At 44.5% G+C, this 122,388-nt stretch overlaps 1 protein-coding gene and 1 pseudogene across 2 annotated transcripts; one reads left to right on the top strand and one right to left on the bottom strand.

Annotated features, from left to right (window-relative positions):
- Positions 1-18,117: 18,117 nt before the first annotated feature.
- Positions 18,118-37,738, top strand: LOC110559377 (large ribosomal subunit protein uL2-like; annotated as a pseudogene).
- A 7,518-nt stretch (positions 37,739-45,256) lies between these two features.
- Elp3 (elongator acetyltransferase complex subunit 3) lies at positions 45,257-117,936 on the bottom strand. Of its 2 annotated transcripts, none has more exons than XM_021654470.2 (15): positions 117,791-117,936; positions 115,074-115,170; positions 111,073-111,211; positions 102,775-102,845; positions 102,009-102,072; positions 100,688-100,756; positions 98,113-98,267; positions 82,914-83,075; positions 80,668-80,794; positions 78,170-78,363; positions 70,019-70,109; positions 67,436-67,501; positions 65,754-65,981; positions 64,571-64,652; positions 45,257-46,356 (listed from the first exon to the last, which is right to left on the bottom strand). In XM_021654470.2, the coding sequence occupies exons 1-15, from the start codon at positions 117,807-117,809 to the stop codon at positions 46,280-46,282; spliced, it is 1,641 nt and encodes a 546-aa protein (XP_021510145.1). In that variant the 5' UTR covers positions 117,810-117,936; the 3' UTR covers positions 45,257-46,279. The 2 variants fall into 2 exon arrangements, with proteins under 2 accessions (XP_021510145.1, XP_060247328.1); XM_060391345.1 differs by lacking the exon at positions 117,791-117,936 and adding an exon at positions 115,777-115,873.
- Between the last annotated feature and the right edge of the window lie 4,452 nt (positions 117,937-122,388).

Raw genomic sequence — 122,388 nt, forward strand, 5'->3', positions numbered from 1 at the left:
TCTGATTGGATTTGTTTGTTTTGGGCTTACCCAATGATGGGCAGGAGGCTTGTGGCCTGTATAAGGACTTACACTGACCAGTAGGCACACATAACTTTGACATTATTCTGGAGGGGGGGCAGTACTTTCTGCTTTTCAACAGCCCCACCAAGATGGCCTGGAGCTCAGAGCTGTCAGTGTCTCCCTCCCAAAATGTACAATCAGGAAGGAGAGCGGCCCGGAGACAAGTGTCCCTAATCGGAATTTATCAGTGGCCCTGGACAGGCCAGGTCTCGGGGGCTGACAATTAGCAGGGGTGACAGGACCAGTCTAACGAAGCTGAGCAGACTGTGCCTGAAGAGACATACAATGGTACAGTGAAGGCTAAATGAGGAAGAAGTGGCCGGTATGGTATGGTATGGTATGGTATGGTATGGTATGGTATGGTATGGTATGGTATGGTATAGAGTTCTCTCTAAGGAGGGGACATCTAAGTGGGGAGCAGGCAAAGGCCATGCATTGTGGGAAGCGCACTGCAGGCAGATGGACCCAGATGCTCAGAGGATCGTGGCTCAGTGTGTAAGGAGAGATCTTGTGCCCAGAGAACAGTCTGCTGTGGAGGAGAGAGGCCTTGAGCCTCATTACTTCATGTGTACCATGGAGGGTTTTAGCTGGGGAAGCTCCCGATTTGCGTCTTTCTAGCTCCTGTGATTGCTGTCTCGAGTGACTGCGGGGACTCCTTTCACCAGCAGCAAAGCCTTGCTTTTTCTGATTGAACCCTTAATCTATCGGCTCAATCTGACATCCAATGCACTTTGGCTTCTGCAGCCTCAGAATTAAAACCGACTTTCAAGTTGGATCACCAACATCTGCTGCTGTTTGGATTTTCCTTATCTCTCTCCTGTCCTCTTGTCAGGTGCTCGAAGGAGCTTACCCCAGTGAGCTTCCAGACCCCGGGGCAGGGCTGCACGTTCTGTTAAAGATAGAGAGGAAGAACAGACTCTCAAGGTGTGCACAGCCTTTGAGACCTGGGCATGTTTGAAAACACTTGTCTCCGTTGGGGACAAAGCAGAGAGCAGTGACAAGCTTGAACCTCCACCTTTGCCCTGAAGGCTCGGTTTGGATTGAGCTCAAAACGCATACAGATTTTCACACGCTGTGCTGTAGCAAGGCCGAACTGTGTTTTGTTCTATTTTATACATTCTTGAACCTTCCTTGAAACTGTTCTTTTATACGGTAACATTGCCTGTTTGCTGTCCTCTTTGCTTATCCCCTGATCCCAGCCCCCACCCCCAGCTCCATGCCTAACATGGCCTCAGAGGAGAGCAGTCTCTGATGTTGTGAGGGAGGGCTCCAGTGGAGCAGGAAGGGGCAGGTGGATTTATGTAACCTCTGCTGGCCCCCCAGCTCCTCTTGAACAAATTGTGAGATTTGGGCCAAGCTTTAACCTCAGGAGTCTGGGTTTCTTTATGTGTAAATGGAAAAAAATAAGGGCAGTTTAACAGTGCGCTGGGGATGTCTGTGAGAGTCAGACTAGTTAGTATGTGTAAGGATTGCTGCTATTTTCTTGCAGCCTGCCGGGTCTCTCTTCTCCCCCAGGTAAGGCCTGTGGGGCTCTTTTTATGGAGGGGATTCTGGTGACCCTCCTGTCTTCCTCCTGCTGTGCCTTGCCTGCCAGAGTCCAATGTCATCTTCCTGAGGGCCCTTCCATGCATTTGGCGTATGTAGCTTGAGCTATGTTGTTTGGCCTTTGAAGTCACCCTGCCAGCCAAGAGTTGGCATTGCCGCCATTCTACAGTGGAGAATGTAGAAGAGTCTTCTCACCAGAGAGGGGCGCTGCTACACCTGGCTTAGGAGTGCTCCCACTTTCCCTACAGCGTCACTAGTGAGGTGTTGATCAGTGGTGTCCAGGGCCATGGAGCAAACTCTGAAGGTTCTTCTGTTGTTAGAAAAGTAAGGTAGGTAGGTGAGATGCTCAATCACAGCTCTAACTCGCCGAAGCTTCTTGGCTGTCCAGGCCCCTCAGTGTGTCGCTCGCTTCCTCCTCAGGCCTTTTGGTGCCAGAAGTGAGGATGGGCGAGGGCTCCCAGAGGGACACTCAGTAGGACAGACGGATCTCTCTGCCTCACTCAGTCAAATCTATCCACGCCTCTGTCTGTCTGTTGTCACTGTCCCTGAGGGCCTTGGCACTGCTGGAGGCCAGTGCCAAGTCACCTCTGGTATAAAGAGAGAGAGAGGCACAGAGGTCTTTCACTCAGTGTTTATCCCGAGGATTAGGCCAAACAAACCTGTAGAGACAGAGACAGGATGCCTGTCTCATAAGAAGAGGTTTGTGTTTGCCTCGTGTTCTGAACAAGCTTCAAGCTAACATGTTATGCATTTTTTAATGAAAATGAGCCTTGGAACAAATTCTCTAATTCAGGTTAAAAAAATAAATAAATAAAGCCCCATGGCTCCTTATTCCTAATGTGTTTTGAAAGCAGCTTTCTACACAGGACGTCTCCCTTACCTGGCCTCCCCATCCCTTCCTCCTTTCTTGAGCCTTCTCAGTCCTGGAGGAGCGCGGCGGGGAGTGAACTCGTAGGGGGACCTGAGGGGAGGGGAAAGGCAAGTTGGGAAATAAAATGGGGGCGTGGAGGGTTGGGGAAGAGTGGTGTTGCCATGCTTAGAAGCCCCCAGAGAGAAGTAAACTTGCCTCCGAATGGGGAAGTGAGTGTCCACAGGCAGCGCTTCTCAACCTGTGGGTCACGATCCCTTTGGGAAAACCTCTGTCTCCAGAAACATTTACACTCTGATTCATAACAGTCACAAATTAACAGCTGTGAAGCAGCAATGAAGATAACTTGACGGTCGTGGGCCACTACCACGTGAGGGACTGTATTAGAGGGTCTAAACTATAAGCTGGAAAGTGAACTCTTGAAGTTTAGGGGAAGGTGGGATGGGAGGGGAAGGCTGACCTTGAAGGGAGGTGAAGGCCAGATGGAGGAAGCCGTGCATGGTCTCTACCGAAGCTTGGAGGGACGGACTCGGAGAAGGCTCTGGGACGATGACGCAGAATGAAGGCTGTGGTTGGAAAGGGTCTGGTGAGGTTTACGGAGGGCCGACCATGTTACGCATTCTATAAGAGTCTCGTTACTACCGAGAGGGTGGGTTAGGCGACAGTCGTTTGTTTTCTCCCGGTTGTGAACTCTAGGAGTCCAAGTTCGGCTACTTTGCTAATGACTGCCCAGCCTCCGTGATGACGTGCTCAAGGCCTGTCCAGGGTGGAATAGCACTAGACTTGTTTTCCTGGTCTGGTTTCCCAGATACGTGACAAAGGGCCATGTTATTTAGGGTAGGAAAGTTGCAAAGGGAAGAGCTGTTACACAGTGAGTTCTTTTCTCCTCGAGGTAGGTGTGGGTTCGAGTATTATTCCCTCCTGGCTTTAGACTATGGCTCCCTTCCAGTGAGGTTCTCATAGAGACAAAATCTGATAGATAACCCATTCAGCACAGGTATCGCTTGAATGAAACCTAGCTGAGGAGGGAGGTATTGAAAATTGTGTTAGGGAGGATGAACAGTGAAGTGGGGAAAGACAGGACTGAACTGGGGACCATGCATTCTTCTCCACGGCGCCGCCAAGCACCTACTCCATTTTTCCATACAGTAAACCCATCAGCTGGATGGGTGTCCTCAAAAGAAATGGAATCCTCAATGCTTGGGTCCCGAGTTCTTGGAAAACTTGGCTCGAGCTCAGGCCAAGAGAATTCAGACTCAGAACTCAGGTTATCATGGTTGATGACTTCTATGGAAGGGGCAAATTTAGGAAAATTCTAACTCTCAGCCACTCTGTGGAAATGTTGCATTCCCTTCAGATGTTTTTCAGAGGACGGAGGTCCTCTCTCTGTCTAGAATTTTAGGTTTTGGGAATCATGGCTCAGTAGCTAAGAGTGCCTGCTGCTCTTCCAGAGGGCCCAAGTTCAGTTCCCACCGCCTGTGCGTCACAACTCACAACTGCCTGTCACTCCAGATTCCCAGGATCCCATTCTCTTTTCAGTGGGCACCTCTCCATGCATATATATGGAGGGTTGGCAGAAAGAAACAAATGAAAAGAACAGGACCTGAAAGCATCAGCAGGAAAGCCCAATATCGTTTGGGTAGATGTGGCCACCAGTGTGGCCTGGCCTTCGTATTTGTTATTCTTTCCAATGTTGACATTTCCATGTGTTGACATTATCTCTGAAGCTCTGGGGAGGACTGGTGTGGTGATTTGTCTCCGTGTGGAGGCCTAGAGAGGCCATTGTGGGAAGCTGCGAAGGTGAAGCCTGGACTGCCTGGACTACCACAAGATATTGGAGATGCCGGAGCCCTGGATACCTGTCAAGGAGAGCTGCTAAAAGGAAGGGCAACCAGCCCAAGAGACGGACGTGTGTTGCGCTGAACAAAGCTGAAAGGAGTCGGCGACCCGAAGATTGCTTTGACCTCAGACATGGAAATGCAAAGTCTGGAGTTTGCCTAGATGGTTTTCGGCTTTGCTTTGGGCCGGCATTTCCTCACCACACTTCCTTTTGTACCTTTCGGGATAGTAATGTGTATCTGTGCCGTGTAACACTGTAATCCACATTTTGATTTTGATTTTACAGGGGGTCACAGTTAAGAGGTTGCCATGAGCCTCAGGAGAGACTTTGAACTTTGGACTGTCAAACAGTATTGAGACTGTTGCAGACCATGGGGACTTTCGAAGTTGGGCGAATGTACTTTTGCACTATAATATGGCTACAAGCTTATGGTGACCAGGGAGTGGAATGTGGAGGTCTGAATAAGAATGACTTATAGGCTTACGCATTTGAATGCTTAGTCACCAGGAAGTGGCACTGTTAGGAAGTGTGGCCTTGTTGGAGGAAATGTGTCACTGGGGGTGGGCTCTGAGGTTTCAAATGGTCAAGTGAGACCCAGTGCTTCTCTCTTCCTACTGCCTTCAAATCCACATGTAGAGCTCTCTAACTACTTTTCCAGCTCCATGTCTGCCACGCTCCCCGCCATGATGATGATAGACTAACCCTCTGAACCTGTAAGCCAGCCCCAATTAAATGTTTTCCTTTACAAGAGTTGCCGTGGTCATGGTGTCTCTTCACAGCAATAAAAATTTGACTAAGGCATCTACTGTATTGATTTAGTCTCAGTTCCTTTACCATGTCCCTAGTTTTGGAGGGCAGAGATGGCACATGTAGAGAGCAGAGTTTGACTTATTCTCTGTGTGAAACCACTGTGAGGCTTTCTGTGCAAAGCAGTTTTTCCCCCCCTTGGATTTCCTTGGAGGTTCTTCCCCAAAGAGGAATTACTAGGTCAAATACAAACACTTGCACAGCTCTTTGTAGCTTCTAGCATTTTGTCATTTTTGTCACACTCTTTTCTTCCTTCCCCTTTCTTCATTCCAAGATAGAAATTCTTGTCTTATAATGGGACATCATTGTTCCACACTGGTAAACTGCATCTTCATGGTTAGAAAAAAGGACAGAAACCTAGATTCTTTTATTCCCTCCCACTGGCTCTGTATATCATCCAAATAATTTGGATTCCCCCCTGCACTATGAAATGAGGTCATATTTACCCTTCCTATCATTGCTGAATACCAGTTAAGTGAAATCTCAAACGAAAAGGCCAGAAAGATGGGTCTAGTCAAGAGCATTTTCTGGTTTTGCAGAAGTCCAGGGTTCAGGTTCTAACTTCCACAGCAGTTAGCTGACAATGGTCTGTAATCTCAGTTCTAGGGGATCTTGTGCACACACAGACAAGCAGGCAAACACAATTCACATAAATAAAAAGTAAAAAAAAATAATAATAATAAAATAAAAATGTGAAGCATGTAAGAGCACTCAGTACTCTACAGACAAAGAGGATACTAAGTTACCTGGGAATACGCAATTGTTACGACCACAGAAAGAAAGCTAAAATCCACGCTGCTCTGTGCGTAATGAGTTTGCTGCGAACTTCACCCCATTTAATCCTGCCCTATGTGAGCCTTAGTTCACCCGAGGGGTGAAGTCTTCCTCTGATACCGGGAGAACCTGAGGTCCAGAAGCCAAAGTCAGTTTCCAAGGCTCCCAACTAGGGTCTGGCAAGAGTCAGTTTGTAACCCAGTGTGGTTGGATTCCCAGTTCAGGTTATGCCCGTTGTCAGGTTCCTGTGACACCCTTTGCTGGCTTCCAGTCACCACGATCTAACCTGAAGGCTTTATAACGGGTAGGCACAGGAGTTGTATTAGCGTGTTAGGGGCTCCATAGTGAAGACCCACAGCATGGGTGGCTCAGGTGGCAGCCTTTTGTTTTCTCCCTCTTGTGGCTTCCAGGGCTGCCCAAGTCAAGGTGTCAGAAGGAGTGGCTCCCCTTTCAGTCCTGGGCTTGTGGTGACCTTCATCCCCTTGTGTCTTTACATGGTTTTCTTTGCATGTCTTTCCTCGTCTCTTCTTAAGTAGAATCTGGTCCCGTTGGATTAGCGGACATTCCCAAGACATCACTGTACATCAGTGGCCACTGTAAAGGCTCCATCTCTAATGAAAGTACCATCCTGAGGATGTGACTTTGATGTCTGAATGTGAAGGAGACTTAACTCAGCCCAGAACCATGGCTGAATAACTTACTCTGCTCAGTGTTGACCAATAAAATCCTGCAAACTGAAGACATGAAATAGAGGCTACCGTGGGACCACATACGGCATTGGCTTTATGGTGGATTTGTAGATTGGAGGCATCTTGCCATTTTAAACCTCAATTAACAATGCGTTGAGTTAGAGGGGAGACGGGTCATAAAGCCTAGGGAAAAGTGGGGCCTGAGGGCTTTCAATGACTCACTGATGGACCGATGATCTCGGCTGTCATTTTTGCTGTCCTCCCGATAAAGACTAAAACCCAGCGTTTGCTTGTAATGGCAAGAAATAATGACCCATTAGCACAATGCTGTCTTGATACTGCAGACAGATGATTGAATACAAAGAAATGATAACAGTTTTACATTTTACCAAATTAATTCTCTACAAGTCAACTCCAAATAGAGATGCTTTCCTTTGTGGTCTTTGCCTGTACTTTTGCATAGCTCTAATTGTTGGCTTGTTTTCTTGTATTATGTGCTTCCACTTTGGAGTTTCTTTTTTTTTTTTTACTTTTCATTTTGATACAATTTTAGGTTCACACGCAATTGTAAATAATGCAGAGAAACACCATGCTCCATGTATAAAAGTGTTCTGTAATACAACAACCAAGATACGGTCATTGATATAGTTAGGACACGGGGTGTTTCCATTCCTGTAAGAGTCTGCCTGTCTCTCTCCATACATATATATACATATATACATATATACATCACATATACGTGTATACATATATACACATATACTATATGCATATATGTATATATGTATACACATATGTATATACACTATATGTACTCTATATTATATAATACCTACAGCATATATAGTATATATACTATGTATGTATTATATAATTATATGTAATGTATGTGTTAGTGTGTATATGTAGGCATGTGTGCTGTGCACATGCCTGGTGCCCTCAAAAGCCAGTACATAATATATGTATGTGTATATGCATGTACATATGTGTGTAAATCGTCACACATGTATAAATGTATATACGTAGGGATATACGTATATGAAACGTCTTTTACCTGTGTTGGGTCATTTGGCCATTGTGTGCTTTTGAGTTTGCTATTATTTGTGTATTTTAGAATAGTCCTTTGACAATTATGTGCCTACGGACATTTCATTTCGCCATCCGTTTATCCTTTCAGTGAGGTCTTTGGCAAAGCAAATGTTTTTAACTTCGCTGAAATACAACTTACAAATTTCTTTTGTAAGTTCCAGTGTCTATCCAAGAGCTCATTGACTCCAATGACATTCTTCCATGCTTTAAAAGAGCGCTATAGTTTTGCTTTACATTGAAGTTTGTAATCCATTGGAAATTTTGTATTTTAAGCTATGAGGCTGAGGCCAAGGCTCATTTTTTTAAACCTATGGATAGCTCCAACCCTATGTGCCTAAAATGCTGTCTATGTCCATCATATTTCCCTCACAGTTTGGTTAAAAATCAGTTGTTCATAGTGATATAGGTTTGTTTCTGGCTTTTGGTTGGCTAGTTGATTTTGAATTTTTGAGACAGACTCTCACTCCATAGGCCAGGCTGGCTGCATTTTTTTCCTTTTTCATTTGTTTGTTTGTATTTTTGGTTTTTTGAGACAGGATTTCTCTGTGTTTTCTTGGCTTGCTTGTCCTGGAACTCACTCTATAGACCAGGCTGGCCTCAAACTCAGAGATCTGCCTGCCTCTGCTTCCCAAGTTCTGGGATTAAAGGCGTGAGCTGGCCTGACTCTTACAGCACCCTCTTGCTTCAGCCTCCCTAGTGCTATGACTGCAGCCTGCTCTGCCAGACCTGGCATGTTTCTAAGTCGTTAATTCTGTGTCTATTCATTTACGTGTCTATCTCTTCACTGAATACTGCTCAGATTGATCAGTGTAAACTATACAACAGTCTTTTTCCTTCCAAATTCATTCTTGTTTTCCAAAATGATCTTGCCCACTTCTGACCCTTTGCTTTTCCATGTGGATTTTACAATGCTGTTGGTGTCTGTGAGATGTCTTTCTGGAATTTTGGTGGAGATTACATCAGTTTGGGGAGAACTGACATTTTTATTATTGTCCTCCATGAATGAACATGGTTTGTGTCTCATTTTGCTTACATCATCTTTCTCTTATCAGCATTCTGAAAACTTTAGCACACCATTCTATATATTTTATTGGATTATATTTAATATTTGATTTTTTAAATTTATTTTTATGTCTCTCTATTTCTCTCTCTCTCTCTGTGTGTGTGGGTGTGTGTGTATGTGTATGTAGGGGAGAGAGAGAGGGAGGGAGAGAGAGAGAGAGCCTATGCCACAAAAATACTGGGAACTAAACTCAAGACCTCTGAAAGGGCAGCAAGCACTTTTGACCACTGAGTCATCACTCCAGCCTAGTATTTCACTTTTGAGTGACTGTAAATAGTACTGCATTTTTAATTTTAATGTTCATGTGTATATTTCCATCATGTCACAGTAAATTTTATCTTTATATGTGTGACCTATAATCTAACCAAACTTATTTATTCTTTTTGTTTGTTTGTTTCTCTAAACGTATCCTTTGTGATCTACACCGTCCACAATCATACAATCTGCATTTTACCTCTTCCTTTTTAATCTGTATGACTTATTTTGAGATATGGTTTGTCTTTGTAATAGCCCTGGCTGTCCTGGACTCGTTTTGTAGACTGGGCTGGCCTCAAACTCATGAAGATCCTGCTTCACTCGGCCTCCCAAGTGCTGAAATTAAAGGCATGTGCCACCACATGCCTGGTTTCCTTTTCTTACCATAATGCATTGGCTAGAGTTTCATGAACTGTTCTGAGTAAGAGTGGAGAGAGTAGATGTTGTGACCTTCCCCCAGATCCTAGGGTAATAGCAGTTACCATTAAGCTTAAGGTATGCTTTCGTCATTCAGGATGATGTTTGCTGTGGCTCTTTCTCTTCTGTAGATCTTTAACTGAGGAAGCTCTTCCATTCCTATTTTTCTGAGTACTTCCGGAACTGTTAGCAGGTACTGCATTTTGCCAGATACCTTTTCTAAATTGACTTGATCACATAGATTTTCTTCATTAGTCTGTTAACTCTGATGACTTATATTGATTTAGTTTTGAATATCGAGCCATCCTCCCATCAGCCATGAAATAAACCACGGTGTCACAGTGTCTAATTCTATTCTATGTTAATAAATTCTCTTTTCTCTCCTTTGGCTTCCTTCTTTTCTTTCTTTCTTTCTTTCTTTTTTTTTGGGGGAGGGAATAGGGGAAGAGGTCTTGATGGGTAGCCCAGGCTAGCCTCGAGCACACTATGTAGCCTTTGCCAGTCTCAAACACATGGCCTTCTTGTCTTAGTCTTCCAAGAGCTGGGATTACATCATATGAGGCTCCAATTGTGAACACTTTGGTAGAGATTTTTGAACCTACAATTCATATGGATACTGGCTTGTCATTTTCTTTTTTTCTTTCTTTCTTTCTTTTTTTTTGTACTATCTTAATTAGAAATGACAACACGAGAAAACAATATAAGAAAATAAAATTTCTATTTATTGGAAGGATTTGCAGAAAATTGGTAAATTTATGAAACATAGTTTGGATGCTTTTTTTTTCTCAACAAAACATGTGGAACTGGAGACATTTTGTTAGAAGGTTTTGAGTGTGGGTTCATTTTCCATGGATGGTTATAGAGCTATCCAAAGATCTGTTTCACATGGGACCAGTTGCGGTAGTTTTTCCATTATCTCCTGATAACACCACTTTGTGGCCCAAACCTTCAATTCCAGTGGACCCTTGTGGGATGCTCAAATTAGATAACAAAATGGTGTCCAACCACAATACTTCCTATCTCCTGACTTACTGCTTTTCCCTTCAAAGGGAGGTGACCCACTCCTTTCCTATCTCTGTGTCCCCGTGGCTTTGGGAAAGGGGCAGTCAGTCCCTTAGGAGGCAGACAGGTTTGGGGGTGTAATCCAGGCTTCATGTTTTATTATGACTTCAGGTCATATGACCTCTTAGACGCTCATGTGACCCATCTGTAAATGGGTCACAGTACTTGATCTTCAGGACTGTCTGTCTATGTGAGTAAATAACGTATTTCTGCCCTTCTACTTACTCATGTTTCAGCTTTTGCACTGATTTGTCCGCCGCTTGGGAGATTTTTTTCTAAGGCTTTTAAAATCCATTCTTCATTCATTTCCTTACTCCCTTGTCTACTTGTCCCCAAACACCCAGGAGAGAAGATGCTCCTACAACCCCATGAGAAGAGCCTGAGCGTCCACAGATAAGGCTGAGTCTTTCCGCGTGCTCCCAGAGGGGATGGAGGACAACAGGCTCCTCACTCAATGTGATTGTCAGAATGCCATATTGTGAAACAGAATCTCTCCCTCCCAGGGAGAGGACAATGTCTCCTTGACTTTCTAAGTGCTCCCTTCTCATTCTGAGCCCCACTTCCAGGATATCAAACACTATTACAGCCAGAAAACAGGAACAGAGAAAAGGTCTGATTGCCCAGCCTGGCGAGAACTAGGTGCAATGTCATGGGATAATAAATAGCTTTCTTTTTACTTTATTATCAGAGTGCCAGTAAGATCAATTCTTTGAATCTGAGACTGTCCGTGGGGCTTAAAGTTGTTTGACCTTGAGCATAGCTCTGGTCGAAATAGGCTTGAGATGTGAAAATCTCTGCACTCCCGTTCTCTGGGGTGCTCTCAGTAGAGAAAGTGTAATTCACACTCACAGATGGATCAATACTCCCGTGTGGCAGCCACGAGCAACGTTTATGTGGGAGACATAGCCTGTCTTTATACCTGGGGCCCACTGGTCCCAGGGTGTCCTTGACCAGTTGAGGCAGATGATGCCACACACCCTACAAACAATCACCTTTTTAATTTAAAAATGTTTATGTATTTTTTTTTTCAGACGGGCTCTTACCATGCAGCCCTGCCTGGCCTAGAATGCAATCTGAAGAGCAGGCTAGCCGTCAACTCACCTGCCTCTGTCTCCCAACAGAGAGATACCCCCGACGAGATAATCATCCTTCCCTGCAGATGGTAGGAGGAGGGCTAAGTGTGGCCGCTACAATGAAATACTGCAAACTCAATGTTGAAAACCACTCAGCTTTATTATTATTTATTGTTATTGTTATTATAAGTTCTGGAAGCTAGAAATCTAAAGTTTAGCGGGGTCCCCCTCCCTGTTTCAGCTTCTCTTGGCTTGTGGTGGCTGTGCCACACCACAGCCCAGGCTCGGGTGGACCGCTCTGGCCTCTGGCCTGCTTTCTCTTTGTGTCTGTCTCCCTCCTTTCTATCTCACATCCTTCCTCCGCCTCTGTCTTGCAAGGACACTTGCCACTGAATTCAGGGCTCACCTGGATAATCCTCTCAGGATCTTCAGCTTAATCATATCTTCAAAAGCCCTTTCCTAAATGAAGATGCAGTCCCCAGTTCCCGAGAGTTGATGCCTGGGCAGGGACACTGTCCCACCGCAGAGGATGACTGACTTCTGGGTGATAACTTGTAGATATTTCTCTTTAGTCTCGTGGTTGGATAGTATAGGTAGTTCCTGTGAAAATGCAGAAATGCCTGCAGGGCTGTGTGTGGGCTTTAATTCTACTCACTGCTGTTGGCCTAATGGTGGAGTCTCATTGAGTCTAAATATTTTCTAACTGAGCGGGGAGTGATCTCTAACATTCAAATATGCAAAGAGAAAACCTCAATTGTCACCCTGCACTGTCTATCTGAAGCTTCATTTACCTAATAGTAAAGAGTGAATCAGGTTTTTCCCCTTTATTTATTTAATCACTTTTATCGCCTGATCCCAGGCCCCTCCCTCGTGTCCTCCCAGTCCCACTCTCATTCATGACCCCTCCTTCTTCTCAGAGAAGGGAGGCCCCCAAGGGGAACCAACCCACCCTGGAACCTCAAGTCACAGCAGGACTAAACACATCCTCTCCCAACGGGGTCTGACAAGGCAGCCCAGCTAGGGGAAAGGGATCCGAAGGCAGGCAGCAGAGTCAGAGACAGCCCCAACTCCCATTGCTAGGGGGCCCACCTGTTTACCAGGCTGCACATCTGCTCCACATGTGTAGGGAGTCTAGGTCCAGCTCATGTACATATGCATAAGGAGGCCAGAGGTCATTCCTCAGGAACTATCCATTGTTTCTTGAGACAGCTCTGTCTTTGGCCTGGAGCTCACGGATGATCTCAGCCACACGTTTCCCCCTTCTCAGCACTAGGATTACAAGTGCATTGCCATCCTACCTCGCCTCCGGGCTTGGTGCTTGCAATGCCTGGCAAGCACACTATTGACTGAGTCACCTCCCCCAGGCCCTTGTCCAGGTTTTGAGTCTCAGCACAGAGGGTAAATCTCGGAATCAGAAAATGAGTCAAGTTTTCTAACCCTGGAGCAGAACTTTCTCCTCTAGTTTCTCCAGGACCGCTTTCCAATGCCCACTGGGGATTTCTTTGCCTGAAAAGCAAGGGGTTATAGGTCAGCAGGGATATCACTCAAACCTAACATTGCTCAACACCACCCTTGTTTGCCCAGCATGTTACACGCACCGTAACCCTCATCTTGGGCGGGTTAACTGTCTTCACCAAGCCAGAGATACAGAAGATCAGGGTCAAATTCACTCATCGTGGTTTTATTTGGTGGAGGACCTTGTCCAAACACACACACACACAAGTTCTTTCCTCTGAGAAAGAACTGTTCAATTTCAACAGCTGTAAAAGCAGCATAGGAGGATCCAGCACTCCCGTGTTTTGTTGTTTGTTTCACTAGGCATCAATCTCTGCAGTGCGCTGAAAGACAGATGCTCAGACTGGCTCCTCCATAAAGAAATCCCATGGCTCCTTGGGCACACAGGCATTTAGGTCTGTTCTTCCCTTTGTAACTGCTCTGGAGTGTCACTCCGACTTAGAGGCAAACATCTTAGCATCAGTTATCACTGTCGTCTTGGGTGTTCTGGTGAGGAGGACCTCACTGAGGCTTGCTCATAATGCTTAAAGTGTTAAAATCCTATGTTCTATTGAAGCTGAAGCCAAAGCCAGTCAGCACCATCAGGGGTGTGTGTGTGTGTGTGTGTGTGTGTGTGTGTGTGTGTGTATTTGTTTTGTTTCGTTTGAGATAAGCTCTTGTTTAGCCTGGGGCAGCCTCAAATTCCATAGGATGGCCTTGAATTTCTGATCCTTCTACCCTCAACTCTGAAATGCTGGGATGATAGGCATGTTCCGTCGTGCCGGGTTTATGCAGAGCTGGGGATTGAACTCTGGGTTTTGTGTGGGCTGGGAAAACACTCTGCTCACTGAACAATATCCTCAGCCCCCACTGCCATCATTAAAATAATTTATGGGTTATAAGAACAGATCTGACATTATGTTGCAATGTTATATTTTTTGGCTCTTATAAATGGTGGGAAGCAGGCAATTATTTTGCCTCTAACACGACCATAGAAAAAGGCGAGGCATCTCCTTTAATCATGTATATATTTCCTACCTAGTTACAATTGTGCATAACATAATTTAGCTTTGGAGAATACCTTTAAAAATTCAATAAGTACTTCACTTATGAATCAGCTTGCAGTGGATTGTTTGGGGTCTGATTTAGGACTCCTGTTCCACAGTTCAAACTATAAATGAGTAATTTGGCCCACAGTGAAAGATATCTGCAGCTCAGCCTTTTGCATTATATTAACTTCTGTATGATGATGTGTGATGTATGTGTGTGTGTGTGGTGTGTGTGTGTGTGTGTGTGAAATTTAAAAGTAAATCTACTCCAGTACCTAGGTCACCACATTCTGTGTTGCAATAGAATAAAATATAAAAAGGGGCTAAACACTAGCTATTGTGATTAATCGGCTTCATTTCTTAGCTATTTTAATAGAGTAGAATGTTATATTACAAATAATATGCTGGAACCAGACTGATAAAATCCTCTCTAGTAGTGAGCTTGTATAGTGACGAGTATAGGTCAAAGGTCCTCAGGGGACAACTGTGGCCAAGTTACCCATGGCTGAAGCTGAATCTGGCGAGGCAGACTGGTTGCCGACAGCCAGATGTGTGCACCAACACCACGGAGGGCCTGCTTTGAAGTTGTGCCAGCGGGTTTCTGATCATCACAGGTCTTAGATGAATAATTTGAAAACTCCACTTTATCACCTTTTTTTTAAGGCTTCAGAGGGGAATTCCTTCGGAAGCATTTACTTCAATTTATATTCTCTCTCTCTCCAGGGCCTCAAACTTGCAATTCCCTTTATCAGTCCTCGCAAGAGCTAGGATAGGATAGTAGGCTTGTGATACCATGCTCACCAACCTCCCCTCTGGATGCCTCTGAATTCGCCCAGGAGGCCTTGCTGGGCGTCCTTCATCATGGCAGCACAGCTCATGCACCGTGCTCTAGCCAGGCATCACCGTGGGGAGTGCTACAGCTTGCCTGGGAAGCGTCTCTTCCTGGCTCCCGTGTTGGTACAGTTGATTGGAACTGAGTGGCTTTGTTTTGAGAGTGTAGCCATTACTTTAATTGCTGCAATGAAACGCCCTGACCGAAGCCACTGAAGGGAGAAAGGTTTATTTGGGTTGATAGTTGGTGGAGGCCACGGCGGCAGGAGCGTCACATGAATCTACAATCAGGAAGCAGAGTTGTGAGCACCTGGAGCTCAGTTCCCCGGCTCCCTTTGCTCTCTCTCTCTCTCTCTCTCTCTCTCTCTCTCTCTCTCTCTCCCTCCCCGGCTCCCTTTGCTTTCTCTCTCTCTCTTTCTCTCTCTCTCTTTCTTTATATTATTAGTTACATTTTATTAACTCTGTATCCCAGCTGTATCTCACTCCCTCATTCCCTCCCAATCCCTCCCTCCTTCTTTCATCTCCTCCCTGCCCCTTTCCAAGTCCACTGATAGGGGAGGACCTCCTCCCCTTTCATCTGACCCTGTTTTATCAGGTATCTTCAGGACTGTCTGCAAAGTCCTCCTCTGTGGCCTAGCAGGACTGCTCCTCCCTTCAGGGGTGGGGAGGTCAAAGAGCCTGCCGTTGAGTTCCTGTCAGAAATGGTCCCTGTTCCCCTTACTATGGGAAACCAATTGGTTACTGAGCTACCACGGGCTACATCTGAGCAGAGGCTCTAGGTTATATCTATACACGATCCTTGGTGGAGTATCAGTCTCAGAAAAGACCCTGTGCCCAGATATATTTGGTCCTTGTGGAGCTCCTATCCTTTCTATGTCATACTAATTCCCCCTTCTTTCATATGATTCCCTGCACTCTGCCGAAGGTTTGGTTATGAGTCTTAGTATCTGCTTTGATTCACTGTGGGCTTAGCTCTGCGGCATGACACTGCACACATTTGGGGTGGGCCTTCGCACCTCGGCTAACCAAATCCAGATCAGCCATGACAGACAAGCCCGCTGGGGTGGGTGGTGAAGGTTCTATCCACTCCACTTCCGCTCCCACCTCTAGTTCCTGATCTTCCAAGATGTGAGCAGAGGCCACCGCATGCTGCTGACACGGAGCTGCTCCAATGTGTGTCCCCCACCACCATGAACTGTTCCCTCCCAAACTGTGGCCTGAGGTGAACTTCTCTGTCCTTTAACTGCTTCTGTCACCGCTTGGACAAAAGTGACTAATACAGAGAGGCTGTTGCAGTACCTGAAAGCTGTTCTCCTCAGGGGAAGGATTTTTCCAGGAACAGCGTTCATGTTGTCTGCCCACGCTGAAGGATGGTGAACCCAGAGGCCCTGAGCGCAGTCAGCTAGAGTCCCTAGCAGGACGTGTAAAATGTCCGCACACGGAGTGCATGGCTAGATGGAGTAAGGATACTGCACATATCTAAACTAAAAGTTTATGTATAATATCTATAATTGTAATCTATAATTATTACATAGACTTATAAATACAAGTGTATTTATAAATACATAAAATATATTGTGTGTATATATATATACACAAATATATATATATATATATATATATATATATATATATATATATATATATATATATATATAAAATAAAATACACTGGAAGTGATTGTGCCACTTCCATGCCACTGGGGAAGCCTTACAGATAGCTGGAGTTACAACCACTTCCAGCTGATGCATTCAGCTAACCGGGTGAGAGCCCACCCACTCTAATCCACAGCCAGTCAGCATCCATTTCCATCCAGGACTGATGTCTAGGTATCTGCCAGGGTGTCCTGACACTGACGATCTCCGTGGGTGTTGGCTTCCTATGCAAACTGCTTCCCCAAGGAGGCAGTGGTTCACGGCTTCGGGTGAGACATCCCATAGACACACCATGAGCCCTTTTGAACCCAAGCAGCTGTTTTCAAATTTGATGTTTAAATACAAGTTCCCTGTGTATGCGGAGCTGATGACCCCAAGATGTACTTTAAACAGAGGGAGCAGTAAAACCCTGACCTTCTCCGTCTTCCACTTTGATGACAAACCCTGCCCTGCTGAAGTCCAGGAAGTAAACAACCACCTAGCTTCTGAATCCGATGCATAATACACTAAAGCAGTCGCTGTAAGGCCACCACTGTTCAAAATGGCAGCAACACAGACAGTTCCTGCCTTGGAACCAGAAAGCAGAAAGACATTTGCTAAGGACATGTTCTTTTGTGAGATTCTTAGGATGAAAAAATACTCAGTTACTTTTTTTTTTTTTTCCTGATAATAGTTTCAGCAAGTTGTCAAACAAACAGGACTTCCAGTTCAGGGACACAGGAGATGCTTCACTGTGATGGGAGCTGGCTGAGACGGTGGGTACCCATGGCACCATGGATCTGTGTGCTAAGTTCATGTGTGTGATCTAGGTCTAAGAGGAAACTCTCTTGGATGTTCTTAAATCCATTTTCACTATAGTTCATCCCTAAGATGGTTTAGTGGAACTGTTTGGGAAGGATTAGGAGGTGTGGCCTTGTTGGATGAGTGTGTCACTGGGGGTAGGCTTGGATGTTTTAAAAGTCCCTGCTGTGCACAGCCTCTCTCTCTCTTCTCTGTCCCTGTTGCTTCCAGATCAGGATGTAAAGCTCTCAGTTTTTCTCTAGCACCATGCCTGCCTACCTGCCACCATGCCATGATGATCATGGACTAACCCTCTGAAACTGTAAGCAAGCCCCCAATTAAATGCTTTCTTTTTTATAAGGGTTGCCTTGGTCATGGTGTCTCTTCACAGCAACGGAACAGTAAAGAAAACAATCCCAGAAAGAGATTTCATCTGACTGCATATTTAAATCATTCATGGGGACGAAATGGAGCACACTCCCACAGCTCTGCCCTCCACCAACACACAAATCATAACAACAATCAAACTATAGAAGATAAGAGCTGTAGGTATGAGCTGCTCCTGTGCTTCTGGACCCTGAACCTGGGCCCTCTGCTGGACAGCTCTCCACTTCTGCAGCTCCTCACTCTTGCTTTAGTGACACGTTTCTAAAATCAGAGTATACGCAGGGGTCTGGGAGTGACAACTTTACAGTGGATACAGCTGGCACACACAGGCTTCCCCAAGGTTCAGGTTGGCCTCATCAGGGGTAATCATGCCGATATGGCAGACCTCTTGATGGGAGATGACCAGGAGAGCATCCTGTACTATGGTCCTCTAGTGAAAGCCCACCCCAGACTCCTGACCAAAGGACATCAGCTGAACGTGACTGGAGGGGTGCTTTTCAGCACAGACCCCTACTGCCCTTCAGAACCCTCAAAGTCCCAACGATAAGAAAGGGTTGAAAAATTGTCTTCCAGAGGAGGAAACCAGGGAGGTATGGAGGGTGATTTCAAAGCACAGCCCTAGACTGGATCTGGGAACTGTACGGCATCAATAATGGAGAAATTTGTGCAATCCTCAGAGGGTCTACAGTTTAATTAACTGTATTACACCAGTGTTGATTTCTTGCTTTTGATAAATGTGCCACAGCTGGGCTGTATGGCACTACCATTGGGGGAGGAGGGCAGGCAGAGCATACGCAAGGACTCCACAAACTCTATTGAAGACCTTTCTGTAAATCCTTGCAAAATAAAATATTTAGTGAGAAATCTAAATAGTTTTCCTAACTAACCCAACGATAACCCTGCTGACTTATTTTTCAGTGGTGAAGGCACTGTAATTTCAGGGTTCTGAGTTCATCAGAAAACCATTTATTTGCTTGCTTTTTTTTAAATATTTATTGCAAGGCTGGGGATCAAACCTAGAGCCTCAAACATGTTAGGCAGGAGATCACCTACCCCTGATTATCAAGTTGAAGGTGGGGCTTTCAAAACTATTAATAAAATGATATTAAATGTTTCAAAATATCTCCATCTCTGGGCAGCAAGCTTAAGAGTGCGAAGAGCTGAATGGCACTAATGGTCTAGCTCATAGGGAAGGGGCCCAGTGTTCCTGCCTCCTGGCCCAGAAGGTGAGCAAGGTCCCGTGGCTTGACTGTTGCAGAGAGGGCCTCGGTGGGACTTCAGAAAGGTCTGCACTGGAGCTGCAGCCAAACTAGAAGCTAGATGTCTGTTTTCTTTTTTTTTGATTTTTGATTTTTTTGTTTGAAGCAGAGTTTCGTTCCTGTGTGAGAGCGTGCGTGTGCGCATGCGTGCACTCATGTATTTGTGTGTGTGTGTGTGTGTGTGTGTGTGACATGAAAGTCAGAGGGAGTATGCCCGATGTCTTCTCTAGCTTTCCACCTTCCTCGCTGCAGACAGGATCTCCCGGCGCCCCTGGAGCTCACTGTTTTCCCTCCTGCCTCGCCCCTGGAGCTCACTGTTTTCCCTCCTGCCTCGTCTCCACCCCTGCTAGTGCTGGGGTCATGAGCACTCGAAGCCACGCCCCGCTTTTCACTTGGGTGCTGGCACCAAGTCTCGAGCTCCCTTTCCTGCTGGGCTATCTCCCCAGCCTACACAGTCTTACCATACTGCTCAGACCGGGCAATCTCTCTTCTCAGGCCTCCTGAGTAGTTAGGGCTACCGTGGTGTGCCACCACACCTGGCTTACCATCTTAAGAGTTTCACAACTGAACAGCTAGAGCTGAGGTTGGGCAAACATGGCGTCCTGGTGAAGAAATGGAAAGATCACAGCACGCAGAGCAGGCACACTGTCCCTTTCATTTCCACAGTGCTACATTGCTCACCGGTTGCATCAATCAGTGGCTCACGGATACAGAGAGACAGCGAAGAACATGCACCAGGACCTGGATGGGACTTCTGGACCTGTGTCAGGCGGCTCACGACCACCTAGAACTCCAACTCCAGGCAATCTAATGCCCTCTTCTGCACGCATACACAAAAAATAAACCGGACATTTAAAAAATCTTTAAAAAAAAAATTATCACAGATATGGTAGTGCACTATTTCTGAAATTTACATGATCTCTTTCTCAAATTAAAATTTTTAGTCCAGTGTGGTGGTAACGTGCCTTTAATCCCAGTGCTTAGGAGGCAGAGGCAGGCAAATCCCTTAGTTGGAGGGTCAGCCTGGTTTACATTTAGAGTTCCAGGCCAGCCTGGTCTATATAGTGAGCTCCAGGCCAGCCAGAGCTACGTAGTCAGCTCCCCCTTTTTATTACATTAGTTATTTTATGTGTGTGTCTGTGTGTGTGTATGTGAGTGGGCATATCTCTTCCGGTCTCTGTGGGATCCTGCATGAACATGGCACACATAAGCTCACATGGCCACACGGATGCACATAAAAGCAAGAAAGGAAGAAAGATTAGGCCCATATTATTTTTCTAGTGGCAATTCAATTTCAAAGCATTGCCACTTTACCAAAAATGATGATAGCCACTATCAAATTGTCAGGGGTTGTATTTTACACCTTCATGTCAGATTTTTGAAAACTGGTGTTCATTTTTCCCTCAGTGTGGATCTTAACTCAGAGGAGCCACAATTTTGGAGCTTGCCCCCCTGTGAAGTGTTTCACGGTGGTGAGCGTAATTTTCCAGCCTGCTTTCTTCATCGCCTTCACCCTTGGGGTTTCTGTTCCAATTTAATGAGAGCTACCTGGCAAAGGGGACATGCTAGACTCCCTCTGAGTAATTACGACACGGTCGTGAATTGTGTGAACTCTAACCCTTCATCTTAGTGCTTTATCTATCTCTTTATATCTGGGCTCCAGCCCAGTGTTTCTGTCTTGTGCTTAATTCTTTGCAACCTGCCAAAGGCAACAAATAGGATTTGACACCCTGGCTCATCTAACCATTTTCAGACTGGAGCAGGCCCACAGACTATCTTCCAAGTTACTGCAAGTGACAGTTTTACCAGATGACTTGCCAAAGGTTGGCTTGGCCTACAGTATCTATTTTCTCACAGCTTGTCCGCAACTGTCAAAATTGCCATCATGTACTCTTGGTTTTATTATTGAAGGCTCTACTTTAAATCCATCAGTTTCAGATTAAGGATAATGCTAGTTGCTGAAAAAAAGATGCATCCCAACCTTCCATGGTGTCCTATAATTGATTAGAAATTCTCCTCCTCCTCCTCCTCCTACTGGTCCTCCTCTTCTTTGCTGTGTAAAGATCTAGTTAATGGTGATCAGGTACCTCTTGTTTTATGGATCTGGGATCCATGCCCCCTATACCCACCATGTGTGCCCCAGAGCCTTTGCATTTCTCTGTTCTATTCAGCGGACAGAGATGGAGACTGTAGAGGAAATAAACACTCATAAAAAGCCTTGATCTGAGGGTTGGGCTGATGGCACCAGCAGGAGGACTTGCTCTCCAGCACCCATGTGAAAAACCAGGCAGGTGTTGGTGACTCCAGTGATTTAGGGGGAGGAGGAGACACAGGGGACCCCTAAGACTTGCTGGCCTTAAAAAAATAGTGAATGCTGGATTCAGAGAGAGAGAGACTGTCTTAAAACACAGGGGGGAGAGCAAGAGGAAGACATCACCATCAAGTGCTGCCTACACACACACACAGACACACAGACACACAGACACACAGACACATACCTACCCCAAAGGAACTCATAAGCACAAAAATCCTCCCTGTCAGTCCTGGCCCCAGACTGCCTACATCACATTGGTCAGAGTGCAGTCCCCCAGCCACATGGACATGAGGGAGGCCAGAAAGAGGGTCAGTAGGCTGTAGTGCAGATTGCTACCACAGCGTTCATAACGCTGTGGTAAAAGTGAATAGATTCAGGTCACTTCTCCTGTTCTCCTTTTATCTACTAATCTATAAAATTTATCCATTCCTTAAATGATTGGTGGATTTTTGAATTGACACTACCTGACTGTTCCTTCTTTTCCTCCTGATTCAGTTAGAGTCACGGGATGCTTCCATTTTTTTTTTTTTTCCCTGTTGCATCGGTGGGCTCCACTTTCCTTAAGAAAACACTTTGTTTCAGCGAAGCTTTTAAACTTACAGGGTTTCCCCGACAGTATGGTGTTTGCCTTTTTTTTTTTTTTTAAGTTACTCCAAGGTGTGTTCCGACAGCATAAAAGGGTAACGTAGGAAAGAAGAAGACATGCGAACAGTGAATTCTAACCACAGACAACAGAGCAGGAGATTTCTGAGACGGCTGTGCGGCCCTCCTGAGACCGCTTAGTGGCTATATTGACCTGAGCTGGATTCCTGGAACCCACACGTGAAAGGAGAGAACTCACTCCTAAGTCACCCTGAGAACTCTACACTGTACCACAACACCCACTGATCCCTACACTTCACACACACAAAATAATAATAATAATAAAATAATAATAATAATAACAATATACTGAAGATTCTTGTCACAAGGGAGAGGAGGAGTAGGGATCTTCAGCAAAAAAGGAAGGGACAGGAAGGATGGGACTATAGAATGCAGAGTATAACTAAAAGGTTAGAAAATAAAACAATGAATAGTTAAGTAAAGAAGGAACGGAAATTAGAAACTGGAACAGAAAAACCAGCCAGGGACTATAAGGTTAACACAGAGTGTGGCATATTTTTTTAACCTGTTATTCTTTAGCCAACCTCATTCAAATGTCCATTTTTGGCTTTCAATTTCTTTCTTCCTTCTTCTTCTTCTTTTTTTTTTTTTTATAAACTTTGATTCTTTGTGACTTTCACATCGTATACCCCAGTTCCACTAATCTCCTTGTCCCCAAATATCCACTTTTGCCCTTGCAACTTCCCCTCAAAAAAACAAAAAACAACAACAACAAAAAACACACACACACACAAGCAAACAAATCAAAGAATAACAAAACAAAGCATAGAAAACATCTCATCGTGGAAGCTGCAGTGTGCCACAGTGTGTCCACAGCATATCCTTCTGTCCACACATCTCCACCTGCAAATGTTCATTGCAATGAGTCATTCGTCTAGTTCGAGATCTCTAGCTTCTGTGACACCATCAATATTGATCCTCACTGGGACTCCTCCTGGTTATCCGATTGTTGCCATGTGCCACGGACATCCTGAAGCTTTGGAACAGCAGGAATGTCCCTTTCGCACATCCAAACCATTTGTAGAGGATATAGATTTTGGGGTGGTCCAATTCAGAGTCCTCGATATGGGCTTAGACATCAGCAGGAGGCAGGGTCAGCTCTTGGGGCCTGCTCTCCCAAGGGCTGCAACCTGTGGGGGACTGGGTCGGCTCTCCACTGACACCCTCGGGCCTGGCTCACCTGTGCCTTTACTATCAGGGTCAGCTCCACCGTGTTGCCCAGGCAAGATTCAGGGCCCTCTCTCCCTAAAGCTATAACCAGTGAGGGGGCAGTGCTAGCTCTCCCACTCCTATGACCCCAGGGTCAGCTCTCCTGGCTACTGCACATGGCCAGGGAGGGAAGGAGAGGGCACCACCCCCACTCCCATACCACCTCAAGTGACATATTTTTAAATTTAACTTTTAAATATATTACAATTTATTTACTTTGTATCCCAGCTGTAGACCTCTCCCTCATCCCCTCCCAATTCTGCCCTCTCTCCTTCTTCTCCTCCCATGTCCCTCCCCAAGCCCACTGATAGGAGAGGTCCTCCTCCCCTTCCATCTGACCCAGCCTAGCAGGTCTCAGCAGGACTGGCTGCATTCTCTTCCTCTGTGGCCTGGTAAAGCTGGCCCCCTCCTCAGGGAGAGATGATCAAAGAACCAGACACTGAGTCCATGTCAGAGACAGTCTCTGTTCTCATTACTATGGAACCCACTTGGAGACTGAGCTGCCATGGGCTACATCTGTGCAGGAGTTCTAGGTTATTTCCTTGCATGGTCCTTGGCTGGAGTATAACTCTCAGAAATGACCCCTGCGCCCAGATTATTTTGGTTTTGTTGCTCTCCTTGTGGAGCTCCTGTCCCCTCCAGGTCTTTCTATCTTTCCCTTCTTTCATAAGATTCCCTGCATTCTGCCCAAAGTTTGGCTCTGAGTCTCAGCATCTGCTTTGGTACCCTGCTGGGTAGAGTCTTTCAGAGGCCCTCTGTGGTAGCTCCTATCCTGTTTCCTGTTTTCTCCCTCTTCTGATGTCTATCCCATTTACCTTTCTGAATGAGGATTGATCATCTTACCCAGAGTCCTCCTTCTTGCTTAGCTTCTTTAGGTGTACAGTCTGTTTATCCTATATCATATGTTTAATATCCACTTATGAGTGAGTATATACCATGTGTGTTTTTCTGCTTCTGGGATACCTCACTCAGGATGATCTTTTCTAGTTCTCACCATTTGCCTGCAAATTTGATGATTTCCTTGTTTTTGATTGCTGAGCAGTATTCCATTGTGTAAAAATATCACAATTTTTGTATCTATTCCTCCATTGAGGGACATCTGGGTTGTTTCCAGGTTCTGGCTATTACCAATAAAGCTGCTACTAACATGGTTGAGCAAATGTCTGTGTGTACTTGAGCACATTTTGGATATATGCCTAGGAGTGGTATAGCTGGACCTTGAGGAAGCACTATTCCTAATTGTCCGAGAAAGCATCAGATTGATTTCCAGAGTGGTTGTACAAGTTTACATTCCCACCAGCAATGGAGGAGGGTTCCTTTTCTCCACATCCTCTCCAGCATGTGTTGTCACTTGAGTTTTTGATCTTAGCCATTCTGATGAGTGTAAGGTGACCTCAGGGTCGTTTTGACTTGCATTTCCCTGATAACTAAGGACGCTGAGCATTTCTTTAAGTGTTTCTCTGCCATTCGATATTCCTCTATTGAGAATTCTCTGTTTAGCTCGGTACCCCCATTTTTAAAATTGGATTACTTGATTTGTTGCTGTTTAACTTCTTGAATTCTTTATATATTCTAGATGTTAGCTCTTTGTCAGATATAGGTTTGGCAGAGATGCTTTCCCGCTCTGTTGGCTGCCATTTTGTTTCGATGACAGAGTCTTTTGCTATACAGGAGTGTTTCAGTTTCATGAGGTCCCACTTATTGATTGCTGATCTTAGCGCCTGTGCTGTTGGTGTGTTCTGTTCAGGAAGTTGTCTCTATTTTTAAGGAGCTGGTTGTCTATGACAAAAAGAACCTGTCCTTCTAGAGATTCCCTCTGTCAAGTGCCTTGGTGTAATGACATGTGTTTGAAAAGGTTGAAGGGCAGGGGTGAAACTTAATTAGCTTTGAAAATATAAATAAGTAGGAATGACTCGAGTGTCATAGCATGCGTTTTTGTCCATATGCCCCTCCTTCCAGTTTAGTGGGTGGCTGCCCATCTGGGAGTGCACATTTATAATTAATAAACTGTCATATTGCCCCCCGGGAAATGACAGCTGTTTAAACCCGGCCAGTCCTGTCCCCTGCTCCCATCTGCATCAGTTACCCCAGAAGCCCTTGAGCTTCTTACCCATTTCCAGTGTCCTTCTCTGGCGTCTGGCTCAGCCTCTGAGAATTCCTCCGTATTACTGATAATCAGGTCATTTCAAAACCTTTTTTTTGCACTGAAGGCACAGAGAAAGAACAGGTCCTCCCGTTCCTCTTTTGAGAAACCGGAAGAGATGGCTCAGTGATTAAGAGCGCATGCTTCTCTTGCAGAAGACCCAAATTTGGTTGCCAGCACCCATACTGGGTGACTCATAACCCAAACTCCAGATCCAAGGGATTTGACTCCCTCTTTTGGTCTGTTCAGCTATGATACCTGTACTCATGTGTATATACACACCCGTAATTAAAATTAAAAAAAATATTATCTTGAGACCCAGGGTCTCCTGATAGATTTTTTTTTAATTTTATGTATATGGGCATTTTGCCCACATGTCTGTCTGTCTGTCTGTGCATTGTGTGCGTGCCTGGTGTCCAAGAAGGATCCCTATGGACTGGAATTACAGATGGTTGCGAGCCTCCATGTGGGTGAGGGAATCGATCTTGGGTCCTCTTCAAGAAAGGGCAATGATCTTCACCACTGAACCATCTCTCCAGCCCCTCCTGATCGAGTTTTAGATTATGATCTCCCCCTTGATTGTAAGAGTAATGCACACTCTTTGCAGAAATAGTCTGAAGCACAGAAAATGTGTAGTGGCTGTCAGAACTGGGGAAGGCTGAAAACCCCGGCTACATCCTTTCAGCTCCTGATCAGCCAGAACAGGGAAAGAATAAAACAAAACAAAACAAAACAAAACAAAAAAAAAAACAAAAAAAAAAATCAAACCCAACAAGAATGTGTTTCTCCTTGTTCGCTGTTTGAGAGGCAAGCATCAATTTTGCTGTAGAATTTTTTCCCAGATGGAGAGAGAAGGTTTTTAGCAGGGTGTGGACGCCATTGCTGGTGTACTTCCTACCTCATTTTCTGTACCATCTTGCCTACCCTCACTTTCGCCACTGAACAGCCCATCAGTCACCTGGGACCCACTGTGTGCTGCTCCTTCATGCAGTGAGATCGTTCAGCTGTTTAATTTGGAACTGTTAATGACTTAAGGATCCACAGGGAAGTATGCCAGCCAGTGCCACTCCATGGCCCCCAGCGTGCAGGAACAAAGGAGCGCAGAGCCATTTCAAGACAGGCTTCCAAACACCAGATGTCACGGGGGTGCTCCCTGCACCCCTTGAAAGCTAGCTGATGTGTCCCTTCCACAGCCAGCTTCCTTCCACTGTCCATCTTACCTTCCTGTCCCACCTCGGCCATTTCATCTCCCACATGGGTAACCGCCCTACGCAGGGGTAGGGAGCTCAGAGCTCACAACTCTCTGTAACTCCAGGTCCAGGGGATCCAATGCCTTCTTTTCCGGCCTCTGTGGGTGCTGCATACATACGCTGCACACACATACAGGCAGGCACACATTAATACACACGAAATAAAAGCAAAGAAAATCTAAAGAGTGAAAAGCAGGATGAAGCCCACGCTGGTTTGAGTTTCCAGACTGCTTGCCCACTTGTTTTCTAGATTTTGGATTTGCTAGCTACACAATCAAATGAGCCAGTACGTCAACACAAACCCCACCACACACAGGTTAATATCCCCTATTGATTCTCTCCGTGTGCACATGCACCTTTGTAGATGCGGGTTTTTCTGCGTGTGCATGCTTACACATGTGCATATCTCCTACTGGTTCTGTTTCCCAGAAAAACAAAACAAACAAACTAGTATATCCTGTGCATGTTTTAAATTATACAAACGAAGCCTATTTATTTTAGAAAACTAAAATTTACAGCTTACAAGGGGCTGGAGAGATGATGGTTCAGCAGTTAAGAGCACTTCCAAAGGACCCAAGTTTGGTTCCCAGCACCCACACTGGGGTGGTGCCATGCTCTCTTCTGGTCTTTGCAGGCACCGGAACACACAAACACATACACATACACTTAAAAAAAAGAAAGTCTTAAAAGAGGAAACAGCACTATTTTTTTTAAGAAAAAAAAAGCAGCAAAAGTAAAACCTTAGAGCAACTTCATTATCACAAAAATAATCACTATTAACTTTCCATATTTCCGTATTTCAGAAAGATACATTGTGTAAATTTTTATGGATGTTTCATGAATGTTATGAATAGCTTTACCAATAGGTATAGATCTGCATAATTTTAGATGACTGCCGAACATTGTTTTGGGGGACTGTCTCATGATTTCTTTGCTCCTTCCCTTTCCGTCGGAAGACTCCACTGTTTGTATTTTTGCTACTACGAACGACACTGTAGAGAATGCCTTCGCTCACATCCCCTTCTGAGCATGCCTACTGTCGACTGAGGACACATTCTCCTGGCCTCCCTCTTCCAGTTTCATGGTTGGATGACGATGCTTTTGGGGCTGGAGTGATGACTCAGTGCTGAAGGGCACTTTGTTGCTCTTGCAGAGGACCTGGGTTCAGTTCCCAGCACCCACATTAGGCAGCTCACAACCACCTGTAACTTTGGTTCAACGCCCTCTCCTGGATTCTGCAGGCACTGCATGCACATAGTACACATACAGACAAAGCAGACACACGGATCCACAGAAAATGACTAGATCCTTTTAAAACAGAGGATGCTTACTGCAGAATAATTACTTCGGAAGTTGCTCTTTGAATGAGGTTCATGGCTTGTTAATGGGAGAAAGACCTTAAGGGCCTTATTGAACTTCTTCTCTTTGTAGATAAACAGAAGCCACTAGAACTGATTTTTTTTTTTTAACATAACACAGTCACTTGATAGGAGGGAACAGCTCAGAACTCAATTTTCAGGACTGTGCTTTCAGATGCATGGATTCTACTTGTTCTGTGCTGATTTTTTTTTTTTTTTTCTATTCTACATTTTTATCCAGGCTGTATCCTTCAGCTTGTCAAAGGCCAACACTCAACACCCACCCCGCCTTCTACTGTTGACTCGGCCACACATGAAAGACAAAACTTAGAGACTTCAATCCGTTTGTGTGTGCTTGACTTTTGGACAAGAAGAACTACCCTGCAGGTAAGAGAGATGGCTGCCAGTAAGGCAATGTTTAGAGAAACCGAACTGAGAAGCAGTAGGGATTATTCACAGCAGTAACCTGACATTTTATTTGGAGCAAAGCTTTGGCAATACTCACTGCAGTCGCTTCTTCCAGGCTAGGCCTGACCGTGGCCATCTTGAATCAGATTGGCTGTGATTGCCTGCTGGAGACCTCAGGAGATGGAGACTGTTAGCCTTCCCTCACAGAGGGAGGAAAAAGGAAAAGAGAAGAGAGAGGGAGAAAAAAGAAGGGAGGAAGGGGGAAGGATCTCAAAGGATCCATGACACTCATGAAGCCCGCAGAGTTCAAGATTGCCTCAGGTGGGGCTCCTCTGTGGTAATGTGCCCCATGGCTCAGCCAAGGGAGACTATGCAACGGTACAGCCATCCATGCTCCTGTGCATAGCCCCAGTGAGCTAGAGTTGAGTGGAATCCTCTCTTAGTCTGTCCATGCTTCCTCTTTCTAGAGTAAATAGACATTTCTTCTTTTTCTTTTCTCCCCCCCGGAATCCCGATAGCTCTTTCTTCTTTGCTTTTTTATTTTATTTGTTTGTTTTTGAGACAATGTTTCTATGTGTACCCCTGACGGTACTGGAACTTTCTCTGTAAACCAGGCTGACCTTGAACTCAAGAGGTCTGTCTCCCAAGAATTAGGATTAAAGGGATGTATATGTATCACCGCCACCCAGCCAAATGGATTTTTTTTTTTTTTACATCTTCCTAGGAAAAACTGCACAACAACACAATAGGAAAAACAACGAATGATCTTTAAAGCCAGATATTTTAAACAGTCGGAAGAAAGTAGATCTTAGCCCGGTCTGCTCTGCACAGGTGATCACTGTGACTGCTCTTGGGAATTTCCTTCCAGGGCTCTAGTTCCTTTATTACAAAGTCTTGTCTGGGGTCTCTACATCACGATTTCTTGAACACCACATTCCAGACATTACATGTGTTCCTGCCATTAGCATACACGTCATTTAGAAACGCGTAATAAGCCATCCTGTTAGCCCGTCAGCCGGGAACCGCCCTGGGACTGAACACAGAGCTGCCTCGCTGTAGAACAGCCCTTCGGCAAAGCACCCTTCCTACCAGTGAAAATTGCGGGGGGACATTCTAGATGATCGTGGATGCTCACTGACACTCTTGGCTCCTCCTGGATAAAGATCGGGCCAGAGAGAGGTTCCCTCAGTGGGCACCATGCTGGCAATTCCAAAAACACTATCTCAAGGCTAGTGGTTACTGTTAGGGCTGAGCGTCACTCTAGTGTAATAACCAGATAATAACCAGACATAAAACAATCCGGATAATTCTAACCTGATAGCACTGCTAAACATCTGCGGGGCTGTTTGGAGGAGACACCCTTGACACACCTGTGCGTGTCTTCTCAAAGGCTTTCAAAATGGTCCTTCTTCCTGTACACTGAATTTGCCTGATTTTTCAGAGGCCGATAAAGGCTTTTCTGCCCCGTTCTGTCAAGGTGAATGGCCCAGTGAATGTCCATATTCAGATTCCCAGGCCCACATGCAGGTGTGTCTGATGGAAGCAGAGCATGATGACCTGAGTCCAGTGCACATGTGATCTGTATAAAGGGGGCATCTGGGTGCGTGTAGACCTGCCAGGTCAATTCTGTCCTTCCCTGATGCCTTAGACAGCCTCTTCCCACAGAAACAGTCCTCACTGGTGCTCATAGTTTCTATCAAGATTATAGTGTACATGATACTAAAAATTACTGGCCACCTCGGTGGTAGGTGTAAATTTTTAATTTCTTTTCCTTTTTTTTTTTTTTTTAACAAATTTGCTTTATTGAAAGGAGAGGTTCAAGACCTTTTATTTCGCAAAATTAATGATAATATCCCTTGCATCAGACTCTATTCATGGAGTGATTATGCATTGACTAGGCCCATCCCTCTCCAGCTCACAGGGTGAATATTCGTCTTTACTGCGTTTCCAGGTGGCGGAAGATTGACAGAGCTTGTAGTCAGGGACGGCAGTGCAATGCAATGTGGCGGCCCTGGCAAGCCCGACGGGCCCATGTCACTCAGTGTTGACACTGGGGATATAAAGTTTAGCTTCGTGCTCGCTGGTTTCAGATCAGCTTGGCACAAGCTAACGTCATCTGAGAGGAGGGAACCTCAATTAAGAAAATGCCTCCCGAAGACTGGGCTGTATGCAAGCCTGTGGGGCATTTTCTTAATGAGTCGTCAATGGAGGAGGGCCCAGTCCACTGTGGGTGGGGCCATTCCTTGGATTCTATAAGAAAGATGGCGGAGCAAGCCCTGGGGAGCAAGCCAGTGAGCCACATTGCTCCATCCCACATCCAGGTTCCTTCCCTCTTCCTGAGTTCTTCCAGCGATGAACAGCAATGTGGAAGTACAAGCCAAATAAATCTTTTCTTCTCCCGCTTGTTTGGTCATGATGTTTCGTCTTGGCAATAAAACAACTTGTATGGCTGAACCTTACTAACAGGTGTTACTAAGACAGTTGGACTGAAAATACTCACCGAGGAAACAAATGAACTCCACCAAGAAAGACAAGAGTCTAGCTGAAAATGGGTGGAGGTCCTGTATAGATATTTCCCCAAAGGAGCCAAGAAGCATGTAAGAGATGCTCCATATCTTAGACATTAGGGCAATCCAGACTGAAGCTGAAGGGAGAGAGGATTTTATATATATATAAAAAAAAAGATGGCTGCATTTCTCCTCCTGAAGAAGGGAAGGAACCAGTACTGGGGAAGATATGGAGACAGTGAGTCCATCCCTGGTGGGGAGGTGGCATTATGCTTGGTAAGTCTTTGAAAAGCCAACTGTAGCAGCCCCAGAGAAGCCATCTGCTCCACTGCCAAGTCCATACCCAGAAGAATTGAAAACATAGATTCAAACACATACGTGTATGTCTATGTTCACGGTAAAACTGTTTAAGATAGCTACATGGTGGCAAAAGCCAAATATTCACGGAAGGGTAAACGAATAAACAATGTGATATATGCATGTAATGGAATGTTATTTAGCCCCGGGTGCTGATGCATGCTCTACTGTGGATGAACCTCGGTTTCAAAAGACCATGGACTACATAGTCCACATAAGTGAAACGTCCAGACTGGTCAAGCCTATAGAGACAGAAAGTAGACGCGTGTCTGCTTAGGGCTTGTGGGGATGTAGGAGGTATGTGTTGTTAATTCCTGGAGTCCACATGGGAAGAGGGAACCTCAATGGAGTTGTCCTCTCAATCAGCTTGGTCTGTGGCCGTGTCTGAGAGGGATTGTCTTGACTTGTGGTTGATCTGGGAGGGCCCAGCCCACTGTGGGTGGCACCATCCTTAGGCAGGTGGGTCTGGGCTTCATAAGAAAGTCAGCTGAGTATGATCCAGTCTGTGAGCCAATAAGCTTCCTCCTCCAATGGTTTCTTTTTCCTGTTTTTCTACTCTTACTGGCTTCAGGTGCCTGCCCTGATTTCTCTCAGTGATGGACTGTGACCTGAAAAATGGAAGATGGAATAAACCCTTTCCTCCCTCAAGTTGCTTTTTGTCATGGTGTTTATCTTAGCAGCACAAAACAAACTAGGACAAAACTAAAGGGTTTCTGAAGCAGACTGTGCTGAGGGCCACACACTTGGAAGATACCAGAAACCACTGGACTGTGCAAGTCAAGAGATGGAATTGTACAGCAGTTAAGTGATATCCCAATAAAGCTCTTTTTACCAAAGAAAAGAAAAATTAATAGAGATGCAGTCCTGGCTTACATTCCCGAACCTGAGTGTTTAATAGATTCAGGCTAATTGTTCACGTGGCACTTGGTCTGATTCTACACGAAACAACAGATTTGTCAGAAGAAAACAAAACAGAACAATAAGAACCTCTGAATCAGTGTGCACGCAACCGTCGCGAAGAAACAGCAGCTAACGCTGGGCTGCATCTCTTCGCTCATGAATATTCATATGCTGAGAACCGCAGGGGAGATGTAGGATATTTGCATTCTGGCTGGAGGTGCAGAGCCAGGGAAATGTTTTCCTGGTCTTCTATATGCACGCATGCCCATGAGTATGTTTCTCCACGTGCTGAGGACACGTATGGCCTGAGATTCATCCCAATGGGCGCAGAGTGCGTGACCCTGTGTGTTGCTCACCTGCCTGTATCCACTGCAGAGGCTCTCTCTCCCTCGTGAACGTCCTTGTTCTTCTCACCCACCTTGACTGTGTGAGCAATCTGGCTGTCCACGAGGAGAGCTGCAGCTTCCCCGGGCGATTCAAACGCGTGGTTAGAGTTGGAGTTCTCTGCGTCTTGTCCAGGAAGACAAGACACGTGGCCTTGGAAACAGAATTCAGTCCTTGCTACCTGTTGCAGAAGCCAGTCGATGGAGACGGGAATTCAGTCTTAAAGCTGTACTTTAGCAGAGGGCCGGTAATCCCAGAAGACAGTGGGAGCTTATTCTGGAGCTCTGTCACCTCACCCTTAGCCAGCAGATTATCTAGGGAGGGGCTACTCGGGCTGTCAATCACGGCAGCCTTGTTTTGCCTCTCTGGTCAGGTGGTTGCTCTTGTCTCTGAGATTCGTGGTGTAATGTTTGTTTGTTTGTTTGTTTTATCACCCTCTCTCTGCCTATGGGGGTTTGCCACACACTATGGTTACCACCTCTTGACTTCCTTCTAAGCTCCTGTCTGGATTACACGTAGATCAAGATTAACTTAGAACAGTCAAATAGCAGCATTTGTACATGCTGGGTTCTGCACAGTGTGGGCATGCGGGCGCTTTCTCCCAGAGGCAGTTCCAATGTGTTCCCATAATCCGGTACACGGAGCGACCCCTATCTCCTGCGCAGCGATGTTGTGGCCTCTGGGTTTCATCTCCTGATTCTCCATGTTTCCTTTAGTCTGGTCAATGCCCTTTCTAATTCAGCAAACAAACCTGCTGATGAAAGTTTATACCCTGAGGCCAAGAGTGGGGCTCCTGAGTCCGACAGAAGAGCAAGAAGAAATATGAAGAGAGAATCAACTTTTCAGAAACAAGGACTGTACCCTACATTGAAGGTTTGCATTCAAAGACTAGGGTGGAACACACACATACACACACACACACACACACACACACACACACACACCAATTCCCCCTGGACCAAGACAGTGATGATACCCTGTGTAGAGAACAGCTGCGTTGTTCCTGAGACCTATTTGTCACCACTGCAGTGCTTTGGTCACCAGGCATAAACAGCTATGGCCAGCATTTTACATGGATGCTAGGGATTTGAACTCTGGTCCTCACACTCTGTAACATTGTTTATTTATTTTTTAATTATTTATTACTATTTATTCACTTTGTATCCAGATGTAGTCCCCTCCCTTATGCCCTCCAAATCCCACCCTCCCTCCCTCTTCTCCTCCCATACCCTCCCCAAGTCCACTGATAGGGGAGGTTCTCCTCCCCTTCCATCTGACCCTAGCCTAGCAGGTCTCATCAGGACTGGCTGCATTCTCTTCCTCTGTGGCCTGGTAAGGCTGGCTCCCTCCTCAGGGGAGGTGATCAAAGAGCCAGCCACTGAGTCCATGTCAGAGACAGCCTGTTCCTCTTACTTGGGAACCCACTTAGACACTGAGCTGCCATGGGCTACATTTGTGCAGGGGTTCAAGGTTATCTCCATGCATGGTCCTTGGTTGGAGCATCGGTCTTAGAAAAAACCCTTGGCCCAGATTTTTTTGTTCTGTTGCTCTCCTTGTGGAGCTCCTGTCCCCTCCAGGTCTTTCTATTTCCCCCTTCTTTCATAAGATTCCCTGCACTCTGCCCAAAGTTTGGCTATGAGTCTCAGCATCTGCTTTGGTACCCTGCTGGGTAGAGTCTTTCAGAGGCCTTCTGTGGTAGGCTCCTGTCCTGTTCCCTGTTTTCTTCTTCTGATGTCTATCCCATTTGCCTTTCTGAATGAGGACTGATCATCTTACCCAGGGTCCTCCTTCTTGCTTAGCTTTTTTAGGTGTGCAGATTTTATTATGGTTATCCTATATTATATGTCTAATATCCACTTATGTGAGTATATTCCATATGTGTCTTTCTGCTTCTGGGATACCTCACTCAGGATGCTCTTTTCTAGTTCCCACCATTTGCCTGCAAATCTCATGATTTCCTTGTTTTTAATTGCTGCGTAGTATTTCATTGTGTAAAAGTATCACAATTCCTGTATCCATTCCTCATTTGAGGGACCTCTGGGTTGTTTCCAGATTCTGGCTATTACCAATAAAGCTGCTATGAACAGGGTTGAGCAAATGTCCTTGTTCTGTACTTGCGCATCTTTTGGATATATGCCTAGGAGAGCTATAGCTGGATCCTGAACTCAGTAGCATTCTTACCACTGAATCACCTGCCTGGTTTCCTGTTGTTGCTCGGGCCTATCAGCAGTAGTTATTGCTCACAGTTTGGATCTGGGCCGCAGCCACAGGTAGGTGGTCATATCTTGTTGGGAAGTTCTCTGTGGCCACCCATTCCAGGGACGGACACTCGGAATTTTTTGCTGGAAAAGACAGATGGAGCAGGTGAGGTGCCTCAGCTGACAAAGATGCCTGCTGTGAGACCCGGTGATCCGGATTGAATCCCACGCGGCAGAATGAGAGAACCAATTCACACTGCGGTACACGTGCCTCCTCCGCTCCCGGCATCACCAGCAAGAGCAACAACCAACCCTCCGTAGCCCCTACTCATGCTTCCCAAGCCTATTGGCTGGCAACTTGTCGTCTCCCTAGATCCATCTGCCTTTGTCAGAGTGTCACGGAGTTGGGTTCCCCCCTTATGCAGCCTTCCCAGGTTTGGGTTGTGATTTTCTAACACAGATCTGTGCCCTTTTCATTCCCGCAGATGAGCTCCCTGTTGTCTTCCACCCCTATCGGTGGGACTGTCAGCGTTTCGGAGTCTGGCCATCCTCCCAGGTATGTGGTGGCGTCGTGGCTGCTCTGCTTTGCAGTTCCCAGAGGGCACATGACGCTGAGCATCCTCTCGAGTGCTTATCTGCCATCCGTACATCCTGTTTGGTGAGGTGTCTGCTCAGGACTGTGCCTGCATTTTAATGAGGCTCTTCCTTTTCTTGTTGCGTGTAGATTTTGGACCTATGTCCTTTATCTGCTGGCTTTTTGCAAAGTGTTTCCTTCCGGTCTTGATATAGTATCTGGACATTATCTTTTGCAGACCAGAAGTTTTTAATTTTAGCAAAGACCCGCTTATCAATTTTTTTCCCTTTGTGGATTGTGTTTTTGCTGATGTATTTGGAAAGCCAGTGTCCTAGTCAAGGTCACCTGCATTATCTCCCAGGACTCTTCCTTTGATGTCTTGTATTTAGTTGTACGATTCATTTTGAGCTCACTTTTTGTGCCGGGCAGGTCTGCATTTGTTTATTTGCATGTGGATTGCTGGGCATTTGTAACAATTCACGTCTTCAGGGAGACTTGAGCTTCCCCCATGTGGCCTTTTCTGAGTCACTTGGCTCCCATATCACTCTTAAGCAGTTTTCAGACACAGTTAGAGAAAACCTTCGCTCCTTTGCTGGCATCTCGGTTGCAGGCCATGAACTTACCACTTATCTGTAGAAACAGCATGAGGCTGAGCCCAGCTCTGATCTGCCTTTTTGTTGTTGATCTAATTTTCTTCTCTTTTCATCTTGGTTAGCAGCCAGGCTAGGAATGGCATTTATCAGTGACAGCCCACTTCAAGTAAACAATGAGTTAGGGAAAAGGTTAGTGTTGGTTTCCATGTAGGTGGCAGCCAAGCACTGTATGGAGGGGTCAGGAGCACGGAAACAGAGCCTAAATTGCCCCTGGGAAGGAAATACAAAGCAGAAGGCATGGAGAGGCAGAAGCGGGGCTGGGTGATTGAGTGTTACAGTTCCTTCCCTATGAGTCATCTGCAGAGGCAATGTTCTCCAGGAGATGGAAAGGACTCAGGAGAGAACAGGACCTGGAAGGTCAAGATGAGCCTACTTCTGCAGAGCTAGTGACACGCAGGGCAGCTGGGCAGAGCCCCTTCCTTGGGCTTGCCTGAGTGGGCCCCTAGTTCAGAACCTGGGGCTGTCCCATGGCCAGCAAAACACTTTGATTTATTTAATCACTCCTTTTTTTTCTCTTCAGGCTCCTTTCTCTGTTTTTCCCCCCTCTCTCTGACCTCCTCCATCTTGGCCAGCGCTTACTCAGCCCCTCCACCTAGACTGGGGTTTTGCCAGAGACCCTAACATGTCCCAATGCTGTGTGAATGGAAGAAAAAAAAAGAAGAAAACAAGGAGGAAAGGATGGCAGAGAGGGAGAGAGGAAGAAGAGCAAGTAGCACGTGTTGAAGATTCCACAAGGCCAGTATTTCCTCTTTTGACTGAGCTTGCCAGCAGATTTGCCACAGCGGCTGTGTGATCCGAAAGCAGAGGAAAGTTTCTGTGTTCTGCGCGCACAGGAAACACTGTAAGGGCACCTGCATGCTGTGAACAGTGCTTCCCTTGTGAAAGTGGTCTTTCGTGACCTCCACCAATTTAAGAAGCGGACGCAGCTGTTCATGCCCTCAGAGAGAATCCACACCGGACAGTTTGTGTACTCCAGCCGCATTATCGGCGATTTCATTTTTATTGTTTTGCACGTGGGCACAATGCCTGAGGGTACTATTGAGTATTGTCTGGAGGAGAAGCCTGGGGACAGGGGCAAGATGGCACAAGCCTCGGCAACTATGCCAACTATGCCACATTCATCTCCCACAACCCAGAAATCAAGAAGACCCAAGGGAAGTTGCCTTCAGGGTCCAAGAAGGTCATTTCCTCGACCAACAGAACTGCAGTCAGTATTGTGGCCGGTGCAGGAAGAATTGATAAACCTGGCTTAAAGGCTGGCTGTGCCTACCACAAGGGTGAGGCAAAGAGGAACTGCTGGCCATGCGTAAGGGGAGTGGCCATGAATCCTGAAGAACAGCCCTTTGGAGGTGGTAAGCACCAGCACATTGGCAAACCCTCCAGGGTCCGAAGAGACGCCCTGCTGGGAGCAAAAAGGGTCTTACTGCTGTCCTCCGGACTGGGTGACTACGTTGGAACCAAAACTGTTCAGAAGGAGGGCTAGCGCTCAGGAGCTAACAAAGTATGTCCTTCGGGGGAGGGGGAGGCAGCCAGACAAGATTCTACAAGGCCAAATGACTGAACTTAAGAGATTATGTTTATAGAGTATGGCAAGAATCAGAGTAAATTATCTTGGGTTACTTTTAGGCCCTCTGAAAACTATGCACTTCCGATACATGTGTCTGACATCACATCCTCATGACTACCCAAACCTTACAATGTATTCTTGGCAGACTGCTGGCTATTAACTCTGACCTATAGCAGAGTTTCCCCTGCCTTCCTGTAAGAAGTTGTATTCGGAACAACTTCTGTTGTTGTTCCATAACTAATGAAAAATCTCATATAGCCAATTTTGTCATAGAATAAGGTATTTGGGGGAACCTCAACTGCTATTTCTAGGCCATGGTTATGTAGATTTACTTTCAGAATAAGCTCTCTCTTATTCCCTTTGAGGTGAAAAGTGTATTTCTGTATTGACAGCTATGGTGACTCCATCATGTAAGTCACATGTGTTTCAGAAGAGGAGGCCCGCACTTACACCCCAAAGTTTTGGGCAACACTGAAGGTGTGGTGGCTGCTTTTGTCACTCATATATACTTAACTGAAAAATGTGCCTCTGCACTAAAGGAATCCATGTTCCCAAGTCTAGCTATCTTGTCAGGAAAGGGCCTGATGAATGCCGTGAACAGGAATCGAATCTATCATCTCCAAATCAATAGTACCTCATCAAGTTAGCCAAACAGGGGTCCAATCCATCTCCATAGACTCCTCCTACTATCTTGAACTTTGCTTTATGCCTGCTCCAGTAGAACTCAGTGTTTTGGGGATGCCTGCCAAGAGGGGACAGGAAACGGCGGCATTATAGTTAAACTGTGCAAGATGCAAACCAAAGAGAGGGGGGAGGCTGTTGTCTGCAGCCCAGGGACTGAGTGAGCTACAGAACCAAACTGAACTTTCAATGTTTGACATGGCGGCAGCCCACATCCCCAGAGAGCAACAATGCCCTTCACCTCTCCATGAGTTTCACTTGCAGAGAAGAGCAACTGTCCCATCAAAGCTGGCAGAGGTCCAGGTAAGGTCAGCTGGACCCCCAAGGGGCCTAGATGGGGTTGATTGAGTTGTTCTTAAGAGGACAGGACAGGAGACCGGAAGAATTGGGGAGGATTAGTGAGGACCAAGTGTAAGCACGTATGCAAAGATATTAGCCAATGTATGGCTGCATTCACTACTCGTACTGGAAGATAGATCTTAAAGGTTCAACTAAAGGCGAGAGGAAACGGGCAACTGATCAGCAAAGAGGAGAAGAGCTAATGGAATATAAAGCTAGAGTGAGAAGTCAGAGGAAAACCAGAGAAAATGTGGGCTTAGTAATTGGCCACCCACACGGGGAGGGTGAAGTGGGAGTAGGGCTGGGACATCTTGGATCTTGGGCACTGGGTGGTAGGAGGAAGTTAAAGCCATTAGCAGCAATGGGAGTCATAAAGGGCAGTGAGTTTGTGGGGGTGGAGGGAGCAGAGTTTAATTTTAGATGACTTTGAGGTGACAATGGGACATTGCAGTAGAAATGTCAAGTATGCGATTGGAAATGGGTGACTGGCCCTCATGCTGAGGGGACAGAGTTGTCACTGACAGATGGACGATTCATCTCAGGGCGGCATCATCCTGGTAGCAAGGAAGGCAACCTCCTGATGATGAGAAGGGGGGGGGGGAGTGAAAAGAAATGGTGGAACAGGAAGAGGTGTGTGTGGGGAGACAGAAGGAGAGGAAGAGAAGGGAAAGGTGGGGGAGAAGAAGAGGGGAATGGGAGGAGGGAGGAAGAAAAAAAGCCAAGGGGCAGGAGGAGGAGAAAGGGAGAAGAGAAAAAGGAAGACTAGAAAAGGAAAGAGTGGAGGGAGAAGATAAGGAGAGGAGGAGGCAGGGTGTTCATAGGTACTGTCACAGAAACCAGAAGATGGCAGAAGAACCTGGTGAACTTAGGCTCTGAGGTCCACGAGAATTGAACCAGGAGACACACCTCAGGCTCTTAAGCATTATTAGTTTGCTGTAAAGTACAGAACTCTTTCTTATTTGGACATTTAAGTTAAAGCCATTAGCCGTCAGCCTTAAATGTAAGCTGACAGTGTGGAGCACGGAAGGGGGCCCACACAGAGAGAAACGACGGAAGCAGGGGACCACAGTCCACACCGCACTGGTGATGCCCCACTTCTGCCTCAGTGCTTCTGCATCCCACCACAGAACGGGGCATTTTCTCCAGATCCTTCTGTTCTTGCTGTCGTCTTCCAAGCTCTCTCAGAGTGCCTGATGGGATCCAGAGCCAAGGGGAACAGGTGAGCTCTGGGCTGGCACAGCTGCCACCAGAGGCTTGTGGTGCCACTCTGCACGGCACACCTCCTGTGCTGAAGTCTAGTAACTCAGGCTTCAGGGCATTGCCTACTGCTGGGTTCCCCTCCCCTCCCCCTCCCCTTCGCTCATTTGCTGCCCTGTCTGGTATCTCCTGGAGGCCCCATCGCCTCTCACACGTGTCTTTAGGGGCGTGTAAGCCACAGTATTGGCCCTTCCTACAGAGGTCTTTACTAAGTGTGTGCCACTTCCATGCTGGGCATTCTCTTGCTGTGGTCAGCTTTGGTAATACGTGAGTGGAGTCCATGAACCTTTACAGAGCAGGCATACCATGTGGCTTTATCTGGAGATGGCTAGCCTTGCTGGTTGCCTCCCAAAGCCTGAGAGAGAGAGAGACAAACATCACCAGAGCCTACATTGCTGTGGTTCCCATACCTCCCTTAGGCTCAGCATGGGTTTAAAGCAGGAGTTAAAAGTCAATTTAGTTAGCACATGCCCTTAAATGTTTCGAAGCACACTAATGGGTCCCTCTCAATTCTGTATGCATGGTTTTGTTTTCAGGCACTGCTGGACCTTTATCACTTCAGTAAGCAAACTGATAATCAGTGGTTTTTCTTAAGCCTTATAAATCAATATATCAGCAATCCAGATATGACAAAAATCTCATTTCTTTAACACCCAGGCATTGTTTACAGATAGCAAGGTCTCTTAGACTTTTCAATCTGCGTTCACATTGATTGTGCATTTTAAATTAAAGTCAGTGGATTGGATTGGTCAGATGTTGGGGCTTGGAATCCTATAACCAAAGCAGTGTTCTGGCAGCCTAAGAGGGAGGGTCTCCGAAGCGGACCTTCCCTGCCTGGCCCTCTCTCTCTCCTCAGAAGCAAGTTGTACACCAGTTGTCCTCCAAAGGCGCTGGCACCCCTCCTTCCCCAGAGCAAGCTTAAGGCTTGTCGGTCTCATCGCTCAAAGACTCATTTTAGAGGGAGCCTGGCTATAGATAGCCAGGAAGGAGAATCACCACACAGAAGCCAAGAAGCATCCTACGGACAGGCGTCCTGGGGCCCAGCAGCCTCCTCTCACAGTCACACTTTTAGTCCGAGTACAGCTCCCCATGGCTGTCCATCTTCCATTAGGTCTAAGGGTAAACGCCTTTCTCAGCCTGTGGGTCTGTCCTTTCCGCATAAGCGTGCCAACTTGGTCGGGTGAAGCAAGCACTTGTCTGGTCCCCACCAAAAATGTCAAGTGCCATGGACTTTGTTGGTGCTATGAGTGTCCAGGTACACCTCTGTGTGTGTGTGCACATATGTGTGAGGTACATGTGGACGCCAGAGATCAGCCTTTACTATCCTCAGAAGCTTATTCGGACAGGGTCTCTGTCTGACCTGAACACTCCAAGTAGGCTGCTGCACTGTCCTCTGCTTCCCATGCTGGTGTTACAAATGCACACCGCCCCCCACACCAACGTAGGCCTGAGGCTTGAACTTGGGTCCTTGTGCTTGCACGCAGGCACGTACAGACAGCCATTTTCCCAGCTTCAGAGGGACACATCAAGCTCTGTGGGAGTCTCTGTGATGCTGGGGATTGTTCTTCATTCATTCTAAACTTTCCTAGGCTGAGAACCTCGTGGATTATACATTCCCAGGTGAAGAAAGATTGGAGGGTTCAGCCCCTCTAGTTCGTAAAGAAAGAAATATCAAATCCCATCGGCACCCAAACCCGATTACAGAACACGTGTGTCTTCATGTGTGGTTTACACTGTTCAAACAATGGGACATTGTGATTCAGTTTCTTTTCAATGTCAAGTAGAATCTAGTATTATTCCTATGGATGCTTTTCACGGGACAGGCTGAGTGGACGGAGGACACACAAGGCGCTGCTGTGTAACAGCCCCAAGCCCGTGCCAGGTTCCTGACTCCACCTGCTCCCTCACACGCGGGCCATCCCCTTGCGTGCTCTGGGAGGGAGTGAAGTATGATGTGGATTCCGTTCCCAGAAGTGTCCATCACTCTGACAACGGCCTCAGAGTCAGTTCTCCGACGAGGCCAACTACTCATTGCCGAGTGCTCTCTCTGCACCACCCTCTCCCACCCTCTGCATTCAGCTGCTTTTCTTGGGGCGAGTCTTTAGGGATGGGGTTTTTTTTTCAAAGAACTCATGGCAGGGCTTGTGCCAAACGGGGCCTGGGCAAGGTTGATGGGGGCGCGCTGGTAGGCCAATGTAAAGTCCACACCAACTAACCCTTGCGGCTGTCAGCTCTGGCACCATCCTGGCTCACAGGGGTGACGGTGCGCCTTGTTGCCTCCACACCCAACGCCTCAATGACTGGTTTTGGGGCCTCAGGTAACTTGTTGTGAATGGTAGGTTCTCACCTGTAAGGGAGACAATTCCTGTTGAGCAGAATCAGCTGCCGGACACGTTACTTCCTTAGGCTCCCTCCCCACTCTCATTTTCTGTCTTCAGGCAGACGCGGCTAGGCTGGCTAGGCCGGGGGCTTGCACGCCAGGTTGCTCTTCTGGGAGTAGGGGTGGGGTCTAGGTGATGAGAGCCCGTGTCCTGCTTGCCCTGTGACTGCTAGTCCTGTCAAGTCTCTCTGGGGCTGGCTCGGTTTCCAATCATGCATATGGGAGGGGCCTGGAGACAGGAGGATGAATGTCTCCTCCGGGCCTCAGCTGGTGTGGACTATGCTTCCACGCAGCACCTTACACCAGGGTGGGAGAGACACGGTACGGTCACCTCCGACCCCAATAACGGATGTTCACGCTCCAGTGCCTCCGGCAAACAGGCGACTTGACATTTTGTATGATGAGATTGCTCACAATCGAATATACTGCTTCCGCGGAATGAAAAAGGCCAAACTTTCGACAGGTCTCCCCCGTAACCTTCACAGGGGTAACTCATGGGTGGGACAGCATGGTGCCACAGCCACTGGGGGGGGGGGCAGCCATTCAGCCCCATGTTTAATGTCCATTTCTATGGAATTAATAAGAATCCAAAGGATTTAAATGTGAAAGACCTGCTTACAAAAAAACATGGCACCTCGTCCCAGTTCTGCGTTCTGTAACAGAAGACCCGAGGCTGGGCAATTTATGAGCAAATTTATCAGCGGTTCTCACTCTGTGGGTTGTGACCCTGTTGGTGGCCGGACAACCCTTTCACAGAAGTCACCTAAGACCATCGGAAAACACAGATATTCAAAGTTTGATTCATAATAGTAGCAAAGTTACAGTTATAAAGTAGCAACAAAAATAACTTTAGGGTGTGTGTGTGAGTCACCACAACATGAGAAACTGTATTGAAAGGTCCAGCGTCAAGGTGAACCACTGATCTATGTATTTGTTTCCTTTTGGTGGTGGTGGGGATCAAACCCAGGTCCTCACCTATGTGCTCTTGGCACTGAGTCATACCTCCATGCCTGGAGATTTCTTACTGGTCCGTCGGCTGGTATCTGAGGTTAAGAGGCCTTCTTGCAGGGAGCACCTGTGTGAGAGGGATCCAATTTAACCTGTTTTACCAGGAACCTTTTGTGTGGTAACTGACCCACGCCTGCTACAGAACATTAGTCCATCAGAAAGACACCTCTCAAGGGGCCCGCCTCTCAACACTGCTGGCCTGGGGACCCTGTTTCCAACAAGTGCCTAGGCACACACGTACATACCGCCGGTGTGCAGGCCTCCGCCATGGAGTGAGGCCATCCATTACGGAAAATGCAGAAAAGTGGGATGGGTCCTATCACGGAACTGTCACAGGCTTAGTTCGGGTTTTCTTCCCTCCTACTGACCTGCTGGCCGGGAACGCTAACCATGCAACCACCAGGACTAGGCTGACTGGCATGGTAAAGACTGCCCTCATTCACATGATGGGCGTGACATGCCAGAAGGGAGCTCCCAGCAATTGAAAGAGCATACTGCTCAAAACGAAGGCTTCTGCTGCTCACCGCCCCACACTGCACGCAGGACCCTTCCACTTACTGTCCAGCCCTTTGTTTCCTGCAGTGTTCTCAATGAAACTCGGTTTTCTTTCTGTTCTGGCTTACAAGGGAATTCATTCACAACCGCCAATCTTCTCCCCACAGCGGAGGTGGCCAGTCCACACCTGCTACACAGAAATATGTGTGCTCCAACCACAAAAGGTTGCCACACTCCTAAAGGGACTCCTCAGAGTGCACACCAGGCAGCCCTGGGAAGGACAGTGGCATTTTCAGATGCCTGTTGCTCCTCTAGTATCCTGGCCCCTAAGGCATCACGTGAACGAAGGAGAGGGCGCTTCTGGATGACAGAGGTGGCAGCCTGGATGCCGGCAGCACATGCAGACGTGACCTTTGTGACACCTAGAGAACTTCAGAGTCCTTCCAGCAAAACGTTGGAGTCCAGTGTCAGGTATGAACCTCTCTTGCTGGAGACGTGGGCCTGACAGCGCTCCTTGCTGGACCTTAGCGACCCTGGCCGATTTTCCCTGTGCCTTGTCACACAGGCGTGGTTTTAAGAGGTTGGTAAACATGGCTCACCTGAACCTCGTAAATGCCACTAGAAGGAGGCACGTAAAGTTATTCCCCTTGTGGTTTTCTAGCCCCAGGCACCCGTGGTGGGGTTTCATCAGCGAGGTGACTATCCTCAGGATGCCTGGCTGCCGTGAGACACCTCATCCGACTCCATGCCTGTAAGCAGTGATGGCTGCTTATTTCGTGTTACACGCAGGGAGAATTGAAGCTCAAAAAATAGAGGGGAATCTCCCTATGCTCTGCAGCTCTCCAGCAATTTTCAGACCTGTCCAGCTCCTCCTGTAAATCAGGATTTCTGTGAGTCAAGGACAAAATTTGTGTTTTTAATTGGGTGATAACTTAAAAAAAAAATACCATGAATGCCTTTGATGAAAATTCGTTCTTTTAGTACATTTTGCTCAGTCAGTAGGGGTGAGGAACACAAAAAGCACTCACTTTTCCCCCAAATTTAAAAAACAATGAGCTGAGTGTTGGGGGTGAGCACTGAGGTCCACAAAAAGGTGTTACAGGTTCTTGGCAGTCTCATTTTAAATTCTTGCTCTAAGTGGCCACCTTTAAAAACAATCATTGTATGTGCTTGCGTTCTGGTGATGGGTGCGTTTTGATTAAGTTGGGTGAGATGATTTGTTCATTGGGTGAGCAAGTGGAGGCCCAGGAACACGTGTGCAGGTAGGGAGTCATGGCCTCTGCTGCCTCAGTATGCACTGACTCCAGTAATGAGTGCGAAAGCTGGGGCGCACGTTTCATTAGCTTAACACTTTTATATTTTACGGAGGAAATACATACCTAAGAAATAGCTAAATTCCCCAAACCACATTTCTGGAAAGTGGCTGGAGTGCCACAACCACCCCCGCCTCCCCAAAGCCTCTGCTTCTAGCTTGCCTTCAGCAGTGCAATGAAATGGCAAATGGCACCCGGGGGAAACAGACGGCGTCACAGGCTAGGGAGTGAAACCTGTAAATTCCTGACAAATGCCATTGCATTTACAGGGCGAGGGGAAAAAAGCTCCACACGACTCTTTTATGCTAAAGACTTTATTTTTCAGACCTTTTAGAGAACAGCTTTCACTAAACACTGCTGGAAATGAAATGACAGATGCCCAGGTGAAGCTGGATGGCGAACGGGCCTCTGGAAGGCCCACCATCCCTCTGCGCAGGTCAGTCAGGCCTGCTTTCACACACTAGCCAAACTGCTACAGTCTCCATGCAGTGCCATCAACACCTTACAGAATTAACATGCAGAGATACTTGTGAGGGTGGACTAGTTCTAACTGAGGCTGAGAGGCTCTGGTTCTACACACTGGACCATGTCTGCTCAGGACAGATGTGCCAGAGCTAGGCCAGCACGCTGGAGATAGCTCACAGAGCCCTGCAGGTGTCAGGATACGATGTACAGACATCCACAGATGTGAGACAGAGGCTTCTGTGATGGCCCAGGTCAGGGCAGACTCCTGACAGGATGGGCTGGTGACGGCTAGCAGCAAGCTTATGAACACAAACCACAACCTCAGCTCTTTTCTCATCTAACACAGCACATTTCAACACACGGGCACATTCACTGAGACTTCCAGTGCAAATCTCATTTTCTCAAGTCTAGGGTGAACATGCACATAGCTAAAGGCCAGAGAGCCACGTCTGACAGCTTTTCTGTGCTGCAGTTTGGCTTTCAGCTTTGGATCTATAAACAATCTTCTCCCGAGGCTGCCCCTCAGGCAACAGTCACAAGTGATGATGGCCAAGGAAGTTGGTTTGCTTTTGCCACACCATCTTTGCCCAAATGGGTCACCTGCAGCCTTCATGCAGAATTTAGAAACTGTAAAAATCATTTAAGCCAGAAGTGACTCCATGGGTGCACAAAGAGGGTGACTTTGGCCTCTGTCAGCAGGGTAGGCTGTGAGCTGGCAGTCGCAGGGGGAGGGCAGAGCGCTCCCCAGGGGGCATGCAGGTCCATCTACTTGCTCAGCCTCTGCTGGGTATTCAAGAGACCCCACTCGCTGTCTTCTGCCAGGGAGGATGCTGCATGAAGGGGACCGGTGAAGCCATTATTTTAGCATCTTTACCATGTACGGGCCTTGTAATCTGTAGCCCATCTTTCGGTAGTAATTCCTTGTGCCAACCCCTGCAGAAGAAAACAGAATACCAGAGCTCTAGACAGCCTCATTTTAGTCGCCCTCAGAAGTCAGCCATGAACCTCTCCGCCTCATGCCTGGTCTCTCATTCAGACTTCACTGCTGTCCAAACAATCTCAGTATAGCAAATTTGTCCTATTTCTACTATGCCACCTTCTAGCTGTAGGAACACACAGGTTCTGCGCTGGGGGAGAAATGTCCTTTCTGACTGCTAACACACGACCAGGGTATAGAGCATACACATTTATGTAGGCACAACAGATGTGCCTGGACTGTGTTTCAGGGTCTGCATGGAACAGTGTCCTTCAGAACTGGGTAAGGAATGCATGCACAGCTGAGCATGGCCGCTCTCTGAGACGCCGGGAGTACACACGGGGTTGAAGGAAAAGCTTTCTTTCATCAGCTGTCACCAGGGAAGTGGGTTTGATGGAATGGCCCTGGCTCAGAAAAACACATGGTTTGGGAAGAGAAAGGTGGGGTTTCCAAACAACTCTGCAGTTCTCTGTGGAAGCCAGCTTGGTATCCTCTAGGTCAACTCAGTTCTGACACTACTGAAAGTTAGAACAGATGATTCGGGGTAAGGGCTCAGCCCCCATTCTGCCTCAACTTCAGGCATAGGTTGTAAGTACTCCACCTTTAACCCAAACACTCGGGAACAGAACTTCCCACATCATTTATTTCTACCCACTTAATGTTTGAAGCATTAGAAAACAGCTAAAGGCCGTGTGATGGAGGTACAGAGCCACACGGACAGCTGACAGAGCATTAGGACAAACTCTAACCAGGGAAACAACAGTGCCTGTACATGACTACTTGCCATGTTATAATTATGACTTCAGTCTGGCCTGGTGTCAGACAAGGGGACAACGGAGACATGAATGCTGGGCATGGAGGGCAGCTCAGATTCAGTGAACAGGAGGGCTCAGACCCCCAAGGACAATCTCTCTCCAAGCTCTTGGTCTGTAGCCATGCCCCGCAGATATCCAGCTTAGTGAAAATAGAAATGCTATGCCCGACAAGTGACATAAGAGTCTAGGACCCCAAGGTAAGAGAGAACTCAAATCTCTGTATGTGGTTGGCACCTATAATCACAAGGGAATAGAACAGAGCAGTGAAAAAGTAACTGTATCCATGTGGAGAAAATTTTCAGAACTGTGTGGATGAAGCCAGATCTAAAACATTTCATTTAGACAAAATTCAGACATAGGAAACACTATAATTTCATCAGATAGCTGCATCTGTAAGATGCTAAGGGTTCAGGGCTCTTTGGGGCTGAGAATGCTGTTACTGAGCTAGGTGGGTTACACAGGGATACACACTTGCTAATGTAGCCCCCTTCTTGGCACCCCACTCTACATGTATGTCACACCTCCTTACAAATCCTTAAGGGACACAGCCCTTTACAGTGTTTCAAGAGTTCAAACTGTCTGAAGGATTCAGGAAACTAAGGCAGAGTTGGGCAGGAGAAGAGGCAGGTAAAATACCAGGACCAGGACAACCCAGTGTGTTCCAGGTACAAACATGGTCACCTGTGCCCAGTTCCTTCTAGAACCCCATTCACCAGAAACTGAACAGCAATTTCTATGCTCGACTCAATCTTACTAGACAAAAGAGCTTTTTACAGGCGGCACTGACTTCTGTGGAAGCCAGAGAATACCTATGCAGGACGTCACAGTGCAGTGCTCTTCCGTATGACCCATCTGGGTGTGTGAGGACAAGAAGAGATAATCCTACTGGTCAAGCCGTCATAGAAAATCTGAATTCAGAGCCTAAGATCACTAGTGGCGGGTCCTAAGGCTTGAATTACTGCCTGAAATATAATACAACATCTTTTACACCCCAACAGGTTGGCTTTAGCTCCTGCCTATGGACCTTATGATATTAAAGGACAGATTGGCTGCCCAGGCTGATACCAGTCATCTGCCATGCTACCTACCAGGTACCCCTATGCAGCCCTTGCCCTCCAGTCTGAGCTCAGGTACTAGAGACCCTGGGTTTTTTTCTTTTATTAGCCAGAGGCTAGGCCCCAGTTATTAGGATTAACACTTCTCCCCGCTGGCTAGCAGGACAGACTTTAATCACAGTGACATTGTTTCAGTATTAAATGCTCTATTCCACTGTGTCTCTGCCTCGCCTCCTGGAGTGTAAGGTCTTTAAGCCAATGGCTTCTGTCACTGGGGTTATTACAGTGACTAGCACATAATCAGGATGTAGTAAATGTCTGGGGACCTATTACACACTCATTATTTTCATGTTATGCACACATAGAGAAAAGTGCTCCTGCAGGATGCTGTCGGAAGTGAGAACTGGCTTTGCACTGAGCCAGCAGGTGGGAGGACCACACACAGAAGGTAGGAGAGGCAACCCTTTGGAACCCTACAGATCCCTACCTTGCTGGCTGAGAGGAGCCATTTCCCAGGGACTTGTTTATGCTGTAAGGGTCTCAAGCATCCAAACGTGGAGGCACAGGTCTACTGACCCAGCAAGCCATCATGCAGCTCCCACAGTGGCTGACTCACCCCTGGGACTTGGCTCCTTACTTTCCCAAGTGATCCTTTCATATCTACTTAGGTTCAGGCCCCAAATACACATAATTCTGCTTGTTTCTATGTTCCCTTTTAAAGCAAGATGGTGGCCTAGTTAAGATCTGCAGCTGGGCAACATGTTTTCATATAACCTAGGCCTACTTAATATGCCCAGATAACCAGAAGGTAAGTGATGGGAAGAGCCCTGAATTCCCAGGTGTGTGGTAAAGACATGGGCTTTCCTGGAGCTTACGGGAGCATTTCTCAGCAACAATTCCAAGTGAACCTACTGTTCCTGGGGCCTCTACTTCATACAGAACTGGGTCCTTGAGACCAGGTTGGGAGAGCCACTGGGCTTCATATGGTCCTCGCTGGCCAGCTTAGTATGGTTTTCATGAACACACTGCAGCCCCAGAGAGCTCCTCGGTCTCTGAGAAGCTTGGAGTGTTATGGAGAGCCTGGCCTCGGGCTGGTACAAACTTCAACCTGTTCCCCTGCAATTTCTTACGCATCTTGATTCCTGAAGTTAAGACATGTCCATTTCTCCAAATCTGCAGGACAAGCCGGCACAGCATTAAGCCTGCTCCAGGACAGCTGAAGGGAATGTGGTATTGCCTGGGTGGGTGAAGACCCTGCCTGCCTCCCGCCTCCTCTCTGTCTTTGTGGGGCTCAGGCAAAGTCCTCTGTCATGGTTAACTTTCCCTGTGTTAGTCAGCCAGGAGAAAGCAATTACCCTTTGGAGCTGACGTCAGTGGCCTCCTGGACTGTGCTGACGTGCTAGGCTGTCTTGGTCCCAGACCAGTCTGACTGCTGCTGCCTCTTCCTGGCAGAAGAAACAACAGCTGTGCAAGTGGTTGTGCAAGTAGGAGTTCTTCACTCCATTGCTTGTGTGGGCTGCTGCCAAATCCCGGGACTGGGAACGAGCAGGGTTCAAGTGCTCTCGGCTGTGGTCTTTGGGATGCTTACTGTAGAGACCCCACTTGTCACAGTCGTAGCAAAGATGGGAGGGGAAAATGTGGCTTTGTCCACCCTCACGGTTACTTAGTGCACAGTCTGAACGCATCCACGCCAGGACCTTTAGCAACAGTCTCAGATGTTGCACTAGTGACCAGCCTGTGCTATCTCCTTGACCTCCAGTTCTGCCCTAGGTCTTCTGAGAGAAGGAAAATGTGTCTGCATAGACTTAACTGTGCACACTAAAAGCAGTTATTAAAGTGGCTTCTGCTGTCTTCTTTCAAGGGAAAGCTGACCCAGGCAAAATAGAAATTAAAGGGTGTGACTCGCTCTATATCCTAAGGGGCCACTCAGCATGCAGTGGGGAAGGAAGTCCCTGCCCTATAGACAGATGATCACCAAGTCTGACTGCCAGGAGCCAACAGCCTCCTAGGGCACTTGGAAACCAGCAGTGACTGCATCTTAGGTCCTTTTTCTTTGTTGAATGTGCTTAGTCTCCAAGCCCTTGACATGAGAAGAAGACCCTGCTTTCTGATCCCCTCTCCCAGGCTAGCTGTGATACCATTTAGCCTGCTCTAAGGAAGAAGAAAGGACACTACTCAAGATTCTTTGCTAATTGCCCCAGCCACTGGCTGTGGGAGGTTAATTACAGGTTGCATAATGAGGTCTAGTAAATGGTATGTGTGTGTGTGTGAAGATTAAAACAATTAACTAAGACACAAATGGAACAGATCCAGTTGCCTAAGTTCTTTACTGCTGAGGGCTGGGAAGATAGTTCAGTGAGCAAAGCACAAGCAAGGGGACCCTTGTGCAGATGCTCAGCACCCATGTTAAAAGTGACTATGCATGTGTGTTGGGGATGGAGAAGGGACTAGGAGGGGTGGCAGGCTCACTCTAGGCTCAGGGACGGGCCCTGCCTCAAAGGGATACCGTTGTCCTCTGGCTGCTGCTCTCATGCACATGCACACCCACAGTTCTATCTTACTCTCTGGAGGAAAGAGCAGGCAATAGAGGAGTCCTGTTGATGTGATGCCAGAACTCACTGGAAGACATTCCTTCGTTTCTAAGGAGATCAATTACACACCTCAGAATGCTGAAGGAACTATACTCTTTTTTAAAAAAGAAAGATAAATCAAGAGCTGGCAACTTGTGGCTTTAATTCCATTTGGAGTAAAGAACAAGGTGACAGTTGAGTACAAAGAGGAGGAGAGGCGAAGCCTCCTCAGTGCCTATGCGTCAGGGAGGGAACCGGTGCAGGGCTCTACACACACCAGGTTGTCTGACACCTGGTGGGGCTGAGGAGGGATTTTCTGAATGGGTCTTAATTTGGCTTTGGACCTACACACCCCACACCCACGGGAGTGCTCCGCTGCTGCTCCCACTCTGCTCCGTGAGGAACACACTCTTCTGTGATAACAGGGGAGGACTTTGCTTGTCATGACTATCTCAACCTTCTGCATTTGTGTCTGGGTCTCAAATCCCTGGAGAAGCTGAGACAGCAACGTTTCATTTCAATAGAGGACTTGGAGAGACCGAGGAAATCACAGGGAAGGCAGATAATGCTGGCAGGCAATGGAGTGCTGCGGACAGACCGCACCTAACCGAGGGAGGACTACTGGAAAACGCTTGACAGACTGTGCCCATCACACTTGAAGGTGACAGGACAACAGCACAGATTAGAGTAGGAGGAGCAACAAAGAGGGGAAAAGATGGAATGCAGAGTGTAAGGAAGGCGTAAGGGCAGAGTATTCATGCCTGGGGAGAGAAGATAACTAGGCTTGATTACCATAGACACATGATCAAGATTAAGCATCAGCTGGGGACAGTGAAAATGTGTGGGCAGGGGCTGGAGAAATGGCTCAGTGGTTAAGAGCACTGTCTGCTCTTCCAGAGGTCCTGAGTTCAATTCCCAGCAACCACAGGGTGGCTCACAACCATCTACATCCTCTACTGCCCTCTTAGAGCACTAATATGCATAAAATAAATAAATAAAAATCTTAAAACAAACAAACAAACAAAAAAAACCAAAAAGAAAATGTGTGGGCAAAATTCAAAATGATGCAAACTCAAAGCTGTTAGGAGTCTTACAGTTAATAATGATGAGGTAGAAAGTGGAGCGGTTGTACTGACTCAGGCAGCTACCTGTGCAGGAAGGGCAAGGATATCCACACAGCTTGGTCAGGAGCCACTGATGGACAGTTTCTTCATGAACTCAATAGGTTTAAAGTACGGATTGGAATTCAGAGCCAGGGCAAGATGGAGATGCAGGAGAAGAACTGTCTGTGACTGTGCACAAAACTGCACTACTATTGCTGGGGAGTGGATGCAGCAGGGTCACCCACATGACCTAGGCCAAACAGCATTCCTAGAGGCTGAGCAAAGGGAAGCAGAACTCCTCCCTGGAGGTGGCTAACTCAGCTAATTTTTAAAGTATTATTGAGAGCAAATTTTTGTGTAAACTGCTGGGCAATTACTACAGCAAGGCAAAGTGCACCCTGAACTAAGACAATACAAGGAGAGACAACAGGTTGTGGGCACCCCAGGTGGAAGCCACCTGACAAAGGCTGTAAAAGAGCTGTGTTTACCACGTATAAGGACATAGACTCTGAATTTAAGTATGTCTACAATCAACTGGAACTCATAAAACATGACAGGATACAGGTGAAAGATAGCAGACTCCAGGGTATGACGAAGGCCAGATGTGTCAGGGCACTTGGGAGGCAGAGGGGCCGCCCAGATCTCTGTGGGCTTTCGGCCAGTTGCGGCTACATACACAGTTAGAGAGAGAGAGAGAGAGAGAGAGAGAGAGAGAGAGAGTAAAGGGGAGGGCATTGTGGGGCAGCAAATTAAGACAGAGGATAAAAGTAATTCAGAACTGATTAGAAAAAACAAAACAAAACAGTGCACTAACTGAAGCCAGACAAGGATACAAGGATAAAGGAGGAAGGCCCTTCCTAGCAAGCAACATGGTAAACCAGACAGGAATAAAAAAGTATTTGAAAAAAAGAACATGATATATACAAACCAAAGCATAAACGCAGCCTGGAGCATACACTGAAAAGATCAGCACTGAAAGCCAGAAAGGCAGAGTTGGCACCGAAAGAAAATAGCCGGGTGCCAGCATTCCTCCCCACGAGGAGCTTCTTTACCACCCAAAACACCCTGCAAGACTGAGGTTAAGCCATGGACACCTGCACAAAGGACTCGACATTTGCAGCAAAAAGGCACAACCAAAGCACACACTGAGTTGGTCTCTCTGAAAAATTGAGCAAATGCAGCTAGGGTGAAAAAACAAACAACACAGTTCCACCTACTTAAAATCAACACCAAGAATACTAAACTATACCGCTAAGGGATGCAAGATTAGCTGGCAAAATGAAGAGAAATACAAGAAAGTCAGGGCACTAGGAAGAAGGAAGCTGAGAAGGGAGGGGACCTGTGGTGAGGAAGGGCCAGCAGGGGCTCTTTTCAGCTGGGGCTGGTGGTCACCTGCATGTGGTCACTGGCAGCTCACTTGCCCAAATGGTCATGCCAAGATTTCATCACCAGAGCAACAGCATTAGATGTGAGGCTGTTAGGAGGTGATTAAGTTATGGGGTGAAAGTTCCATGAATGGCATTTGGGACTTCACAGAGGATGGAAAGGAGCCCGTTTGTCTTTCTGCCCTTCAGCCATATGAGGACACACAGGTGTCCCCTTAGAGGGATGACCTTCCTGAGACACAAGTATGCTGCTGCCTTGGGCCCTATGTTGTTAACAGCCCTTGGTCCTGGACTTCGTACTTCCAGAGCTGCAGTAAGTAACTCTCCTGCTCCTTGAGTCTCAGGGATCTGTTACAGCAGCCTGCCAGACTAAGACACACAGGCATGGCCAAACAATCCACGGTCCGACACAAACGGGCTCCCTCTATCTGTCACAGTTTACAGCCAAGCTTTTAAAAATGAAATTTAAAGGGGGACAGTTTCAACTACATGAATGCTTACTCAAATGAGAAAATCAATCCATCTTTCACACAGATAGAAACACAAGGGAACTCAGGCTGGGATTCCAACTGGAAAAAGACATGGGATGTAAGTGTAACAGAATAGAGGGAGAAATAATGCTGGGAGCTCAAATGAGCCTGTGTTTACATGGCATAACTCGGTATTCTGCAATGAAAGAACACTTTCGGAAACGACTTAGACATTTTTATGGTGACAAGGACAGGGTTATAAATCTGGAGGTGTATTCCTGTTCACTGACACTTCTTTTTTTTGGGTACAAGCTGCCCTTTATCATTAGCAATGTTGTTTGGATTGAATGAAGATTGAATCCGTACTATCATACTCCCACAGACAAACTTGAAATGAGGAAGACAAAATATGCCAAACCTTCCCTTGAAGCTGAAATCTGAGTTCTAAAAATTAGATATAAAAGATTGAGATGATGATTTAGGTCACTTAATAAAAAAATCAGCAAAACAGACAAACTAAAAGAAACTGTTTTAATTACTTTGGCTTCAATTAATCAGCTATTTTTCAAGAGCTTGCTATATGCTGCAGTGTTAATACAGGGAAATATATTCATTAGTTTCATTCATTTACTACTGAAATGAGACTTTATTGCACTTCATTGATCTAAAAGGATGGCAATATTTCACTCAAACCCACACTGACATGGAAATAGGGGAAAGGCTTTTATTCTCAATATCTGAAAAAGAACCAATTAACTCAATGACCTGAAATCTTTCAGACAATCTTTCCCCTGGTTGGAGGGAGGGGGGTGAGAGAAACGTACTAAACTGACAAAGGTTAGTCATATAAAACTGAGCTCCTTGAGGTAGCTAGTTATGGCCAGTCATTTATATCCTATTCTCAACTGGAAGGAGCTGCAGGGACTGTGCTGGCCCGAATGTCCTCTGCATCCTGCAAGGGCTCTTTGAAGATTACGAAGTAAAAAGGGACAGAGACCCAAAGCAGGTAACTTAGAAATTCTGTTTAGATTCCCCACATCCCATCGTCTTCCAATGTGATGTCCAAAAGGGCGATGTTGCTGGCATCTGGCACAGGAGGGCATTCATAATCTGATTTGAAAATGGGGTGGCTACATCTAGTGTAGATGTGGTGCTACCAGCCAATCTCACTACCTTCTCTTGTCTCAAACTACAAGCTTATATCCAAGAAGTTGAAGACTAGGAGAAACTACTGCTTGGAGCAAGTTGGCTCTCTTCTGCTGGCATTTTTGACAGACTTTAAATGGTAGAGTGTGGAGTCTGAATGAAAACAGCCCCCATAAGCTCATAAGAAGTGGCACTATTAGGAGGTGTGGCTTTGTCGGAGGAAGTGTGTTACTGGGGGAGGGGGAGCAGCTTCCAGGTTTTAGGAGCTCAGGCCAGGCCCAGTGGCTGCCAATCCAGATGCAGAACTCTCAACTACCTCTCCAGCCACATGTCTGCCTGCATGCCTCCCTGCTTCCTGCCATGATGATAATGGGCTAAACCTCTGAACTGTATGTAAGCCAGCCCTAATGAAATGTTTTCCTTCATAAGAGCTGCCACGGTCATGGTGTCTCTTCACAGCAACAGAACACTGACTAAGACAAGGAGGTTGCAGAAATTGGCCTCCAAACCACAAGAAACCAACTGGAACTGGCTGACTTGTAATACCAGGTTTTGCCAAATGCAATAGTGAGGGGAGTGCTTGGTGACGGGAGGGGCCATGAACTCTGGTCAGAAGTCGACTGAGATAATCGAGAATCCGGAAAGCAGCCAGAGAAATGATTTGTTACATGTAAGGGGTCTTCATTGTGACTGACAACTGACAGCAGAAACCAAAGAAGGCTGAACTGTGGGGATCACATATTAAAGCACTGAAAGAAAATGAGCAGCCAACCAAGAAGTCTACATTTGACCAGGGCAAAGGAGGGAGGAAGACACTCCTAGAAAAACAAAAGCTAAGGTGTTTTGCTACCAGATTTGACTCACAAGAGAGGCTAAAGGAACCTGGAACAGTAAGAAGGAAAGGGCACCGGTAAAGGGAATTCAAATAAGCAAACATAAAAACCATTAATTTTGTAGTTTTGAGTTGTAATTTCTCTTTACTCCCTATGGAAGGTGAATTAAAAGTCAAATTCATGTAGCAGTAATTATAAATCTATGCTGATGGGTGCACAATTCTGAAGATATAATCTGTGGCAACAACAGGATACAGTGGGGAGGGACAGATGGGCCAGGGCCCAGTGCTTGTGTGACAGCATGCCACTGGTGCACACACTGTGTTCTGTGGGGAAATCATGTCAGGCCACAAAAACACTTGACACCAGACAAAAATACCATTTCCTACCACAGTGGAACAAAACCAGATATCAGTAACAGGTGGAAGGGAGATGCTGGAGTACAGCAGTGGGAGAGGGTAGCTGGAGGTGAGGCCTCAGGCTGTAGCATCCAGAGGCGGCTATCTATGATGGGCTGGGACTCTGTGGTGATGCTGCCATCCTGGGGCCACCTGCTCTTTACATCCACTCCAGGGGACCGCAGTCGCCATGTACTTGAGAGGCATGCTGCTGAGGTAGAAACCTCTTAAGACACTGGCTTTTCTGCAGACGCAGAGAAAGCTCTTATATTTTGGGTCAGCTGGTGCAGGTCTTGATGTAAAATATTCCAGGGAAATGTACCACAAAGGCTGGGGTGGTGTCTCTACCAATCTTTAATTCTCAACTTTCTCTCTGCCTCAACTAGGACTTGGCACCAATGTTTAGACCCGAACAATTACTTTTTAGGCTGAAGGCATTTATCTCTCTCATACACACACACTGAAAACTGGAGAACTCATAATAAACATGTAGAAAAAAAATTATACTCTTAAATGATCAATGGGTCAAAGAAGTGATCTCATGGAACTGGAAATTACATAAGCAGCAGAGGAGAAAGCAGAGTGGGCTGGCAGCTCCCTCCGACAATCCTAGCACTCAGAAGACAGGAGAAATGCCATATGCTTAAGACTGGCCTGGGGTACACAGTGAGGTTTTTTTTGGTGGTGTAGTGGCGGGGGATAAAGGGTTTATTTTTATTTTTTTATTTATTAACTTTGTATCCCAGCTGTAGCCCCCTCCCTCGTCCCCTCCCAGCCCCACCCTCCTCCCTTCCTCATCTCCTCCCATGCCCCTCCCCAAGTCCACTGATAGTGGAGGTCCTCCTCCCCTTTCATCTGACCCTAGTCTATCAGGTCTCATCAGGACTGGCTGCATTGTCCTCCTCTGTGGCCTGGTAAGGCTGCTCCCTCACCCCCAGGGGGAGGCGATCAAAGAGCCAGCTACTAAGTTCATGTCAGAGACAGCCACTGTTCCCCTTACTAGGGAACCCATTTGGAGACTGAGCTGCCATGGGCTACATATGTGCAGAGGGTCTAGGTTATCTCCATGCATGGTTCTTGGTTGGAGTATCAGTCTCAGAAAAGACCCCTGAGCCCAGATTTTTTGGTTCTGTTGTTCTCCTTGTGGAGCTCCTGTCAAAAAAGCCCAGGGCCAGATGGTTTCCAATAGTGAGTTCTGGGCCAATCTGGGCATCAGAGAAAGACCCTAGCCTTTTTTGTTAAAGACTACATTTTATTCTCAAACTCACTGAGTCCAGCAAAGGCAGCATTTAGAGAGAACACTATACCTGAAATGGTTACACTAAAAAGAAGAAATATCTCGAAATCAAGAATGGAGATTAAAAAATGAGCAGGTTAAACTCAAAGCTAGCACAAGAAAGGCGATGACAAACTAGGAAGAAAATACTGAACAAAAAACACAATAAAAAGTTCATTCTTAGAGCTGCCCAACGTCACCTCATAGAAAATGCCTCTCAAAGAGAAAAGTGGGAACATTGCTCACACGCACACACAAAAATATAAATGAGCAAACAAATAAACGTAAAACAACTACAAAAAGGGGTTGGTGAATGGCCGAATGGGTAAAGGTACTGGACATGAGGACTGATCATCTGAGGCCAATCCCTAGGTCTCACACCAGGTGGAAGGTGAGGAGCAACTCTCCAAAGGTGTCCCATGACCTCCACACGTGTGCTGACATAGCCCCATGCTTCCCCTGCTAAATAAATTTATGAAAACGTTTTTAATAAAAGAGGAGGCATTATTACTGTGTTCATTAAAAGAAATAATTACAAGAGCATACTATGAAAAACTGAAAAGAAATATACTGGACAACCCAGATGAAATGGACAAATCCTTCAGAAACAGAAACACAGAAGCTGACAGTCCAAACTCCAGCCAGCAGAACACAATCACACAGCACTTCTGCCAGAGCCCAGCTCAGGCCAGAGCTAAAAATGTGCTGTGTGACATGTCAGAAGCAGGGACCCCCAGACCGAATGGCTGTAAGAGCTCTTGGCTTGGAGGGCTGGAGCAATATTTAGCAGTACCTATTCACCTTAAGGGGACACATACTACCTCTACTAGATATAAAATAACAAAACCTTATTAAATTAAATAGGTTAAGGCAAAGCCAAATGTTTATACAGAAAAGACACAATACTGTTCCTAGGAGATTTGATGAGAAGTTAAGATTGCAATAAAGCATTAAAACAGTCCAGGGTAAGGCAATCTCTTAGAGAAGGCTTGCTTCCCCAGCAAGAGGCCTGAGAAGTGTGCACCTTTACAATAAAGGCAGGCAGCCGCTCCGCTCAAAGCTCCCAGACCTATCAGTATTAGCACAGACCACATGGTACAAACCCATTCCTCCTTCTAAGAGGAAAGCATACAACCATCACTGCCAAAATAAACAAATCAGGAAGTACAGGACGGTAGAGAGGCCTACAGTATGGCCATGGGAGCAAGGCTAACCTGTGGACAGTAAAGTAGACCTTTCTGAAACACAAGGAGGCTAAAAGGTAAATGGCAAAGCGCTCCACTGCTGTCAGGCCATTACGATCAGTACTTCTGCTGAGGAAATGCCCCAACGCTCAGAAACTTACAAGATCTGAATGGTAGCCTACTGAGAAATATTGCAAGCATGAGCACTAAGGATGGTCATGTGATGTTTACTGTGAGGTGGTTTAATGCAAATATGCTATAAATTGGTATTTCATCTATAATAAACTGGTATCTGATGCATCTACAAGGAACGAATGTTAAGCCAGGAAATAAATAATCCCGAGGTAAGCTGGGAAAAAAATGCCCCTGTAGCCGAACTACAATAGACACCAATTAGCATACATGCAGTCAACTTGTTATCTAGCTGACTAGCATTCGATGCCATCAATGCCAGCCTGATTAATAATGACACTGAATTTAATAGAGGGCTTCAAATAGTGCAATACTTTTATGCTGTATCTATTGTCTTTAAGAGCAAGATGATGGTAAAGATAAAAACCCACTGGAATACACAAAAAGGCAACATGTATGATCACTTAGAATGCCAGAGGGAAGGAGACACATGGACTCCAGAAAACAAGCAGTTAATTAGGAAATGAGGAGGAATAATTTATTAAAAGAAAATGATATGAAGGGTGAAGGAGAGCGCACAAAAGAGGAGACTCTTTCTCTTCCTTTCCTTTGCTAAGTCCTGTATTAACACAAACGCACATGTGGCACAAACTGGTTTGCATTTTGCATTTGGCAGGCTTCCTGGCCCATTAGCAAATAGTCTGCCATAATAAAGAGACACTCTTCGGGGGACTCAGGTAGGATTATGAGTCCATTATCAGCCAGAACTGGCTACAAATGGACCCTAATTTTCAACTAGATTATAATGCAAAGAATAAAATAACCTTGATCCAAAATGGAGAGCGCTGTGTAGGAGCCTGGGATATGGGTGAGGTTCCTCAGGTCCAGAAGTAAGTATCAGGTGGTCATAGCCTAAAGAAAACAATTGCTGTTTTTTTGCCCACACAAGACAAAGGCTTTGGGGCACCCACAAGAGCATTAACTTCTGCTCTAGGAAGCCATATTGGATTATATAAGGCAGAGAAACATTGATTTTGACTACTGGGGACTGTAGTCACAGCTTTAGGCCACATGGCTTTGAGTAACATGATTAAGAATGACCTCATATCCATAGTGACTGTTTTACTCACCCTGTATTTTAAAATTTCCCCTCCCCTCATCACTTGCACTGTAATTGATTTAAACAAAATGGTTATGAGGCTCTGACTTAAAAGACTTCTGACATCAACCATTCAGACCTTTTCTCATCTCTCAGCATCACTGCGTGATCTATCAAGCTTGTACAGCTCTTGGCCAATGGCCATATTAATTTTCTACTTGAAAGAACACAAATAGAATACTGCTTATGACGAAGGTAGTCAGGGAGCTTGGGGAATAGCTGTCTCTCTTACCGAATAGCAATTAGCTTGGCAAACTGAAACAGTAACATGATTAAATCTGATACCTAGCCAAAATTGCCAAAGGGGGGGAAAATCCCTTATTCTGTTGAAGATGTTAAATGGCTTTTTAAAGAGTGACTATTGATGGTTATATTTGCCCTTGTAGAAATAGTATGGGCATTGTGACATCAGAGTTCTGGTTTCTATGGTGATCATTAGTGATGGCATTTTAAAGATTTTAGTTAGCTTCCAGAGTAGAGGTCCGTGTACCTTACACCTTACATAAAGGAATGAGACAAACTGCTTCATGATGTTAGAAGGAGAGCCTGCTGATCGACATATAGGCAAACACCACGTTTTAAAATACAATTTATCTTAACTAGCTGGGCAGCCACAGAAGCTGTTTAGGTAAACGGCTAAGACACTGAAGCCCTGGAATACAGCTGGGACTAAATAATCACTTTACAGTTCAGCAACAGCTAACAGCTAGTTCCTACCTATACGTTATTTTATAAGCTAGTTCTTTTCAGAACATTGATTTGCCCATTTTTTTTTTATATGCAGAAAGAAGCAATTAATCCTAGTGGAGAAATGGCTTGGAGTCTGAGGAGGGAAGGAGCAGTCACATTCTCCCTTGCAGATGAAGGTCAGTAGTGGAGACCCAGTTTCCTGCCCATCTGAGAGCATGTTCCCAGAAGGCAGCTCCACAACACACATCTTCTTTTGAGATAAGAGTCCGTCTCAGTATGTAGCCCATAATTGCCTTGAACTCACAACAATCCTCCTGCCGCAGGCTCCCAAGCTTTGGGATTATACTTTTATTGTTCCCCTCAATACACCTAGTGATTTTGATGGTGATGAAATAGAATATTTAATTTTTCCTTTTAAATAATTTTCACAGTTAAAGTTTATAGTTAACTTTAAAACTGTTTACTAAGAATTTTATACTTTAAAAGAATTTGAATGCCTCTTGGAAAGGACTTCATCTGACTGCTTAAAGCGGTTTTAATTTTTCTCAGGCAGCTATAGCTGCAGACTGGTTCACCAAGCACATGGTGTACACTTTATAATGAAGACATGGAAATAACAGATGAAAGCACTGCTTTTAAACAGGGAAAATGGGAATACACAGAAGCTCTCTGGCCAGTGACTCAAGTCAGAGCTCTGGTGAAGTTGAGAACCCTATCTAGAGGTGGGGCCCCAGACCATAAATCTAAGTAGCAGAGGAAACCTGCTGCCAAGGTGAAGGGAGGTCATAATGAATCAGAGCGGAAGTTTCAACGTTTTACATAAATGCGTGGTTCTTACAGCTAGGCCAACAAAATGATAAATGACCCTGTCTCTGCTCTCCTCACGAATCATGCTATGACAGAAAGCCATGCCCCACTGTCTGTGACTTTGAAAAAAGCCACGGACTCATAGAGAACATGGAGTTATAAACTGAAAACAAAATCAGAGAAAACAGAGTGGTGTCATGGCTGGAAACTGCCTATGTGAACTTTAGCATCACCAAATACCTAGCTGGGAATGAAATGGAATCCACTAAAAGGATCATCTACGGCATCAGAAAAGAGGCTGGTTACGTGTAACCAGTAAAACCTAACAAGTCCTGTTGAGAACTAAGAAGCCAGACTAGAACCATCACGGATAAACTGATGGGCCTGGTTTTAATACAGAATTAAAGACCATGAAATTCATTAGATCACAGGCTGGCAAGGCTCCCTGCCCACCCCACTAGCCATGTCTTTTCTATGTTATGTCTAATGGCACTGTTCCTGAAATGCAGCCCACGAACAGCAGCACTGTGTGTCATTAGAGATTTGTTTTAAGGATCAGGGTGCAGAGAGCAACTGTTTGACTTTTGTTTTTACAAATGCCAGTTAAAACATACATGTGAGCACGAACACTTGCGTACACACACACCAGCAGCAGCACCACCATACTCAAAAAAAAAAAAAAAAAAAAAAAAAAACAAAGCCAAAGTGAACAAATGGAAAGAAAAAGCAACATCAACACATAGCACGATATTAAACACTTGCTATCCCCCAAGTACTGAACAGCAGAACTCCCGACCAGTGATACACTGTTAAGCAAGAGAGACACAATGCACCGGCCATAGAGCAAATGTGCTCACTGTTTCCTTGTGAAGGCTGGTCAGAGTCAAACAGGAAGTCAAGGAGGCTATGTGCAGTTTTCCTATGACAATGATGGGACTCCCAGACTTCTAAAGAACTCACTTGAGTCTCAAGAAGCTCTTCCAGGTGATTCCTATAGAAACCCTTTCTGGCTTTAGAACTCTCTTCAGGATGCCAGGGAGGAGACCCAGCATTTCAGCCACTTCTCTAAGCGAGTTACTTCTTATTCTTTTAGAAATTCACCACACAGGTGACATGAAATCGAGCTATCATTTAGATTATGATAAAAAGCTGGTGAGGAGGGATGCCAACTCTCACTCAGAAAGACACCCTGCACAGAAAAACAAAAACAAAAAAAAACCAGACAGAGGCTCTTATATGCAACTGGATTTGACCTCAGGCAAGTCAGGGGTCCTGGGTGGATACTTCTGAAGGAAATCAATGTCAGGAAGGCAGTGATGGAAAGTGGAAAACTCGTTAGGCTCCCAAAGACACCAGGAAATCACGTGTCTCAATGCTACCTGGGAATGTAGGGCTATAGGCCAGACAGTTACAACCTTAATGACTGGAAAGGGAGCATAGCACTTGCATAATATTAAAGTCTAGCTTCTTGGATGTGGTCTGAAGGCAATCAGAAGCAGCACACTGGCTGATTAGCAATTGTGGGCTCTCAGCCCCCAACTAGACCTAAAGAGCCAGAATGCACTAAAATGACTTTAGCAAGCTCTGTGGGTGACTCCTAAGAACACTAAGGCCTCCAGTTTCAGTGTTGTCAGCCCCATCCAGACGCACAGGTAGAAGGCATTCTGAGGCCAGATGCCCTTTCCAGACACTTCTGGCCAACTATAGGGTAATCTGGGAGATGGAAACAGTTTCTTACTGCTTGTTCATTAGTTCTGACCTAGCACTTCTTTATGGGACTAAAGTATTGGAGAAAATAAAAAAATCTAGACTTGCTAAGAAATACATTATTAATCTGGGTAACATCAAAAACCCAAGCCAGACTAAACAATTAGGTGAGCCTGTGTGGCTATATTTCTGTAAGAGCAATCATAAAGACCTGGGTACCAGTACTGATTTATTAACTGGCAACTTCTTATTGATTTTTCTTTTACACACCTCATTTCAACTTTAATTTTCATAAAATTTTCTTTTCTCCTCAGGCCACTCATAAGCTTCTAGGATGTGGTAGTCAAATAAGAAAACAAAGTAAATTCTGGGGACAAATGTATCCTAAATCTTGATTCTACATTTCACATCTGAGGTTCCCTAGAGTAACTGGAATTTTTTTTCCTTTAGGGACACCACACTGAAGAATGTGAATAAAAGAAGGTATCCATCATTTCTTGCTTCCTCCCAAATCTCCCTTTTATGTTTCCTCCCCCAACTGTAAGCTATCATTGGTCAGCAGGGGAGGCTCTTCAGGGATTCAAAACACACAAGTCCATTTAGTTGCCTTGGCAAAAGATGGAGAGTTAAGAACACAGTAGGATCAGGAAGGGCTCAGACCTTCTCCCTGCCCTATGCTCCTGAAGACACCTCTATGAGAGCTACCAGCTCAAACTGGAAGGAAGGACATCTTTATCTCTAAAGGTGGAAAGGTGCCAGGATGAACTAGCAGGCCTGCTAAGTCCTGGGTTTATAGCCCTTGGTCCATATTCCTCTATCACATTTTCCCATGACTTTCCACTCTTCACTAAACTTACATTTACATGCATCTCCCAGTCTTCATTTTCCCAGAAAGGTTCCTGTGTTTTACTTAGTTTATATTAATTTTCATACCTTCATCCTGTTGTCTTTGTCCATTTAATTTTCAAATCTATCCTGGGACCCTAGGAGCTGAGGAAAGTTTGTCCCCCACCCTCTCCCCTCCAAGTGAAAAGGCTGCCGCTCGGGGACAGAGGCAACAGTGGCGCATGGAAGGGCAAGAGCTGCACTGGCTCTGAACCGACAACTCAGGCTCCACAGTGTTCACATCTGTCAAAGTCCATCTCCACACACAGGAGCTGGCACAAAGCCACGAGAGGAGCTGACCACAGTGACCACAGGTCAGATAAGCAGAGCATGCACACAGGTTACCGGCCTGGTGCTCTCAGGGACAGTGATTCTAGAAGCTCAAGTTAGTCCAACTGCTCTCAGAAATTCCCCAAGGTTCGAGCGTAAGTCCTTCACTTGTCAGCTTGGACCAATTTTGGACACAGTAATCATACAGAGGCAAGAGAGTGGATCTCATTGTGGTGTCAAGTGTGAAATGTAAACAGATGAATCAGAAACTCCTCTCTACAGTCACCTGAAATCACCGCGATTTTCCCAGATCCATGCTCTTCTAGAGCTATTCTTTCTGCTTCTTCCATCAGGAGCATGCCGAAGCCCTAGAAGGAGGATAAAGGAGTTCCTGATTAAGAAGGGAAGAGAGCCCATTAAGAAAGGCCCACAACGTAACAGTTGGGTCTTCATGTGGGACTCCTAAAGCGGGAGCAGGGGCTGTCTGACTACACTGCCTGCCTTTGCATCCCTTTTCCCTAACTGGGCTGCCTTATCTAGCCTTAATAGACAATGCGCCTAGTTTTACTGCAATTTGATATGCCAAAACTGGTTGATATCCATGGGAAGCCTCCCCTTTTCTGAGGAGAAGGGGTGGATGGGGAAAGGGGAGGTGAGAGGGAGGGACTAGAAGGAGAGAAGGAAGAGGAAGCTGCGATCAGGATATAAAGTAAATAAATAATTTAATCAATAAAAAGAAAAGAAAGGTCCACAAAGCAAAATACAGTTGGTAAAATACATTTTAAAAAGTGATAAAAATCTACCGATGAGTAAGAAAAAAAGCAAGCAGTGGATCCTGCCCAGGGCACGCTCAGTGACTTAGTAAAGAAGCGAGCATTACAAGAGCTGGCATCTGGGTGATGGGGTTGGGTTGGGCGCAGGGCACTTCAGGTAAGGGCTAGGCAACTCCAGCTGACAGGAGTCTGGGGCAACACATCTTATTTATTCAACTCACCTTCCACTTTTTTTTTTTCCACTTCTGAAAAGGTTTGGAATGTGGCAAATTTCTTACATCATCCAATTTGGGGTTTACCCTAAACCTATTATTACTGCTTTTAACACATTTTCCTGAAACTTAAAAATACAGATTTCTAATTTTAGGTTGCTGGGTGTTAGAACAGGGTTTCATACATACTATACAACTTACACCCGTGAAGCACTTTCCTGTCATCACCTCATTTGAGTCCACAGGAAGTGAAGTAGTTTTGTTTGAACCTGATACACTGGGTGTATCTGGTAACCCCTGGAACCCATGGAACCGCAAGGGAGCAACATGGAGACAGAACGCCCTGAAGACTGAAATGAAGCCTTGTTCCTGTGCTGCTTTTTCTCATCCCCCCTCTTCCTTCCCTCCTCACCCTACTTTTCACTTTTCCTATTTCAAACACTCTCTTAACTATAAAACAGTTAGAATTCAGGATGCAGAGTACCTGATGCTGAAATTTAGTGGGATCACGGCTGCTCACAGGAACCACACTTCCATACACATGCAGCTCTCGGACTATGGAGACCCCTCCACCCAGTTCAAACCGGAAGGTTTCCTCGGAGCACTTCCGTAGCCTCAGGAGGCCAATCAGAATGTCCTGCTCAGGGTCCTCATAGGACAGGAAGGTTTCCCAGCCACCATTGGCAACATAATCTCTCCGTACCAACTCAACCTGTTGGATAAAAAGCCATGAAAAGTCTCATTCAGAATCAGAGAACCAAGTTCATTTTTATAATTACATGGATGTGTTTAGGCTAATGTTCAGCTGGGAACAAAGAATGAATCATCACTAATTATGGTTTTTATTTGCCTCCTCTCAAATAGCACAGGATTAACAAGAGTTCATGCCTTGTTCATAGACTATTCTAAACAAAGTAACATTTTACAAATATTTGAACTTAATTAACCTTGTGATTCTTACAGATATCCAGCACAGTGACTGCTTCTCTCTAACTGTATGAGGTCCCATGAATTGTCCCTAAGATAAAACTACAGAGTAAATCACACGCGAAGCTTTTAGGACAACACCCCCACCCCCACCACTTTCAAATTGTCAGATATTGAATGGTTTCATTGGCTAGTCCTTACTTCTACTAAAACCTATGATATATGTGTGTGTGAGGGGGTAGTCCTCGTCTCTTGTTTCACAATAATATTTAAGAAAAGTATAACACTGGACCGGCTCGTGAAACATGCCTAGTGAAGGGATGAATATGTAGAAGTCCCATTGCCAGGCAGTTTCTCACAGAGGAACAGAGGATGGCTGGAAGCGGCATTTCCGTGGTAGCAATCTGTATCTACTCTGACTCCTCAACCCATGGTACAGACGATTCTAGGTACATGATGGTGCAAAAGGTGTACATTCAGAATTCTATATATTTGGTAAGGCTATAACAGACACACCCTATATATGGGTGGATTATACTCAAAGCAAAATCAACCCTTAGCTTAATGCTTGGAATCTAACTAGATAAAGAATTTGCCAAAATGATTAACTGTCAGGTCTGCTTTTTCCCTCAAAAGGCCCTTTAATGTTAACAACAGTTCATGCTAAGAACAGAACCACTGATGCAGAGACTGTCTACTCCAACCTTTCTCATTCTCACACGGGGTCCCAAGAACTGCATGCCACAGAAAATGCTGCACCAGGCTAGAGGTTAAATATGTATAAAAGGGAAGCTATCTGGAACGCCTCAGGTAGCTGAATGCTGAAGGTCTGGGGAAGCCAGTTAGCTGTTGCCATCTTCTCACTGGGTTATTACCAAAGGACAAGAACTTGCCGGTTACATAGCTGAGATTAGCCAGGCCCTCCACGAGAAGGCAGCCACCAGTTATCCACAGCTACTTATACTTGATGCACTCAAATGACTGGAACTCGAGTCCTTACTGCGCCGTCAAGAGTCACTGCAGAGTCCAGTGGCAGCGGAGCAGCTCCTCCTCAGAACATTTCCCAAACTACAGTGCCGATGAAAAAATGAGGTCCAGCCTTGGTTTTCCTAGCCAGGTTATTCCACACTTCAGTGGCTCTCATGGCTACTTTCTGCCCTGCTAAGTTATCCACTCATTTCTGGGTTTGCCCTGTGGGTAGGCGGACCCAAGCTTGGAGCAGATTTAAAGCAGACTGACCTGGTATGGCCGCACTTTGTGATGAATTTCTTGAATTCCAACCTCCCTGGTTCTCACATCTCGGCACTGCCAAAAAACCCAAAGTAGTGACTCATTCATTGTTCATTTAAAACAAATCCTGGGCTCAGATTAAGTCTGGACATAACTTACACTGAAACAGAAGAAGGAAAACTTAACAAAGCCATCCTTATTAAATCTGATGAAGGGAACTGTGTTTTCCTTTTAAAATGAATTAAGAATTCAAAGAGACCATATATAATCTTGAGGAAAAACATTAAGTTAGAAAGTCAGAAAACAGTTTTGCCCAAAGATTTGACTGTGAAAACCCCACACCAAAATGATTGAAATATGTCCCAAAATATGATCACAGGAGAGTAAAAGCAAATTCTTAAATTTTTAAAACCTTTATTATGTATGACATTACTACTTTTAGTATTGTATCATTTCACATATGTCAAAAAGATGCATATAAAGGATATGTTTCCTTGCCAAAGAAAGGACCGTGGAAGAAGGAAGGAAGGGAAGATATAGAAGGAGCCTAGACTCATAGGACACAAGTTGAACTACAATTACAATGGTTCTTGGACGTGAGCACAGCTGGGTGCGCCCAGCTCCTGGGAGACAGTGTCAATGCCATGCCTCCTCTGCATGGTCACGACCTGAAACAACACTTACTCCTACTCCTCAACCCAGTGTGTATCCTATACAGCCTGACACTCATCATTATAAAAGCCTGGCATTATCCAGTGCTGTCTCTACGGCATATTCTTCCTCTACAGAATAAACCATAAATACATTTTCAGGGTTCTAACACTTTCTACCAGTGAGACAGAATCATGCTAGAAAATTTAACAGTATTATGCAAGACAATTTAACAAAGTATAAAAGCTCATTGTTCAGTTTTACAAAAACAAAGTTATTTCCATGCTTTGGGAAACCAACAAACAAGGGCCACCAGTTTCTGTAGCTTATCTACTAAGAACAGATGCTATCTTCCAGTCCACTGCCATACAGGGGACTGTGTGTGTGTGTGTGTGTGTGTGTGTGTGTATGTGTGTGTCTGTGGGCTACCTACACTCAGTCAACTGGTACCTGCTGCTTCCTTCTTGTTCTTTCCGGGAGTTTTTGTTGTTGTTGTTTGTTTGTTTATTTGTTTTAAGGCAGGGGTGATATGTACTTACTTTCTGGTAAGAAACTGCCTATGGGACTTGGGTTTTTGGATTCACTCCTGGGTCACTTAGCAGATGAGGCAGGGTTAAAAAGGAACAACAGACAGGGAGATAGCCAGTACCAGGACTTCTGGCCTCTAGAAGTAGGCTCTGAGGAGGTCAGTGAAGATGGTGCTGAAGGACAGCTGGAGAGTGGAGAGTAGGCACACAGTCTTGTGTGATGCTGTTAATTAGCAGACATACACTTGCTTATTTCTAAACGTTGTCTATTACATTTTTTTTTTAACAAATCAATAATATTCAAATGTTCTCTTCTGGACAACATCTAAAAATTTTTCCTCTATGATAATTTGAGTAAGTCTAAAATAAATTATGGGCAAACCCAAATTGTGTGCTGTGCCATTCTTGGAATCATCTCTCTGAAAGCACAGTCCATGCTTGAAAACACAGTCAACAGATCCCCTCGCCCTCTCCCAACTGATGGCACTGGTTTCTGAAAGCAGAGCTAACTCCTGCTGCACTGGCCAGCCACTGATCCTAGCTCATCTCTTTAGAAGCCCTACAAGGTTCTAGGATGTGTTGGAGGTTGGTCTGATTATGTGTTACTGGCACTCAAGATCTGTTTTGTAAAACTGTCTAAAACATACCTGATTGGTTGATTAGACAGCCTATACCTGGGCAGGGCAGAATGGGGGAGACGTGGGTAAGGGTCCTCCCCCCCCCCCAGGCTTTTGGGTTCAAGAGAGAATCATGGGAGACAGACAGATGGAAAGAGAGGAGGAAGGACGATGCCATGATGGGTTAGCATGGAGAAAAAAAAAGCCCACGTGGGCCAAGAGAAAGGACTCCGTGAAAATGCCCAGATGAAGAGGGTTCAGGCAGACGGCACTGGATGGGCACCAGGACATGCATGGTAAGGAATTTGAGACAGTGTAAGTGAAATACCTGCCTGGCCCAAGGTAAGTAAGGCAATTTTAAATCTACTAGGTATCTGTGTCTCATTTGTGATAGCAGTTTAAGTAATATCGCTCTGATAATCTTAGAGCTAACAATTAATATTATCTAGCCCAACCCTCATTTATATTTATTTACAACAAGGATGCTTCATTTCAAACTCATGTCCCTCCAGAGGCTGCTGAATTAATAGCTTCCTTTGTTTTATTAGGGTCAGGAGAGAAAAGCTCCTCAGTGAATATAAAGCTACAGGTTAGAGAAGTCAGAGGACAACAAAGGGACAGTGGCAGCCTTTGTTGCTACTCCCTTCAGCTTCTACAAGGTACATAGAACACCTCTAAATACACAAACTTTCTGACCCAACTGGTACCAGCATTGCCTGAGAGCGACAGCCCTGGAGACACGTGTGATGAGATTCTTTTTTCTTCACAGTTTACCTGACAGCCACGTTGACTCATACCTGTATTCCAAGATCTTTCATTCTTGCAAAGGCCAGCTCTCGCAGGTTGCCATGCTCTACTCCTGAGCTGACTAGAGGCATTGGAATGTCTCTGTGGGAGGAAAACATCAATTGTGGAAAAATGTAAACCATCTTCCATAGCAGAATAGCAGGAAATTTTAAAAATGAAAAGAGAGAAGCCACACAGCTATGGAGCAGAGAGCAAAAATAGAGTATCCTAAGAAAGAGAGGGAGCAAGGCTGGGAGCATCCCTACACGCCAGCTTTCCCATCAAAGCTGAATTTTACCCACCTCTTAGGGGGGTTGTGAAACACAGCTAATGGAAGTCACATTAGAGAACAAAGCACAGAATCTGCCCAAATGCCTGGGAGTCATTACCTAGATGCCTTTACTAAGTAAAACAATTAAAAGAAACAAACCTCAACTTAATGGAGAGAAAGAACAATTTTGAATCATAAACCACTTTTGCACACACTTTTACTCCCACACAGTAGCTGGAAGTTACGAAGAAGTTCAAAACCTGGTTTCCCTATGACTGTTCTCACAGACTCTACCCCGTTTGCCCAAAATCTAAACCAGAATGGGCTCTGCTTGAGAGTAACAGCTTGCCTAAGGCTGAGAAATTAGATTATCTTCTGCCTTGGTATAGAGGTTAGGGGTTATACTATATTAGCTCCAGAAAGCTGATCAATGAGCAAAAAACCATTTCACGAATCTATCGGGCTCTAGAACCCAGTGGTTTCCATGAGGAGACTATAAAGAGAAACACACCAGGAGGCCCAAAGAGAGAGAGTAATGCAAGGAATATGTTTGTTTTTGACTATGTTTTTTTTTTGTTTGTTTTTGTTTTGTTTTTTTTTGAGACAGGGTTTCTCTGTGCAACAGTCCTGGCTATCCTGGACTCGCTTTGTAGATTAGGCTGGCCTCGAACTCATGAGATCTGCCTGCCCCTGCCACCCAAGAACTGGGATTAAAGGAGTGTGCCACCATAACTGGCTTTGATTATGATTTAACGAGTTGGCACATATGCTTTCTATGGTTTATGTATAGTTTAAGTTAATAATCAGATGAAAATCACACAATGGTTATTAAAGTAAAAATTATTTAGCAAGGAATATATACATTCCTTAAACTTTGCTGCTTATATTATATGAGCCAAATATAAAAAAAAAAATCTAAAGGCCCTTTTACTGTTGAAAATTTTTATAGTAATATGTATAGTAAGATGGAATATTTGACTATTCTCATAGGAGCATACTAATATTTTAGAACTTAGAATATATTTCTAAACACTGTAATATGCATGGTCTGAAATTAACCTGAGATGGTCAGGGCCATGTTAATACTGAATACCCAACACACATTTTGTGTCTTGTTATTTGTGGTAGTTACATCCTACAAGGTTGCTGTGAACAGTGAACTAGATAAAACTGGAGTAACCACTAAGAAATGCAGGGCTAGGCTTCAGCTGGTCAGAGTGTAACCTTGCTTTGTTTGTGTTTGTGTTAAAGTAACTATATGATACACTTACCAGGAGGCTGCTATATAATCTGTGGGACCTAGTACACAGAAGAACATGTAGCCTCTTACTATAAAACTCTAACAATTTCAAGATGGTGACAGTGGGGTAGCGGGGCAGGTGGTAGTCTGTGAGACACACAGATTGGATGTTCTCAGAGATGCTCTGATTACCAGAGAGGCCCTGGCAATTCGAGGCCTTTCAAGGCTGCCACCAGGTCATAAACATTCTAAATTTATGCCTGTCACTACAAGAACGAAATGGCTTTAATGGTCTTTGGTAGTGACATGCCTGGAGCACAGCAGATGGAAGCTCTTGGTCATTAAGGAACAGAAATGTGGCAACTGCAACTCTCAGAGACAGTCTCCTTCACTGGAACTGAGGGACACATTCCTGCACTGGCTAAGCTACACGAAGAGCAGTGCATGATGGATCTCAACTCCATACTCAGACAGGTCGGGTTGTGACCCTCTGATGCTTGGAACTCGGATCAGGCTGCGGTTGACTTTGTTGCCTCATGGAGGCAGGAGTTAAAATTCCTTTTAGGTTTCTCTAAGTAATTCAATCTAGTCTCTTTCCTGGCATAAAGAGAAATTACACATGCGATTATTGGCTTAACAGGTAATATTTCAAGCTTAGAGGTGCTAATATTTACAATTTGCTCATCAAAAACCTTTCCAAATGATGTTTGAAGCTGTTTCTGTCTGAAGTTTCTTATGCGTCAGAAGCATGCTTTGGTTGCAAATTGGTATTCCTAGTCTGACGCCTCACAGTGATTTAATATCATATCGAAGCAGACAGCTGTCAAATAGCCCAGGGGCAGCAGCGCTCTAATGCAGAGCCTATCATGTGCCTGGACAGAATTTTACACTTAATCACTGACTACCCTCCTCAGGGCCAGAATATAGAACCTTACAGCAGGATGTGCCTCATAAAAACACTCAGGACTCAACTGTGAGAAAGCTAAAAAGTATGCAATAGCTTAGAGGCAGGGAAGGGTCGGGATGTAGAAAATAACCAATGGAAACACAACGTAATCTCAGTAAGACAGACAAGCAGAAGAAAAACCCAAAATATGGTGCTTTCACTTGTATTAGCTCCTTTCTCACCATGTAAAGCCTGTATATTCGCCTTTGTTAGCCAACTGTGGCTGGTAGAATATGCTATGAGGTGGAATGACGTAGAAACAGACTGAGTTCCTAAAGGACCATGGCAGAAAGACACCCCTGACTATGATTTCAAGCAAAACCAATAACGTGCAGAATACCCAGCAGGAAGCCTTTCTTTCCTCTACAAGCCCAACTGACAGCCTCTACATCAGGGTGAGGTGTTCAAGGCATGCCAGGACAACAGCAGTTTTCTGACCTGCATTATTTGCCTGAAACTTTAAGACTGAAGCGAGAAACTGGCTGAGTGAAACACCACTTGTTTCAGCCACTGAGCACTGTACCTTTATACACCTGGGGAAAAGCTTTAGTTTATTTTAAATTATGTATATGCGTTTCTGTGTGCATGCTAGTACAGGTACCCATGGATGCCATAAGAGGGTGTCAGATTTCCCGGAGCTGGAGTTACAGGTGGTTGTGGGTGCTGGTATCAGAACTCAGGTCCTCTGCAATAGTAGTGCTTGTGCTCAGTGGTTGAGCCATCTCTCCAGCCTTCCTCTGCACCTCTGTAGTAAGGTTTATGCTGTTTACTTACATTTTCATTTAAAGTTTTATCATCCAGCTCCTGATAAAAGTTTCTTTCTTGAGGTTCAGACATAACAAATTTTACTTCAATCTGAGTATAAATTTTGATACTCCTTGAAATGAAACTTAAGCATTTTAAACATACTTGATGCCATTTCATACCAAGAATGCTGCTGTCAGAATGTTCTGAGTGTCCCATCCTGGCAGAGACTGTCAGCTCCCTACTTTCCTGTCTGTCCAGGTAGGAGGATTCAAAATGAGTTAACATTTATGAATATCTTTTGGGTGTTACCATGTTTGTAATCTGGATCCCATGATTTGTAAATCATATACAAACAAGTCATGTAAGAAAGAACAAAGTGATAATCAGATATAAGACAAAAGCTAATCTCCAGTAGTAGGAAATGCAAATCATACCCTCAACATAGTTAAAGGCATGCAATATTATAGAGAATATGATAAAATTAGGAATGATTTACACAAACTGGCATAATCTCTTTAGAAAACCTTATTAATTGTATCCATATTCAAAGCAAACTCTATCACATTTATGGTTCTCTTTTTTGCAAAAAGGACTTAAAACATTAAAATAATGATAAAAGATATATAGGTCCATTATCATAGACTGTACTAATAGAAGTGAAAATTTTGATACACATTGATTTTAGCTATAATGGAGACTAGGATAATAATCAAAGAGGGCTAGGCATGGTGGACACCCTTTAATCGTAGCCCTTGAGAAGCAGAGGCAGGTGGCTCCCTCAGTTCCAGGACAGCCTGTTTTGTGCATAACGAGTTTCAGCCCAGCCAGGGCTACAGAGACCCTGTCTTAAAAACAAAACAAAACAAAACAAAACAAAACAAAACAAAACAAGGGGTGGGAGAGTAGAGTTCCAGGAGGGGGAAATGAAAAGAAACCTGAGTTAATTTGGTGAGCTCTAGAACCACTTGGGAGACTGGCCTCTGGGAACGACTGTGAGATATTATCTTGCTTAGGTAAACTGAGGCTGGAATACACAACCACTGTAGGTGGGACCATTCCCTAGGGTGAGATCTTGGACTGCATAAAAAGGATAAAGTGAGCTGAGCACAAGTATTTATCATTTTCTTTTCGCTGCCCCAGACTCCTACTGCAACTTCTTCCTTGACACGACAGACTATAGCCTGGAACTGTGAACTTAAAAAAAAGAAAATAAAACAAAAAACAAAAAAATCCCCTTTCAGTGTATTTTATCAAAACAAAATAAAAGCAACTAAGACAACCTATGCAACCCATGCCTAACAATGGCATTTTACTCTGTAAGACAAATGGAAATGAGGCTGTTATGCTGCCATTACGGTATAGCCCTGAAAATGATACTAATATTTCTATTTACTTATTTAAAAGCTTTTAATTAATTATATATAAGCTTTTAATAACTATATATAAAAAGTCCCAGTGTGATGTTCTGATAGCAATACATTGTAGATGGTTATCACATTATTTAGCAATCTATCCCCCATAATATCAATTCTTTGTGACAAGAACACTCCAAATCCTTTCTCTTATCGTAACTGCCTTTTTGTGGGGCAATGGTGCTAGGATTAAACCCAGGGCCCCACCTGCTGGGCAAGCTTTACATGGCCGGGCTACTTCGCTCCCTAACATGTGCACCCTTACAGCTCTATCCACCCTACTGCATCATCACAGCAACCACCCCTCCTACTTAGCTGCAGTTTTGCTTCAACTGATGAATGAACACCTAAGAAACACCAGCCTGGTTCTACTTTACACTTGTGTAAGATCTGTTTGTTTAGACGCCACACTAGTGAGATCATTTGGTGTCTGGTTCTCTGTACCTGGCTTATTTCATGTAAACACTGTCCTATTTACCAGTTTCTGTGAAGATGAATTTCCATCGAACAAGGACATTTTGTAAACAGTCATTGTTAACACATGTGCTGAAGGGATTGGAAGTAAGTCCTAAAACATCATCGTTTTCATATGGACAGAGGACTGTGTGGCTAGACATGAAGGGATTATACGTCTTGAAAGTTAATATATCCTACCTTGATGAACATGGTTGCAGAGCAATGTATGAAGCACTGACTTCACAGCAAAACCACACCGTGTAAACACTGACCAGCATATGCAATCTTACATATTACCTCAGTATTGTACAAGTGGCAACTAAATTTCCAGTGATTACTGATGACAAATGGTAACTTATAGTCTATATTAAGTTTGAGTCACTTCAAAATTCAATTTGGCATCCCTCAGTATCCTTGAGAAGTTGGCTCCAGGATCACCTGCTGGTACCACAAAAATGCCTGTTTCCATGAAGATGATGCCATCCACATGTGTGTACTTTAAATTCAAACCAAATAGCAAGATGGTGAGACAGCTCAGTGGGCAGACTCCTGATGACTTCAGTTCCAGTCAGAACCCATGGCAGAAAGAGAAGTGATCCCTGAAACTGTCCTCTGACCTCCACATGCTCACAGCGGCATTCACACACACACACACACACAAACAGTAAAAGCAAGTAGCAAAATATAAGAATATGAATTTCCATGTAGATAGTCACACTAATATTGTAGTAATAATACCTAACTAAAAACAAAAAATATCTTGAAGAAATTCTCCCCATGTTTATCAACACCAATGTTTTCCTGGACTAATTAGTCCACAGTAAGCTCCACAACCCCAAATCTCTATGAATAAAAACCTGTGTAATAAGTATCATACTTCTATTTGGACCTTTGTACTCTTCAAGCAGCTGTCCTTGGACTCCCCGGGGCATGATGACTCCACACCTTCCAGAGACCTCACCATGCCCTGTGTCTGTGAAGCAGAGGGCGTCCTTCAAAGCCTATAGTCTGCATACTCCATGGTTCCTCTCCTCGGACACTTTAAAGATGAGGGCTGCTGTCACCCCCAAGTCCTATTGCCCCAGTCTGTGTAGGCAGGATGATGGCTCACAATACTGCTTCCTAGGTCCCTGAAAAGAAGCTTTTCACGTTGCACAAGTGTCTCTGCTGCCTCTGACTCACTGGCTACAGGAGTAAGAGGACAGGAGGCTTCTTCATTATTGGGTAGAACTGGCCGCTTCTGGGACTGGGTGGTCCAAGTCAAACCCACATAGCCTCTTGCCTCTGCTAATGTTCTTGTAACATTCCTCCTTCCTGTTGTACTAATTTACATTTTGGGAAACAATCTCTAAGCTACAGAGAAAGTTCCAGTAACAGATTCCTGGCCCAATGGAGAGTAAGAAGACATGTCAAGACACTTGAACATTCTGTATGGGCAAAGTCTATCACAACCACAGAACTACCCTCAACAGACCTGTGGCTGTTGCTCTTTGACTCCCAACTGAGTTGGACCAGTGTCTTAACAAAGTCCTTCAAGCAAAATGACCTGGTTTCCAATCTTATGTCTAGCTGTCACTTTTCTCTATCTCCATCAAACAGAACTAACTCTCCAACCCTGGCACTTTGAACGATGAGGCGCTGGTTGTTTTCTAGAACAACCACTTGGGGTTGCTTAATGTTGGCTCATGATTAGACTCAGTTACAGACACTGGGCAGAAGACACAGAGATGACACCATGGCGTCAGTCAGTCCCGGTAAGTTACCACAACCTGTTTCATCAGTTTCTGACAATGCTCACTCCAGTTAGCAGCCAGGCTTCCACTGTGCTACGTGACTCTTTTCTTTTTTGCAGTAAGTACACCGCTGACACTGAAGCAGCGAGCCAAACCCACTGCTCCTTCAGAACACACAAGGCGAGGTTTTCCTGGCCAGAGAAATAAGTGCCGTGTACTCTGCCTTTCTGTTTAGAGACACCTTATTTGATATATATAGTCAATTGATTCACACTGAACTCAGTGGCCTCCTCAATAAAAGCCCCCACCACATGCTACTCCCTCCCTAAGCCACTTCACAGCCTTCCAGGAGCACTTAGGAGCAACAGACAGCACTTGAGCACTGTGTTTGGAGGTCATTTTTAAAGAGCCAATTCCTAACCAGCTCACAAAAATCTGAAAAATGCAGCATTAAGTAGAGTGTAAAAAGAACACTTGTTTACTGTGTGAGTGCTGGAAAGAGGCAGAGGCACTGTTCTGACCTCAGCTAAGAGTGCACACGAGTGACCTAAATTGTTCACTGTTCCGAGAATGATTTATGGCAAATATGCTACAAGGAGAGATTCTGAAGCACACAATTTTCTAGTAAGTAAATTTGCGAATACAGAATGTGCATATAATGAAGACTGCGGATATTATGCTTCTGAGGCACACACATTGCTTACCTCATTAAGTTTAACAGCTGGACCCAAGGACTCCTACCTTTATTCATTTGGTTATAGCTTGCTAACATACATGCACATGTCCATGCATACACACCTACGCACACACCTACCTGTGTGTAGCGTGTGAATACTTGTGCATTGACATGGAGGCCAGAAAACAAACCCTGGTGTGGTTCCTCTCTTTGAGGCAGAGACTCTCACTGGTCTGGAGTTTACCGAGGAGGGTAGGCTGGCTGGTCACTGAGTCCCAGGCGCCTGCCTGTTTCTCTCCCAGAACTAGGATGGCAAGAATCACTCACTGGGCTTTCTTTACATAAGTTCTAGGGATCACAGTCAGGCCCTCATGCTTGCAGGGCAAGAACTTTACTGACTGACCATCTCCCCAGTTCCTCAATATATTTATTTTGATGTTCAAATTGTCCTAGATTTTGCCCATGGGACCCCTTCAAGTTGTTCTTATTTTCCTGGCTCACGGATAAGTGGATGATGAAATGGGTTTGGCAAAGAAGCCTAGGCACACTGTCCTTTGTTTCCATTTCATATACTTGGCATTCCTGATATTCTACTTTAAATTAAAAAAAAAAATCAAACACTTGATATCAAACCAGACTGTCCTTTAGAGAGCTATCTGGGGACCGACAGGTAACACATACCTCTGCACTCGGTACACACGAGTCCATGGGGGCACGAGGGCTAGGATCCGAGCCACCAGCTCGATCAGGTCACTGGGAGAATAGCTCCTGTATCTTCCTGATTTCCATAGCTCATACAGCCCAGTTCCACGGATCACCAGGGTAGGGTAGAGCTTCAAACCATCAGGCCGAAAAGCAGGGTTCTCAAAAAATTCCTATGAACAGAGAACCAAACATTACCATTCCATTAGTTCTGTCCCCAAGGGGAAGGTGCACACCTATGCCAACTTCTCTCCACCTGCAGCAGGCCTGGAGCTGTCTTTCCGAAATGTAATGGGGACAAGACATCACCGTTCAGTAGCCCCAGCCTGACCCGCATTCCACAGCTCTCCTGTGCAGCCCTGTCTATGGCTGCCAGCCTTTTAGAAAGACTACAACATCTTTTAATACGAGACATGATTGTTTAAACTTCTGAAAAATTATACAAAAAAACTCATTTAAGCAAGTCCCATCAAAAGCTACAGTGAAAACAAAGGGACAACGCACATACAAATCCCTACAATGTTTACAATAGGGCCCTTTACAGAGAAAGTCTGCTGACCGCAGGATGTCACAATTTTGTCCTTGTGCCAATTGGCACCACTTCCGACGTGGGCTACACAGTCTATTTGTTATCTGGACACGGAGCAATTCACCTGGCTCATCTACTTCTGGCACAGACCTCTTCTATCTTAGAGTCTCACTGGCTACTTCTGTATCTGGAGGCAGCAGGGACACACTAGGCTTTGTCCTTCAGATTTTACATGGTGGTGACTCTCATCTTAACTATGTATCATTGTACTGGATAGAGGTGGGTTCATAGAGTCCCGTTCATCCCGTCCTTCCCGCCCCTGCACCCATTTCAGGATCTATGCAGCCAGCAGCGCTCTAGCTCTGGAAACTTTCCATTGTTTAACTTGCTTTTCAAACAAACGTAACTACAGGTTTTAGATTTCACTGACTGTCACCTTCTTGAATGCTGTACTCTTGTTGTACCATGTGGTCTTAGAGACCTTCTTTTGTAACTGTGTGATTTCCTTTGTAACATTTGTATTGTATAGAGTCATCAGGTCCTTAATAAATATTCTAGACACCCACAAAGAGCAAGCAGGCAAGCCCTTCTCTGCTTAGCCTGAATCTGCACTGATGTCAGAAAAGTTCTGGTTGCAGCAGACACAGGGGCTGATACATTCCTTTTGTAAGGACAAAGCTAGACTGAACTGGTCCTGGACCCATGATCAAACATGGAAAACTAAAACATGTGTTTTTTTCCTTTCCCTCTAAAATCTGAACAAGCCAAGATGGGACATTTTCAAACAAGTATAAACTTAGATGAACAAAGAACAAGAAAAGAGAGGAGGGGGATATGGGATGGCAGCCGCAACTGAAAAACAGATGAATACAGGCACACAACTCTGAAGGGGGAGGTAACTGCAAACTACCCCCCCACCCACACACATATACACACCCGTAAGAGGTTGATGAAGGCCAGATCATCACACCACAGTCTCCATAAAGTTCAAGAATAAGAGGCCCAGGAATCATGCAGAGCGGAACAGACATGGAGTAAAACCAGACACCGGATCCAAGTCTGAACATGGAAGAACTTCTCTCTACTCCCTGTGCTGCCCTTTCTCTGGGGACGTTGGACTAAAAGATTTTGGGCCACAAAGGAGGAAGACAGAAGGCCAGCATCCCAACTGATGGGCCCTGTGCCTTATCTATGCCACCTGCCACCATGGGAAAATTCACCTCATGATACTAAAAATGCTTTTTAAAATATTAAGTAGAAAAGCTACATCAAGAATAATGTGGTGGGGTATGCCTTTAATCCCAGCACTTGGGAGGCGGAGGCAGGTGGATCTCTAGGAGTTTGAGGCCAGAATGGCCTACAAATCCAGTCCAGGACAGCCAGGGCTGTGTTACACAGAAAAACCTTGTCTCAAACACCAAAAGAAAAGACAAAAACCTATCCCACCCACATGTGAATGTGTGTCTGTGTTGCATGAGCAAAACTAGCTTCAGATTCTCAAAGCCTAAGCATTTTATAATTAATTTTTTAAAAAACTTTTTATGCATCTAAGTGTTTGCCTACATGTATCACATGTGTGCCTGGCTGCCCAGGGAGGTCAGAAGGTATTGGATCCCCTGGAACTGGAGTTACAGATGTTTATGAGGCACCATGTGGGTGCTGGGAATTGAATCCAGGTCCTCAGGAAGAGTAGTGAGTAGCTGGTGCTCTTAAACACCGAGCCATATCCAGCTCTCAGCCTAGGCATTTTCATCTGAAAAGAATGTATTAAAATACAGCTTTTGTCTGACAGTGGGGGTGGATGGTCACTCTTCATTGTGCTTAAGATATTTTGGAACAAGCCCTCACAGCTTTAAGAATGGGCAACACAGCGGTTCATGCACGAGAGCAGAGAGGTGGGGGAGGCGTGCAGAGGCGATCTGGGTCCACTGGCTCAGGCCGCACTTACTATAAACTGCTCAATGTCTCTTTCTAGTCCCACGTTTGGCAGGTCAGGCATCATATGAGCCACCACTTTGAAACCAGAATCTTTGGCCAGGTGGAATGATTCACATGCTGCCTTCACAGTGTGGCCCCTGGAGAAGAAAATGTATTACCTGTTAGACAAACAGTTAAGTTAACAAAGGGGTGGTGGTGGAAGAGGAGGAAAACAATCCCTGAGACCAAGGGTTACTGGGCTGGGAACAAAACTCAGAAGTCAACTTTCATACAGCTCTAGAGAGGCTTGGAGGAATATCACTGCTTCTAAGACTGTTCAAAAATCTTTCATGTACCAAGACCTGGAAGGAACAAGGACCACTGTGTACTGAGATGACATAGCTCACCATCAGTAAATGCAGCTTATGACTACAGAATTGTGTTAGCAAGGACCATGCAGAAGCCAGAGGCATGCTACCGTCCACTTTCAGTCCTAGCGCTTGGCAAGTGGAGGCAGCAAGATTAGCAATTCAAGGTCATCCTTGGCTCATTACTAGGTTTGGGGTGAGACTGGGCAACAAACAAAAACAAAACCATGAAGGCGCTTTGATCTCAGGTATTACTTCATTTAGAACTGTGAAATATTAGTGGAAAGAAGGAAGAACTACAATGCAAAGCACGTCACTAGTATGTTGGAATGGTCCGTCAGAGAAAGGTTTGGCTGGCACAGGGGTCTGATGAGGCCTCTCAGCATACGTTCTCCCGCCACATCTAAGCAGGAAGCAGGCCTTGATGACAGCTGGGGCAACTAGCAACTGAAGCCTTGTGACAATTCCTTCTACCACCAAGATGCTCCCACTTAGCACAGGAAGGTCTCAGGAGCCACAGGATCCGTCATACTCCCTCTGGGTGCTCTGACCCATTTATTCCCATGGCCCTGTTCCCATTTCTAATTAGTTTTCAATAGTGACATTTAAAGTTCTGGGATGAGGCTTGGACTTTCTTTTGAAATCTGCACTCAATCATTCTGCTTCAAAGTTAGTGGACAATACGGTCACAACTATGTATGTGTTGCTTTAAAAATTAAATTACAAAGAAATATTTATTTCTTCAGTTGTACTGTCATGTGGGTCAATGCAGTTATGGAGTTATGTTGATCTCAGTGGACTGCTCTACTGGCAGGCCCTGCTCTAACACATACCTTTAGTTTCACAGGTATGTAACTGTAACATTTAGTGTATACAAAGTGAACTCTCTCTCTCTCCCATGCAAGGCTCCCGAACTTCCCATTCTCTCCTGCACTTGCTTCCCAGCAGTCAGCAGGCAACATTCACTGCTTTCCAGGACTTGAGCGTTTCCTGCTTAAATTACTCCAATATCTGTGGGCCAACGCTATCTCCCTTTCAACTGTCTTCCATACTGGAACAAAATGGCTCTTACACGCAGGCATGCTCCTATCTGAGCTCCCTGTTTCCTCCTGGGTAAAGCCCAGGCTCTTGGGGCTAACTTCCTGGGCCCCTTACGTGCTTCCATCCTCTAACAGCTTCCCACCAGTGCACGAAAGAAACTCTGAGCCTCCTCAGCCTCAGTTTAGATGCCATTTCTTCAGGAGGCTTCCCTGACCAACTCCACAGGGACTTCCGAGCACAGCCTGTGATCACTACACTCTCCAAGCAGCCTTTCTGTGAGACTTTCCCTACAGGAGCTCACTTTGCTCTGAGGTTCCTCTTTCACACGCATGACAGCCATTAGCTTTTTCTCTAAGCTTAATAATATTCAACAGATCTCTATTCCTTAAGCAACAAAGTCCTGTGCCTGACATTCCTCTAGGCTGCTCCTAAGTATGGACCAGTGTGTTTCCTTGCCTCCCCTTCAAAACCCTCGTCAGGGGAAGTGGCCTTCCGGATCCAACCCAAAACATCGTCCTCCTGAAGTATACCTTTGCCACTCGGGTCAGTTGCTCCTGCTGCCAATGAAACTCTGATTTCTCTGCTCTTCCACCAAGAGGCAGTTATTTACAAGTTCTCTCATATACTGACCTTTCCTGTATATCTTTTCTCTCTGCTCAGTGATACATTTCTAGATAAAAGAGAATGTCACATGACTATACTGAAAAATGAAGGTAAGAGCAGATGGTTGTAAAAACATGGATGGAAGAAAGGATTTGAAAAGCTGAGATCTCACATCTTTCTCTGAGCCTGGGCTCAAGGACAAAAGGTGAGCAGGACAACAGAGTAAAGCCAGTGGGATAGAGGAGGCCACCTGCCACCACCTCACCTGTTGGTATCTCTGGCCACATCTTCGTAGACACTCTGCACTCCGATCTCCAGCCTGGTGCAGCCATATGTCAACATGTCACTTAGGTGCCGCTTCATGCAATAATCAGGTCTGGTCTCAATCGTAATTCCAACACACTTTGTGAGGCTTCTCTCGGAATACCTGCAGAGCAGAACTAAAATGACCACACCTGCCATCGTCTGGGGTCATTTCTTCCCAGAGTGAGACAGTAGCTAAGTGTGAGAGCTCTGGAGCCAGACAGTGTAAGTTCAAATCCCAGCTGTGCAACTTCCAAACCAGGCAAAAAGTAATTCTATTAACCTCTCTGGCCTTGGCATCTTCATCTGCCAAATGATGGTAACAACAGTACCCACACTTCACAGAGCCGACACAACTGCACTGGCGTAACCTCATGTCATTACCAGTATCATTATTATTCACACACAGTTGGCCACAGCCATAATCTTCTTGAAAACAGTGATTTCAACTGTGAAAAGCTATTTCTCAATTCCTAGCAACCGATTTCACATAAGCAAAAACCATCTGCATTACTTACTTCTCACTGCATCATAGAGCCATTTAAAATACAACAAAAAAGAGGGTGAAAGGAGCAATGTGGGCTGCAGGCACCATTCAGGTGAAATATCTCCTACGCACCCAGAAGCCCAGCTTCTTCTAGGAATGTGTAAAATTATGGAGCAATTTTTGTTTGGGGGGGGGTGTCACTCTCTAAATCTAGATACAAGATAGTGAGAACCACCTTGGATTTAAGTTATCTGAGATAATGGCCTTACTGTTGCCCTAAAGTCATAGCATCTGTCAGGGCACAGGTGAGGCGGGGTGGCAGGAACTCAGTGACAGAGGCCACTGGCTATCAACAGAGAGGTGTTTTATCATTCCACTTTTACCACTCAAAGACACTGAAACTCAAAAGAAATAGATATCTTGTTCAAGATATACAGTGAAAAAAAAAATCTAAATTAGGAGTTGAAAGTGGGTCTTCTATTTACCATGCTACTTAGACCTCTCAGCCTCGGACGGCAGACTTCTGTCTGAACATCTCTAACCTCCTAACTAACTATGCTTCTTCGCACCTTTCCGTAATGGTCTCACGGGGGTGGGTGGAGAGGCCAAGGGAAACCTTTTATAGTCATTTATTTTTCTTCCTTCTAAAAGAATTTTGAAAAGCAGACATCATAATAATTTTTAACTTAGTTTTATTTCTTCTTCCTTAAGTATCAATTAAAACTGGCTAATTTAAAATTACAACAATTATTCAGAGTGTAAAGAATCACTGAACTGCAGAACTGGCTTTAGTCTCATCAGACACATTGGAAGTCTCTTCTGAGATGTGATACAGCTGAAATACGGAGAAAACCTAATAAATGAACTACAAGAAAAAGATGAACTTTAAGAAAAAAAGGGCTCATTGCTTATCAAGTGCTGTTTAAGACAAGGTAGTAAATCCTATGTCCTCTCTCAAAGTTCTCACAAAGTCTCACGCCAAAACCTGGAAGGCAGGAAGTATGTAATCTCACATGATTAAAATAAATAAATCTTAAAAAATAAATACATATTCCTTGCTTATAGTTAGGGGCTGGTGAGATAACTCAACAGTTGAGAGTACTGTCTGCTCTTCCAGAGGTCCTGAGTTCAATTCTCAGCAACCATGTGGTGGCTCACAACCATCTATAATGTGATCTGATGCCCTCTTCTGGCTTGCAGGAGTACAGGCAGATAGAGCACTCATATGCATAAAAAATTAAAAAAAAATACATTCCTTGTAAATGTACACGTTAAACACAACTCATCTGCTTCCAACAGCAATTACTAGACTTCAGGAAACTTTCTAAAATTAAAGAAAAAAAAAAAAAAAAGAAACCACCGTGGAGAAAGCAAATTATATAAAGATAGATGAAAGAAAGTAGAAAGTTCTGCGTATATTTCAAAAAAGTAACGAAAACATCCTAGAATTCAGAGTTTAACATGTACCACAAGCCTTCCTATTAATCGGTATTTCTCAAAGACAATGGCCTTAAGCTAGAGAGCCTGGGCACAGCGACAGCTCTATTGTTGGGAAAAACTAGAGAGCTGGCAACAACAGCAGCGGGAATCTGCCCAGAGGAGAGGAAACCTATGAACCAATCTGTCTGCTACAGAGCATTTATGGCCTGTGGAGGTCACAGAGGAGGCTGTCATAAGCATGATTTATCACTTCGCAAAACAAAACACTGTACAGTACACAGAGGCAAATCTCATTCTCAAAAACTTAACTCCACCTCAAACATGTCTTTTCTTTGGGGAAACATGTGGAAAAAGAAAAATAACTCAGTTTAAAAATCCATTCGTGGGGCATGCCTTTAAACCCAGCACTTGGGAGGCACAGAGAGGCCGACCTCTGAGTTTGAGGCCGGCCTGGTCTGCAGAGTGAGTTCCAGTACAACCAGGACTACAGAGAAATCTTGTCTTGAAAAACAAAACAAAACAAAACAAAACAAAACAAAACAGTATTTTAAATTTCCTTTCAGAATTGTATTTCCATCTAAAGAGCAATGATGCGGGAATTCTTATCAAATTTTGAACAATAAAAACAACAGCGTGTTGGATCTTCTGTGAGCCACAGTGACTTTGTTACTGCTGTGTGTAGTCTTGCATCTTAGTAAATCTGCTGCCTTACGAGTTAAAAGACGTCTACATAAGTATTCTTTTTCATGTGCTAGTATGTATATACAAGATGCTACTTAACCTGAGCATTTCAGGGTCTACTACATAATCCCCCTATCATTTAAACAACCATTTACCAAGTGTGCCTCTCTTTCAGTACCCCAGCTGACACCTTATCTTCTGGGGATTTCAGACTTCTTAGGTTCTGGGCAAAGAGAAGGTGTTTCAACTTCTTAGAGAAAGAGCCAGAACTTGGTCTCAGTTTCCCTGCCAGGCTCACTGCTCTATAGTGCAGCTAGAGGGGATTCTTAGGAAGGCTGCAGAGATGCACCGAACCCTATGTGTTGCTTGCAAGCCAACAAGGTGACAGCATGTAAGAAGCCTATGCTCTCTAAGAAACATGAGTCAAGCCTGTAATGTAGAGTCAGAACTGGCAGGGAGCAGGACAGAGGGAAAGAAGAGCCTCATCTTAGAAAATTAAAGCAAACAAAACCCATGCCACCCAGGCCTCGACTCAGCTGGAGGATATTTCTCCTGTGACATCTTCTCAGAACCCTTGGTAAGAGCCCCATGCTCATCCACACTACAAAGTTCATCTATGGTTTATGGATATGTTTACTTCTCCTTTGAGACAGGGAGCTCCCAACAGGCCCAACAATGTATAGTGTCTAACAGCTTAGAAGTTCAGCACTAACTCCTCCAATCAAAATAAAGAAATGAACATGAAAAATGAATAAGGGAACCAGGTGTAGTGGGGACAAAGGAGGATTCTCTCCCTTCCCACAGACTCTATGTGACCTTGCTGGCTATCTTTCCTCTTGTAAACAGAAAAGGCAACTTGCATTAGGTCAGAGTTTCCATATGAACTAAAAATGTACTAGTTTTTATCCCAAAGCTGCTTCACAGTAAAGCTATAGGTCCCCAAACTCAATCCATTCAAGCCAAACTGAGGAGTGAATGAGGGCACAGAGATGAGAGACTGACTTCCGTTGGTCACAATCTACAGACGTCCAGCTATCTATAGGCCCAAATGAATCAGCAGAGTTTTAAAGTTCTTTGGACTGATGAAGACTTGCTTGGACTGCTGACAACTGGGGTTATTACTGAATGCCTCAGAAGCCTAATAACCACAGAACAAAGATCCTTTTATAAACTATTACTATACCTGGAAAATCCCTCAGTAAAATCTGATACTTCTCACACTGACATTAGGGAAGCTCTACACTTAAGCCAGCAGGCTTAGAGGATGCATCTACCTCTTTCTGAGACTGTAATGTAATTTCTTTCTGGAGATTGGTTATGTTAACACAATCTAAAAGCCAACACTCTGCCCAATATAACTGAGAGAGTCAAAGAGAACTGATTGTTAAGTTACTACTACCAGGAGAAGCTGAGCTGGTGACACTCAAGTAGAGGATAATCAGGGCCCTATCACACTAGTCAACAAGGCTGGTGACACACTAGAACGTCCTTTGACATTCTTGTTTTTGATTCTTCCCACAGCTGATAAAAACTCAACATTCTGTAGTCATGATCAGATAGCTGAGGAACCAAGGGCTCCATTGTGGTAACAGAAAATAAGACAGGCTATCATACCCACAGTGGAACTTTCAGGTTAAATGCATGGAAGTATCACAAAAAGCTTCCCCTGGCAGAACATGATAGCTAAGTGAAAAACAAAATGCAACCTTACTAGATAACCTTACTCCAATAAAAGCCTTCAAATCACAAGTGTCAGAGACAGGATCACCATTTAGTCCCATTGCTTCGTGCTCATGACACCAAGGAAATCAAAGCACAGAACAAGTATGTGTTTAAGCAGATGACAATGCAAAGTGATGGCAGATGTCTACCAAGCACAGAAGCAAATGTGCCTTACACTAAGCTACCTGGAAGGCTGAGGCAGGAGCCAGCCAGGAGTCCAAGATCAACCAGTAAGGGAACTTAACGAGGCCACTTCCACTGTCCCCACTTCACACCCACCAAGTGCCTCTACCCTTCAGTACTCACTTAAGATGTTCTCCATCAAGAGGCGCAGAGAAAACGAACTATACAGAATCATAAAAGAACAGAATGATTACTCTTGGTTAGCAAAACCTAATGATTACTATGGTTAGTACAGGGGCGCCTAAGCTGGTAGATATAAATCCAGCCAATACAAACTAGTCATCCTTACACCAAATGTTTGTTGTTGTTTTTTTAATTTTTATTTTACGTACATTAGTGTGAAGGGGTCAGATCCCTTGGGATTGGGGTTACAGATAGCTGTGAGCTGCAATGTGGGTGCTGAGAATTGAACCCAGGTCCTTTTAAAGGGTAGACAGTGCTCTTAACCACTTAGCCATCTCCCCAGCCCCTTACATCAAATGTTAACACCACCAAATACCGCAACTAAAAGGCACACATGATGGAAACAGGCAACTCTGACCACTCCCCCATAAAGGACTCAAGCACTGTAGGTGTGTCGAAGAAGCCCACTTGCTCTATAGGGTCACGTGGAAAGCATGCAAATGGAAAGCTATACAGGGTTCACAGTGGTGTCCTGTTTGAAAGGGTCCTAAATAGTGGCTTCTGTCTGTTGAAATAAGGCTTTTCATCTCACTAACATAAGTTTTCTTCGATATATCCTTTATAGATATTCAAAGACTTGGGCATCTTAAAAAAGAAGAATCAATAACATGATTTTATCTTTGGCACAGAGTAGTTTCACTTGGTTCTCCTTGGCATACCCCACAGAAACAGGGCATAGCCAGCTAGGATTTTCAGAAGCTAAAATGTTATTCTTTCGCTTTTTATTTATTCTTTTGTTGTTGTAATTCTTTTTATTCCTGTAAACACACGAGTTTGTATGGCAGAACTGACATCAAATAATCGGTGGTGGTGGCTGTCAGGTCACCCAGGGCTTGAACAGCTGTGCTGTGTGACCTAGCTCTTTCCCTTTTCCTTTCAAGTCCCCACCATGAGGTGGAAGGTTTGCTCAGCCACATTCTTCCTATTACATGCTACAACTACAGCCTGGAACCTCCAAAACTGTGCGTAAGGACATCAGAGTCTTCATGTCTAACTGCCCTGTCAGGTGTTGTAGTGTGGGACAGCTCACTAATGTGCCACCTGAGCAATGCTAACGCACACACTCTCCGAGTTGTCTAGGCACCTGACACAGCAGTACATATACTACACTTACCAAGAGGAGCATATACCTGGCCATAAGACAACGCTCCACAAATTAAAAAAAAAAAAAAGACAAGAAAAACTAAAACGGAACCTCAACTGAATAGGCATATTGAACAAAATGAAATAAAATTAGAAATCAGTAAGATATCAAACAAAATCTCACTGTTCTGAAATTTAGAAATTAAACAATTTCCACAAATCCCTGAAACTGAAGAATAGAAAAGGTACTAGGAAAAACATTACACTGAATAATTAAAATATAATAATGATGTAAAACATTAAGAATGAAAATATATATGGTACTTATGTAAAGAAATGCCTAGAAGCTGGGCAGGTGGATCTCTGTAAGTTTGGGGCCAGCCTGACATACATAGTGAGACCCCTATCACAAAAGAAACTTACCACTTTAAATATTTATATCCAAAAAGAAAAATAGTAGTCAAGCTTTTGTAGTTTACTTAAGTCACTAGAAAAGAACAAGCCAGAGGCTATAATATGGCTCAGCAGTTAAAAGCACCTACTGCTCTTGCAGAGGAACTGTGCTCAGTTCAGAAACCCTTTAATTCAGTTTCAGAAGATCTGATATACTCTTCTGGCTTCTGTAAGCACCTGTACACACATGCATAGACATACACATAAAATAAAAAGAAAATAATAAATCATAAAAAGTAAAAGCAATAAATATTTTTGCTGAAGCTTGCTAATGGAAAGAAAAGGGAACCTTAATAAATGAGGAGACAGGTCATGTTCATGATTGGCCACATTGCCAACAACTCTCTTCCCAGAGTTTGTGCCCAATCTGCCATTTAAAAATATCCTAAAACTCAAGTGACAACACATGCTGGAGAGGTTGTGGAGAAAGGGGAACCCTCCTTCATTGCTGGTGGGAATGTAAACTTGTACAACTACTTTGTAAATCAATCTGGCCCTTTCTCAGACAACTGTGAATGGTGCTTCCTCAAGATCCAGCTATATACCACTCCTAGGCATATATCCAAAAGATGCTCAAGTATACAACAAGGACATTTGCTCAACCATGTTTGCAGCAGCTTTATTCGTAATAGCCAGAACCTGGAAACAACCCAGATGTCCATCAACGGAGGAATGGATACAGAAATTGTGGTACTTTTACATGATGGAATACTACTCAGCAACTAAGAATAAGGAAATCATGAAATTTGCAGGCAAATGGTGGGATCTATAGAGAGGATCGTCCTGGGTGGGGTATCCCAGAGGCAGAAGGACACACACAATGTATGCTCACTTATAAGTGGGTACTAGACCTATAAGATAGGATGGATATACTAGAATCTGTACACCTAACGAAGATAAACAAGAAAGAAGACCCGAGGTAAGATGATCAATCCTCACTTAGAGGGAAAAATGGGATGGACACTGAAGTAGGAGAGGACAGGTAACGGGACGGGAGCCTACCACAGAGGGCCTCTGAGGGACTCGACCTAGCAGTGCATCAAGGCAGATACTGAGACTCATAACCAAGCCTTCGGCAGAATGCAGGGAATCATATGAAAGAAGGGGGAGTTAGTGTGACCTGGAGAGGACAGGAGCTCCACAAGGACCAAATATATCTGGGCACAGGGGTCTTTTCTAAGATTGTATCTCCAACCAAGGGCCATGTATGGATGTAACCTGCTCAGATGTAGTCCATGGTAGTTCAGTATCCAAGTGGGATCCCAAGTAAAGAGGAACAGGGACTGTTTCTGACATGGACTCAGCGGCTGGCTCTTTGACCCCCCCCCAGGGGGGAGCAGCCTTACTAGGCCACGGAGGAGGACATTGTGGCCAGTCCTGGGGAGGCCTGATGGGCTGGGGTTGGATGAGGGGGAGAGGGACCTCCCCTATCAGTGGACTTGGAAAGGAGCAGGGAGGAGATGAGAAAGGGAGGGTGGGACTGGGAGGAAATAGGGGAGTGGGCTGCAGCTGGAATACAGAGTTAGCAAACTGTAACTAATATTAAAAAAATAAATAAAATAAAATAAAAATATCCTAAATCTATCACTCTTTTTAAGATAAGCCAGCACTAGCTGGCTATCACTCTTTTTAAGATAAGCCAGCAGTAGCACTAGCTACTTCTCAATTTTATAAAGATATACAAAGGGCTCAGACTATCTACAGCAATCTTGCAAATCAATACAAAGTCAGAAGATATATATTATTTGCCTTCCAGACACACTAAAAAGCTACAATGTTGAAAACTGGTCTACAAACCAAAACCTGCAAAAGGCATTGCACTATGTGGTCAATGTGTATTGTCCCCCGAATTTTAACAAAGAATTGATAAAATCCAAATGGGAAAGGGGAGTTTTTAAAGAAATCATCTTGAAACAATTCACTTTCCATACCAGAAAAAAATAAACCTGGACTCTGACCTCTATTCATAAGTACACATAAAAATTATTTCAAGGGGGATCAGAAGCTAAATGTGAAAAGGAGACTAACCTTGTGCCCTGGGAACATGTGATGGTTTATTAGTGTCAATATAGAAAGCAATGGTAAGAAAGAAAATTCAACTATATTCATTTTACCCTAGGAGATCATCAGCAGAATAAGTAGTCAAGGAACACAGACAGGGTTCTCAAATCGAGGGCATATAACAGTCCAACAAAAAAACAAAAAGATTAAACACTTCACAAAGGAAATCTAACCAGACAGCACAAGCATATACTCAAGTGCTCAATAACATTAGTCATCAGGAAAATGCAAATTAAAACCACAATAGATGCCATTACACACCCACCAGAAGGGCTAAAATTAAAAGGACTGACAACAGCATGTACTGGTCCCGTTGCAGAACCACCAAGTGCTCACCCATTAGTGGTAGGAGTACAAACAGCACAAACATTTCAGAAAAAAGCTGGCAGTTTCTCATACAATACTAATAAACCTAGCAATTCCCATTACTACCCAAAAGCAATACATACATTTAACCATAAAAAGACTTGTACAGAAATGGTCAGGGTTCTACTCCTAATAGCTGAAACTGCAGGCAGTCCACCGACAGAAGAATGGATACATAAACTGTGGCCCACTGCCCAGCAGAGTATTGCCTAGCACTAACGGTGAGCAGCTATGGACTTGCCTAACCCCACTAGTGAGCCTGAAGCAATGGTCAGTGAAAGCAGTGAAAGGAGCCTTCCTCAGAAAACTAACTGATGAGCAGCTCCATTTATATTAAGTTCTACAATGGTGGGTGAGAAAAAACCCCAAAAGCTACCAGAACTGCTGATTCGGGGGGGGGGGGTAAGGTGGGGGTTTTCTGAAGGAGTATAAAATAACTGATGACAAAAATATTCTGCATTATTTATCTGTTCTCACGAGGTCTTGCTAAGAAGCCCAGGTTGGCCTCAAATTTGAGATCCTTCTGCTTCTGCCTCCTGGTTGCTGAGATTATACCACAGCTAGCCATGCTCTGAATCTTAACGATGTTCTTGTTCCACAGGTCCATCAAAACGAATCAGGGTATGTTTTCTGTGTACTCTGCTGTATATAAACTCACTTCAAAGGAAAAGCACCAAACTGAACGCCAGTTAATACGATGCATGGCAAAGCACATGGGAAGATTGTAGAGCTAGTCAGGTGCTTCCAGGCCTCTGGTGGCTGCTTTTGCTCCCTTCTCAGCCCAGGCACGAGCATGGAATTATCTATCTCTGGGGTCTGGTAACCAGCATTACCTAGCATTCTAGTTTTCCCAAGATGTATAAGGACACAGTTGGAGGATTTAAAGCCATTGACGAGGGGAAAAGAGGAAAGAACGGAAATGAGTTTAAAATTCCACAGGGAGAAGGTGTGACTCATGGCTTCTTAATGGGTAACTACCTTTTTAAATTGCACCTTGTGAAAACAGCCAAGGAACACTGAATGCAAAACTGCTTCTGGGCAGAGCTGATTAAAAAGGAATAAAACTCCTGTAAGAGCTTGTTCTGAGTTATCTGGCAGCATTCACACTCTGGTGAATGGGTGACTCAGCTCCCACTGTGGTCTTTCTCCAAAGTGATGCTTTTATGGGATGACAGTCATTGGTAATTGGCACTCTATGGAGACCTGAAAAGGCTCAGTCTAGCTCATGGCATGAGTGATCAGCACTGGCTTCATTCAACAGCCTTTGCAGTGCCCAGGACTGTGTTGCCCTTGAACAGTCTTCTGCTCCTTCACTTTCTGCCTGCAATGGTTTCAGACTTCTTGCTACTAGCTGGCCACAAATAATACCCAGGCTCATGGTGGTTTGAAGTCTAATGCTAATCTCTTCAAAACAAACAAACAAACAAAACACAAACCTTTAACTACTCGGGTTAGACACAGGAAGACTAAGGAGGGACACTTGAGCTAATAAAAGAGTGGCCCTAAGGATGCTTACCCTTCAACACTGATGGCTTGCCCGCTACCTCAAGGAACTGTTAACTAGTTTAAGATGGACCCTTGAAAAACATCCTATCCTACTGAGCAAATGAACACCAGTGTTCCAGCTGTGTGGTGAGAACTATCTGCCATGGCTCCATGGTGAATCAGCTTCCACCAGAAGATGGCAAGCTCTTCCAGAAAACAACTACTTTCCAACATCCTCTCACAAAATAACAGATAGCAATGCTGCACAAGTTCTGAAAAGAACACATTAGACCAAAACCAGTTTTCCTGGGCTGCTCTTTAATTCACAATGATGCTAACATTTGCAAATAATTTTGCTTCTAGTTCAGTTCAGAAACTACTGCTTCAAACGACACAAAATTTCCCCTAAACACTTTATTATAGGGAGTTGTATGAAGAATTTACCTCAACAAAGCAAACAAAAGCCCACAAATTGGCATTTTTTCATATTGCCTCACAAAGTACAGAGACCAGGAGAGAGCAAGACACCAGCGAGTGGGCTGCAGAACGGAGCGCCATGTTGCAATGGTTGGCACTTTTATTACTTCCTAAGAGCCATTCAAGAGATTTGCTGCAATGAAGCCTCAAGTCAGAAAATATTTTTGTAAGCTAAAAGCAGAGTGCCCCCTGGAGGTCAAGAACAGAAACATACCCATGCTGGGCCTGGCCAGACATCTCCAGAATAGGCTTGCTTCCCTGTGGACTTTTTAGGCAAACACATCATGATCTTAATCGAGTACGTTCTAACATAAAAGCCCATTTATACTACAAAAATAGGGGACTTATAGCTAAATACTGTGAGGCAGCAGAACAGTTAGCACCCAAACTGTAGCAAGGCTGGTGATGTTTGAACTGGTGAAAATGTCAAAGTGGCTGCACCCCCGAACTTCCCCATCTGCTCAGCTGGCCAGTTCAATTAATGCCCAAGGCTCAAATGCCACACGGAAAAGCTAAGACTAAGCTCATAGGAGAGGCATGCTTAAGACAGCTATAGCTGGACTCTATACATGTAAACACACACACAAACACATACCTCTTTAATATAAGAAACCTGTGAGGAAAAAATAAGCTCGGGAAGATTTACTTAAAATTTTAATTATTTTTAAAATTTGTTAGTGTGTATGTGCTTGTGTGGACATGTGTTCGCCAAGGCACTTGTGTGGAGGTCAAAATATAACTTTCAGTCCTCTTTTTCCACTGTGCTGAGCAAGGGCTCGCTAGTCTGTGCTACCGAGTTGCACACTCCAGGATAGTTGGCCCCTGAGCTTCCAGGTGACTCTTACTGTCTCCTGTCTCAGCAGACGCACTGGGATTAAAAATACATAGTACAGATAAACCACCTTACTAGCTATATTTACAATGTTTGTATGCATGGGTGCATGTGTGTGCGCGCACTGGTGAGTGCACATTTGTGAGGAGGCCAGAAGACAACTCTGGGCTCATTCTCGGGCGAGAGGAAAGATTCAATGGCACTGAAGATAACACTGCTGGGATTTTTAGAGGTGAATGAGCTCTCCAGGAAACCCAGGTTGCTGCTGCCATTGCAATGTCTGAGAGCCTTGGACAAACGAAGGCCACTCCCCCCAAACGATGTTTTATCTAAGGTATAAGCTGACTCCAGTATGAACAGGAGTGAGTTGGGTTACATCATTATTCCTCTCAAGTTTGGAAACTTCAGAGCTTTACTAAGCATGACTCATATTCATGAGTGATCAAGGTTTTTGAATGGACAATAAAAATAGATGCCATTTCATCTGGCTGCTGAGGTCCCTGTGGGAACAAGCTGCACACCCAAAAGTCTAGATTTAGAAAAAGAAAATTTACTTGTCATTTATCAGCCAAACAAAAGTACTTGTTCACCACACATCCTTACAGAGGATAAATCCTCTATGCAGCCCTTCAAGCTATCCCTGACTTTCATTTAAATTTATGAAAAAACTTCATTTCAATTTCACAAACCCAAAGGAAAGCAACAGGGGAAGGAAGGGGCACAAAAAGGCATGGCCTCACTTCTAGGAGGCCACCCTACCAAGGTCATCCCTGTTGATCTTTGATGGTCTAGACTGACCACTCAAAGTCCATTCTAGTGTTTACTCAGGCTTCAGGCTACAGGTAATAAAGCTACCTTCAGGTCCATTCCAGACCTGATCCTACTAATTGCCACACAACAGTCTAAGACGCAGCACTATTTTACCTACCTTGTAATTAGCTGCATGACATTCTCCTTCCCTTTCAGAAAAACCAAAATCTGACGGTGCTGATGCACACACACACACACACACACACACACACACACACACACGCTCTTTTACATTTGCTTGGGTTTCTATTTTCACCCTGCCATTAACTATCTGTATTAAGTCTGGACAAGCTACTTTACCTCTCTGGGCCTTGGATTCCTTGTATGTAAAACAGAGGTAACACTACACTCAAAGGCTTACTGTATGGAGCGAACCACAATGAACAATGCACACACAGCAAATGCAGGCTTCCTTTACTCCCAGCTCTTCCTCAGTGCTAATCATGGCCTATGAGGACCACGGCACACAGATAGACATGGATAGACACGTGCATGATGAGATCCTATGGTATAAACTATTCTGAACATTGCTTTTTGTTTTAGCACAACCTGGAGATGCAAAACTCTCCCACTAGGTAACATCACCCCTCCATGAAGCCGTGAATATCACGTGTGACTGAAAATCTCTACTGTGTTCCTGCAGCCAAGACTTGCTATTTTAGACACTACCAGACATCTATCTCTACATGCATCATGGAGATTTCAAACATAAACCCAAAGTCAACTTCTTAATTTCCTCCTTTAAACCTAAGCTTCCCTATGGCTTTTTCATCTTAGCATAAGGCATTCCCATCCAACTACTCAGGTGCCATGCTTGGCATTCCTCCCCCTAACCTGCCTGTTCTCCATCACCACTGCCAGCACCTTCGTCTGAGCCAAGGAGGCAAGGAGGCTCACAGGCTTCTCATATTCCCTCTTGTAAGGCACTAACCTGTTAGTCAGAGACAGTCAAATGACCTCACCTGTTACTGAGGATGTCACCTCCAGCCCCTTGGCTTGGAACAATCTACTTCTGCATTTCACATGAACTCCAGCTCTTTGAACGGCTATATAATCTGGCCTGGGTTCTGCCTTTCAATGTCACCGGAGAACATACCCTTGCTCAATGGAGTATAACTCAGTGTCCAGTAGAAAGCCATGACCTGTTTCCCTTCTTAGTGCCCTCATTCTACCCTTTCTACAGAAGTCTCAGATTCCTCTGCCTACAGCAGGTATCTGTCACAGCAGTCCCTTTCCATCATAGCTTTTACTGTGTAAGACACTGTACAAAAGGACATTTACCACATGGACACAGACAGTTCTATCTTGCTCAACATGTGCCCAGTGCCTGTAACTGCAGAGATGATATGGTGGTTTGAATAAGAACAGCTCCCATGGGCTCATATACCAGAATGCTTGGTTAACAGTAAGTGGAACTTATTGAGGTGTGACCTTCTTGGAGGAAGTATGTCACTGGGGGTGGGCTTTGACGTTTCAAAAGCCCATGCCTGATAGAGTCTCTTTCTCTCTGCTTGTGGATCAAGACATAGTTCTCAGCTACTTCTCCAACACCACTCCTGCCTGCTGCCATGCTCTCTGCCATGTTGATAATGGACTAAACTCCTGAAGCTGTAAGCAAGCTCCCAGGTTAAATGCTGTTATAAAAGTTGCCTTCGTCATGGTGTCTCTTCACACAATAGAGCAGTGACTAAAACACACAGGAACTAGTGGAATTGTAAAAAACACATGATAAATAATAATTTAAAAATGTGCAGTTTCCAAGGCATCCTAAAATTTCTGAAAACAAGCATATTTTTATGATAGTCTATAACCACGGACCTTTAGATGAAGCCTTAGCATTCTCCTGCTAAAATCTGTGACATACTAGCTAGCAAAGCTCATAGTTATTTTCGTTTTTATTAATCATAACTCAGAATGAGTATAAGATTGTGGTATGGTGTGGCTGTCTACTCCTTCAAGCCCTATTCTAAAACTGCCAATGTACCAGCATTGAAAAGTGATTTTTGAGAGGTGGTCAGGCAGAGATCTCTGCCTTTGGGAGTAGAACGATGCTGTTGTGAAAGTAAGCGAAGTCCCCTCATGCATCACATGGCCTCTGGTCATGCCCCATGAGGTGATGACAAAAGGCCCTTGCCAAACACTGTACCCATAATACTGCACTTTTCCAACCACCAGAAACATGAGATAGCAAATTGCCATTCATCACAAACTACCCAAGCTCAGGTATTCTGTTCTCACAGTGCAAACAGACTAAGACAAGGACCATGCCTGAACAGCAATTACTTCATAGTTAAGTATCAGTTACCAACAAATTAGTGCTTAAGCAATAGTAATTTGTCCCAATGATTTTTATAGTAGTGAGATGCTTCCGACAAAGAACTCCCAGACTTGTGTTGGCAAGGTATCTCCGTGGGTAAAGGAGCCTGCCATGCAAGCTGACCACCTGAGTTCAATCCCTGCAACACATGGTGGAAGGAGACAACTGACTCCTATAATGTGTCCTGACCATCACAGGTGTACCACGGCACACCTGTGTACCACGGGAAGGAAGGAGGGAGGGAAGGAAGGAAAAAAGGAAATCCTGTCCTCTTTGTGAGTGAACTGAAACGCAAACTCAAAACTCAAACTAGTGTGAGCTTGGACAGCTTAGCTCAGGCTGAGTCTGAAAAGATCTGACAAGTGAAACTATGAAAAGACGGCCATGTCGACGGAACATACTTGTTTCTTTTTAAAGGATTAGCCCAATGAAAACAATTCTTTCCCACAAAAAAGAAAAGAGTACAGAAATTCAGAATATGTATGTGGAACATATTCATACATACAAATCCTCATAATCGGCTGCTAGGAGGATGACCAAAAAGGCAATCGCATTAGAGAGTGAGAAACAGGGTTTCTTACTTGATTGCCTCGTGAATATTGTTTGAAGTGTGGCCTGATAAGGCATCGTGTAAACTTCGGATAAAGAAATCTCTGTATTCTTCCGGAAGGGCCATGAACGTTCCACCCATCACGATGAACTCCACCTTATCCACACTGTGACCGAGCTGCTTTAGCTGGAAGAAGCACACACCCATCAAAGCATTCCTCTAGTGCTTCGAACTCCCCACTTCATGCTGCAGGCTCACAAGCCGTTTACAAAGAAAGAAGCAATAAAACACATTTGCTAATTCCATGCGTTTACAAAAAGAAATGTCTGAAAGAAAAACAATTCTTGCTCAAATGAGTGAGAATTAAAACTAAACCAGAAGCCAGACTTTAATGCTGACGGTTAAGTAGGAATTAAACAAGAATTTAAGATATTTATAAAACAGGTAACATAGAATAAATTAAAAAAATCAGTATAATGTTGTGCCAAATACTGCAAATATTTACTGATCATATATTTTACGTTAGACTTCATGATAAAAGACACAATTGTGATTGAAATATAACCTGGATTTTATGATTGGGAGAAAGATAAATACTAGATTAGAGTGAGACTTCAAGGTGCAATTTAAGGCTGATTTGGGCACAGGCCCTCAAGCTGCTTCTGGAAAACCAAAGTACATAACTGACTGCCTCAAAATGAAACATCTCATCTCTTCTACTACTACAGGGCAGAATGGCCCAATCGTTCACTGCGCCAACTATACTAAGCCAGGATTCTAAGTTTTAAAAACAAATTTTAAAGTTTCTTGCTATATGTTAAATGTAAAGAAGCCAGGATCAAATACCAAATTATGGACTAGAATATACTATCCAATGAGTATCTATGTAGAACCTTTTAAAAATAGTGTTTCTGCAAGTAGCAAATAGTGACTGCTGCTACTGTCTATCTGTGTACCTGAGTGAGCATATGAATGTCTATCCATCAACACTAGATTACTTCTGTCCATGGCTGCATACAAGGGGTAACATCAAAATCACCCAGGTAGCATCTACAAAAACTCCTGCTACCATACTAAGCCAAACTCCACCCCCACCTACAGAGGTCGAGATCCTCGTGCCGCCATGTCGCTAAGTTCCCAGATGACTCTACTGCACTAGTTAGAAAAGAATTGTTATTCAATGTGACTATCCTAATGTCTAAACCTAGAATCTTTAAAAAATTTTTAGTAAATAAAACATTTCACACTGTTAAAACTGTTTTCCATCTTGTGATGGCTATTCCTAGTTGTCAACTTGACATCTAGAATTAACTGAAACTCAAGTGGCTGGGCACACCTATGAGGGATTTTTTTCTTCATTAAATCACCTGAAGTAGAAGACCCACTTCTAATCTGGATCTTTTTTTTTTTTTTTTCTAATCTGGATCTTTACTGTGGGCCATGCCTTCTGCTGGAAGCCTATATAAAAGACATGGAAGAAGGAAGTGTTCTCTCCTTGCCTGCTCTCCCCTTCACTGGCAAGTCTATTCCTTCACTGACGATAGAGCCAGTTGGAATCTTTATGATTCTAACCTATAATGAAGACCAGCTGAGACATTCATCCTTGTAGATTGAACAACTAGATCCTTGAACCTTCTGCTGATAGGCAGCTATTGTTGTATGAGTTGGACCACAGCCTGTAAGTCATTCTAATAAATCTCCTTTAGATAGATAGATAGATAGATAGATAGATAGATAGATAGACAGACAGACAGATAGAACATAGACAGAGAGATTCATTTTTTAACTTCTGTTCCTCTAGAGAACCCTGACTAATACACACCTTAAATGAGTTAAATACCAGGCCTAAAAACAAAACCCAAGTCAAAATCCATTCAGAACATATTTTCCCAAGCTACGTGGGCTTCCCAGGTAGGGCCTGCTGACTGACACTAACAACTGCGGACACTTGTGGCCTACACCTGCTTGGACCATTAGAACTGGGCGGTAGTCAATAATAAAGTCACACAAACCCCAAAGCAACTTACGGAGTGCACACTCCTTTCTATTTTAGACCTTCTATTTGTCTGACCATATTAATTACTATAACATCTACAGATGGTTCGTGCATTTTAACACTTGCAAAGTATGTTTAGACTCCTCCAGAAGTTCAAGGTCACCTCCACAATACTAGTTTTTAGTTAGCTACAACAATGTATAATTTATATGAAAGGAAATCCATCCCCTTTAAGGTACAACTGGGGAATTTGATTGAGTTATGCACACCGTAGTCATGACACAGAACAAGCCCAAAAGCCCGATTGACTACTCACACCACTTGTCTGTAAATTCCCTGCTCTCCCTGAGCAAACCCATCCAAACACTTCCTGATCTGGCTCTGGAAGCTAAGGTTCAACCCCTTGCTGTCAGTTAAAGAACTTTCACACACTTTCACATGTGACTTCCTTCACTTTGAAAGGAGACAACAGTCACCGCACACGGTGCTGTCAGTCTCTCCTTCAGATGAGCATAAAACCATATTCTCCTCATCTTACCTCACTATGACCCCCAATCAAGCAATGGCATCATCTTTGAAGCACAAAACCAATTTAAAAAAGCCTCTTTACCTGCTCTATCCGGTGTCTTGTCTGCAGAAAAGGGTCGTATCTAGCACGGATAGCTCTCATGGAAGTTGGCTAAGTAAACAAGGAAAAAAAAATATCATGTGATAGCTATATTAAAAAAAAAAAAGAGTACAAAGCAATGAAGGATTGCATTAAAATTAAATACCCTAGGGTTCCGAAGACTAAAACCACACCTCACGTCCCACCTTTCTCTCAGTCTCAGCAAGGTTCAGATCACCTGGCTAGTCCTCTCCCACAGAGCATCTCAAAAGCACGGTCTCTTCCTGAGTCACAGTCACCTCCAAATTATAGATGCACACATACAGATGGGCACACATACGCAAGTGTCATGCAGCAGAATGATTTTTGCCCAAGGCCCTTAATTATACAAGGCTTCTAATGGCTCAGCCAGTTGCCTTGATGCCGCTGTCACACAACGGAACAAACATTCTACAATGATCAAGCAGCTTTCCAGCATAAAATGTTCTTTGATGAGTCGTGTTTTTGTTTTTTGCAGCAGGTAAGACTATTATAGGGATCCACAGCTGGTCAGAATACAGAAAATAAGTGACAATGATCCACTCTCGAGATCCCAACAAATGACTGTGGAAACAAGATCTGCACAATGACAATACCAGCTGACAAGCCAACATGGACCAGGGAGTTCCCTAAGGCCTAGATAATGGGCTATGGGCAATCAATGGAGCTGAGAGGAGAATTGGTTCTCTCCATGGATGAGCTCTCTGATAGATCATCCAATCCCCAGGGGTCAGACCTAACCAGTTATAATCCTAGTGGTTGGGAGGTTGAGACAGGAAGACTAACAAAAGGTTGTAGCCAATCTGAGTTACAATGAGACATGTCTGGAAAGACACACACACACACAAATGTATATAAAAATAAATGTGGGGCAAGATGCAAACAGTATTTTGACACATTACTTAGTATGTAAAAATGAAAAAAATTTGGACCATGGAAAATGGGTCAGACCAGCTGCTCACTAATTGTATCTCCCTGTTGGCTCTTTAAGCCTCCATGCCTCAAATTCTTAACCACAAAACTGAGATAATCACAGTATCTACCTTCCAAAAACTGCTGAAAGGCTTGGAGTGGCAAAGCACTTGGGATGGCAATTGGAAATAATAGTTAGGAAATACTCAAGTCAGCATTTCCTCGGTGACCTGACAGCACTAGAAGACAGTGCAAATACTTGGCAAAAAGCTTTTCTAGTCAGGAAAAAAGCCAAAGCTTGTAAGAATGTCAGTACTTGTCATGCCACACTCTGGATCACAGCACTTTGTCAGGACCAAGTCAAAAGCTTTACCTCATAGCCCGTGTAAGACTGGGTTGAGTACTCAAAATCTGAATCAGGTCCTCCAGGGCAGTATCTGGACACAACGACAGAACAGGGAGGGCAGATGAAAAGCTCAGTTCAACAGAAAGCCCTGCAATCAAAGCAAATTCGCCACCAACCCAAAATAGCAGGTGACCCTCGCAGCTTTACTTACCAACAAGCAAACAAGATAAGTGAAGGAACGTGACAACACTCATGTCCAGAACACGGCAGTCACAGCTCTTTACAGGCTTGATACAAGGACCCAGCTGTCTAGTCAAATTGACTCTATGCTTTCCTGAGACTACGCTTTACTTAGGAAAATTTCCCTCCCATTTAATCCTCCAACCTGTCCATATTCACATCCATGAACTCTTCCCAAGTCCTCAATTAGAGAAATCAACTGGCTGTTTATAAGAATAACTTTAAAATTTTTTGATGTTCTTCTGATCTAAATTCATTTTGAATTTAATGCTGGAATTCCAGGAGCTGACCATGTTTAATTTACCCAGCAACAGGTACCCACTGTCCCAAGTCTCAAGTTCATTCACCTCTAAGTATTTCAGCACTACAACACTGTCTGTTCCACTTTCAAAGCACTGAAATACCTTACCAAAGCTGCTAGTTGAGGCTGACCTACAGATCTGTTCAGTCAAAGTGTTAACTATCATCAGCCTGTACCGATGTAGGCATTAGGGAATTTACTTGCTAGTTTAACTGAAGCACACATATATCAATTTATCAAAATCATACTTACACACATATATTCCCTGTAAAACTGATGTGTGGACATCTGTGGGGTTTACACATTACAGCCACAACAGCAATCTATAAAAGAAAGGTCAATTAAAAAGCTATCATTGGAAAATTAACAAAAATTCTACAGAGTGGTTATCCCTAAGGAGAGGAACACAATTTGAATGGCACATAAAGGTTTCCAAGAGAGTAAAAAGAAGATTGATAGACCTGATTTGAAAAGAAACCCGAGTATCTCCGTCAAGATACCGATGCTGCTATTTCCTAAAGCTGCATTCTTTTATACGGATAATAGTTAAAAATTTATGTGACTAACATATGAGCTTTGGGTTAGGTTTTACAGTAGGTATGGAATAAGGAACTATTATTACTAATTTGTAGTGTTAAACACTGCACACAGCAGCTTTGGCATTCTATCACCGAGCTACAAGCCCGGACCTGGGAATTAATTTTTAAGGTCATGGTAATTCTTATTCTCTAACTATTTTGCAAAAAATAGACTACAAAGATCAATATTATAAAGAATCCTAATCATTATTACTCAATTTCCATAGATACATTAGATTTCAACATCTATAGCAGGAAGTTAGGGATCAGAGTGAGAGTTTATGTGCAAAATCTCAGAGTACCTGAGAGAGTCCAGGCTAGGGGGAAGGGAGGGAAATGCTTGCTTGAAAAGGAGTGGTAACAGAGGTAGTAAGGGTATTAAGGTACTAGCACAGAAGGTAGGTGACCAGACAGATCCACACTAAGGCTAACGTCAGGAGGTTGTACATGCGGACAGAGAAAACCAGAGAAAGCCCAGGGCTGAAGAAACTGGAGGTCCAGTTCTCCAAACACAGTTGCCAACATAGATGGAGACCCCCCCAAGACAGATGGCACTGTGTTTATGTCAGTGCACACGTGTGCAGGTCACCAAAGAGGCGCGAGCCAGCTCCAGCTATGCAGAAGCGTTCGTTACCCCACGCTGCAGAACATGCTGGGAAACGAGCAGCTGACACCCTTCAGTGTGAAGGTAAAGAACAGGTCAGGTATGGCTGCTCTGAGGAGCCATGGCAGCCGGGTGAGCAGTGATTCTCAACTGAGACACTGCTGCAGGAGCAGTGGTGACTAGATGACGGCAAGGTATACATGTTAAAATTCCTGCATTCTGACTGTTTTTTAAGTTTGTATACGTGTGTAAGTGCTTGTTAGTAATGTAATGTAGTTAGTAATGCCTCAGCCTTGGCAGTACACTGTATGTAAAAACTGTGACATTCAACTGTCCACAAGCATCAGAATCCAGGAGACAGGGTCACTAAAGTAGCCAACACAAGCACTACAAATATCACATCCTGATCCAGACAGCAGACCAAACCTGCTGGGTCATATTGAAAGGGTTAGACTAACTTTGTAACCCATATGTCTTCTAAAGCCTATAGTTTTGAGTTTTAGGTCCAGGTTAAGCTAAAGCCTCTTAGTACCTTTCCAGAGAGTGAAGGAATGTGACCCTATCTGTGAGGACAGATATAAAAAAAAGGGGCAAGCAAGCAATGACCTTCACTCAGCAAAAGAAGGACCAGACCCTTGTCCTTGAGATAGCGTTTCTTAGCAACGAACCTAGACTTCTTCTGAGTAGCTTTTGACCTCCGGCCAAGAGCCCGCAGCCCTAATCTTCAAGGATGAGCTAACCACCCCCACCTTAAAGTGCAGCTGCATCCACACTTGGCAGGACTGGCCAAGCTTGAGCATCTAAGACTAACCAATTATCTTACTTTATAGCTTCCTCATCCAATCCTAAATTGCCAAAACTAAAACTTCAAATTTCCCGCAATTTTTCTTTTAAAAACCTAAAGGCCTTTGTCTCCCGGTGCCACTCTTTGCTGACTAGCAAGGGTGACCCCGTTGTACAATGGTTAATAAACCTCTTGCTTTTGCAACGAGTCTTGGTCTGGGGGAGCTTCTGGGAAGGGCGCGATTAAACTCCTGAGCTGTTGTGAGACCCCAAGTCTTACATTTTTGGTGCGTTTGGCCGGGAAAGGGCGTGCCCCTTCCCCAACCCTCATCAGACTGAACTTGGAGGTCGAGCTCGGAACAGGTTAGTCTGTTTCTGTCTTACCAATCTGTTTCTTGTCAGAGATGGCTGCCATGAGGCAGCCTCTCAATTAGATTTCTGTGGTACCAATCTGTTTCAGTTTAGGCGCCTGTCTGGACCTTTTTGGTCATCTGATCAGTCATTGCGATTGACAGACGGTGTCAGAATATCGCTTGACTGGGAACTGGGGGATGCCCCAAGTTTCCATTTGGGAGGTTGGATCTGAGACAGTCCTCCTCCCGTCTGATTTTCGTAGAGAACGACCGCCACCAGGCAGCCGTTCTATCAGAGCACTGTGGTACCACTCACAAGGGTGTCCTTGTTTGATTACTTGCCTGATTCTTTGTGTTTCTGTTGTTGTTGCCTCTCTGACTCTTTTGACAGGGAAATGGTCTAGCTTGAGAGCATCTGTAGAAGGGGTTCGAGTCCCCTGAGTGGTTTGAGGCCACTTGCCTGGAACGGTTTCATTAAGGCAGACAGACATGTCATTAATGCCAAGTCCATGGGACATCCTGTAGGACACTCAGCTTGCCCCTTTCTGTGAACAGGGAGGAGCAGAGAGATTCTGCTCCCAGCAATTTAAATCCTGTGTTTCTCATGTATGTATGTATTTTTCTGTGTCTGTTTCTTTGTAGACTTGGACTGATAAAAATTTGGACAGAGGATAGTTAAAATTAAAACTTGGCCTGGGAGTGCACATGGCTGCATGGCAGGACACCAAGCAGTGTGCTCTCCCTCCCGAGGGAGCAAGGAGGGAGTGATTTCGGGTGGCTGGGGAGACATGTGGAGCTGGGGCTGGAGCTTGGGCAGGCGGTGCTCAGGCACTTGAGCGTCTGTGGAATAACAATGCACACCCAGCAGGGCATGGGCTTGATGTGGCCCCTTGTTGCGATGGACAGCCAAAGAGCACGGGGGAGGGGAGAGGCCCAGCCAGGAAGCAGGTTCAGGACCTGCAGGGGAAGTAAGCTACAGTAGAGCTCACAAGTGAGCCAAGGGAGTAGGCAAGGCTCATGGGCTTGCTGGATGGAAATCCTTAGACATGGCTAGGCGGGGATTGGCACCGTAGCTGCTCCATGATAGGAGCTGCTCTGGCTGCCGAGAGTGAGGAAAAACTCCTCCCCCTTGCCTTCATGCCAGCTTAGCAGGGAAGTGAGCAGCAAGAGCTCACCACGCCCTCTTGCTCCTCTCTTCCCTCCTCCCACCTAGGGGGCTTGCAACTTACAGATCAAACAGTAATTAAAAAAAAAAAAAAAACAAAAAAACAAACTGCACTTGCTGTAATGTTTAGAATTACAGCTGAGTCTGTCTGTTTAAATATATGGCCATTATACGATTGTTTTCAACTGGTCTTAAATGGTTGATATGATAAAAAAAAAATAATTGGGTATGTTTTAAGGTTAAATTCAAATTCTTGTTTTAAACACGTATATGTGCCTATGTGTTTGTAGGGTCTATAAATGCATATGTTTAAATAACAACAATGTAAATTGCCACATGGTGTGGCTCAGGAAAACAAAGGTTGCAAAATCTCTGAGTCAAAATGATTTTATTTCCTTTTAGGATAAGAAGAAAGTCTTATTCTAAGTTGATATTGGTTCTGAAGATTGGGTTGTTTTCACTGATAAATTTTGGTCTTAAAATCTGGTTTCGACTTTTAAAATTATGGTTATGCTTTGTAAATTCACTCCTAAAAAAGATACTTTGCTTTAATATTGCAGAGACGAGTTTTAAAAATTGTTTAGATGTCTAAGAGGATAAAACATTTACAGTTTATCAGATTTTTTAAGCAATAACTCTTGGGCAGTCTAACAACGAACTTAAAACAGTTTCCCAACCCTTGAGAAAAAAAAAAAAATTAATGGGAGTTTTTCTGTTGTCTAAAAAGAAAGAGAGAGTGAGCAAGAAATATTTAAAAAAATAGCTTGTCTAAAACAAAAATGTCGGTTAAGCCAGAAAAAAAAAAAGCTAAAAACTTAAAGGTATATAGGATGTTGCAGAAGGTTAGTAGATGTATTATAAAAAGCCAGAGAGTTAATATGATTAAAAAAAAAAAAAACACTGTATTTAAATATGTTATAATTCATTTAAAAGGCTGGTGATTCTTCATTGCAAAATGTTTTTTTTATGCTCTTTTAAGGGAAAAAAATTCTGGCTGATAGATTTGGTATGGCTAAAATACTTCATACAGTTTAAAAGAGTTCTGTACTGTTCTGTTATGCAGTTGGTTTTAAAACTTATTTGATCATTATGTTAAAACTTTTGTTTGTGGGGGATTATGGATGCTCCACAGTGTTTGCTGTGTCATCAACAGCACCTAATGGCTATGTTTGGTATTGTCAGTCACAGCCTGTGCTAACACATGGCTAGCTGCCATGATGGTTCAGGGATAGAGAGCACGTGAAGCTGTAGTTTTGCTGCCATATTTGTTTAGGACTTCCAGCTGAGTTCAGTTACACGTGGCCAGCCGCCATGCTGGTTCAGAGATAAAGAGGGTGGAGACATGAGTTTACCACCATTTTGTTTAGGTCTCTCAGTTATGTTCAGTCCTCTGATTAGTGTTAAGTGCAAAGCTTTTTACTGTTCAATTTTAATACAAAGTGGTAGGATCAACAAGATTTGCTAGCCCCTCTATAAACTGTATCTGATTAAAATGTTTGCTTCAATTTTAGTTCAGAAAGAGCAGACTTAAAGCTATGCTAACGACTACAGTTGGTTAAGATGTTGAGCTCTACCTAGTGTCTTTGTATAGGGTTTTTTTAAAGGTTAAGCCTAGGATGGGTAACTATAAAGTTTGCCTATTTGTCTTAAAATATATAGTTCTAAAACATACATCTCAGAAATATGCTAGAACTAGATTAAATAACATTCTGTTTTATAGGACACAGTTTAAAACAGATGATAAAAACAAAGAGTAACTCAGATATGCTGGCCCTCAAGCTTATCAGAGATCTGATGAATATGACATTTTAACATATGTAAGTTTATTGTGGCAGAAAGTCCCAAAATCCTGGCAGTAGCTCCCCAAGTTCTCCGAGAAGATTTGGACAACGACAGATGACTGCAACTCTGGATTGTGGTATGCTAACCACTGGGCAATACTGCCCCAACTGACCCACTGCTAGGGCCCAGCCTAAACTGTGGACAAAGCCGGGACACCTGAAGAGCCATTGTCTCACATTGTGAGAGGCAAGGTGAGGTCAATCTCTCCTGTTCCTCTTTCCACAGGAGCAGTTTCTCATCCTCTATGCCTGGATGGCTGGACTGCCTCTGCTCAGAAAGCCAGGAGACCACAGGAGCAAGGGACACTGCCTAGGTGATGGACTAACTAGTCATCTCTGTCATTTTGATCGATACATTTACTTAGCTCATAATTTATCCTTCTCAGGTCTCTGATCACATTGACAGCTAGGCTGAAAGGCTAGGCTTAGTTAACAGTAACTTGGCAGTTAAAGAGCAGACAGTTAGGTTCATTATCAGCTCATTGGACAGTTCATTAGTTAGTTAAAACTACTGGGTACTATATCTTTTGTATAAAAAAAAACAAAAAACAAAACAGGTTTGCCCTGCTCACAGGCTTTACATCAGTTGCCAATGTCTTATATTAATAGTTAAATAAAAAAAATATAAGGTTTATATAGGGTCTGAGGATATAGGAGTTCAGGTTATAAAAATCTAAAAAATGTTGGTCTACATACTGATCAAAGTGTCAATTTAATGGACGTCAGGTTAACACTTAAGTAAAAAAAAAGTACAAGCAGTTTCTCACGCAGGCAATTTTACTTAGCCAAAATATAGGAGGGTTTACTCAAGGTTGCACAGAGCCTGCTGTCTGGTTACTATGGTTGCACGGAGTTTCTCAGGGTCAGAGCAGTCCACTGTAAGACCACCAAGGTCAGTCTGTGAGAGACTGGACTTTAAAAAATAGCCAAGAAGCTGAGTTCCGCTGCTCAGATGCCGTTAACTCCAAAAAGGCTGCCACATGGACACACTTAAGTTGTTTATAAAAGATATAAAACAAACAGCTGACTGGTACCAATTCTGTTGGATATAGTTTTTATCTGTTACTCTCAAAATGTTGCTGTATTAGATTTGCTGATATGTTACTTTTCTGAGTTTCCTTTTGTGTACCAAAAATTTATATGAGTTTATAAAAATCAAAAGATCATAAGACCTAAATCTGACATAGCTCAAATGGATCCCAGAAGAGTTTTTCCCTGGTGTTGGGATTCCTCCCTTTTTCCATTTAACAGACAAATCTTAACTTCTGTCTCTAGTCTGAATTTGTCTCAGCAGATTTTCACCTGGTTGACTCTGGGCTGCAAACTGAAATCTGGACTTGTTGGAAGCTGACATGACTGCTCCCTGTCTCTTCAATTGGATCAACTAACCAGAGACTGTTAAGGACTGCCTCATTGACCAGCCTTTGACTGGCTCCTAGTAATCTTTACCCATGTACTCTCTCCAACTTTTGACCAGCATTTCAGCCTCTTTTAAACTGAGATTTCAACGATCCATCATCAACATGAAGAAATTACAGAAGACGGATCATTGGCCCATTGTCCCATTCTACAGGCTAAAATGTTGAGTCAAAAAAAATTTTTTTTCTTAAGATAAAATTCTCACTCTGCAGCTGCTTCATGATTGAAGCAGTTACAAGGAGAAGGGGGAAATGAAAGGGTTAGACTAACTTTGTAACCTATATGTCTTCTAAAGCCTATAGTTTTGAGTTTTAGGTCCAGGTTAAGCTAAAGCCTCTTAGTACCTTTCCAGAGAGTGAAGGAATGTGACCCTATCTGTGAGGACAGATATAAAAAAAAGGGGCAAGCAAGCAATGACCTTCACTCAGCAAAAGAAGGACCAGACCCTTGTCCTTGAGATAGCGTTTCTTAGCAACGAACCTAGACTTCTTCTGAGTAGCTTTTGACCTCCGGCCAAGAGCCCGAAGCCCTAATCTTCAAGGATGAGCTAACCACCCCCACCTTAAAGTGCAGCTGCATCCACACTTGGCAGGACTGGCCAAGCTTGAGCATCTAAGACTAACCAATTATCTTACTTTATAGCTTCCTCATCCAATCCTAAATTGCCAAAACTAAAACTTCAAATTTCCCGCAATTTTTCTTTTAAAAACCTAAAGGCCTTTGTCTCCCGGTGCCACTCTTTGCTGACCAGCAAGGGTGACCCCGTTGTACAATGGTTAATAAACCTCTTGCTTTTGCAACGAGTCTTGGTCTGGAGGAGTTTCTGGGAAGGGCGCGATTAAACTCCTGAGCTGTTGTGAGACCCCAGGTCTTACAATATCAGGAACACGGACTCCAACTCTAGAATCCTGATCCTGCCCATTTCCTCCAGCCTCTCACTCAGCCACTGCTTCCCTGAGCCTTGGTCCCAATGTAGCCCCTTCACACAGAACAAGAATGTCCAACACGGTCTTACACTTCTACCACATGCTCGCCATATCTACATTAGTGTTCTGAAAAATCTACCCTGCTTCCACCACCACCCTGTAGAGCAGCCTCAAATGGTTTCCTGCTTTGCTTTCTTCACTAGCTGTACGCGACTGTTTGCAAGCTAATCCTGACCAAGGCCTCCAGTTTCTTCTAATGAAGCTGGAAGCTGGTACAGTGCAAGTTCAAGGCCAGTGTGGCCTATACAGTGAGACTGTCTCAAGAAGAAAATCATGGGCCAAACATAACTCCGTTTCCGCCAGTCTGTTACATTCCCTGTCTGCACATGCCATGCCCTTCGTGCCTCTCCTATCTCTGTGCCTTCTTGCCTATTTCTCTCTTGCCCCAGCACCCTCTGAGCTTGATCCTCCCTGATCATATGAGCATACTTACAGGTCAGGACAGTGCCATGCTTTCTGCTGGGGCTTTACTTTTTTCTTTTGCTGAGATGTCCTGTCTCTGGACACCCACAGTGTCTCTACTGGGAGACTTACTCCACAATCATCACATATGAAATTACCCTGCACCATTATATGCCTTTTAGAAGTACCAACTGGGAGCTATCAGCACAGGAAAGTCAGTAACAGTTGCCATATTGTAAGTGATCAGGCCTCAGTCTTTAAAGACACTAGAAAACCATGCATTCCTTTAAGCCCACTAGCTGGCTTCCTCCCTTTGCCCTCCTTCATTCAAGTACACGGCATGACTGACTATAGGAATCTGAATCCATCCCCCTACCGCCTCAGTACCTCTCTCAGTATTTCATCAGCTCATCACTCACCCCACTGGCAGTCCTGATGGGTTTTGCCTTTAACTTGGGAACCAGGATCTTTCGATAGTGAAGAGGGACCGCAGCGATGATGTCTACCAGGCGGGGCTGGGACGAAAGGCCGTACTTGGCAGCTGTCTTGGTTTTCAACCTGAAAGCAGAGCATTTGGCATTACTGCAATCAGAGAATTTCAGGCTGAGGCTAGGAAAAGGATGATGTGTACACAGTACCACCAACACCTGGCACGCCTCTCCTCCTTCACCAGGCGGCAAGTCTGCCTAACATCTGTGAATAGGAGGGAAATAAAGGAAACAAAATGTTAGTAAGTATCTTGCTTTTCTTAACCTTAAACACCAGGAAGTAAACCAGGTCTGTGGGGCCTGGGACAATGGCACAGTGGAGGTCTCATGCCAAACTGTGCCTCAGCTTCCAGCTTAACATTTGGGACCATGTGTGGAAGGCTGTGTAGACATTGGCCCCTGCTTCCTGGGAAGAAATCACCCTGATAGAGAACTACTTTCTTTGATAAAATATTCTACACAAAAGAAGCAAGACAAATCAAAAACCAGAATACAAATCCTAGACTCTACCTTAACAATTACAAAACTCCATGTCCCCTCCTGACTGTAACCCTATCTGTAGCCCCCAGAGCATCCTTCACTCTGTCTTGCTGTACACAGGTTAGGACTTAAAATCCTGTCTCTACCTGAGAGTGCTGAAGTTACAGGTGTGTGCCACCATGCCCAACTTATTCCTTTAATTTTCTCTATCGTTTGAACAGCTTTCCCTTTCTCTGTGCCCACTGGGCACATCCTTCTGTGGGTTGCACACACTGTTCTCAGCTAACACTAACTGAATATCTAGCATGCACAGGCTACCACCCACATATGTGGTATGCCAGGCATCAGGCACGGTCCTTTCATGTGATGTGTTGTGGGTAAGTTCACACACACACACACACACACACACACACACACACACGCGCGCAAGAGTTGCTTCCAGAATGCAGAAAGGATTTTAACATGTGCTGGAAAAACAGAGCCAGAAGAGCACTCAGGTGTTAGGGAAGCAGGACAGACACAGGGTTGACACTGTAAGACATTGTAGGAAAAGCTATAGAATATAAAAGTTTCACAGTCAAAGAGGACAACTGCTGACTCACTCCTTTAGCAAATGCTCTCTAAGCACAGTGTCAAGAAAGGGGTCAGGGAGAGGTATCTCAAGAAACAAACAGAGAAGTGGATCTACAAAAGGACATGAATGTGGTCACTACATGACATGGGGGAGAATGCTTTCTTTGAGAATATATATGAAGGGCAAACGCAATTAAGAAAATAAGACCCACTCATTTGAGGGTGTAATAAAGACCAAGGTGAACATGAACGTGTGGAAGAGGTTCTACAGTAGAGATAGCTGGATTACATTAAGGATACCAGAGAGAGTGCTCCTGGCCACGGTGTCAAGAGAAAAGAAGTACATGAAATGATGGCACAAAGAAGAAATGGGGTCTGGAGATTCTGAATCCCCATTCTGCAAATGACAACTCACCCTGGATGACTTACCTCTCTACTTTCAGATCACCTATCTGAGAGGTAAGGGTGATACCCGTACCTACCCATACTGTAGGTTTTGTTTTAAATGTGTGCATTTGCCTCTGTGCATGCACCACTGTAGCAGCGTAGAGGTCAGTCAGCTTTTGAACACTGGCTTCCTCCATGCACTGCACTTACATACTAGAGCATCTTGCCGACCCCCGTACTGGCTAATTTTATGTCATTTGACAGAGGCTAGAGTCATCTGAGAGGAGGAAACCCCAGTTGAGAAAATGCCTTCATAAGATCAGGCTGTAGGCAAGCCTATAGAGCATTTTCTGAATTAGTGATTGTTGTGAGAGGGCCTAGTTCATGGTGAGTTGGTCACACCTGGGCTGATGGTCCTGGGGTCGATAAGACCCCAGGCTAAGCACACCATGGGGGGCAAGCCAGTAAGCGGCATCCCTCCACGGCCTCTGCATCAGCTCCTGCCTCCAGGTTCCTGCCCTGACTTCCGTCAATAACAGAGTGTGACCTGAGAGTTGTAAGATGAAATAAACTCTCCTCCATAAGTTGCTTTTGGTCACAGTGTTTCATCCTAGCAACAGTAACCCAGACTAAGAGAAATTGGTACCAGGATGGTGGAGTATTGCTGTGACAGACCTGACCACATTGTTTTGGGGAAGGCTGTGGAAGGGCTTTGGAACTTTGACCAAGAAAAGTCATTGGGCCAATGGGATGTTCTGTAGGAGTGAAAAAGATAAGACTGTTGAAAGCAATGCAGCCGATGGAGGCCTGGCTTGTGAAGTTTCAGAGGGAAACAAAGACTCTAGCAGGCCCTTTTATACGAAGAATGTGTGGTATCTGGTTGGCTGGAACTAAGAATCGGCTGTGATTAAGAAGCGGCCAGCATCACTGAGGTGAAATCTTCTGGGAAGTATTTTCTCGGTTAGCACGGGCCAGCTGTGTTCAGAGGTGGTCAAGGCTGTGCCTTGTGCTGACAGCCTCCTTCCAAGCAGTACTGGTTTTAACACCATGAAGGAGTCACTGAGAGCAACGTGAGAGGATAGGAGAGGCCATTGGTGAAGATGTACCCAGAGTACCAATGAAAGCCCTAGGATTGAAGGGGTCATGCAGAGAAACTGAGGCTTGGCACCATGAAAAGAGCCCAGGAGAGCTATCGGTAAAAGGGCTACCTGGCTGTGGTAGAAGACCCCAATATTTTAGAGATGCCAGTATCAGGGGGTGATCACAAAAACAGCAGCGGCTGTGCAGTGGGTCCGGTAGGAGACAAGCTATATGTGCTGGAGAGGACGGAGCCGAAGAAGTGCCCCCAGGGCCGTTGAAGGAACCCAGATGACCATGAGTGAATCCCAGATATTAGACACTGAATTATTTAAACTGTAGGAATTTGGGGACTGTGCCCTGGTTCTTCCCTCTTGAAATAAGAAAACTATTTAACTCAATTTTGATTTTTTTTTTTTACAGGAGCCCACAATTGAGACTCTGAACTTTTAAAAGAGATTTCAAATTTTTAAAGAGACTAAATTTTTAATCTGTTTGTATTGTAAAGATTGTGAGACTTTAAAATTATTTACATTTCATATTGTGATATTAACATTAATGTGTCTCCTGGGGCTAAATTGAAAAAGGTTCTAAATGAAAAGTGTTGTGTTTGTGTCAAGATGACAAGGGGTCAGTTGTGCCAGCTAGTTTTATGTCAATTTTACATAAGCTACAATCACTGGAACAGAGGAGGGTCTCAATAGAGAAAAAGCCTCCACAAGATGGGCTGCAGGCAAGCCTGTAAAGCACTTCATTAATCAATGACGGATGGGAAAGGGGGTGCCACACCTGGGCTGGAGGTCCTGGGTTCTATAAGAAAGCAGGCTGAGCAAGCTATATGGAGCAAGCCAGTAAGCGGCACTCTACCATGGATCAGCTCCAGGTTCCTGCCCTGTTTGAGTGCCTTGACTTCCCTCAGTGATGGACTGTTGTTATCTGGACGTATAAGCTGAAATAAACCCTTTCCTCCCCAAGTTGCTTTGGTCACAGTGCTGCATCACAGCAGCAGTAACTCTAACTAGGACACCCTTTCTGAAAGGGTTAACTCATCTGTTACCTGCAGTGTACCTCACAATAGTGCCCAGGATACTAAAGTGCCAGTTACAGGTGGCAATTGGATTCAGAGGCTCTGACACAATTTTATCAGTATGAAATACGTGACAAGGCAGAAAACTGCAATTCTTAACTACTTCACAGAAAACAGGTAGCTTCAGATCAGTTCATCTAATGGCTCTACCAGCAGGCACATTGGGGCATGCCATTAATTCCAATACTTGGGAGGCTTAGGCAAAGGAATGTCTTGAATTTGAGGCCGGCCTGAGATACAAAGTCAGACCATGTATTAGATAGATAGACAGGGAGATAGAGAGATAGATAGATAGATAGCACCACTGCCCTTTTACAGATGTACTTACTTATTTAGATCGATGTCTTTGCCTTGTTCATGAGCTTCAACCATCTGCTTGATAACATCCCCTATAGTTAGCATCATCAGCTCAGCATTGCTGAGATCTGTAAAGATGTTTCAACAACAGAAAAGTCTCGTTATTCAGGTTTTTTTTTTTTTTACATTTATTTGTATGTGTATGTACATCACACACACACACACTCTCAAGCATGCACACATGCAATTCAATTTTAAGTGTAGAGATCACGGGTTGGTTTCTGCGTCAGTCTCTGGAGTGCTAAGATTACAGCCTGCACTTACTACCTTGCCTGGCCTAACGACCTAGCTGCCTTTCCACGATACCATCTGTTGATCTGCATGTCCCTGTCTTAGCAGCTGCCTTTCATCCAGACACAGGAGATGCTGACATAATTATCATTATTATCCTACTATCAATCACAAATGACTCATCCAAGCATGGGTACCAATTCAAGACGGGAAAATCTCCGCTCTTTTCTTCACGGGTCAGGGGAGCCCATCTTTTACTAGCTGACAACAGTGGTGTGGTGTGACACCTTGGGTGATGACAACAAACATGCCTCCCGCCCACTGGTGTGAAAAAAGTCATTGTCGAAGGGTAGATAAGAAAGCTGTGGAAGTTACAGAGACCTTTCATTTAGTCCCATTTGAAACTCACAATAGTGCTGTAAAATTGGTATTGTTATTCCTACTTTATAGATGTAAAGATGGATCAAAGCAATTTAAGATGTCATTGTAAACAGCAGGATGAAATCTCAGGTCCAGGTCTTCTCACCACATTGTGCACTGTGACTCAATGAAGCACAGCTAAGACACACAGAGAGAAAAGTCCATATATAGTCAAACACTAAATGCTTTCAGAACCTCTCAGATCTACAAAGGTGCCTCAGAGGCCATAAAATGGAGGTGGACTTGGGGTATGGGGTGAGCACAGAAGATGAGCTAGCACCCTGTACATACACGCCTTTATTTCTCGCTCTCTCTTTCTGTGTGTTAAAACCACAGTAACTCTGCTTTCATTTTTCTATATAAGACTTCTGCATAATACTTCATTTAGAGGGTACGAGTATGGGTTGACAAAAATAAAGATTTGAAATGCTATGTGGGTGGGTTTTATACAACTAGTATATATAAACTAGTATATGTATTTATATAAATTATACTATGTACAAATTGTAAATATACAATAGTTTATGCAAACTAGTAAGAAAGGCTTCACAGAGGAACCCTGTGAAAGAAAGGACAGGGTTTGAACCAGGGAACAAGCAGTATGGGACCATGCTAGGCATAAGAACTACCTATTTTGGTGAAAGGAGGCTGCCTGAACAGGGTTCAATGAACAGATGGTACACTGGCCATGACGCAAAGGCACTAAAGAAAATAGTAGAGAAGGAGATATTCTTAACTCTGTAACTTAAAAAAAAAAAAGAAAGTATTTTTTTAAAGAAAGTAAGACTAAAAAAACAGTGAGACTATCAACATAAAGAATAAGTCAGAAAGTTTAAAAAAGATACAGTCAATCTGGATGCTAAACAAAAGGCTTTTGAATAGTACATTAAAAATCTACAAACACGAAGATCTGAGTTCAAATGCCAACACACATGTTAAAAGCGAGGCATAACCACATTCATGGCTGTAAAGAGGGGGCCACAGAGGGCATGGCGTGGGACTATGACATCAGGATTGCGGGGGCTTGCTGGTTGCCAGCCTAAGATGAACAAGTTACAGCAAGGTAAGCTCAAATTAATCCAATGCATGTTGTGTTTGATGTAACAAGAATATAGAGCATGTTGTTTGGAAGGGAAATTCCAGAATGCCAAGACGCAGTGACCAACACCATATTTCGTTTTCATTTAATGCTTCTGGCTTCACAGGCGCACCATGACAGCTCCACACACTAAGTATAAACTTAGCTGGAAAAGTTAACCAAACCTCAGCTTTTTCAAGCATGAAATGAGGACAGGACTGCAAAATGACTGATACCAACAGCATTATCAGGCCAACTGCTGAAGGGCAGTACATAAAAACGTAATCTATTACAAATACTTTAAAAAAGGGGGGGAGGGGATTTGGGTTTTTGAGACAGGGTGTCTCCGTGCAGCCCTGGCTGTCCTGGTCTTGCTTTGTAGACCAGGCTGGCCTCGAACTCAGAGATCCTCCTGCCTCTGCCTCCCTGAGTGCTGGGATCACAGGCATGCGCCACCAAGCCCAGCTTTAAAAAGGATTTTTGTTTGTTTGTGTTTTTTATGACCCCATTCTGTTGAAAAAACCGCACAGAACTGCTCCAGGCTACTCCGGAGGTAAAATAAATGGGAGTAAGTTCACGTAAAGCTGTTGCTCAAACTACATGGATAAATTCCCACTTTAGGATAGTACCAACGCCTGTCCTACTTTAAGATTTAAAAACAACTCAAACAAACATGTCTAATAATTCGCCACAAATTAAACTACAACTCACCACCTTAACTCCTCTGGGACCTTTCGTGGAATAACGGTACCGTTTACCCAGCTACACAAAAAGACACCAACTAATCAAAAAGATAGATGACTGTTTTACAAAGCCCACAGACAAAGGGAGGCCTGCCGACCCCAGATTGCAGGGCCCCGGACCAGGAAGCAGATTCCCATGGGAAAGTGGGGTTCATCCCGTGATCGCAGGGCATCCACCACCTCCCATGCCTCCTCGTCCCACTTGTTTTTCCGCACCTCTCCTCTTTTGCTTCATCTCGGCGCCGTCGTAACAGGATGCCACCACGTACTGTCGTTGAGAGCACCGACAAAGTTAGCGGCCGTAAAGCAGCCCGGGACTGTCGTGAAAGCACAGCGACTGTACCGTAAAGCTCTTCCCAGAAGGCGGAGCGCGGAGCCCCGCCCCGTCCAGGTGGCGGCTTCACCTCTGGTAGACTGGGAGGAGATGTACGTCCAAGTTGAGTGGGAGGGTGGAGACTTTTTGGGGATCAGGAAGATGGACCTGGCTAAGACGGGACAGTTTATCTAAAGAAAGTTCATCTGCTCCGGGAAGCTGGCACGAGAGTGAAATGTGACCAGAGTTCTTAAAGCAAAAGCCTGGGCTTTGACAACCTCCACGTTGGCCACGTGTCACTTGTATGTTCAACCTTGTCGAGATGAGGAATAGATAAAGGATACCAGTGGTTTCCCCACGTACACCCGCCCCTCCCCCGACACCCACCTCCAAGTCTGTCTTGGGGTGTTGACATAATCGTTAGTTTTTAAAGGTTATGGAAGAATTGAGGGCAGAAGGCAAGAGGCCTGTTTATTTAAACAGTCCTGATGGTTAAGGTGTGTTCTGGCTGATCATTGTACACTGGATCTCAGGGTGATCAAAGTCTTTATTGCTGTCGTTCCCTCAGGAGATCCATCTGCTCCTACAAGATAATCACTTAATGCTCCAGGGTACAGCCCTGACTGATAATGGTCTTTCTATGGCAGGAGTCTGCGCTTTGAGGCTTTGTTTTCTCTCCAATCAGGGTGGCTGCAGGTTTAGGACAGTGATTTCTCTTTGACCCTTCAGCAAAAGTAAAGGAGACAAATAGACACAACATGAAGAGAGATGCCAAGCTTTTATCTTGCATTTACTTGCTACTTGTCTAGCTGCCTGTTTGAAGAATGTGGTCCTTGCATGGGGCCAGGCACACCACACATGGGAGAGAGTGGATAGAAATCCTCGACACAGTGAGCATTAGCCTTTCAGTGTGATGAAAGCTAAGCTCTGATCTTCCTGAAAGACACTAGACAAGAAGCAAGTATCAGCTTGATCTTATATGCTTTGCAGGCTGTAGGCTCCCTGGAGTCTCAGATTTTTCTTGGTAACAGTCATGAAAACACTAGGTAAGACACCATGCACAAAATTTGGCAACATCTGGAGACAGGACTTGGAATAACTTTTTGTTGAAACCTTCCACGATCTCTTTTGCCCACGGACCTGAGATGAAGAATTCTTGGCATTAATAAAGGCTGGAAGATGTGTTTCCAGTAGTTACTTCTCACTAGAGTTGAGGTAGCTCTGTTTGGGGTGCCACCACTATACTGATCCTGTCTTAGTCAATATTGAAATTTTTCAGTGTATCACGTTATCTTAATATTACCAACCCCAGCCCATCAACAAAAAATAAGTTACCTTCCCTGAAAATACTTTAGGATACGGGTCCCTGTTCTAGAATTTTCTATTATTAATTTTTCAGTCTCTTGTGGATACCTCTGTCTCACTTCAAGATACTAGTCTACTGCATCAGTCATGTGATCCTATCTCTTGTGATTCCCCAGAGTTCCATGGTTTTAAATATCACCTTTCTGTTCTCAGATATTTAAAACCCCGGCCTCTTCCCTGTTTGACATCTTGTTAGATGTTGATGTCTAATATGTATCTCAAGATTAACATGTATAAAACAAGAATGCTCCATGACTCCATGCTAGCTAGGATTATGTCAACCTGACACACAAACTAGAGTTATCTGAAAGGAGGGAACCTCAATTGAGAAAAATGCCTCCACAAGGTCTGGCTGTACAGCATTTTCTTGAGTAGTGATTGATAACGGAGGGCCTATCCCGCTGTGGTGCCAGCCCTGGGCTGCTGGGTTCTATAACAGAAAGCTGAGCGACCCAGGGGAAGAAAGTCAGTCAGTAGCACTCTTCCTTAGCTCCTGCATCAGCTCTTACCTCCGGGTCCCTGCCCTGTTTGAGTTCCTGTCCTGTCTTCCTTCAGTGATGAACTACAATGTGGAAGTGTAAGCAAAATAAACCCTTTCCTCTTTGACTCGCTTTTGCTCTCAACAATACAAAACAAACAAACAAACAATGCAGCAAAAGACAGATTGCAATGTCATCAAAGTTTGGAAGCACCGAGTAAGGCAAGAGATTATTGTGCCTCAAATCTGGGTGGAAAGTCATGGAAGTGGTAAGACATGCTCAAAATCAAAATGTTTTTGATGATTTCAATAAGTGTTTCACTCAGTGTGGGATCATGGAGAGAAAGAGGTCAAGTGTGAGATCTCCGCTATGGATCAAGGACAGGAATAACGCAGTTGTCATGATCTGAGATGAGATGCCTCAGAGGGGCTTTGGGTTTGTTTTATCTGAGATGCCTGGTGAGTGGCAATTCATGAGAGAAGTTATAGCTTGAGATTCCAGTTGAGAGTTTTAGGTGTATGGTGTAGCTTAAAGTTGTGATACAGTGTGAAAAATGAGACTGAAGTCTAAGCCTCAGGGTATCCTATTATTAATAGATCAGAGACAAGGCTAGTAACTGACTAGGAAACTGGCTGGGTACATCTAGGGAGGCGGGAGGAGAACCAAAAGCCAAGTAAACAACGTCAGGAAGCAGGGAGTTATCAATTGGGTCATGCACTGCTGCTGAGTCAAGGAAGATAAAGATTGAGTTGTTCAGGATCAGTGGGGACCTTGATGAGAACAGTTTTGGAGGAAGACGAAGGATCCCAGCTGGACTGAAGTAAGCTTATGTGCTAGCTAATCTTGGTTATCAACTTGACACTGTTGGAAGGGGGAACTTCAACTGAAGAATTATTTCTACCCGATTGGGCTATAAGGCATTTTCTTGATTGCTAATTGTTGGAGATGGGCACAGCTCATGTAGATGGTACCATCCCTGAGCAGATGGGCCTGGGCTGTACAAGAAGGATAGCTAAATATGAGCCTGGGAGCAATCCAGCAAATAGCATTCCTTCGTAGTCTCTGCTTTACTTCCTGCTCAAACTCCTGCCCTGACTTTCTAGGTCATGCTGGGCTGTGACCTAGAAGTGTAAACCAAAGAAACCCTTTCCCCCCGAGGTTGCTTTTGGTTAGGGTATTTATTAGAGCAGCAGAGCTCAAATTAGGATGGTTTATAATAAATGCATAGGAGAGGATTGGGTGAGTTCAGACAATTTTGAGGAGATTTGTCATAAGGAAGTGCGGCTAAATGGGGCAGTAGCTGGCAAAAAAATCTGAGGACAAGAGGGTCATGCAAAATGGTAGTGGGATTGCATTTATATCTACTAGGATGGGGAGTTAAAGTTTGATGGATTAAGAGAAGGAAGTTTTCTGCTTAATTCTTTGATTGAAGAAATATGTGAGATATGATGCAGGAGAAGAGACAAGTTATCCTTTGATGGGCACTCGGATGGTTCATCTATTAACAGAGCAGAGCAGTGATGGGGGTAGGGTGTGATGATGCTTTGTGAGAATTGTCCCCCTCCCCCACCCCACATTGGCTTTGATTCTTTCACTGAGTTCAATGGGAACTCAGCCTGGCAGAGTGACCAAACTTCTCCATATCTAGCATTAGTGCCCATGTCCAGTTTCAGTGCCAAGGGCTGGTATAAAGAACCCAGGTATCTTTAACAGCTCCCCAGACTATTTTAAAGTGATTCAATAGCACTTCTGAATACAGTTAGCTGTTCAGACATGAAACTCGCCAGGAGGGGGCAAGCTAAGTATGTGCTGTATGATTGTAAGTGGTGATCTTGTGAAATTCATGGTGATTTTTTTCCGTTTTGAAATTCATACTGGCAATCATATAAAAAGAAATGCAAAAAGGGCCAAAGGGGGGGGAACCTCTGAAATTCATATTGATATTTCAGTATCTTGCTTGTGTGAGAAGGACCCATTCTGTCGAAAGTTCAAAGCAGTTTTTTAGATACTCTGAACGTTTATCTTCAATTCTGCCCACGTTTTGATTTTGTTACTTTCTGACTCCCATTTTGGGCTAAACACACACTCAGAGGCCTCGAACATTGAACTGGGAATGATCAAATCAGTATCCAGAGGTAATGGCCCATAGCTGCAGCTTGAAAGGATTCACTTTTCCCGAGTCTGATAGACAGGGTAGTCAACCTTCACAAGGAAGGAGGTTTTATTTTCAGTCCTTCTCTGCTGGGCGGCACTCTAAAAACATTTGTTTTTAAGTTCAAGACCAGTCTGTGCTACGTAAGGAGACTCTGTCTTAAAAAGAAACAAAACACAATTAAAATTAAAAAAAACAAAACAAAACAAAACAAAACAAAACAAAAAAAAAACCTAAAGTTTAATTTCTCAAAAGAGTTACTTGACCCTGGCTTTCTACTTTTTTTTTTTTTTCTGTAATCAAAATCCAATAATATTTTATTTTTGATGGAATGTGTTTGGGGGTGACAATGAGTTTGCATCAAATTGGCTGTTGACCAGGTCCTGTCCTCCACCTCCCTCATGCATATTTGGGCATCTGCGAACCGGTCCTTTGTTTCTCCAGCCTGGATCCATCCGGATAGCAGTTACCCTCAGAGAAAAGTGTGCTGTGGCAAGGTGCTGGG

Source organism: Meriones unguiculatus, chromosome 9 (assembly GCF_030254825.1).
Source record: "Meriones unguiculatus strain TT.TT164.6M chromosome 9, Bangor_MerUng_6.1, whole genome shotgun sequence".
Taxonomy (NCBI): Eukaryota; Metazoa; Chordata; class Mammalia; order Rodentia; family Muridae; genus Meriones; species Meriones unguiculatus.

Excerpts from the sequence above, each read along its gene's own strand:
- Elp3 (XM_021654470.2), bottom strand. Across the intron at positions 102,073-102,774 it reads TTTACAGGGAATATATGTGT|ATACTGCCCTGGAGGACCTG; the intron begins GTAAGTATGATT and ends CGTTGTGTCCAG. Across the intron at positions 100,757-102,008 it reads AGTCTTACACGGGCTATGAG|CCAACTTCCATGAGAGCTAT; the intron begins GTAAAGCTTTTG and ends TTGTTTACTTAG.